General features: G+C 44.1%; 7 protein-coding genes across 12 annotated transcripts; 3 read left to right on the forward strand and 4 right to left on the reverse strand.

Moving 5' to 3' along the window:
* Positions 1-8,669: 8,669 nt before the first annotated feature.
* On the reverse strand, positions 8,670-12,206 carry LOC139443111 (suppressor of cytokine signaling 5-like). 3 transcript variants are annotated; one of them, XM_071224054.1, is made up of 2 exons: positions 12,137-12,206; positions 8,670-10,491 (listed from the first exon to the last, which is right to left on the reverse strand). In XM_071224054.1, the coding sequence occupies exons 1-2, from the start codon at positions 12,144-12,146 to the stop codon at positions 9,017-9,019; spliced, it is 1,485 nt and encodes a 494-aa protein (XP_071080155.1). In that variant the 5' UTR covers positions 12,147-12,206; the 3' UTR covers positions 8,670-9,016. The 3 variants fall into 3 exon arrangements, with proteins under 3 accessions (XP_071080155.1, XP_071080157.1, XP_071080156.1); XM_071224056.1 differs by lacking the exon at positions 12,137-12,206 and adding an exon at positions 11,922-12,122; XM_071224055.1 differs by lacking the exon at positions 12,137-12,206 and adding an exon at positions 11,847-11,934.
* An 813-nt stretch (positions 12,207-13,019) lies between these two features.
* LOC139443110 (WD repeat and HMG-box DNA-binding protein 1-like) lies at positions 13,020-50,272 on the forward strand. Its single transcript, XM_071224053.1, has 27 exons — positions 13,020-13,134; positions 14,199-14,310; positions 14,978-15,129; positions 15,581-15,689; positions 23,247-23,347; positions 23,490-23,535; positions 23,710-23,799; positions 24,902-25,008; positions 25,519-25,603; positions 26,274-26,312; positions 30,069-30,267; positions 30,390-30,559; positions 33,314-33,498; positions 36,194-36,275; positions 37,243-37,408; positions 37,833-37,950; positions 38,649-38,757; positions 41,374-41,435; positions 42,578-42,692; positions 42,819-42,935; positions 44,299-44,489; positions 46,262-46,380; positions 46,941-47,023; positions 47,196-47,339; positions 48,484-48,590; positions 49,441-49,576; positions 49,970-50,272. Exons 1-27 carry the CDS (start codon positions 13,070-13,072, stop codon positions 50,144-50,146), a joined length of 3,186 nt encoding a protein of 1,061 aa, XP_071080154.1. The 5' UTR covers positions 13,020-13,069; the 3' UTR covers positions 50,147-50,272.
* Positions 50,273-54,257: 3,985 nt separating this feature from the next.
* Positions 54,258-66,922, forward strand: LOC139442079 (ras-related protein Rab-4B). Its single transcript, XM_071222859.1, has 7 exons — positions 54,258-54,504; positions 59,387-59,467; positions 61,374-61,488; positions 62,658-62,720; positions 63,679-63,833; positions 64,126-64,221; positions 65,939-66,922. The coding sequence occupies exons 1-7, from the start codon at positions 54,489-54,491 to the stop codon at positions 66,046-66,048; spliced, it is 636 nt and encodes a 211-aa protein (XP_071078960.1). The 5' UTR covers positions 54,258-54,488; the 3' UTR covers positions 66,049-66,922.
* A 2,166-nt stretch (positions 66,923-69,088) lies between these two features.
* Positions 69,089-72,614, reverse strand: LOC139443323 (centriole, cilia and spindle-associated protein-like). Its single transcript, XM_071224304.1, has 4 exons — positions 72,545-72,614; positions 71,707-72,113; positions 70,526-70,827; positions 69,089-69,815 (listed from the first exon to the last, which is right to left on the reverse strand). Exons 2-4 carry the CDS (start codon positions 72,098-72,100, stop codon positions 69,558-69,560), a joined length of 954 nt encoding a protein of 317 aa, XP_071080405.1. The 5' UTR covers positions 72,101-72,113; positions 72,545-72,614; the 3' UTR covers positions 69,089-69,557.
* Positions 72,615-81,982: 9,368 nt separating this feature from the next.
* On the forward strand, positions 81,983-87,964 carry LOC139443951 (uncharacterized). Of its 2 annotated transcripts, none has more exons than XM_071224839.1 (2): positions 81,983-82,374; positions 86,367-87,964. In XM_071224839.1, exon 2 carries the CDS (start codon positions 86,370-86,372, stop codon positions 87,312-87,314), a length of 945 nt encoding a protein of 314 aa, XP_071080940.1. In that variant the 5' UTR covers positions 81,983-82,374; positions 86,367-86,369; the 3' UTR covers positions 87,315-87,964. The 2 variants fall into 2 exon arrangements, with proteins under 2 accessions (XP_071080940.1, XP_071080941.1); XM_071224840.1 differs by lacking the exon at positions 81,983-82,374 and adding an exon at positions 85,371-85,412.
* Positions 87,823-104,873, reverse strand: LOC139443950 (acyl-coenzyme A thioesterase 1-like). 3 transcript variants are annotated; one of them, XR_011651737.1, is made up of 9 exons: positions 104,835-104,873; positions 101,082-101,360; positions 97,340-97,594; positions 94,856-95,139; positions 94,358-94,446; positions 92,899-92,983; positions 92,162-92,363; positions 88,882-89,111; positions 87,823-87,961 (listed from the first exon to the last, which is right to left on the reverse strand). XR_011651737.1 is itself a non-coding variant. In XM_071224837.1 (8 exons), exons 1-8 carry the CDS (start codon positions 104,869-104,871, stop codon positions 88,954-88,956), a joined length of 1,389 nt encoding a protein of 462 aa, XP_071080938.1. In that variant the 5' UTR covers positions 104,872-104,873; the 3' UTR covers positions 88,020-88,953. The 3 variants fall into 3 exon arrangements, 2 of the variants coding, with proteins under 2 accessions (XP_071080938.1, XP_071080939.1); XM_071224837.1 differs by lacking the exon at positions 87,823-87,961 and having other exon boundaries at positions 88,020-89,111; XM_071224838.1 differs by lacking the exon at positions 87,823-87,961 and having other exon boundaries at positions 88,020-89,111; positions 104,824-104,839.
* A 6,446-nt stretch (positions 104,874-111,319) lies between these two features.
* LOC139442760 (uncharacterized protein C19orf47-like) lies at positions 111,320-121,044 on the reverse strand. The gene is made up of 8 exons (XM_071223654.1): positions 120,995-121,044; positions 119,794-120,002; positions 118,825-118,915; positions 117,280-117,369; positions 116,983-117,092; positions 113,285-113,513; positions 112,753-112,998; positions 111,320-112,503 (listed from the first exon to the last, which is right to left on the reverse strand). Exons 1-8 carry the CDS (start codon positions 121,020-121,022, stop codon positions 112,370-112,372), a joined length of 1,137 nt encoding a protein of 378 aa, XP_071079755.1. The 5' UTR covers positions 121,023-121,044; the 3' UTR covers positions 111,320-112,369.
* Positions 121,045-121,896: the final 852 nt, after the last annotated feature.

Genomic DNA, 121,896 nt, shown 5'->3' on the forward strand with positions numbered 1-121,896 from the left:
AACAGACCGAGGGAATAAAGGAGTGAATGAGTGAGTGAGTATGGTTTTATGCCGCTTTTAGCAATATTCCAGCAATATCACGGCGGGGGACACCAGAAATGGGCTTCACACATTGCACCCATGAGGGGAATCAAACCCGGGCCTTCATTGTGATGAGCTTGCACTTTAACCACTAGGCTACCCCACCGTCCCGGGAATAAAGGCAGGTCTAACATTTAATGAAGAAAGAATGGAAGGTCTAACAGATTGATGAAAGAGTGAGTGAGTTGGGTTTAACACTGCTTTTAACAGTATTCCAGTCACATCCAGTCAGCTTAATGTGGGAGGAGAGCCCGAAGTCATGCAGGTCTCAGACGTTTACCACTTCGGTGAAAACCAACGAGCACGGGTATGGTGCTGACAAACCTAGAAACATAATTGGGGCAAACCAGGATTCAAACCCACAATCATAGGTTTCTGGTGTGCCCAAGGGATGCAACTCTGCACTTAGACAACTGGGACACCCATGGGTGGATACAGAGGGGGGTTGCAGGGGTGCACACCCCCCTTTTTATTTCGAAAAAAATCTTTATTTCTGTATAAATTACCACCAAAGACAATAAATAGATCTTAGTTGTGCACCCCTTTTCAAAAAAGCTGTATCCGCCTCTGACACCCGTGCCCTGATTGATGAAAGAAGAATGGAAGGTCTAACAGATGGACAGACAGACAGTGGCTGAGTAGCTCTTCAACCCGCCAAGCTCAACATGGAATGTAAGATCTACTTATGTTCTCCAGCAGATACTGGAACATGAGCAGAATCTGTCCCATACATTCATCTCTTAAAAGGTGTTACTTCACAACTGGATGATGAACTTTGAACTTTGCACATGGTACATATATAGCGTGCCGTGCACGGTAACACATCCAGGTTACTGCCATGTGCCAATGAACGTCACGAAATGGTTCATTGATCAGATACAAAGAAGGAAAAAGTCTTCCAAAAGTGTACATGACAGAAATTGAAAACTTGTGCGCAATAGGATTAAAATTGGTCAATCACAGAATTGCCCGACACTGAGGTAAATCTAAAAGTGTGATATGATTGAAGGATATCAACGAACGAGTAGGGTTAAGAATAGGGCGGATACAGGAAGGCCAGTGGTTCATCCCATTTGCCCAGGCTGTACGTCAGAGTTCCAGGATGACAGCGCACATCCTCACGGAGCTCGTGTTGCAGTCGACTGTCTGAGGCAGAAAGGTGTCTCGACATTGCCCCAGCCATCTAAATGTCCAGACATGTCCCTCATTGGACACCTTTGAGATGTTCTGGCCCTAAAGATTTTCAACCGACCTCACCATTCCCAGAATTTGCAACAGCTTAGGCAGACCTTAGAAGGAGAATGGGAAAGGATACCACGGCAGACAATCCGGCTTTGATATCCAGTTTGGCCAAAAGATGTCTTGCCTGCATCGATGCTCACTGGAATGGACCAGATACTGACTTTACTATGAAGATTTGGATTCCGCCACATCAGTTCTTTACGCACCATTTCTGACTGCTTGTCGTAAGAGGCGACTAAAAGGATTGGGTGGTCAGACTCGCTGACTCAGTTGATGCATGGCATCGTATCCCAGTTGCTTGGATCGATGCTCATTATGTCAATGACTGGATTGTCTGGTCCAGACTTGATTATTTACAGACCGCCGTCATATAGCTGAAATATTGCTGAGTGAGACGTTAAACAACAAACAAAACAGAAAAAGTGAATTAATATGGGCATCCCCTTAAATATCTTTCCTAGTATACGTTTATTTTAAGGATCAACATGAATATTTAACTAAGTAGTTGATCATTCCCATGTCTAACCGGACATGGCACAGCAAAGGAGTTGTGTGGAGAGAGAGAGAGAGAGAGAGAGAGAGAGCACTTCCTCAATGATAACATCTACTAAGACTTGGGGGCAAGGCATGAATTAGAATTTCAGCTCGGATGGTCAGTCAAAATATGGGTGCTTTTTGACCAAGAAGTTTAACTTCAACTTCAGGTACATCGATTACCTAATATCATTCAATAACCATCAACAATTTCACCACCAGAGATTTACCTATCTGAACTCGAAATAAAAAAGGGGACCTGCGAGATATTATCATCTGTTTCATATTTAGATCTATGCATAGATATTCAGAATGACAAAACACTCTCCACAAGACTGTGTGACATGTGGGATGACTTCAAATTTCCATTAACGTTCCCTTTATAAATGCTCCAACATCTTTGGTGTTGATATTTCACGACTTTTGAGTACACTTGTACCTTCATCATAGCATTCATTTACACTTGTACCTTCGTCTTAGCATTAATTTACACTTGTACCTTCATCATGGCATTCATTTACACTTGTACCTTGTATCTTCATCATAGCATTCATTAACACTTGTACCTTCATCATGCCATTCATTTACACTTGTACCTTCATCATGGCATTCATTAACACTTGTACCTTCATCATAGCATTCATTTACACTTGTACCTTCATCATGGCATTCATTTACACTTGTACCTTCATCATAGCATTCATTTACACTTGTACCTTCATCATGGCATTCATTTACACTTGTACCTTCATCATGGCATTCATTTACACTTGTATCTTCATCATGGCATTCATTTACACTTGTACCTTCATCATGGCATTCATTAACACTTGTACCTTCATCATAGCATTAATTTACACTTGTACCTTCATCATAGCATTCATTTACACTTGTACCTTCATCATAGTATTCATTTACACTTGTATCTTCATCATGGCATTCATTTACACTTGTACCTTCATCATAGCATTCATTTACACTTGTACCTTCATAATGGCATTCATTACCACTTGTACCTTCATCATAGCATTCATTTACACTTGTACCTTCATCATGCCATTCATTTACACTTGTACCTTCATCATGGCATTCATTTACACTTGTACCTTCATCATAGCATTCATTTACACTTGTACCTTCATCTTAGCATTCAGTAACACTTGTACCTTCATCATGGCATCCATTTACACTTGTACCTTCATCATGGCATACATTTACACTTACACCTTCATCATGGCATTTATTAACACTTGTACCTTCATCATAGCTTTCATTTTCACTTGTGCCTTCATCATAGCATTCAAAACCACTTGTACCTTCATCATGGCATTCATTACCACTTGTACCTTCATCATGGCATTCATTACCACCTGTACCTTCATCATAGCATTCATTTACACTTGCACCTTCATCATAGCATTCATTAACACTTGTACCTTCATCATGCCATACATTTACACTTGTACCTTCATCATGCCATACATTTACACTTGTACCTTCATCATAGCATTCATTTACACTTGTACCTTCATCATAGCATTCATTTACACTTGTACCTTCATCATAGCATTCATTTACACTTGTACCTTCATCATAGCATTCATTTACACTTGCACCTTCATCATAGCAATGATTTACACTTGTACCTTCATCTTAGCATTCATTTACACTTGTACCTTCATCATAGCATTCATTTACACTTGTACCTTCATCATAGCATTCATTTACACTTGTACCTTCATCATAGCATTCATTTACACTTGTACCTTCATCATGCCATTCATTTACACTTGTACCTTCATCTTAGCATTCAGTAACACTTGTACCTTCATCATAGCATTCATTTACACTTGTACCTTCATCATAGCATTCATTTACACTTGTACCTTCATCATGCCATACATTTACACTTGTACCTTCATCATAGCATTCATTTACACTTGTACCTTCATCATAGCATTCATTAACACTTGTACCTTCATCATAGCATTCATTTACACCTGCACCTTCATCATGGCATTCATTTACACTTGCACCTTCATCATAGCATTCATTAACACTTGTACCTTCATCATAGCATTAATTTACACTTGTACCTTCATCATAGCATTCATTTACACTTGTACCTTCATCATGCCATATATTTACACTTGTACCTTCATCATAGCATTCATTTACACTTGTACCTTCATCATAGCATTCATTAACACTTGTACCTTCATCATAGCATAAATTTACACTTGTACCTTCATCATAGCATTCAGTAACACTTGTACCTTCATCATGGCATTCATTTACACTTATACCTTCATCATGGCATTCATTTACACTAGTACCTTGTTCCTTCATCATAGCATTCATTTACACTAGTACCTTGTTCCTTCATCACAGCATTCATTTACACTAGTACCTTCATCATGGCATTCATTTACACTTGTACCTTCATCATGGCATCCATTTACACTTGTACCTTCATCATGGCATTCATTACCACTTGTACCTTCATCATAGCATTCATTTACACTTGTACCTTCATCATAGCATTCATTTACACTAGTACCTTGTATCTTCATCATGGCATTCATTTACATTTGTACCTTGTACCTTCATCATAGCATTCATTTACACTTGTACCTTCATCATAGCATTCATTTACACTTGCACCTTCATCCTGGCATTCATTTACACTTGCACCTTCATCATAGCATTCATTAACACTTGTACCTTCATCATAGCATTAATTTACACTTGTACCTTCATCAGGCCATACATTTACACTTGTACCTTCATCTTAACATTCATTTACACTTGTACCTTCATCATAGCATTCATTAACACTTGTACCTTCATCATAGCATTCATTTACACTTGTACCTTCATCATAGCATTCATTTACACTTGTACCTTCATCATAGCATTCATTTACACTTGTACCTTCATCTTAGCATTCAGTAACCCTTGTACCTTCATCATAGCATTCATTTACACTTGTACCTTCATCATAGCATTCATTTTCACTTGTACCTTCATAATGCCATACATTTACACTTGCACCTTCATCATAGCATTAATTTACACTTGTACCTTCATCATAGCATTCATTTACATTTGTACCTTCATCATGCCATACATTTACACTTGTACCTTCATCATAGCATTCATTTACACTTGTACCTTCATCATAGCATTCATTAACACTTGTACCTTCATCATAGCATTAATTTACACTTGTACCTTCATCATAGCATTCATTTACACTTGTACCTTCATCTTAGCATTCAGTAACACTTGTACCTTCATCATAGCATTCATTTACACTTGTACCTTCATCATAGCATTCATTTTCACTTGTACCTTCATCATGCCATACATTTACACTTGCACCTTCATCATAGCATTAATTTACACTTGTACCTTCATCATAGCATTCATTTACACTTGTACCTTCATCATGCCATACATTTACACTTGTACCTTCATCATAGCATTCATTTACACTTGTACCTTCATCATAGCATTCATTAACACTTGTACCTTCATCATAGCATACATTTACACTTACACCTTCTTCATGGCATTCATTAACACTTGTACCTTCATCATAGCATTCATTTACACTTGCACCTTCATCATAGCATTCATTACCACTTGTACCTTCATCATGCCATACATTTACACTTGTACCTTCATCATGCCATACATTTACACTTGTACCTTCATCATAGCATTCATTAACACTTGTACCTTCATCATAGCATTCATTTACACTTGTACCTTCATCATAGCATTCATTTACACTTGTACCTTCATCATAGCATTAATTTACACTTGTACCTTCATCAAAGCATTCAGTAACACTTGTACCTTCATCATAGTATTCATTTACACTTGTACCTTCATCATGGCATCCATTTACACTAGTACCTTCATCATGGCATCCATTTACACTTGTACCTTCATCATGGCATTCATTAACACTTGTACCTTCATCATAGCATTCATTACCACTTGTACCTTCATCATGGCATTCATTTACACTTGTACCTTCATCATAGCATTCATTACCACTTGTACCTTCATCATGGCATTCATTTACACTTGTACCTTCATCTTAGCATTCATTAACACTTGTACCTTCATCATAGCATTCATTTACACTTGTACCTTCATCATGCCATACATTTACACTTGTACCTTCATCATAGCATTCATTTACACTTGTACCTTCATCATAGCATTCATTAACACTTGTACCTTCATCATAGCATACATTTACACTTGTACCTTCATCATAGCATTAATTTACACTTGTACCTTCATCATAGCATTCAGTAACACTTGTACCTTCATCATAGTATTCATTTACACTTGTACCTTCATCATGGCATCCATTTACACTAGTACCTTGTTCCTTCATCATAGCATTCATTTACACTTGTACCTTCATCATAGCATTCAGTAACACTTGCACCTTCATCATGGCATTCATTTACACTTGTACCTTCATCATGGCATCCATTTACACTTGTACCTTCATCATGGCATCCATTTACACTTGTACCTTCATCATGGCATTCATTAACACTTGTACCTTCATCATAGCATTCATTACCACTTGTACCTTCATCATGGCATTCATTTACACTTGTACCTTCATCATAGCACACATTTACACTTACACCTTCATCGTGGCATTCATTTACACTTGTACCTTCATCATAGCATTCATTTACACTTGTACCTTCATCATAGCATTTATTTACACTTGTACCTTCATCATGGCATTCATTACCACTTGTGGGGGCACGGGTGGCCCAGTCGTCTAAGGCGCCGCGATTCGCTGTGCAGAGTTGCGTCCCTTGGGCACGCCAGAAATCTATGATTGTGGGTTCGAATCCTGGTTCGCCCCAATTATGTTTGTAGGTTTGTCAGCACCATACCCGTGCTCGTGGGATACACCGAAGTGGTAAGAGTCTAAGACCTGCATCACTTCGGGCTTTCCTCCCACATTAAGCTGACACGCCGCGATATGACTGGAATACTGTTAAAAGCGGCGTTAAACCCAACTCACTCACTCACTCACTCATTACCACTTGTACCTTCATCATGGCATACATTTACACTTACACCTTCATCATGGCATTCATTTTCACTTGTACCTTCATCATAGCATTCATTTACACTTGTACCTTCATCATGGCATTCATTACCACTTGTGCCTTCATCATGGCATACATTTACACTTACACCTTCATCATGGCATTCATTAACACTTGTGCCTTCATCATGGCATTCATTTACACTTGTACCTTGTATCTTCATCATAGCATTCATTTACACTTGCACCTTCATCATGGCATTCATTAACACTTGTACCTTCATCATAGCATTCATTTACACTTGTACCTTCATCATGGCATTCATTTACACTTGTACCTTGTACCTTCATCATAGCATTCATTTACACTTGTACCTTGTACCTCCATCATGGCATCTTTTTACACTTGCACCTTCATCATTGCATTTATTTACACTTCCACCTCGTACCTTCATCATGGCATTCATTTACACTTGCACCTTCGTTATGTCATTGGAGGAATGTGTGGCCCAGTCGCCTTGGGCATGGCTAATTCACCTTTCAGATTTGTGTCCCTTGTGCACACCAAGAACCTGTTAGTATGGGTTCAATTCCCAGTTCCTCCTGATTATGTTTCTAGGTTTGTCAGCACCCTACCATGCTTCAGTGTTTCACAAAAGAAGTAAATGTAAGACCTACATCACTTCAGGCTTTCCTTCAACATGAAGTGGACACACAGTGATTAATTGAAAACTGTTCAAAGTGGAGTTTAACCCAACTCACTCACGTATCATGCTCATGACGGCATTCATTTACACCTGGGTGTCCCACATAGCTATGTTTCACGTCTTTGAACGGTAGTTTGGTTATTTCACTGCACTGTCAGCTAAATGTGGGAGGAAAGCCTGAATTGATGACATTACCACTTTGTTAAAACCCACAAGCACAGGTTCTCCTTGCCAGTGACGTGACATTCACAGCATAATGTCAGTTTGATAGGGTACCATATGATTTTTGTTTGTTTGTTTTGCCACACTCAGCAATATTCCAGCTATATGGCAGCGGTTTGTAATTAATAGAGTCTGGACCAGACAATCCAGTGATTAATATCATGATCATCGATCCACGCAATTGGGATCGATGACATGCATCAACCAAGTCAGCAAGCCTGACCACCCGATCCCGTCTGTCGCCTCTTACGACAAGCATAGTCGCCTTTCACGGCAAGCATGGGTTGCTGAAGACTTTTTCAACCCCGGGGCATCATGTGATGATATGCATGCAGAATTATGTGACTGATCCCAATTACCATCAAAGTTTTTACTTATGTCAAATATATATACTTAGTATTGTATGAGAAACATTTCAACATGTTCAATACCAAACAGTACAGCAGAGTTTAGAAAAATATCTCCTTCAGTAAACTAAACTGAGACAAATGCATTAAGATCCTGGTGAAGTTGCTCCGTCATCTTGATATATATATAATAGAATAACTTGTTTTGTAATAAAGAAGTTGTTCATCCATAAATTCTTATCCTTACTTATATAATAGAACTTCAATATTTCATGGTAGGAATACACTACGTGAGCATGGTGAGAATATGATCACTTCCCTCAGCCACATTTTGCAAGTCTACAGAAGGTATTGTGTATTGAGCTGGCACAATCTACAATCACATTTCCGACATTCTCGTTAATCTCCAGCAATGACAACAGCATGAACAGTCAAACAACTTTATCTGTGCTAGATAACATAACCACAACATGTTGCAGGATATACATGTACGGCAGTTTGTTTCACTCACTGAATCATTTATATACATTCTGACATTCTGAACACATGTCCAAGTAGTTCCTTGTAGAAACAGATTAACATGTCCAAGTAGTTCCTAGTAGAAACAGATTAACATGTCCAAGAAGTTCCTCGAAGAAACAGACCAATATGTCCACGTACTCGTAGTTCATGGTAGAAACAGGCAAACATTGTTCAAATAGTGCACTGTAGGAATTCTGACATGACAAGTTTTTCATCGTAGCAACTGGGTAACAGAGAACAGTTCATTGTAGTACACCCTGGGCCTAGGGGATATCCAGCCTCTTCACTCGCACCTTCTGCTTGTAATGATAGTACTTGAGATACTCCTTGAGGGAGGACGGCAGAGGCAGCACATTCACATCATCATACGAGATGTTGTTGCATATCTGCGAACGACAGAGATGCTTCAGCGGAAAGCAAGATGTGCGATTCAAAGGAAGGGTTAACATAGGCTCAAAAAACATGCAACATTCGGGATCCTTATAGTGTTCAATCAATCCAACTACACTGTCACAGGCAAATACGGCAGGATCATGTGCATCAAAACTGAACAAGTGGTTCCATTGTTCAATACGAGCATGAAGTGAACGGTTATAGCGTCTAAAACTAACTGAAAACAGGAAGTCTTCTTGTGCACTATCTCTTAGTAGGAAGGTGCCCTCTGGCTTGTTCTCAAGCAGCGCCTCAGCCTCATAGCGGTCCATCACCCCCCAGTAGAAGCTGCAGCAGCTGATGTTGACGAGGTCGGGGACGAGGCAGTGAATGTATTCCACCTGACTGTGGGCAGCAGGGTGCACGGGCTGCTGACTAACTGAAGCTGGAGGCTGCAGGACGGCAGGCAGATGGTTTGCTAGTGCCTGAAGACACAGCACTGAACTGTCACCATACACGGACTCCTCGTAATCTGATGATGACGGTGTCAGACTTGCGAAAGGAGGGAACGATACAGAGCTGAGTGAGTGATGGCGGGTTGAGACATTCATCCTCCCTCTATGCTGACTGGGGCCTGAACGTGTAACAACACTGAACAAATTCACTGGCCAATGTTGGGGACTAATTTCAATTCCGTGTTCGATTTCTTTAGCTCTTTCTTCTCGGCGAATCTCATCCATGTCTTGAGTGGGATACAGAGCGTCAAAATTAACCCTAGCTATGTCAATGAGGGGTACAGCAGCATTCTGTCCTACTCTCAATCCAGACAACATTGCTCCCAGATGTCCAGAGGTTCGCAGTGTACCTTGAGATGTCAAGTCTTCGTGGCCCAAGCACGGCATGGTCCCACGTTTCCTGTGAGAAGAACACAGACAACTCATCTGATGTTGGCACACATCATTTCGAGCATGGGGCCCAACAAACCTGCTCCCAAGTTTGCCACGTAAACTCCAAAACTTTTTCTTTGATTTATTTTGTTGCAATTTCTCAGACCTTTTCCCTCTCAGGCTCGTTCTCCTGCAGCCACTGGAGCTGCCATCTGTCTTTATTCCTGCTGACATTGGCGCCTCCAGGGTAGTTTCAGATGTCAGGGATGACGACGCAGTAGAAGGACCAAGATCGAGCGAGTCCACAAGGCTAACAAGGGAAACTTCACTTCCACAACAAAAAAACGGCCGCACTGTTGACCGGTGAAGGCGATGCCTCACAGGGGCCACAGCCTCATCGATGTTCACAATTCCTCGGCACTGGTTCTCCTCCATGATGACAGAGTCCAGGTGCTGGATGGCATCAGGGTCACTTGTATCTGCAACCACACACACAAATCAATGAACATTTTCTTAACTACAGAATATGCAGATATTCCCAGACTTTAACCATAAAGTGAATGGAATCTCATTAAAATCAGATCTTAGTTCTTGCTACCGCTAAACAAACATCTGAAGACATCCTATTAGGGGTCACGTCAGAACGACCGTTCATCTGACCAATCAATGCGTCGCTTACCAAATTATGAAAGTGACAGTCGGAATGTGATTTCTAATGATGCAATATCGAAAACTTTAACATGGGGTATTACGAACGATAGTTACGGGTTTAACGAGTGAATCCTTACAATCTAGACCATCTATTAGTCATTCCAGAATGTTTTTTTGTTCAGGTTTTAAATCTGTTATCAAGAATTTTTCAAAATATGCTTTCGAAGCGTAGTCGCGAATTTGAAATTTGTGCCGTAAAGCACGACAAAGCTACCTTCTGATTGGTCATTCAATTGGTCGGTCAAAGTTTGTGCAATGTCGGTCTGACGTGACCCGTAATGGGATGTCCTCAGATTTTTGTTTAGCGGTAGCGAGAACTAAGATCTGATTTTAATGAGATTGAAAGTGAATGTAGAAGGTGCAGCACATAGAGCCAAGTCACGATTAGAAATTTACATTCATTTTTACTTGTCAGCAAACATTATCTGACAGAGTTGTCATCTACCTAATGGTACAAGTGGTTGACCACATGGAAATGTCACTGGTCCTTCTGACTTGGCTCACACTAACAGACTTAGGGTAATTTCAAACCCAAGAAGTAAGTGTTGTTTACTGCCACAGTTAGCAATATTCCAGCCATGTCACGATAGCCAGTAAATAATACAGCCTTGACCAGACAAACAAGTGGCTGAAAAGCAGGAGAAATATCCCACACAATCAGAATACAGTTCCCTGAAACAAGATCATATCTGCTTATATGTTCAGATGACAATCTCATGATGAGTCAATGACATTCATTCCAAGTCCCAGTCCCTCGCTATGAAACTGTTGGAATATTGATCAAAGTGGCGTAGAACCATACTTATTCCTATGGAAGGACTAAAGACGTGTTCTAGTGATCATGATGATATTGATGTATTTCAGGTACATGCTAACTGGTGGGACAGATGGGGATGTCAGGGTGTGGCAGGGCATCGACGATGATGATGCAGTCTCCCACAGAGTTGGAGAGAAAGTATATGCTGTTGCTTTTAAGGTAAAAGGAGATGTTTTCAAGAACTTTGATCATTGTTGTCATCCATATAATCAGACACAATCACTTCCACGATTTAAATTTAATTCTTAAAATTAGAACTTTGTGTTTGATGGCAAAGATTATGTATCTAGACATCCTCACTTTTACCTTAGATCGTTTCTACAACAGCAAGGTAAGCTTTTGACATAGAGTACGGTATGTACATGGTATTCAATGACATACGGTTCCGGAGAATGGTCAATCCCAGATTTCAACTTCTCAACTTTTCACATCCTGTCCCAATCCAAAATAGACCCTCAATGAGTTTTTATGTTCAAGTTGGTAAGCAAGTCCGATCGTTTATGTGTACTGATATAATGATAAGGTAGAAACATAGTTCACCATTAAGAAGAGCAAATACATTTGATCTACACAACACAGACTAGACAATATCCTACCGGACTCCATTCCGCTGAGTGTCTCGCCTGCTTGTGTACGCGATGACTGACTGACAGACAACCTCACCCAGTGACTTCCGGCAACAGGAAATGTTAGATTGGTGTATTTGTGCGATTCGCTTCAGATATCGTTTATCAATACACAGGCCGCTGTAACTACATCATGGCTGCTAAATATGTATATTTAACAAATATCCACATCTGAAGTCAAATCTCATGACGTTTCCTACATGTCGTTTGATTGAAATTAAAAAAAACAATCTCGGACTTGATCCTCATAAATATGACCGTGTATATATTTAGAAACGCTTTCTTATCAAAACTGTCTCTATGATGGGCAAGGTTCAATATACATGTATATTACACAATCAACACGGTTGTCGGCCAATCTATAAATAAACGAAACGTGTACAGTATGTATGAATTTAAACAGAGACCATAAAATATTTTGTTTATTGTCTCCGATTTAAATTATTGAAATTCTTCTAACTGGTTTCTTGCGGAGAAATGTGATTAAAATAATATGGAGGATTGCTTTACAGTATACACTATCTCATACATGTAAAGCTGTAGGTCCGTTACGTTTTGTAGTAGCAAAAATGTTGTATTTATAGATAGAATCGCAAATAGTGTTCTTGCCATAAAGGTTCTCGGAATCCTGAATCTTTTATAAAACGCAGCCGCGTAGGCGTAATAATACATTTAAACGTTGTAACAACCTTACGCATGTTTTATATTAAGTTATGTAATATACAAACAAAAGAATCAAAATCGGTAGTAATGTGAATTTTATTATAAGAAAAGAAAACACTTTGTGTATTTACCGCGAGATTACTTTAACCGCGGGAAATTCAATTATTGCGGGAAACTTTGTGCCGTCACATTCGTGCGAAGCCTAAAAAGAAATTGTGTGGTTGACATTGTCTTTCAGAAATGAAACCTATGAGATATGCGCACAGCGACGGACACACCGTCCTGTGTTTTGATGATTCTGGAAGGTATATTCCTCAGATTTTAGTCATAAACGGTACATACAGTCAGATCTTTGTTTCTTGTATTCCGGAACACGTCAGGTTCATCGGAAATATACATACCTACAATGAGCAACAAGACACATCTTTTATACACATATAACCCAGGCACATCTGATTGCATATAGACTCAAGCGAGAGGAGTAATGAGCATGTTAATTGAATTTCCTATGTAAACAAAATAAACAATCAAGTCATCTTTATCAACAACACTTTATCGTTGCGCATTCATGTCACCTGTTTGTTTTTGTTTTTTTTAATAAAATTGTACGATATTGTTTATAATGTTCTCTTCAGAGTTTACGGAAACTGATGTCGCCAATTCTATCATGAGTATTGCCTTAAGAGCTGTCACGCCATTGTTTGGAAGTTTGTTTTATTTCCATGTATCTGATGGTCAATAATAATTAATTATATTTATATTAATTTTATCTACTTTGGATTACTTTAGAATTGACTCAGGATTAGAAATTGGCTCTAGTCCTCTAGTCATTGCCAAACTGCCCAATAGTTAATGTATAACGACTAGTAGAAATATGCCATTTTTAAGTGTTTTGCTATTTGTTATCATTATGAGGACAAGGGGGCTAAAAATGTTAGTGTCTACCACTGTTGACTGCTTCTACAAATCAATTTAAATTAAATGTCACATCAAGATGACAGACAAGGTGATAAACTCAGCAAGAAATACCAGTTTTCATATTGATTCACGTTTTCACATATTTCTAATCAAATTTGCAATCATGTTACACAGAACACGACTTAAAAGTCAAGTGTCACCACATGATAGAGTGGTGTATTGGTGTGATATGTTTCCACTATCATAAAAACACAGTTCCCTGAAACAAGATCATGTCTGCTTATATGTTCAGATGACAATCTCATGATGAGTCAATGACATTCATTCCAAGTCCCAGTCCCTCGCTATGAAACTGTTGGAATATTGATCAAAGTGGCAGAGAACCATACTTATTCCTATGGAAGGACTAAAGACGTGTTTTAGTGATCATGATGATATTGATGTATTTCAGGTACATGCTAACTGGTGGGACAGATGGGGATGTCAGGGTGTGGCAGGGCATCGACGATGATGATGCAGTCTCCCACAGAGTTGGAGAGAAAGTATATGCTGTTGCTTTTAAGGTAAAAGGAGATGTTTTCAAGAACTTTGATCATTGTTGTCATTCATACAAATCTTTAAAGTCACATTTCATGGAGAATTATCACATTTTAGATTTGTTTAAGTATACAGTAGTAGAGGGTTATCATGGTTATTCTCTCTGAAATGCTACAAGTTGATCTTAATGAGATATAAGTGTAGACAAACTGTTTAAGTTTGGTTTAGTGGTAATGATTTCTTAATTTGCAAACATGTAACAGATTTTAGGCAGAAGCAATGATTCTGACTAACGAATGAATGATATAGGTATCTACAATATTTTTGTTATGATCCGCTTTTGAAATGGCATCTCAGAGAGAAGAATTCTTTCCTTAAACCCTCCCTTCATTGCCATGGTAACAACATGGGAGGGACAGAAATCAGCATGTAGTGGCCCTCCATGTTATGTAACCCCCGCCTGTTTATTATGAGTGCAATATGCAGTCCAACCGCAAACCAAATGCCCAGACACCATGCAAGTTATGGAAATAGGAACCATTGAGGCAGGTCAATAATTCTTCAGCCCGTTCAGATTCCAGCAGGAATGTTATGTTCCAGGTTCTGTATTTCATAAATCAGGAACCAGCCCAATCTAACACTACGCTGCTGAGATGTCAAATTGAATGAAATGCACATACATTGTATTGACAGAATAATCGTTTCTACACGTCATCAGAGGCCAACTCTGTACAGACACATACCTTTCCTGATGGTTCCCCTGATGGCATCGTGACGCGCTTCACAGGCGCCGTGTCACACATGTGCTTCAACAAGTCTGGCAGTGTGATGGTGGCCGCATCAAGGTATGTAGCATGTCAGATGTAACTCACTTCATGCCCATATCTCACACATGAAGATCCAGGGTAGAATACGTCTTCAGCAACCCATGCCTGCCGTAAGAGGTGACTATGCTTGTCGTAAGAAGCGACTAACAGGATCGGGTGGGATCGTATCCCAATTGTGTAGATCGATGCTCATGATGTCAATCACTGATTTGTCTGATTGATTATCTACAGAGTGCCGTCATATAGCTGGAATATTGCTGTGTGCGGTGTTAAACAACAAATAAAACACGGTCCCCATATCACACGTGTGCTTCAACAAGTCTGGCAGTGTGATGGTGGCTGCATCAAGGTATGTAGCGCGTCACATGTAACAGCTTCATGTTAGTTTAAATAAATCATGAAAATACACATAAAATTCCATTGACGTTTGTTGAATGGACACTAAATCTATGCAGATTGTCTGTTTCAGTGACTTCACGGTGAAACATGTCGAGGTTGAGACCAGTAACCAGAAGGTGTTCCACGGTCACCAGGCCCCAGTCCTCAGTGTGTCTCTCCACCCCCAGGAGGAACTACTGGTAGGTGTCTATCATGTTCCTGAGTGTGTCTCTCCACTCCCAGGAGGAACTACTGGTAGGTCTAAACTTGTTCCTCTGTGTGTCTCTCCAACCCCAGGAGGAACTACTGGTAGGTCTTAACTTGATCCTCAGTATCTCTCCACCCTCAGGAGGAACTACTGGTAGGTGTCCATCATGTTCCTCTGTGTGTCTCTCCACCCCCAGGAGGAACTACTGGTAGGTGTCCATCATGTTCCTCAGTGTGTCTCTCCACCCTCAGGAGGAACTACTGGTAGGTCTTAACTTGTTCCTCAGTGTGTCTCTCCACCCCCAGGAGGAACTACTGGTAGGTGTCCCATCATGTTCCTCAGTGTGTCTCTCCACCCTCAGGAGGAACTACTGGTAGGTCTTAACTTGTTCCTCAGTGTGTCTCTCCACCCTCGGGAGGAACTACTGGTAGGTGTCCATCATGTTCCTCAGTGTCACTCCACCCTCAGGAGGAACTACTGGTAGGTCTTAACTTGTTCCTCTATGTGTCTCTCCACCCCCAAGAGGAACTACTGGTAGGTGTCCATCATGTTCCTCAGTGTCACTCCACCCTCAGGAGGAACTACTGGTAGGTCTTAACTTGTTCCTCAGTGTGTCTCTCCACCCTCAGGAGGAACTACTGGTAGGTGTCTATCATGTTCCTCTGTGTGTCTCTCCACCCTCAGGAGGAACTACTGGTAGGTCTTAACTTGTTCCTCAGTGTGTCTCTTCACCCCCAGGAGGAACTACTGGTAGGTGTCCATCATGTTCCTCAGTGTCTCTCCACCCCCAGGAGGAACTACTGGTAGGTCTTAACTTGTTCCTCTATGTGTCTCTTCGACCACAGGAGGAACAACTGGTAGGTGTCCATCATGTTCCTCTGTGTTTCTCTCCACCCCCAGGAGGAACTACTGGTAGGTGTCCATCATGTTCCTCTGTGTGTCTCTCCACCCCCAGGAGGAACTACTGGTAGGTGTCCATCATGTTCCTCTGTGTGTCTCTCCACCCCCAGGAGGAACTACTGGTAGGTGTCTATCATGTTCCTCTGTGTGTCTCTCCACCACCAGGAGGAACTACTGGTAGGTGTCCATCATGTTCCTCTGTGTCTCTCCACCCCCAGGAGGAACTACTGGTAGGTCTTAACTTGTTCCTCAGTGTCTCTCCACCCCCAGGAGGAACTACTGGTAGGTATCTATCATGTTCCTCTGTGTGTCTCTCCACCCCCAGGAGGAACTACTGGTAGATGTCTATCATGTTCCTCTGTGTGTCTCTCCACCCCCAGGAGGAACTACTGGTAGGTGTCTATCATGTTCCTGTGTGTGTCTCTCCACCCCCGGGAGGAACTACTGGTAGGTCTTAACTTGTTCCTCAGTGTCTCTCCACCCCCAGGAGGAACTACTGGTAGGTGTCCATCATGTTCCTCTGTGTGTCTCTCCACCCTCAGGAGGAACTGCTGGTAGGTGTCCATCATGTTCCTCAGTGTGTCACTCCACCCCCTGGAGGAACTACTGGTAGGTGTCTATCATGTTCCTTTGTGTGTCTCTCCACCCCCAGGAGGAACTACTGGTAGGTGTCCATCATGTTCCTCTGTGTGTCTCTCCACCCCCTGGAGGAACTACTGGTAGGTGTCCATCATGTTCCTCAGTGTGTCTCTCCATCCCCAGGAGGAACTACTGGTAGGTGTCTATCATTTTCCTCAGTGTGTCTCTCCACCCCCAGGAGGAACTACTGGTAGGTGTCCATCATGTTCCTCTGTGTGTCTCTCCACCCCCAGGAGGAACTACTGGTAGGTCTTAACTTGTTCCTCAGTGTCTCTCCACCCCCAGGAGGAACTACTGGTAGGTGTCTATCATGTTCCTCAGTGTGTCTCTCCACCCCCAGGAGGAACTAGTGGTAGGTGTCCATCATGTTCCTCTGTGTGTCTCTCCACCCCCAGGAGGAACTACTGGTAGGTCTTAACTTGTTCCTCAGTGTCTCTCCACCCCCAGGAGGAACTACTGGTAGGTGTCCATCATGTTCCTCTGTGTGTCTCTCCACCCTCAGGAGGAACTACTGGTAGGTGTCCATCATGTTCCTCAGTGTGTCACTCCACCCCCAGGAGGAACTACTGGTAGGTGTCTATCATGTTCCTTTGTGTGTCTCTCCACCCCCAGGAGGAACTACTGGTAGGTGTCCATCATGTTCCTCTGTGTGTCTCTCCACCCCCTGGAGGAACTACTGGTAGGTGTCCATCATGTTCCTCAGTGTGTCTCTCCATCCCCAGGAGGAACTACTGGTAGGTGTCTATCATGTTCCTCAGTGTGTCTCTCCACCCCCAGGAGGAACTACTGGTAGGTCTTAACTTGTTCCTCAGTGTCTCTCCACCCCCAGGAGGAACTACTGGTAGGTGTCCATCATGTTCCCCTGTGTGTCTCTCCACCCCCAGGAGGAACTACTGGTAGGTGTCTATCATGTTCCTCTGTGTCTCTCCACCCCCAGGAGGAACTACTGGTAGGTGTCCATCATGTTCCTCAGTGTGTCACTCCACCCCCAGGAGGAACTACTGGTAGGTGTCCATCATGTTCCTCTGTGTGTCTCTCCACCCCCAGGAGGAACTACTGGTAGGTCTTAACTTGTTCCTCTGTGTGTCTCTCCACCCCCAGGAGGATTTACTGGTAGGTGTCTATCATGTTCCTCTGTGTGTCTCTCCACCCCCAGGAGGAACTACTGGTAGGTGTCCATCATGTTCCTCAGTGTCTCTCCACCCCCAGGAGGAACTACTGGTAGGTGTCCATCATGTTCCTCAGTGTGTCACTCCACCCCCAGGAGGAACTACTGGTAGGTGTCCATCATGTTCCTCTGTGTGTCTCTCCACCCCCAGGAGGAACTACTGGTAGGTCTTAACTTGTTCCTCTGTGTGTCTCTCCACCCCCAGGAGGATTTACTGGTAGGTGTCCATCATGTTCCTCTGTGTGTCTCTCCACCCCCAGGAGGAACTACTGGTAGGTGTCCATCATGTTCCTCTGTGTGTCTCTCCACCCCCAGGAGGAACTACTGGTAGGTGTCTATCATGTTCCTCTGTGTGTCTCTCCACCCCCAGGAGGAACTACTGGTAGGTGTCTATCATGTTCCTCTGTGTGTCTCTCCACCCCCAGGAGGAACTACTGGTAGGTGTCTATCATGTTCCTAGGTGGGTCTCTCCACCCCCAGGAGGAACTACTGGTAGGTGTCCATCATGTTCCTCAGTGTGTCTCCACCCCCAGGAGGAACTACTGGTAGGTGTCCATCATGTTCCTAGGTGGGTCTCTCCACCCCCAGGAGGAACTACTGGTAGGTGTCCATCATGTTCCTCTGTGTCTCTCCACCCCCAGGAGGAACTACTGGTAGGTCTTAACTTGTTCCTCTATGTGTCTTCACCCCCAGGAGGAACTACTGGTAGGTGTCCATCATGTTCCTCAGTGTCACTCCACCCTCAGGAGGAACTACTGGTAGGTCTTAACTTGTTCCTCTATGTGTCTCTCCACCCCCAAGAGGAACTACTGGTAGGTGTCCATCATGTTCCTCAGTGTCACTCCACCCTCAGGAGGAACTACTGGTAGGTCTTAACTTGTTCCTCAGTGTGTCTCTCCACCCTCAGGAGGAACTACTGGTAGGTGTCTATCATGTTCCTCTGTGTGTCTCTCCACCCTCAGGAGGAACTACTGGTAGGTCTTAACTTGTTCCTCAGTGTGTCTCTTCACCCCCAGGAGGAACTACTGGTAGGTGTCCATCATGTTCCTCAGTGTCTCTCCACCCCCAGGAGGAACTACTGGTAGGTCTTAACTTGTTCCTCTATGTGTCTCTTCGACCACAGGAGGAACAACTGGTAGGTGTCCATCATGTTCCTCTGTGTTTCTCTCCACCCCCAGGAGGAACTACTGGTAGGTGTCCATCATGTTCCTCTGTGTGTCTCTCCACCCCCAGGAGGAACTACTGGTAGGTGTCCATCATGTTCCTCTGTGTGTCTCTCCACCCCCAGGAGGAACTACTGGTAGGTGTCTATCATGTTCCTCTGTGTGTCTCTCCACCACCAGGAGGAACTACTGGTAGGTGTCCATCATGTTCCTCTGTGTCTCTCCACCCCCAGGAGGAACTACTGGTAGGTCTTAACTTGTTCCTCAGTGTCTCTCCACCCCCAGGAGGAACTACTGGTAGGTATCTATCATGTTCCTCTGTGTGTCTCTCCACCCCCAGGAGGAACTACTGGTAGATGTCTATCATGTTCCTCTGTGTGTCTCTCCACCCCCAGGAGGAACTACTGGTAGGTGTCTATCATGTTCCTGTGTGTGTCTCTCCACCCCCGGGAGGAACTACTGGTAGGTCTTAACTTGTTCCTCAGTGTCTCTCCACCCCCAGGAGGAACTACTGGTAGGTGTCCATCATGTTCCTCTGTGTGTCTCTCCACCCTCAGGAGGAACTGCTGGTAGGTGTCCATCATGTTCCTCAGTGTGTCACTCCACCCCCTGGAGGAACTACTGGTAGGTGTCTATCATGTTCCTTTGTGTGTCTCTCCACCCCCAGGAGGAACTACTGGTAGGTGTCCATCATGTTCCTCTGTGTGTCTCTCCACCCCCTGGAGGAACTACTGGTAGGTGTCCATCATGTTCCTCAGTGTGTCTCTCCATCCCCAGGAGGAACTACTGGTAGGTGTCTATCATTTTCCTCAGTGTGTCTCTCCACCCCCAGGAGGAACTACTGGTAGGTGTCCATCATGTTCCTCTGTGTGTCTCTCCACCCCCAGGAGGAACTACTGGTAGGTCTTAACTTGTTCCTCAGTGTCTCTCCACCCCCAGGAGGAACTACTGGTAGGTGTCTATCATGTTCCTCAGTGTGTCTCTCCACCCCCAGGAGGAACTAGTGGTAGGTGTCCATCATGTTCCTCTGTGTGTCTCTCCACCCCCAGGAGGAACTACTGGTAGGTCTTAACTTGTTCCTCAGTGTCTCTCCACCCCCAGGAGGAACTACTGGTAGGTGTCCATCATGTTCCTCTGTGTGTCTCTCCACCCTCAGGAGGAACTACTGGTAGGTGTCCATCATGTTCCTCAGTGTGTCACTCCACCCCCAGGAGGAACTACTGGTAGGTGTCTATCATGTTCCTTTGTGTGTCTCTCCACCCCCAGGAGGAACTACTGGTAGGTGTCCATCATGTTCCTCTGTGTGTCTCTCCACCCCCTGGAGGAACTACTGGTAGGTGTCCATCATGTTCCTCAGTGTGTCTCTCCATCCCCAGGAGGAACTACTGGTAGGTGTCTATCATGTTCCTCAGTGTGTCTCTCCACCCCCAGGAGGAACTACTGGTAGGTCTTAACTTGTTCCTCAGTGTCTCTCCACCCCCAGGAGGAACTACTGGTAGGTGTCCATCATGTTCCCCTGTGTGTCTCTCCACCCCCAGGAGGAACTACTGGTAGGTGTCTATCATGTTCCTCTGTGTCTCTCCACCCCCAGGAGGAACTACTGGTAGGTGTCCATCATGTTCCTCAGTGTGTCACTCCACCCCCAGGAGGAACTACTGGTAGGTGTCCATCATGTTCCTCTGTGTGTCTCTCCACCCCCAGGAGGAACTACTGGTAGGTCTTAACTTGTTCCTCTGTGTGTCTCTCCACCCCCAGGAGGATTTACTGGTAGGTGTCTATCATGTTCCTCTGTGTGTCTCTCCACCCCCAGGAGGAACTACTGGTAGGTGTCCATCATGTTCCTCAGTGTCTCTCCACCCCCAGGAGGAACTACTGGTAGGTGTCCATCATGTTCCTCAGTGTGTCACTCCACCCCCAGGAGGAACTACTGGTAGGTGTCCATCATGTTCCTCTGTGTGTCTCTCCACCCCCAGGAGGAACTACTGGTAGGTCTTAACTTGTTCCTCTGTGTGTCTCTCCACCCCCAGGAGGATTTACTGGTAGGTGTCCATCATGTTCCTCTGTGTGTCTCTCCACCCCCAGGAGGAACTACTGGTAGGTGTCCATCATGTTCCTCTGTGTGTCTCTCCACCCCCAGGAGGAACTACTGGTAGGTGTCTATCATGTTCCTCTGTGTGTCTCTCCACCCCCAGGAGGAACTACTGGTAGGTGTCTATCATGTTCCTCTGTGTGTCTCTCCACCCCCAGGAGGAACTACTGGTAGGTGTCTATCATGTTCCTAGGTGGGTCTCTCCACCCCCAGGAGGAACTACTGGTAGGTCTCCATCATGTTCCTCAGTGTGTCTCCACCCCCAGGAGGAACTACTGGTAGGTGTCCATCATGTTCCTAGGTGGGTCTCTCCACCCCCAGGAGGAACTACTGGTAGGTGTCCATCATGTTCCTCTGTGTCTCTCCACCCCCAGGAGGAACTACTGGTAGGTCTTAACTTGTTCCTCTATGTGTCTTCACCCCCAGGAGGAACTACTGGTAGGTGTCTATCATGTTCCTCAGTGTGTCTCTCCACCCCCAGGAGGGAAGGGCTTTAAATCCCCAGTTCAGATTCACCTTCACTAAGATTCTTGGTTTGTCAGGACCATGCCTGTTCTCGAAGTTGGCAACGTCCATGTCTTCAGGCTTTCCTCCCTCATTGAGCCGTGACAGAAGTAAACTACTGCTCCGTGTTAATCGGTCCACCAGGGAGCAGAGCCAGACTGAAGGGTTACCAGAGATCCTGAAGGCAATGTGATCTCCTGTAGGCAATGTGATCTCCTGTAGGCAATGTGATCTCCTGAAGGCAATGTGATCTCATGAAGGCAATGTGATCTCCTGAAGGCAATGTGATCTCCTGTAGGCAATGTGATCTCCTGAAGGCAATGTGATCTCCTGAAGGCAATGTGATCTCCTGAAGGCAATGTGATCTCCTGTAGGCAATGTGATCTCCTGAAGGCAATGTGATCTTCTGTAGGCAATGTGATCTCCTGAAGGCAATGTGATCTCCTGTAGGCAATGTGATCTCCTGAAGGCAATGTGATCTCCTGTAGGCAATGTGATCTCCTGAAGGCAATGTGATCTCCTGTAGGCAATGTGATCTCCTGAAGGCAATGTGATCTCCTGTAGGCAATGTGATCTCCTGTAGGCAATGTGATCTCCTGAAGGCAATGTGATCCCCTGAAGGCAATGTGATCTTCTGTAGGCAATGTGATCTCCTGAAGGCAATGTGATCTCCTGAAGGCAATGTGATCTCCTGAAGGCAATGTGATCTCCTGTAGGCAATGTGATCTCCTGAAGGCAATGTGATCTCCTGAAGGCAATGTGATCTCCTGTAGGCAATGTGATCTCCTGTAGGCAATGTGATCTCCTGAAGGCAATGTGATCTCCTGTAGGCAATGTGATCTCCTGAAGGCAATGTGATCTCCTGAAGGCAATGTGATCTCCTCTAGGCAATGTGATCTCCTGAAGGCAATGTGATCTCCTGAAGGCAATGTGATCTGTAGGCAATGTGATCTCCTGAAGGCAATGTGATCCCCTGAAGGCAATGTGATCTCCTGTAGGCAATGTGATCTCCTGAAGGCAATGTGATCTCCTGAAGGCAATGTGATCTCCTGAAGGCAATGTGATCTCCTGATCTCTCTCTTTCAGGCCTCCTCCAGCTGTGATGGCAGTGTTAAAGTGTGGAAGGTGGCAGACCAATCTTGTGTCAAGTCTTTGGAGGATAGCATACCGAAGTGTTCAGACATCAGGTGAGTTCACGCCAACACATCCCGACATGAGACATATTATTTTGATAATGATGCTTAAGGGATAAAGACATTTGAAATGAGGAGTCGGTGGGTTACTGAAATGCTACCACAGGACCTGACGCCATGTCTGCTTCTCCTTCAGTCTCTCCAAGACGCTGTGTCGCTTGACCTGGTCGCTGGACGGCAAGGTGAGTCAGTAGGTCTGTACACGTTGTTTGTATGGTGCAGTGAATGTAGTCTGTGCATATATATAGATAGGTGATTGTAAACACTGTTATAGGTAATTATTCAAAATTAATTAATTTAAAGAAAATACAGGTTGTATTCTACGAATCATTTGCCACCTTACTTATATTCCTCAGAACCTACTGGTGCCGAGAGAAAAGGAAATAGCCATCTATGAAAACAACACGTGGCAGAAAAGTGTCATCACTCATGAGGCTTTCACTGCGGTATGTACTTTAGATTGTAGGGGCCTGGGGCCGTTGTTCAAAACAACCTTAGTGATACAACTGTCGTAAGTCTATTTTAGGGTATGGGAGTTATCGTCTTAGCGCTAAGATCGCATTGTACAATGGCACCCAGGGTCAGAATAGGTCCCTGGCAACCCATTACTTTTCAGAAAGATGTGTCATTAATTTCATCAGGTGGTAAAGTAACTGTAATGTCTGGCTGATGATGTGTCGGTGTGCCCTGATGATGTGTCAGTTTGCCCTGGTCATTCTCCCGTTGTCCTTCACACTGTGTCCATCTCAACATTCTCCCGTTGTCCTTCAGACTGTGTCCATCTCAACATTCTCCCGTTGTCCTTCAGACCGTGTCCATCTTAACATTCTCCCGTTGTCCTTCAGACCGTGTCCATCTTAACATTCTCCCGTTGTCCTTCAGACTGCGTCGGCCTTAACATTCTCCCGTTGTCCTTCAGACTGTGTCCATCTTAACATTCTCCCGTTGTCCTTCAGACTGTGTCCATCTTAACATTCTCCCGTTGTCCTTCAGACTGTGTCCATCTCAACATTCTCCCGTTGTCCTTCAGACTGTGTCCATGTTAACATTCTCCCGTTGTCCTTCAGACTGTGTCCATCTCAACATTCTCCCGTTGTCCTTCACACTGTGTCCATCTCAACATTCTCCCGTTGTCCTTCAGACTGTGTCCATGTTAACATTCTCCCATGGTCCTTCAGACCGTGTCCATCTTAACATTCTCCCGTTGTCCTTCAGACCGTGTCCATCTTAACATTCTCCCGTTGTCCTTCAGACCGTGTCCATCTTAACATTCTCCCGTTGTCCTTCAGACTGCGTCGGCCTTAACATTCTCCCGTTGTCCTTCAGACTGTGTCCATCTTAACATTCTCCCGTTGTCCTTCAGACTGTGTCCATCTTAACATTCTCCCGTTGTCCTTCAGACTGCGTCCATCTTAACATTCTCCCGTTGTCCTTCAGACTGTGTCCATCTTAACATTATCCCGTTGTCCTTCAGACTGTGTCCATCTTAACATTCTCCTGTTGTCCTTCAGACTGCGTCCATCTTAACATTCTCCCGTTGTCCTTCAGACTGTGTCCATCTTAACATTTTCGCCTGCCGGTAACCTGCTGGCTGCTGCATGCTGTGATGGGTCTATCGTTGTCTTCGATTGGAACACACGCAAGTGTGTAGAAAAGTAAGTACATCGCAGTTATTTACTTCATGCTTACAGCGTCACACTGAAGGCCCGGGTTCGATTCCCCACATGGGTACAATGTGTGAATCCCATTTCTGGTGTCCCCTGCTGTGATATTGGTGGAATACTCTTAAAAGCAGCATAAAACCACACTCACTCACTCACTCACTCACTCACTCACTCACTCACTCACTCACTCACTATGATTCTACTTCAGTGAAACGGATACTTTCATGTCTTTCATAAGTATGCAGATTGACAAATCTTGAAACTATTGACACAACTTGAAGTGGGTTATCTATTGAGGGTTTAAGCTCCCCAGCATGGCATGTCTGTCGTTGCTCCAGATGACAGTGATGCCTCTACTGTGTTGACTGTCGTCTGTGGATGTATACTACCCAGGGCAGGGCATCAGAGAAACTGTCCAGTGTTGTGAATGTATTTCCAAACTAACAGGGTTTCAATAGATTGCATTGTTGTGAGATTCGGCACATCTCCGTCTTCTTCCAGGCAGCGGCATGACAAGGGTCTGAACATCTGTGCTCTAGCCTGGAACCCTAGCAACTCCTCCCAGCTCGCGCTCTGTGATACGGAGGTAGGTGTGGTACCATGCGCAGGTGTATGTTCACCCAGTAGGGGAGAACATGGCTGTTTCAGAGGTCTCAATTTTTCTATAGGGCAGTTTTCCACAGCAGTTGGCCCTAGAATCAAATATAATATATTGGATGCTGTGAATATGCAGCGATTGACATGGACAAGAAGTTGACAAGTTAGCCTCCATTCTGAAGATTTAAACCTGATGTCATTCATGACAGTCTGATGTTCTTAAGAGTCAGTAGTTTGAAAAAACAAGTGTGGCGAGTGGCAAGATACCATGTTAGGGCAACAAGTACATTCCCAGTATTGTAACCTTTATGTAAATAATCATTGTACATGAATTGACCCTTGCAATCTCACTCAATAAGACCTTAGCCGATGCATGTTGGGTAACGTTGTCAGTTGCTTGTTATGGCGGACATTTTCATCGACGCTCTGAAGTAAACAATTATGTGGAACTACAAGATAAGTCTGTCTAATTTCTTAGGAAACATATAGGATTCCGATCTCAGGATACCACAATGAGAATGCATATTTACAGCTGCATGTTTTGCTGCATTTATTCCAGTCTGTAGTATGTCCCAGTGCCTCGGTACTTCATACAGCCAGTGCTGACTGTTGGTATTGTTGGTGCACTCTCTCTCACACTGACGTTTTCTGTTACACAGGGACAGCTAGGGGTGCTTGACCTGGCAACGACAGATAAGGTAAACTTTTTGTTCGTCTTTTTTTGTCTGTTGTTTAATGCCGCACTCAGAAATATTCCAGCTTTATGACGGTGGACTGTAAATAGTCGTTCGACAATCCATTGATTGATATCATCAGCATCGATCCAAGCATTTTGGAAACAATGACATGCATCAACCAAGTCAGCAAGCATGACCACTGTTTATTGCCTCTTACGACAAGCTTAGTCGGCTGTTAGTCGCAGAGGTTGCTGAAGACCTATTCCATCCCGGTTTTCAAGGGTCAGGAAAGGTCGGCCTCGTTCAGGTGATGTAGTCTACACAAACATGCCCACGCAACCTGGGAGTCAGTGTCACAATGTTTCACACACTTCGTGTCGGTCACCTGTATGTTAGGAACTGCTCGATGATCCCAGAAATGGTGGCAGTTGATAATGCATGCAAAATTCTGATCTAACAAAATGGTTTCTACAACAGCCATGTTGAAAAGAATACTTTTGACATGTGAATAGGAATCCTAAGTCTAGTAAAGACGTTAATATAGTTTTTGTTAACATTAAAGTTTAATTTGTTGGGGTGATGACATTTTCTGTCAATGTTTATGTTTCCCTTGCCTATGTCTGTTGAAAATGGTTATTTTTTTCACAGCTTTATGAACTTGCATGGATGATGAAACTGTGTTGTGTTCTGTCTCTTCGTGCAGCCTTCATGGCCCAGTGTGTCATGTCTCTTGGTGCACCCTTCATAGCCCAGTGTGTCATGTCTCTTGGTGCACCCTTCATAGCCCAGTGTGTTCTGTCTCTTGGTGCACCCTTCATAGCCCAGTGTGTCATGTCTCTTGGTGCACCCTTCATAGCCCAGTGTGTTCTGTCTCTTGGTGCACCCTTCATAGCCCAGTGTGTCATGTCTCTTGGTACACCCTTCATGGCCCAGTGTGTCATGTCTCTTGGTGCACCCTTCATAGCCCAGTGTGTTCTGTCTCTTGGTGCACCCTTCATAGCCCAGTGTGTTCTGTCTCTTGGTGCACCCTTCATAGCCCAGTGTGTCATGTCTCTTGGTGCACCCTTCATAGCCCAGTGTGTTCTGTCTCTTGGTGCAGCCTTCATGGCCCAGTGTGTCATGTCTCTTGGTGCACCCTTCATGGCCCAGTGTGTCATGTCTCTTGGTGCACCCTTCATAGCCCAGTGTGTCATGTCTCTTGGTGCACCCTTCATAGCCCAGTGTGTCATGTCTCTTGGTGCACCCTTCATAGCCCAGTGTGTTCTATCTCTTGGTGCACCCTTCATAGCCCAGTGTGTTCTGTCTCTTGGTGCACCCTTCATAGCCCAGTGTGTTCTGTCTCTTGGTGCACCCTTCATGGCCCAGTGTGTCATGTCTCTTGGTGCACCCTTCATAGCCCAGTGTGTCATGTCTCTTGGTGCACCCTTCATAGCCCAGTGTGTTCTGTCTCTTGGTGCACCCTTCATAGCCCAGTGTGTCATGTCTCTTGGTGCACCCTTCATAGCCCAGTGTGTCATGTCTCTTGGTGCACCCTTCATAGCCCAGTGTGTTCTATCTCTTGGTGCACCCTTCATAGCCCAGTGTGTTCTGTCTCTTGGTGCACCCTTCATAGCCCAGTGTGTTCTGTCTCTTGGTGCACCCTTCATGGCCCAGTGTGTCATGTCTCTTGGTGCACCCTTCATAGCCCAGTGTGTCATGTCTCTTGGTGCACCCTTCATAGCCCAGTGTGTTCTGTCTCTTGGTGCACACTTCATAGCCCAGTGTGTTCTATCTCTTGGTGCACCCTTCATAGCCCAGTGTGTCATGTCTCTTGGTGCACCCTTCATAGCCCAGTGTGTCATGTCTCTTGGTGCACCCTTCATAGCCCAGTGTGTCATGTCTCTTGGTGCACCCTTCATAGCCCAGTGTGTTCTGTCTCTTGGTGCACCCTTCATAGCCCAGTGTGTCATGTCTCTTGGTGCACCCTCCATAGCCCAGTGTGTCTTGTCTCTTGGTGCACCCTTCATAGCCCAGTGTGTTCTGTCTCTTGGTGCACCCTTCATAGCCCAGTGTGTCATGTCTCTTGGTGCACCCTTCATAGCCCAGTGTGTTCTGTCTCTTGGTGCACTCTTCATAGCCCAGTGTGTTCTGTCTCTTGGTGCACCCTTCATAGCCCAGTGTGTCATGTCTCTTGGTGCACCCTCCATAGCCCAGTGTGTTCTGTCTCTTGGTGCACCCTTCATAGCCCAGTGTGTTCTGTCTCTTGGTGCACCCTTCATAGCCCAGTGTGTCATGTCTCTTGGTGCACCCTCCATAGCCCAGTGTGTCATGTCTCTTGGTGCACCCTTCATAGCCCAGTGTGTCATGTCTCTTGGTGCACCCTTCATAGCCCAGTGTGTCATGTCTCTTGGTGCACCCTTCATAGCCCAGTGTGTCATGTCTCTTGGTGCACCCTTCATAGCCCAGTGTGTCATGTCTCTTGGTGCACCCTTCATAGCCCAGTGTGTCATGTCTCTTGGTGCACCCTTCATAGCCCAGTGTGTTCTGTCTCTTGGTGCACCCTTCATAGCCCAGTGTGTTCTGTCTCTTGGTGCACCCTTCATAGCCCAGTGTGTCATGTCTCTTGGTGCACCCTTCATAGCCCAGTGTGTCATGTCTCTTGGTGCACCCTTCATAGCCCAGTGTGTTCTGTCTCTTGGTGCACCCTTCATAGCCCAGTGTGTTCTATCTCTTGGTGCACCCTTCATAGCCCAGTGTGTCATGTCTCTTGGTGCACCCTTCATAGCCCAGTGTGTTCTGTCTCTTGGTGCACCCTTCATAGCCCAGTGTGTCATGTCTCTTGGTGCACCCTTCATAGCCCAGTGTGTCATGTCTCTTGGTGCACCCTTCATAGCCCAGTGTGTTCTGTCTCTTGGTGCACCCTTCATAGCCCAGTGTGTCATGTCTCTTGGTGCACCCTTCATAGCCCAGTGTGTTCTGTCTCTTGGTGCACCCTTCATAGCCCAGTGTGTCATGTCTCTTGGTGCACCCTTCATAGCCCAGTGTGTCATGTCTCTTGGTGCACTCTTCATAGCCCAGTGTGTTCTGTCTCTTGGTGCACCCTTCATAGCCCAGTGTGTCATGTCTCTTGGTGCACCCTTCATAGTCCAGTGTGTCATGTCTCTTGGTGCACCCTTCATAGCCCAGTGTGTTCTGTCTCCCGTGGTATTGTGATGAACACCCTGGACCCATCACTGCCGTATCTCCATCTTTCTAAGCACAAAATATTTCTCCTTGACCTTGAAATCAACAACCAATCATAATCTCTCTTCTGTCATTCGGGGTAGATCTTCAAAAAATATTGCAGCGTCTTACAGACAAGCCCTTGACATATTAAATCAGAAGGCACTACTGGATGAAGTGTCAGCTGAAAGAGGAGGTCGCCTGACTGGTGATGCTGGATCGGGGATGTTCTGCCTTGTGGGATTCCACAAGAATTACGTTGTATTTGAGCACTGGGGATACAACTGCCTGTTTCAAGCTTGAAAGAACTCAGTAATTTAGACATCTATTCTTACCAGAATTCAAACCAGATTCGATACAAAGCTATGAAGGCAAATGGATCCAGTGTATTTATTACAGTACTTTGAAATTCACACTAGTACACCTGCCTGAGACTACTAAAGTAAGTAAATATATGATTGCATTTGAGAGCTGTAATTCTGAAACAATTCTCAATGCTTCAATTTCTGAAGCTGTAGATGTATATACACTGGGTAGCTGATGCTTGATGTAGTGTAGCTTGCTTGTCTTCCACAGCCTGATGGGGACGAGCAGATGAATGCAGGGCAGTTTGCTGGAGTTTTTGATGATGATGATGATCTGCTCCTGGAAGCCAGTAACGTTGCCCCTGGCAACGATGACGAGGGAACACCCGATCCTGCGGAAGGGGAGACGCCAAGCACAAAGAAAAGCCAGCCACTGATAGACGATGATGATGAGGACGATGATGATGGAGGTACAAATAATCCTTTATTGTGACATAAATTGTGCTGGGAATGCTGATAACTTGATATGAACAAGCTTTGTTTATAAATACTTCATTATTAAGTCATCTATATAACATCTACTTATATCTAGACTTCCTGAAAGACATCAAGCTCTTACCAAAGGAAGATGACGCAAGCAGTATAGCAGACAGTTTACCACCGCCTGCTACCATTGTGCCGACCAACACCTTCAAGCCAACTCCCATGCAGAGGCCTTTCCAGCCTGGGTCCACACCATCACACCTGTCGAGCAGGTACATGGTAGGTCGTCACACCTGTCGAGCAGGTACATGGTAGGTCGTCACACCTGTCGAGCAGATACATGGTAGGTCATCACACCTGTCGAGCAGATACATGGTAGGTCATCACACCTGTCGAGCCATCACACCTGTCGCGCAGGTACATGGTAGGTTGTCACACCTGTCGAGCAGGTACATGGTAGGTCATCACACCTGTCGAGCAGATACATGGTAGGTTGTCACACCTGTCGCGCAGGTACATGGTAGGTTGTCACACCTGTCAAGCAGATACATGGTAGGTCATCACACCTGTCGAGCAGATACATGGTAAGTCATCACACCTGTCGAGCAGATACATGGTAGGTTGTCACACCTGTCGCGCAGGTACATGGTAGGTTGTCACACCTGTCAAGCAGATACATGGTAGGTCATCACACCTGTCGAGCAGATACATGGTAAGTCATCACACCTGTCGAGCAGATACATGGTAGGTCATCACACCTTCAAGCAGGTACATGGTAGATCGTCACACCTGTCAAGCAGATACATGGTAGGTCATCACACCTGTCCAGTAGATACATGGTAGGTCATCACACCTGTCCAGCAGATACATGGTAGGTCATCACACCTGTCCAGCAGATACATGGTAGGTCATCACACCTGTCGAGCAGATACATGGTAGGTCATCACACCTGTTGAGCAGATACATGGTAGGTCATCACACCTGTTGAGCAGATACATGGTAGGTCATCACACCTGTCAAGCAGATACATGGTAGGTCATCACACCTGTTGAGCAGATACATGGTAGGTCATCACACCTGTCAAGCAGATACATGGTAGATCGTCACACCAGTTCAGATTTCATGCATTTAGTTGAAGAAGAAAGTGAATGTTCATTTGATGTTTTCTTGGTATTTCTACCCCAGTGATGTGCCCTAAGTTCAAAATGATCTCAGACATGAATTTTGTAATCAAGTGCCAAACATGTACTTCATACTTGATGTAGTTGATAGATGTATGATGAACAAAGTCAGTTGGGCAAAAGTAAAGCCAAGCCTCAAGGTTGCCTCACTTGCTATGTTGATCTGTGTGAAAGGCCCCATGTTGATCTGTGTGAAAGGCCCTTTGTTGATCTGTGTGAAAGGCCCTTTGTTGATCTGTGTGAAAGGCCATTTGTTGATCTGTGTGAAAGGCCGTTTGTTGATCTGTGTGAAAGGCCCTTTGTTTATCTGTGTGAAAGGCCCTTTGTTGATCTGTGTAAAAGGCCCCATGTTGATCTGTGTGAAAGGCCCCATGTTGATCTGTGTGAAAGGCCTTTTGTTGATCTGTGTGAAAGGCCCTTTGTTGATCTGTGTGAAAGGCCCCATGTTGATCTGTATGAAAGGCCCTTTTTTGATCTGTGTGAAAGGCCCTTTGTTGATCTGTGTGAAAGGCCCCATGTTGATCTGTGTGAAAGGCCCCCATGTTGATCTGTGTGAAAGGCCCTTTGTTGATCTGTGTGAAAGGCCCTTTGTTGATCTGTGTGAAAGGCCCCATGTTGATCTGTGTGAAAGGCCCTTTGTTGATCTGTATGAAAGGCCCTTTGTTGATCTGTATGAAAGGCCCCATGTTGATCTGTGTGAAAGGCCCTTTGTTGATCTGTGTGAAAGGCCCTTTGTTGATCTGTGTGAAAGGCCCTTTGTTGATCTGTATGAAAGGCCCCATGTTGATCTGTGTGAAAGGCCCTTTGTTGATCTGTGTGAAAGGCCCTTTGTTGATCTGTGTGAAAGGCCCCATGTTGATCTGTGTGAAAGGCCCAATGTTGATCTGTGTGAAAGGCCCTTTGTTGATCTGTGTGAAAGGCCCTTTGTTGATCTGTGGGAAAGGCCCTTTGTTGATCTGTGGGAAAGGCACCATGTTGATCTGTATGAAAGGCCCCATGTTGATCTGTTTGAAAGGCCCCATGTTGATCTGTATGAAAGGCCCTTTGTTGATCTGTGTGAAAGGCCCTTTGTTGATCTGTGTGAAAGGCCCTTTGTTGATCTGTGTGAAAGGCACCATGTTGATCTGTATGAAAGGCCCCATGTTGATCTGTTTGAAAGGCCCCATGTTGATCTGTATGAAAGGCCCTTTGTTGATCTGTGTGAAAGGCCCTTTGTTGATCTGTGTGAAAGGCCCTTTGTTGATCTGTGTGAAAGGCCCCATGTTGATCTGTATGAAAGGCACCATGTTGATCTGTATGAAAGGCCCTTTGTTGATCTGTGTGAAAGGCCCTTTGTTGATCTGTGTGAAAGGCCCCATGTTGATCTGTGTGAAAGGCCCAATGTTGATCTGTGTGAAAGGCCCTTTGTTGATCTGTGTGAAAGGCCCTTTGTTGATCTGTGGGAAAGGCCCTTTGTTGATCTGTGGGAAAGGCACCATGTTGATCTGTGTGAAAGGCCCAATGTTGATCTGTATGAAAGGCCCAATGTTGATCTGTATGAAAGGCCCCCATGTTGATCTGTGTGAAAGGCCCTTTGTTGATCTGTGTGAAAGGCCCTTTGTTGATCTGTATGAAAGGCCCCATGTTGATCTGTGTGAAAGGCCCTTTGTTGATCTGTGTGAAAGGCCCCACGTTGATCTGTGTGAAAGGCCCCACGTTGATCTGTGTGAAAGGCCCCACGTTGATCTGTGTGAAAGGCCCCATGTTGATCTGTGTGAAAGGCCCCATGTTGATCTGTATGAAAGGCCCCATGTTGATCGGTATGAAAGGCCCTTTGTTGATCGGTATGAAAGGCCCTGCTGTCTGCCGTCAGGTGTGGAATGATGTGGGCATCGTGAAGCAATACGTGAGTGATGAGGAGAACTCCATTGATGTGGAGTTCCACAGCACGGCCACGCACCACGCCATGCACCTGACAAACAGCCTGGACTGTCACCTGGCCACCCTCACCCCCACGGCACTGGTGCTGGCCTGCTCAGCTGATGACGACACCCCCAGGTACGTGCAGAGAGTATATTCTCAGAAATCTCATTCTCTGTCTGTTCCATGTTTCAGGAAGGTGATGTCTATTCCATGTTTCAGTAAGGGGATGTCATATTCCATGTTTCAGGAAGGTGATGTTTATTCCATGTTTCAGTAAGGTGATGTCTATTCCATGTTTCAGTAAGGGGATGTGCTGTCTATTCCATGTTTCAGTAAGGTGATGTGCCGTCTATTCCATGTTTCAGTAAGGGGATGTCTATTCCATGTTTCAGTAAGGTGATGTGCCGTCTAGTCCATGTTTCAGTAAGGTGATGTCTCTTCCATGTTTCAGAAAGGTGATGTCTCTTCCATGTTTCAGTAAGGTGATGTCTCTTCCATGTTTCAGTAAGGTGATGTCTATTCTATGTTTCAGTAAGGTGATGTCTATTCCATGTTTCAGTAAGGTGATGTCTCTTCCATGTTTCAGTAAGGTGATGTCTCTTCCATGTTTCAGTAAGGTGCTGTCTCTTCCATGTTTCAGTAAAGTGATGTCTATTCCATGTTTCAGTAAGGTGATGTCTCTTCCATGTTTCAGTAAGGTGATGTGCAGTCTATTCCATGTTTCAGTAAGGTGATGTCATATTCCACGTTCAGTACGATGATGTGCATTGTATTCCATGTTTCAGTAAGGAGATGTCTATTCTATGTTTCAGTAAGGTGATGTCTATTCCATGTTTCAGTAAGGTGATGTCTATTCTATGTTTTAGTAAGGTGATGTCTATTCCATGTTTCAGTAAGGTGATGTCTATTCTATGTTTCAGTAAGGTGATGTCTATTCCATGTTTCAGTAAGGTGATGTCTAGTCCATGTTTCAGTAAGGTGATGTCTATTCCATGTTTCAGTAAGGTGATGTGCTGTCTATTCCATGTTTCAGTAAGGTGATGTCTCTTCCATGTTTCAGTAAGGTGATGTCTCTTCCATGTTTCAGTAAGGTGCTGTCTCTTCCATGTTTCAGTAAGGTGATGTCTATTCCATGTTTCAGTAAGGTGATGTCTCTTCCATGTTTCAGTAAGGTGATGTGCTGTCTATTCCATGTTTCAGTAAGGTGATGTCATATTCCACGTTCAGTACGATGATGTGCATTGTATTCCATGTTTCAGTAAGGTGATGTCTATTCCATGTTTCAGTAATGTGCTGTCTATTCCATGTTTCAGTAAGGTGATGTGCTGTCTATTCCATGTTTCAGTAAGGTGATGTCATATTCCACGTTCAGTACGATGATGTGCATTGTATTCCATGTTTCAGTAAGGTGATGTCTATTCCATGTTTCAGTAAGGTGATGTCTATTTCATGTTTCAGTAAGGTGATGTCTATTCCATGTTTCAGTAAGATTATGTCATATTCCATGTTTTTCAGTAGGGGGATGTGCTGTCTAGTCCATGTTTCAGTAATGTGCTGTCTATTCGATGTTTCAGTAAGGTGATGTGCTGTCTATTCGATATTTCAGTAAGTTGATGTCATATTCCACGTTCAGTAAGGTGATGTGCATTGTATTCCATGTTTCAATAAGGTGGTGTGCTGTCTATTCCATGTTTCAGTAATGTGCTGTCTATTCCATGTTTCAGTAATGTGCTGTCTATTCCATGTTTCAGTAATGTGCTGTCTATTCCATGTTTCAGTAATGTGCTGTCTATTCCATGTTTCAGTAATGTGCTGTCTATTCCATGTTTCACTAATGTGTTGTCTATTCCGTTTCAGTAAGGTGCTGTCTATTCCATGTTTCAGTAATGTGCTGTCTATTCCGTTTCAGTAAGGTGCTGTCTATTCCATGTTTCAGTAAAGTGATGTCTTTTCCATATTTCAGTAAGGTGATGTCATATTCCACGTTCAGTACGGTGATGTGCATTGTATTCAGTAAGGTGTTTCAGTAAGGTGATGTGCTGTCCAATCCATGTTTTAGTAAGGTGATGTGCTGTCCAATCCATGTTTCAGTAAGGTGATGTCATATTCCATGTTTCTGTAAGGTGATGTGCATTGTATTCTATGTTTCAGTAAGGTGATGTGCATTGTATTCCATGTTTCAGTAAGGTGATGTGCATTGTATTCCATGTTTCAGGAAGGTGATGTGCATTGTATTCCATGTTTCAGTAAGGTGATGTGCATTGTATTCCATGTTTCAGTAAGGTGATGTGCATTGTATTCCATGTTTCAGTAAGGTGATGTGCTGTCTATTCCATGTTTCAGTAACGTGCTGTCTATTCCGTTTCAGTGAGGTGCTGTCTATTCCATGTTTCAGTAAAGTGATGTCTTTTCCATATTTCAGTAAGGTGATGTCAAATTCCACGTTCAGTACGGTGATGTGCATTGTATTCAGTAAGGTGTTTCAGTAAGGTGATGTGCTGTCCAATCCATGTTTTAGTAAGGTGATGTGCTGTCCAATCCATGTTTCAGTAAGGTGATGTCATATTCCATGTTTCAGTAAGGTGATGTCATATTCCATGTTTCTGTAAGGTGATGTGCATTGTATTCTATGTTTCAGTAAGGTGATGTGCATTGTATTCCATGTTTCAGTAAGGTGATGTGCATTGTATTCCATGTTTCAGGAAGGTGATGTGCATTGTATTCCATGTTTCAGTAAGGTGATGTGCATTGTATTCCATGTTTCAGTAAGGTGATGTGCATTGTATTCCATGTTTCAGTAAGGTGATGTGCATTGTATTCCATGTTTCAGTAAGGTGATGTGCATGCATTTTGGGTCATGGGACAGCAGCAAGGAATGGACGGTATGTCTGCCGGAGGGAGAAGAGGCCCAGGTCAGTGTTTTCAACTCGGTGAACTTGATGAACCCAACAATAAGTCCCTGTAACAAGTCCCAGATTGTGTACTCTATTTGTTTTTGTAACCTGTCCATGTGCCCATCCCACCTCACAGAAGAACTGACTAGCATCCAGTTCACAATAAGCGGGTGTTTCAGTCAATCTCATTAAAATCAGATCTTAGTTCTCGCTGCCGCTAAACAAAGATCTGAGGAGATCCCATTACGGGTCACGTCAGACCGACCTTGCGCAAACTTTGACCGACCAATGGAATGACCAATCAGAAGGCAGCCTTCTCATGCTTTACAGCACAAATTTCAAATTGGCGACTACGCTTCGAAACATATTTTGACAAATTCTTTATTGCAAATTTGAATCCTGAACACAAAAAAATTCTGGAATGGCTAATGAAAGGTCTAGATTGTAAGGATTCAGTTGTTAGACCCGTAACTATCGTTCGGAATACCCCATGTTAAAGTTTTCGCGATTGCATGATTAGAAATCACATTCTGACTGTCACTTTCATAATCTGGTAAGCGATGCACGGATTGGTCGGATGAAAGGTCGTTCTGACGTGACCCCTAATGGGATGGCTTCAGATGTTTGTTTAGCGGTAGCGAGAACTAAGGTCTGATTTTAATGAGATTGGTGTTTCAGTATGTGACCATGATGACTGCACCATTATTCCCCAGCAGTGTGGCTTGTTCAGGGTGTCACTGTATGTTTGCTGTCAACAGGCATCTGTTTAATGTATCTCTAACACAGTAGCTCGAACATCATTGACTGATACAGTTGTAACAATGTGGACTGTGATACTATTACTGACAATAGCCTTCTGTAATATTGCTAACTACAGCCAGACTTTGTGAAATACAATGTAGCTGTATTATTGATTTCTACTGCTGTCATAGTGTTGATATGAAAGAACTGACTTGGGCACTAAACCTGCCAATTTTCTCCATAGGCGGTCACGGCCGGTGCTGGCTGGGTTGCCGTAGCTACTGATGCCAGGAATCTGAGGATATTCAGTGAAGCTGGCGTCCAGCAGGATCTCTTCTCCATCCCTGGCCCAGTTGTCTCCCTTGCAGGCCACGACATTACGCTCCTGATAACATACCACGCTGGCATGGGTAGGTTTATGACAATGCTTCTGACAATGTACGACACTGCCATCTCCGCTCCGTCGACCCAGTGCAACATCAGAAGACAAGGCTTTCGGTGATATTGTAATATTGTATTTTTTTCCTACGACAGATAGCACATACGCATCACCAACAACTGTGCAAGTCAGTTCTTTCAAATAGATTCGTTATTCTTAACTGCATCTCGTCATGTTCTTAATTACATCTTATGCCAAAAAGAATATCTTTATTTTTCAGTTGAAACCCTGAAATCTTTAATAGATCTACAATTAGTTGTCAAGAAAACTATCAAACAGCAAATAGTATCTACAGTTTTTACCAACTGACCATACCACTATAGTTTTACCTTTGACTTGGTTTCTTTCTCATTGATATTTAGTTGCACACAAGATGACAGAATGATCTCTTGTAGGAATTCCTGGAGACCAGTTTTTGGGTGTTATAATCACAGAAGTTGGGAGTCAAAAGAAAACTTTGCTGAATGGAAGCCCACTCTCCATGTCGCCCAAATCTACACTGCAGTGGCTAGGGTGAGTACAGATATAGGCCTTCAGGTCTACACTGCATTATCTAGGGTGAGTACAGATATAGGCCTTCAGGTCTACACTGCATTATCTAGGGTGAGTACAGATATAGGCCTTCAGGTCTACACTGGGTGAGTACAGATATAGGCCTTCAGGTCTACACTGCATTATCTAGGGTGAGTACAGATATAGGCCTTCAGGTCTACACTGGGTGAGTACAGATATAGGCCTTCAGGTCTACACTGGGTGAGTACAGATATAGGCCTTCAGGTCTACACTGCATTATCTAGGGTGAGTAAAGAGATAGGCCTTCAGGTCTACACTGGGTGAGTACAGATATAGGCCTTCAGGTCTACACTGGGTGAGTACAGATATAGGCCTTCAGGTCTACACTGGGTGAATACAGATATAGGCCTTCAGGTCTACACTGGGTGAGTACAGATATAGGCCTTCAGGTCTACACTGGGTGAGTACAGATATAGGCCTTCAGGTCTACACTGGGTAAGTACAGATATAGGCCTTCAGGTCTACACTGCAGTGGCTAGGGTGAGTACAGATATAGGCCTTCAGGTCTACACTGCAGTGGCTAGGGTGAGTACAGGTTCAGTACAGATAATGCAGTGGTTTCGGAGAGTAAAAAAATAAGGCCTTGCTCTCAGTTCATTTATGAAACTGGTTCTTCAGTTGAGTTGATGATGTTGCAGATTCTCATCCGAGGGCACACCCTTCTCCATGGACTCAGCTGGCAAAGTGCGGAGAATGAGTTCCACAGGGAGTCCGACATGGATCCAGGTGGCCGACACACAGGAACATGTGAGTATGTCTGATCACAATACGAGGCTATACCAGGGTCCGACATGGATCCAGGTGGCCGACACACAGGAACATGTGAGTATGTCTGATCACAATACCAGGCTATAGCAGGGTCCGACATGGATCCAGGTGGTTGACACACAGGAACATGTGAGTATGTCTGATCACAATACCAGGCTATAGCGGGGTCCGACATGGATCCAGGTGGCCGACACACAGGAACATGTGAGTATGTCTGATCACAATATGAGGCTATAGCGGGGTCCGACATGGATCCAGGTGGCCGACACACAGGAACATGTGAGTATGTCTGATCACAATACGAGGCTATACCAGGGTCCGACATGGATCCAGGTGGCCGACACACAGGAACATGTGAGTATGTCTGATCACAATACGAGGCTATAGCGGGGTCCGACATGGATCCAGGTGGCCGACACACAGGAACATGTGAGTATGTCTGATCACAATACGAGGCTATACCAGGGTCCGACATGGATCCAGGTGGCCGACACACAGGAACATGTGAGTATGTCTGATCACAATATGAGGCTATAGCAGGGTCCGACATGGATCCAGGTGGCCGACACACAGGAACATGTGAGTATGTCTGATCACAATACGAGGCTATAGCGGGGTCCGACATGGATCCAGGTGGCTGACACACAGGAACATGTGAGTATGTCTGATCACAATACGAGGCTATAGCAGGGTCCGACATGGATCCAGGTGGCTGACACACAGGAACATGTGAGTATGTCTGATCACAATACCAGGCTATAGCGGGGTCCGACATGGATCCAGGTGGCTGACACACGGGAACATGTGAGTATGTCTGATCACAATACGAGGCTATAGCAGGGTCCGACATGGATCCAGGTGGCAGACACACAGGAACATGTGAGTATGTCTGATCACAATACGAGGCTATAGCAGGGTCCGACATAGGTCCAGGTGGCCGACACATGGGAACATGTGAGTATGTCTGATCAGGTTAGACAACTTTGTTTAAACCAGGGCAATAATTTCTGATTCAAACATTGTGTTACTTAGGATTATTCTTTCGTATCAAAAATTACAAAGTCTAACTGATAATCTTTAGTTAGTGCTGATACGGCTACATGAAGTGGCTAAAGTTCCATACATTTGAAGTTGTAGGATGTGTGAGCAGGTAAGCTACCAGTACATTCCTACCTTTTTCTTGTGGATTGGCCTATATATATACTCACACGCAAAACGCAAGTCGAGTATGCAGTATACATGTTATTTATTTTCAACAGTAAAGACAAGAAATACTAATACTAATTTGACTGAAGACAGTTTAATGGATAAAAGGACGACATAATTGTTTTTTTCAAATGTTAAGGGCTTACACAGTTTCGGGTCAATACCCAAAATGTCAGTCAATATCTGGTGTGACCACCATTATCATTGATCACTGCCACACATCTCCTGTACATTGAGTGGATCAGACAATTTTTGAAGGCCCTAGTGATCCTCCTGCACACATTCAGAGCAGCTGTGCGTAGTTCATGGGTAGTTGTAGGGACTGGGCGCACATTGTGCAGACGCCTTTGAACCTCATCCCACAAGTGTTTGATGGGGTTCAGATCAGGGCTGAGGGCTGGCCACAGTAGAACACGGATGTTGTGTTGTTGCAGAAAGGCCATGGTAGCTCTGACCAACATTCAGAAAGCACATGGGTCCAAGTCTCGCATTAAGTCCAGTCCCTGCCCATATCATGACGCTAGGTCCAACCCATGGATCTCCTTCCACAACCTTTCTGTCAGCGAAACGATCCCCTCAACGCCGCCAAATTCTGACTCTTACATCTCCATGGGAGACACAAAAGCGACTTTCATCAGAGAAGATGACACGCCTCCACTCACGATGATGCCAATTGTGATGACCCTGTGCCCACTGAAGTCGTGTTTGTCGATGCCGTGGTTGGAGAACAGGACGACATGCTGGTCGGTGACATCTGAGGTTGTTGGAACGGAGACGTCGGATTACAGTATCCCGGCTAATGTGTTGATGATGTGTTCCTATGGTCTGTCAAGCACTTTCACTTGCAGTTAGGAACGGCTGTCGCTGGTGTTGACAGGTAATCTGCCGATGTTGTCGAGGTGTGGTGACCCTAGGACGACCGCTCCGAGGAAGGTCATCTGTGGTCAATGTAGGAGACGGTAAATTGTGGTTATGTTAACATTGAAATGACGGACATCTTGGACAGACTCTTCCAGCTTCCAAACGTCCGATAGCCTGGTTTCTCTGAATTTGAGTTAGGCGTGGCATTGTTGACCAAGGAGTGGTAGGTCCAAGAATCGGCCACAGTTTTATAACCACTAAAGTTCGTGCATTTTCGATTTCGTGATAAATGGGTGCATGATACCCACATATTCATTGAAATGGTGCCTTTTGGCGATTCGTTTTTTATGTTGCGTTTTTACTCGGGGGCTTCCAAAATGCAACCAAAAATATTGATAACACCATCAGGCTTCACTACATGCTAAAACTCGTATCAATTTATGGTTCCGTGTTTGTTACCTATTTGCTTAAAACCACTTGTGTTTCTTTTGCGTGTGAGTATACATGTGTGTGTTCACCTGTTTGCAGGCAAAGGGCAAGTCGGATCATTACTGGATTGTGGGAGTGGGGGAACACCCACAGCAACTCAGGTAAATCTCCCTCCTGCCGCCAGTGAACAGTGCGTCCGGTGTTCACTCACTGGCGGACTCGATGCAATGTGCAGCCACTCTGTCAGCAATCAGTGGGTCACATGACCTGGTACTAACTAGTGAGAGACCAGGGTGTGTGTGATTCAGCTCATGTTCAAAAGACAACTTGCTGTGAATGATGACAATATTTCTGATGCTGCTTTAAGCTACACTCACTCACTCACTCAATCAATCACTCACTCACTCATTCACTCATTCACCATGTCGGGGTTAATTGTTGCACCTGCTGTTGTCGGGGTTAATTGTTGCATCTGCTGTTGTCAGGGTTAATTGTTGCATCTGCTGTTGTCGGGGTTAATTGTTGCATCTGCTGTTGTCGGGGTTAATTGTTGCACCTGCTGTTGTCAGGGTTAATTGTTGCACCTGCTGTTGTCGGGGTTAATTGTTGCATCTGCTGATGTCGGGGTTAATTGTTGCATCTGCTGTTGTCGGGGTTAATTGTTGCATCTGCTGTTGTCGGGGTTAATTGTTGCATCTGCTGTAGTCGGGGTTAATTGTTGCATCTGCTGTTGTCGGGGTTAATTGTTGCACCTGCTGTTGTGGGGGTTAATTGTTGCACCTGCTGTTGTCGGGGTTAATTGTTGCATCTGCTGTTGTCGGGGTTAATTGTTGCATCTGCTGTTGTCGGGGTTAATTGTTGCACCTGCTGTTGTCGGGGTTAATTGTTGCACCTGCTGTTGTGGGGGTTAATTGTGCACCTGCTGTTGTCGGGGTTAATTGTTGCATCTGCTGTTGTCGGGGTTAATTGTTGCATCTGCTGTTGTGGGGGTTAATAGTTGCACCTGCTGTTGTGGGGGTTAATTGTTGCATCTGCTGTTGTCGGGGTTAATTGTTGCATCTGCTGTTGTCGGGGTTAATTGTTGCATCTGCTGTTGTCGGGGTTAATTGGTGCACCTGCTGTTGTCGGGGTTAATTGTTGCACCTGCTGTTGTGGGGGTTAATTGTTGCACCTGCTGTTGTCGGGGTTAATTGTTGCATCTGCTGTTGTCGGGGTTAAGTGTTGCATCTGCTGTTGTCGGGGTTAATTGTTGCACCTGCTGTTGTCAGGGTTAATTGTTGCACCTGCTGTGTTGTGTGTCCAGGTGTATCCCTTGCAAGGGAGCCAGATATCCTCCCACCCTGCCACGCCCAGCTGTGTCAGTCATCCCCTTCAGGCTGCCGATGTGTGAGATGAACACAGAGAAAAGCCAGTATGAGGTAAGGTAAAAATCTTAAAGCCACAAATATCATCTTGTATATATTATCCTGGAAAATCCATATCTTGGGGAATCTCCCCCATAATCAATCTTTGTGAGGGTGACTAAGTGGTTGTTTGTTTGACAGGAAACTTTCCTAAGGACCTGCCTGTTTGCTTCGTCACTGAGGGTGCCAGGGGCAGACAACTCTGACCTGCAGGAGGCTCTGCGCCCAGCACAGGAGGCTCTCATCAAGCTGTTTGCCGTAAGTTCCTTCATCCTGGTACTGCAGCTGATGCAGCTGTCTCTTACATGGAGTCCAACTTGCCAATGTCAACTTTCTGCAAAACAATGTGATGATGTTTCCCATTGTTAGTGTTTGAGTTGATTCACATACATGTTTCACATTGCAGCTGTTGGCCAGGTCAGACCGGGAGGCATGAGGTCTCTGTTAGTGTTTGAGTTGATTCACATACATGTTTCACATTGCAGCTGTTGGCCAGTTCCGGCCGGGAGGTATGAGGTCTCTGTTAGTGTTTGAGTTGATTCACATACATGTTTCTCATTGCAGCTGTTGGCCAGTTCAGGCCAGGATGCATGAGGTCTCTGTTAGTGTTTGAGTTGATTCACATACATGTTTTACATTGCAGCTGTTGGCCAGTTCAGGCCGGGAGGCATGAGGTCTCTGTTAGTGTTTGAGTTGATTCACATACATGTTTCACATTGCAGCTGTTGGCGGAGGCATGAGGTCTCTGTTAGTGTTTGAGTTGATTCACATTCATGTTTCACATTGCAGCTGTTGGCCAGTTACGGCCGGGAGGCATGAGGTCTCTGTTAGTGTTTGAGTTGATTCACATACATGTTTTACATTGCAACTGTTGGCCAGTTCAGGCCGGGAGGCATGAGGTCTCCGTTAGTGTTTGAGTTGATTAACATACATGTTTCACATTGCAGCTGTTGGCGGAGGCATGAGGTCTCTGTTAGTGTTTGAGTTGATTCACATACATGTTTCTCATTGCAGCTGTTGGCGGAGGCATGAGGTCTCTGTTAGTGTTTGAGTTGATTCACATACATGTTTCACATTGCAGCTGTTGGCCAGTTCAGGCCGGGAGGCATGAGGTCTCTGTTAGTGTTTGAGTTGATTCACATACATGTTTCTCATTGCAGCTGTTGGCCAGTTCAGGCCGGGAGGCATGAAGTCTCTGTTAGTGTTGAGTTGATTCACATACATGTTTCACATTGCAGCTGTTGGCCAGTTCAGGCCGGGAGGCATGAGGTCTCAGTTAGTGTTTGAGTTGATTCACATACATGTTTCACATTGCAGCTGTTGGCGGAGGCATGAGGTCTCTGTTAGTGTTTGAGTTGATTCACATACATGTTTCACATTGCAGCTGTTGGCCAGTTCAGGCCGGGAGGCATGAGGTCTCTGTTAGTGTTTGAGTTGATTCACATACATGTTTCTCATTGCAGCTGTTGGCCAGTTCAGGCCGGGAGGCATGAAGTCTCTGTTAGTGTTTGAGTTGATTCACATACATGTTTCACATTGCAGCTGTTGGCCAGTTCAGGCCGGGAGGCATGAGGTCTCAGTTAGTGTTTGAGTTGATTCACATACATGTTTCACATTGCAGCTGTCAGCCAGGTCCGACCGGGAAGCGCGGGCCCTCGAGGTGTGCGAGATGATGCAGGAGGAGCACACGATGCAGCTGGCCATCAAGTACGCCAGTCGCCTCAAACACATGCAGCTGGCCCAACGCATCAGTGAGCTGGCACAGAGACGAGCTGAAGAAGAAGACGAAGAGGAGGAGGTAGCTGAAGAAAGGTAGAGGAGAGCTGTGTATCGAGGTGACGTCACAGCATCTAGTTTAAGGCCCAACCTGGGCCGTGTATCGAGGTGACGTCACAGCATCTAGTTTAAGGCACAACCTGGGCCGTGTATCGAGGTGACGTCACAGCATCTAGTTTAAGGCACAACCTGGGCTGTGTATCGAGGTGACGTCACAGCATCTAGTTTAAGGCCCAACCTGGGCCGTGTATCGAGGTGACGTCACAGCATCTAGTTTAAGGCACAGCCTGGGCCGTGTATCGAGGTGACGTCACAGCATCTAGTTTAAGGCCCAACCTGGGCCGTGTATTGAGGTGACGTCACAGCATCTAGTTTAAGGCACAACCTGGGCCGTGTATCGAGGTTACGGCACAGCATGTGCTGTGAGTCCAGGCTTGGGGGGCTCATTACTGAATATATTCACTTGTTAAGTTGTTTGTTACTTCCTATACACCAGCGGGGCTTCCAGGGTAGTACTGGTCCCCAGTCACCTTACACCAGCGGGGCTTCCAGGGTAGTACTGGTCCCCAGTTACCTTACACCAGCAGGGCTTTGAGGGTAGTACTGGTCCCCAGTCACCTTACACCAGCGGGGCTTCCAGGGTAGTACTGGTCCCCAGTCACCTATACACCAGCGGGGCTTCCAGGGTAGTACTGGTCCCCAGTCACCGTACACCAGCAGGGCTTCCAGGGTAGTACTGGTCCCCAGTCACCGTACACCAGCAGGGCTTCCAGGGTAGTACTGGTCCCCAGTCACCGTACACCAGCAGGGCTTCCAGGGTAGAGTGGTCCCCAGTCACCTATACACCAGCAGGGCTTCCAGGGTAGTACTGGTCCCCAGTCACCGTACACCAGCAGGGCTTCCAGGGTAGTACTGGTCCCCAGTCACCTATACACCAGCAGGGCTTCCAGGGTAGAGTGGTCCCCAGTCACCGTACACCAGCAGGGCTTCCAGGGTAGAGTGGTCCCCAGTCACCTATACACCAGCGGGGCTTCCAGGGTAGTACTGGTCCCCAGTCACCTATACACCAGCAGGGCTTCCAGGGTAGTACTGGTCCCCAGTCACCTATACACCAGCAGGGCTTTCAGGGTAGTACTGGTCCCCAGTCACCGTACACCAGCAGGGCTTCCAGGGTAGAGTGGTCCCCAGTCACCTATACACCAGCGGGGCTTCCAGGGTAGTACTGGTCCCCAGTCACCTATACACCAGCAGGGCTTCCAGGGTAGTACTGGTCCCCAGTCACCTATACACCAGCAGGGCTTCCAGGGTAGTACTGGTCCCCAGTCACCTATACACCAGCAGGGCTTCCAGGGTAGAACTGGTCCCCAGTCACCTGTACACCAGCAGGGCTTCCAGGGTAGAGTGGTCCTAAGTAACCTATACACCAGCAGGGCTTCCAGGGTAGTACTGGTCCCCAGTCACCTATACACCAGCAGGGCTTCCAGGTTAGAATGGTCCCCAGTCACCTATACACCAGCAGGGCTTCCAGGGTAGAGTGGTCCCCAGTCACCTATACACCAGCAGGGCTTCCAGGGTAGTACTGGTCCCCAATCATTTATGCTTGTTGTACAAGACGGCTACATGGATGTGTGGTCAGATTGGTTGATGGCAGGTCATCTCAACATGACTGCATGGATCTAAGATATCAAGCACTGGATTGACTGTTCCAGACTTCATTATTCACCGACTGACATTGTATAGCTGGAATATTGCTGATTGCGACGTCAAGGATCAAACAAGCCAAACTAACTACTGGCTGTGTTATGTAGTGAGGACATTGCCTGCTCTCGAAGGAACGGAAGCGTGGCGCAGCGTGATGAGGAAAACATGGAGGAAGAAGAGGAAGAGGCTGATGTTGAGGAGGAAGATGATACAGATCACAGTACTGGTTCGTACAGCCACACTTCAGTACTGAATACACTCTGTTATGGTTATACCGATAGTATTAGAGGTGTTGCCTGATATACCAACAGTAGGTTTTCTAAACATTACTGTCAGTGTATTATCAGATATATATATTGAGGAAGGAATGAGTGATACTAACTCACACCCTCTCTGGGCAACAGGTAGACATGTCAGATAATTCAGTATGAGTATGGAGGTGTGTTGAGTTGAGTCGTAGTGGGACGACAAACCCATGCATTGTTGGACCACAATGTTTCACTTCTCGCTAGAAGTATCGCACACTAAGTAAAAAATGTTGATTCTTACCTTAAATGTTTGGTTTTATAACTGTTACACCAAACACTTAGTAGTGAAAATTTGTAGTGAAAACGTACATTTTTTTATCCATTGCGCCATACTTGACACTGCTAACTGTAAATCGTGTGCCAGGAATTTGGCGAACCTGTGTATGAACGCTGGGGCTTTCGCGCCACAGACAAGAGCACATGCAAGTATTGTTATACATATGGGTGTCTCACGTGTAACAATACTGGTCATTTCCAGGACCCAAACTGAACCTGCAGCCCCGAGAAGTTCAGGCCAAGACAGCCAGCAAGTCCGTTCTGGCTCGTTCTAACCCTTTCAAGGTACGTCCCCTCCCTCATCTCGATACATCACACTCTCATAAAGATATGTTGTCTTACCATGAAGATTCAGTGTTGAATATTGCACTGCCTGTATGACACTATGAGTGAGTATCGTGTGTTTCATGTAGGAGATATGTTAATTGTTATGACCTCGGACACAATGTTGTTGCAGGTTTCAAGTCAGCGTTCTATTGGTCATCCCACCAAAGGGAGTCAAGTGTTTGACAAACTCTCCTTGAAGACCGACAAGTCGGACAAGCCGATCGTGCCTCTTCCTGTCACCATCCGAACCAGCAAGTCAGGCGGCAGCAAGAAGGTATGCCACAACAACAGAACACTGACACACAACTGACACACCTCCCACCTCACACCACACACACACAACTGACACACCTCCCACCTAACACCACACACACAACATACTTCACACAACACACACCTCACACAACACCACAACCTCACTCCACACCACAACCTCACTCCACACCACAACCTCACACCACACCACAACCTCACTCCACACCACAACCTCACTCCACACCACAACCTCACACCACACCACAACCTCACTCCACACCACAACCTCACACCACACCACAACCTCACACCACACCACAACCTCACTCCACACCACAACCTCACACCACACCACAACCTCACTCCACACCACAACCTCACACCACACCACAACCTCACTCCACACCACACCACAACCTCACTCCACACCACAACCTCACTCCACACCACAACCTCACTCCACACCACAACCTCACTCCACACCACTCATCTCGACACATACCTCACACCACACCACAACCTCACACCACACCACAACCTCACTCCACACCACAACCTCACTCCACACCACAACCTCACTCCACACCACAACCTCACACCACACCACAACCTCACTCCACACCACAACCTCACACCACACCACAACCTCACACCACACCACAACCTCACTCCACACCACAACCTCACACCACACCACAACCTCACTCCACACCACAACCTCACTCCACACCACAACCTCACTCCACACCACAACCTCACTCCACACCACAACCTCACACCACACCACAACCTCACTCCACACCACAACCTCACACCACACCACAACCTCACACCACACCACAACCTCACTCCACACCACAACCTCACACCACACCACAACCTCACACCACACCACAACCTCACTCCACACCACAACCTCACTCCACACCACAACCTCACTCCACACCACAACCTCACACCACACCACAACCTCACTCCACACCACAACCTCACACCACACCACAACCTCACTCCACACCACTCATCTCCACACATACCTCACAAGCAACACAACACACACTACACAACACACCTCACACACACCTCACACATGTGATAAATGTCACCAATCTTCCTCTTTCGAGTCATCAGGTGACATCTACTTACCTTCATCCGTGTTTCAGACGAAGACGATTTCCAACATGTTCAGCAAGAACAACAGTGCTGACAGCAATGCATCCAGCCACGCTGCAGAACCCAAGGCAGACCCAGAAACCCAGAACAGCAAGCCGTACGTGCAGTCTGATACTTCCTCAACACTAACTACAGGCAGCAAGCCACACGTCTGTAGATCAGTGAGCTGCAAGGTCTGACCCTAAAAAAGCAGGATGTTGGTTTTATGGAAAGTTTGTCAGACCCAATCCTTCAGGGGACACGTGGCCCGTATATTGAGGCTGGAGACTCTTGTAGTGCTCAGTTGCAGTCCATGTTCTGTCGGCATGGTTTGAATTCCAGATTGCCCACATTAGACCAGTCTTTGATCTGTCCGTGCCGTGTATATTCTTCACAAAGGTGGATCATGTCTGACATGTCACTCGGGGCGCCAATCTCATTAAAATCAGATCTTAGTTCTCGCTACCACTAAACAAAAATCTGAGGACATCCCATTACGCGTCACGTCACGTCATGAACTTTGACCGATCAATGGATTGACCAATCAGAAGGAAGCTTTTTTTGTGCTTTACAGGACCAATTTCAAATTGTCGACTTCGCTTCGAAACATGTTTTGACAAATTCTCGATTACAATTTTGAAACCTGAACAAAAGAACATTCTGGAATGGCTAATAGATGTTCTAGATTGTATGGATTCAGTCGTTAAACCCGTAAGTATTGTTCTGAATACCCCGTGTTATGCATTTCGAGGTAGAAATCACATTCCGACTTTCATGATCTGGTAAGCGAAGCTCTGATTAGTCGGATGAAAGGTTGTTCTGACGCGACCCCATATGGGATGTCTTCAGATCTTTGTTCAGTGGAAGTGAGAATTAAGGTCTGGTTTTAATGAGATTGCTCAGGGCGTTTTTGTCACAATAAGCTGTGGATTGTTGCTGCAGTCTCATCAATTGTTGTCTGCTGTCAGGTCGGTCAGTGGCTTCCAGTTATGGCTGGAGGAGAACCGTGAGGAACTGGAGGAGGAGAGACCGGACCTCAGTCACGAGGACTTGAGTCAGGTGGCAGCCGAGAGGTTCCGTGCTCTCCCTAAGGAAGAGAGACAGGTGTGTATACATAGGATAGACTAAGGGGGACAGGTTTGTATACATAGTACATTGCTACACCATAGACTAGGGGGGGGGGGGGGGGGGGGGATGGACAGGTGTGTATACATAGACTAGAGGGGGGGACAGGTGTATATACATAGACTAGGTGGGGGGGGGACAGGTGTGTATACATAGACTAGGGAGGGACAGGTGTGTATACATAGACTAGAGGCTAGAGGGGGGGACAGGTGTATACATAGAGGGGGGGACAGGTGTTATATACATAGACTAAAGGGGGGGACAGGTGTATATACATACATCTGGGACAGAGGAGAAACAGGTATATACTTTACACAAAGTCTAGTCTAGTTAATGTATGCCAGTAGATTAACACAGATGTTTGTTTCCTAGACCTGGTCACAGAAAGCCAAGTCAAAATCAGCTGCCTCTACAAGTCCTGATGGCCGCAAGCGGAAACGCGTGGAGGAAGACAGCAGTGAGAAGCCAAGCAAAAAGTCCACCGTGAGGCCTCCTCTGTCACAGTCTACCAACACAAAACTGAGTAGCTTCGCCTTCTCGAAAGACTGAGTGCAAAGCTTTCTATTGGCAAGTCAGTTTGAAGCTGGCCATGTGAAGCTTTCCTTCCTTCAGACAAAGCTGTGGACAGTAGCTTCAGACACAGATCTAGACACAGCTACTGGAGCAGCAAGGAGTCTGGGCTTGTGATTCCCAACAGTCGTGAACACGCTGTATGGGGTGTATATAATATATAATGTATAAATTGTAACATACAACATGTGTTCGTTGTTTTTTCACAACTACATGCTGTGCCTGAACAGTGGCTCAAATCTAAACCCTCTGATATTTATGTTCCAAAGCAGGGAATAAAACTTAAAAGTTTCTGAAGAAGCCACTCTGTAAACCCTATTTTCTTTCATGAGCAGCATGTATTCATTCCTAGGTGCAGGGAGTCCATCTCTTATATGGACTCCCTGACAGGAGAGTCACAATCTCTCACCCAGGCACATGGAGTCCATCTCATTTATTGACTCCCTAACAGGAGAGTCGTGATATCTCAACCAGGAGCAGGCGTAATATTTCTCTTATATTGACTCCCTGACAGGAGAGTCGTGATATCTCAACCAGGAGCAGGTGTAATATATCTCTTATATTGACTCCCTGACAGGAGAGTCGTGATATCTCACCCAGGAGCAGGGAGTATATCTCTTATATTGACTACCTGACAGGAGAGTCCTGATCTCTCACCCAGGAGCAGGGAGTATATCTCTTATATTGACTCCCTGACAGGAGAATCCTGATCTCTCACCCAGGAGCAGGGAGTATATCTCTTATATTGACTCCCTGACAGGAGAGTCGTGATATCTCACCCAGGAGCAGGGAGTATATCTCTTATATTGACTCCCTGACAGGAGAGTCCTGATCTCTCACCCAGGAGCAGGGAGTATATCTCTTATATTGACTCCCTGACAGGAGAATCCTGATCTCTCACCCAGGAGCAGGGAGTATATCTCTTATATTGACTCCCTGACAGGAGAGTCCTGATCTCTCACCCAGGAGCAGGGAGTATATCTCTCATATTGACTCCCTGACAGGAGAGTCCTGATCTCTCACCCAGGAGCAGGGAGTATATCTCTTATATTGACTCCCTGACAGGAGAGTCCTGATCTCTCACCCAGGAGCAGGGAGTATATCTCTTATATTGACTCCCTGACAGGAGAGTCCTGATCTCTCACCCAGGAGCAGGGAGTATATCTCTCATATTGACTCCCTGACAGGAGAGTCCTGATCTCTCACCCAGGAGCAGGGAGTATATCTCTTATATTGACTCCCTGACAGGAGAGTCCTGATCTCTCACCCAGGAGCAGGGAGTATATCTCTCATATTGACTCCCTGACAGGAGAGTCCTGATCTCTCACCCAGGAGCAGGGAGTATATCTCTTATATTGACTACCTGACAGGAGAATCGTGATATCTCACCCAGGAGCAGGGAGTATATCTCTTATATTGACTCCCTGACAGGAGAATCGTGATATCTCACCCAGGAGCAGGGAGTATATCTCTTATATTGACTCCCTGACAGGAGAGTCCTGATCTCTCACCCAGGACAGACAGGAATGTCACTCATTAACTTACTCACCCAGCATCTCACAGAGTATGAACTACATATGGCAATTGAAAGTCTATTGTATTTCTGTAGTCTATCTCTAAGGTCTTCTCGGAGAGATGATGTTCGGGGTTCGATCCCCAGCAGCATCATACCGAGAGACATGAAAAGTTGGTGCTTGTTGTTACCGTGCCTGGCGCTCAGCATTAAAGGACTAAAACGAGGACTCGTCTGCTCGGAGTCATGATACTGGGTATTCATGTTAAACTGCGGCATGGTATCTCCGTGGGCTGGCACTATAAAATCAGCATTAGTCTGGACTAGTACAATTTTTCAGCAATACTCAAGCTATATGATGTCGGTCTGTAAATAATCGAGTATGGACCAGACTATCAAGTGATTAACAACATGAGCATGGATTTACGTTGTCGGGATAAGATGACATGCACCAACCAAGTCAGGGAGCCTGACAACCTGATCCCTGTTATTTTCCTCTTATGACAAGCATGGGTTGGTTGCTGAAAATCAATTTTCTACCATGATCTTCTGGGGTGATTGGTACAAGCAGACACACACACATAAGCACATCTATATAAGTGCTATGATCTTGAAAGGGACCTTAAGCCCCATTCACCTCAACTCTCCTGCAGGAATAAGTTCAAATTTAGATGGCGCAGTCTACCGATACTAACTGCCAGTTAGGACTTGCGTGTAGGAAAAAAAACTGCATGCCCTAAAATAGGGCGACAATGTAGGCCTCGTGGGAAGAGCGCTCGGAGACTATTTAAACCCTCATTTTGTAGAAGTTGTTGAATATATGACACATGGTCACTGCTGGTGCTTGCATTTTCCCTCGTCAGGTACATGCGTGCAGACCACTTCCGTGGTCTAGTGGATAGAGCGTCTGCCCGGAGAACGGAAGATCGGTGGTTCATTCCCAAGGCCGCGTCATACCAAAGAACCTTATAAGATGGCACTTGTTATCCTGTCTGGTGCTCTGTAATAAGGGGATAAAACTTGGACTGGGCGGCTCGGGGTCAGTATACTGTTTCTAAGTGATGCTAAACTGCGGTTTAGTATCCTAGTGGGCTGGCACTATCACATCAGCATCAGTTCGGACTAGTACAGGCAGCACGCACGACTTGGCTGTACATTAAACCCTATTTCACATCATGCAGCAAAGCTAGGTACAGTTCTTGGGATCATCGAATGATCTATCGAGTAGTTGAGACAAGCCTGTTGTAGACAGCGACTCGGTGTGGTTGTGTAAACCGGCTTGCTGGACAGAATATGTGCCATCGTACCCTGTGTGGAGTATTGGTTCCTGTCCGGTCCAGACGCCTCCGTCGTGATAAATTGCTGTCTTGGACTCGATTGACTGGTAGACTTTATAGCCGCTCACAATAGACCGGATCGACCCAGAGTGACATTTCAAACGAACGAGCAATCTTATATACCTAGGTGCCAAGGATGAAACCGAACCACGGTGAGGCTCGCAAAGCACCTTGAACTGAACACGTGTGGGTGCTTTTAGATTATTTTCTTTGAACCATTAGGTTGTTTTTTTATTAAATGTAATCTTGAAACAATACGAGTGAGTGAGTGTAGTTTAACGCCGCTTTGGATAGTATTCTGGACAGTTATATCACGGCGTGACAGCTTGATGTGGGAGGAAATCCTGAAGTAATGCAAGTCTTAGACGATTGCCACGAGACTCACGAGCACGGGTATGGTGCTGGCAAACCTAGCTAGAAACATAATCGGTTCGAACCCACGGTCGTGGGTTTCTGGTGTGCCCAATGGACGCAACTCTGCACAGTCTAGATATCTATACCAGGGAGATTATGCAAAGATACCTGTCTGTACACAAGCCTAAAGGATATGCCGACCTTGGACGCTGATGTGTGTATGTGACTGCAGTGTAGGAGGTGGTCCGTCCAGTGCGGTACTGAGCGGTATACAAAGCCAGCTGACGACTAGTCACCATGCGAGTTAATGACGTTATTGCTGGGATCATCTACAATTAATCTCTGCTGAAATAAACCAAGTGATTTAATAGGTATCGAAAAGGTAGTTTTAAAACTCACAAACTTGTAAATGCCAAAGCCGGTCTACAGCCGATGGGCTGAGATATCTTAGAGGTGCCATGAATCTGAGAAACACAGAAACTTGTTATTGGTCAGCAACTAAAATATATATAGGGGGTATATATTTTAGTTACTGACCAATAACAAGTCCCCGTGCTAAGAAACTTCTGGTTTGAACTACTAAATTATGGTTGTATGTACTTGATTGCTGTAATAGTATTGATGCTTCGTTAAATACTTGCTAACACACGTGACGATCTGTACAGTAGTTGAACAATAACACACGTAGAAAGTGAACTGTTCCGTGACTTCCCTTTCATGATCTCTAGTCAGTGTCAGATTAACATCTAAAGATGAGAAAAATAATGTCTTTCTTTCGAAAATCTATGTAGTCAATAGAACGTTTGTGTATGGACCAGGTACACCGAGTCATCGCCAAAATACAACAGTAGGAAGCGCTTCTATACCAATACTGTTGTGAGTTCGGTATATGATGTCATTTTATGTTAGACATAAAGCGAGTTTTCTTTATTTTTCGTACTTTGACTTTTCCCAACAACTTTAACGCACTGAACAAAGCTTGGTTATTGCTGATAGTCTGGAGATATCAAAAGTCGGTTACCGCACTGACGAGATTTGATTTGGAAGCGACAGCCATTTTGGAGGAAGTAGTCTCAAAATATACCGTCACAGACACTGACGTATAGGAATAATCAAAATGTCAGAATCTTATGGTAAGTTTTTGGTCATTGTTCATGCAAGGAAGACGACTATTCCCACAGTGAAACATTTTTATTGCACGAAGTGACTTATTCTTCAGCTGATGTACTGTGAACAGTGATGTGATCAGTTGTGAAGGATGATGAATGGGTCGGGTCGTTTATTTTCTTGACAGCTGAGAATCGAGAAATTGTTTACACATGAATCTCTATTAAACATTGCACTTTCGCCTTGTGTGGATAACAGAAATAATGTTTTGGTTGTGTGTGTGACCTATAGCTGTGAAGGTCCATGGTAATATCAGGGTTCATATAAATCTCACTGGGATGTGTCAGGTAAAGATCCAGGTTGCCAGAACATGGCACACTAGTGTTTATTATCTATGCAACCAGTAATAGATGTACTTAGTGCATCGTGTGATTTACATAATAAGCCAGATATTGAATGGGGTATATCATTCTCATTGAAAGAGAGCATTTTTTCTGAACTACGACTGCTTTTTATCTAGCTCATTATGAAATTATATTCATTGTGTTTGAAGATATGAAACCAGCAATTTCATAATAGCTATCTGGTTGGAACTGTTATGATTGATTGACTTGTTATTCCATGTTTTAAACATATCCCGATTATCAACAAGTGTTGAAATGTTTTATATCAAAAGACATGATTGTGAGATTCTGTTTATTCTCCAACTTTTTCAGTTTCTAAAAAACAATAAACAGTGTCTGGATTGTACAAGTACGGCCAACCAGCTTCAGTGGTAGATAGATTAGTGAATTCATTTGACTGTGATGTCATGGTAACCGCGATGTGACAATGGACTGCAAAGCACTGTTCTGTAATTTCATTGCAGGGATATCTTCTAAGAAACCAGTTTTGGAGTTAAAGGGGCACTGATCTAACGCAATTCCCCGGGACTGGTTGTTGCCTTTGTTATTGTTTTTTCCCAGTGAGTACCCGGATGTAGAGCAGAAATCTAGACTAGCTCGCGACCTCTGTTGCGCCATTCGTAAGCGCATCAGTCACTTTTATGGATACCGGTAGTAATAAGAGCGTATGGTCACATTGATCAACAAAATGAAATACAGTTTTCGAGATAATAAGGAAATGTAGGTATCTTTGTGGTAATCATCGGTAATGGTGACGAAGTTTTGATAAGTCACTTGCTTGGTAATTTTGCGATGTTCATTTACACTATTTTGACTTGCAACACAAAGTAAATATCTCACCTGAGCATTGCTTTTTTTATAGTGTGTATATTTTTTTACTGTCAAAATGTGTAACATATTTATTAAACGTATAAATATTCAGTTATTTTACAAAGTGACTGAAAAACATTTCCATCTGTATTATTATGATAACGAATTCCAAACATTTTGATGTTTAATGTCATCACCAAGAGACTGAAAATGTTACGTTGAAAAGTACATTTCTATGTTGTTTGGCTTCTAATCCTACATAATAATCTGTTGTGAAGTTTGTAGGCCCTTTTGATCGTCTTAATCAATCTGGACAGATTTTTTAGTCAAAATGACTGAAATATTTACACATTTTATAAATTGCCTGAGAGAATCACATTTTACAAATTGACGGTAATCTATACACGCTTACAAAGGAAATGACCTGTGAAAACAACGTCTATCGCGCATTGAAGAATTTCCCAACCAAGACGTAGAGAAACAAGAACGAATCTGTTCAAATGAAGGAAAACAAAATGCAAATACCATAATTACAACTTACCAAATTTATGTGTATAAATAGGCTGCTTCCTTGTTCGAGGAATGTATCCGTGAATATCCACACAAAGGAATAATGTGCCACTCATCTGCAGCTATACAAAATAACTTATTCGATGTCACGTGTCTCTGTAACTATCAAATATTCTAAAAGATATATATCGTTTCGGGATATTATAACTAGTGTTCGTTTCTCAACTGATCACTTGGATTGTTTCAGGTGTTTCACATAGGTGTCAAGTCTCCAGGGTTGGCTGAGAAAGCCCACGTGACAACTATTTTCATTACGTCCACGGTTCCTAAAAAATCCACTGAGTTTGATAACAATGAGCAACCAATCAACGTATTATCAGTTAACCCTTTGAACAAAGTATGTTGTTTTTACATCGGCACTTCACGCCATGATATGAGTGTATTCCCTTTGTTTTAGTAAACCTAGACATGTAAACACTCCCTTTTGACATATCCACTGTGCAAGATAACAGTGATTAATCAATCAACGTATTTTCTGTTAATCCTTTGATGACTAGGAACGATCCGTTGATTTACCTAAAAAAGTAAATCAACTGATCATTCATCTATTGCTGGGCTGCCACGTGCATATTACATAACGCACATTTCACCTCACTTCAAACCTGGATTTAGATTGAATAATTACCCCAGACACAATAAATGCCAAATGAGAACCTTTGTCAGGTAATCTAAGTGGTGCTACCACTAATTGTACCTGTAATAAATTCATTAACTGAGCATCAAGTGAATGACGACAAATACACAAGTGTGGGGTTATACGAGAAAACGTGGATGACAACAAGGGAGTAGTAATCGTATTATCGACGCAATCCGAAATCCGAAAATGCTTTCACTGCATGGATACTTTTTTTTAGTATTAAACTGTAACCATCTGGGGTATTTCCAAATGACGACTTCCGATGAGCTCCGCCGTTCTTTTTGTCTGTTTGTTTAGGCTGAAGAAATTAATTAACATGCGCCCTTTGTCGAATCTTTATAGATCACATTTAACCAATCAGTGTTTATTCAAAAATGCGTAAAACAAATATTGCCTCCAGCCTCCAAGTTTATTTAGCTGTCCTTGCAGACGGTAGCCCAGTCTCTGGTCACGCTCAGTTGCGTTGCGTATCATCCGGGTACTCACGGTGAAAAAAACAAAAACAAAAGCAACAACCAGTCCGGGGAATGGCGTTAGATCAGTGCCCCTTTAAGTTCCCAAGGGCACACATAACATCTTTACCCCCCAATAGCCCAGGCTAGCAGTGCCAAGTTCAGCCTGAGAAATTTGTTGTTTTTTTAAGACAAGTCTGGAACAGTGTGTGAAATAGCCGCCTGCCCGCTAGCCAATGGCTAGCAACATTTCGGTTAGGCAATAGATCATGAAATGTCCCTAGCCTGACTGGCTACTGAAATTTTAAAAATGATATTTTATACACAGCTTTTAGTTGATCAAAATTAAAAAAAGTTCTCCCGTTTCTGTAGATCATAATAAACATAACAAATTGAGGTTGTGAGATAACCCCATTCTTAATATTTGACTCAAGTTTTGCAATTTGGGTTTATTTTATTGATGCCTTCAGATAATTTCTGGAAATATAAACTGTCGCATATTTAAGCTAGTGAAATTTGAAACTGGTTAGTAACTTTTAAGACGGCAGTATTTTGAGACTTGTTTCACATGCTGGTCCAGAGTACAAGTGTAAACCTTATTTGACTAGTCGTCAGTCTGTAGCAAGTCCTGCTTGAACCCGACAATAATGTTTACTATGTTTGCATTTTATTTTTATTTTATTCAGTTCCAATTTGTAGCAAAATGAAACATTGAGAACTGGTTCAGAATTATATTCCGAATAAGGAAGATGTCCATCATTGGAGATTTTCTTGTCCCCAGCACAATGTATCAGTCCCTGGCTACTGGACTAGTGTGAAGTTTGAGGGCCGTGAGTGACATCCTTGGGTAGTGAAGTTCTGGTCTTTGATTGCACCTGCACAGCACATGTGTTTTCAGAAACATGATATGTCATGAGACTGGAAGTGATCTCACTGGAATATAATTGTGTATGTGTTTCATATTTGACATGTGACATTGACATGTTTATCAAAATTGGGATTGTGAATAATAACAGATGTGATATGCAGAGAAAAGTCCACAAGATACCCAACAGTGTTATGCTCTTATCATGACCCTGCTGCTAGTACCAGTTACCATGATGACAGGTGGGGTTCTGTGTAAATGAGGAGTAAATTAGGCTACAAACAATATATTACCTGTTCTACACTTACCTAGTGTATATTACCTGTTCTACACTTACCTAGTGTATATTACCTGTTCTACACTTACCTAGTGTATATTACCTGTTCTACACTTACCTAATGTATATTACCTGTTCTACACGTACCTAGTGTATATTACCTGTTCTACACTTACCTAGTGTATATTACCTGTTCTACACTTACCTAGTGTATATTTCCTGTTCTACACTTACCTAGTGTATATTACCTCTTCTACACTTACCTAGTGTATATTACCTGTTCTACACTTACCTAGTGTATATCACCTGTTCTACACTTACCTAGTGTATATTACCTGTTCTACACTTACTAGTGTATATTACCTGTTCTACACTTACCTAGTGTATATTACCTGTTCTACACTTACCTAGTGTATATTACCTGTTCTACACTTACCTAGTGTATATTACCTGTTCTACACGTACCTAGTGTATATTACCTGCTCTACACTTACCTAGTGTATATTACCTGTTCTACACCTACCTAGTGTATATTACCTGTTCTACACTCACCTAGTGTATATTTCCTGTTCTACACTCACCTAGTGTATATTTCCTGTTCTACACTTACCTAGTGTATATTACCTGTTCTACACTCACCTAGTGTATATTTCCTGTTCTACACTCACCTAGTGTATATTACCTGTTCTACACTTACCTAGTGTATATTACCTGTTCTACACTTACCTAGTGTATATTACCTGTTCTACACTTACCTAGTGTATATTACCTGTTCTACACGTACCTAGTGTATGTGACGTGTCCTACACTTACCTTGTGTGTTCTACATGTTCTATTTCATTGGTTGCCCAAACGTATCATCGTTGCCACAATCCACTAATTTTTGCTTTCAGATTTCTTGTTCAAGTTCCTGGTGATCGGCAGTGCTGGGACTGGCAAGTCCTGCATCCTGCATCAGTTCATAGAGAACAAGTGTAAGTTCGGTAGCTCACGTCCAAGTCACCAAGATCAATATCCCAGGCCACTGGGGTATGATGTCATCAGTAGGCTGTGCATTGGCAAAATATTTTTATTGCAATATATTGCAATACATGTATATGGCTTTATACAATATATTGGGAGCTAAAGTGTTTCACAGTAATTGACACTGATTGTACATGTAGATCATATTTTCTACATACCGAAGTAAATATGACTCAGACCTGGGAAGATCTGGGGTAGAATAGGTTTTCAGCAACCCATGTTTGCTGTAAAAGGCGACTGACTATACTTGTCGTAAGAGGCGACTGACGGAGTCAGGTGGTCAGGCTCACTGACTTGGTTGATGCATGTCATCGTATCCCCATTGCGTGAATCGATGCTAATGATGTCAGTCACTGGATTGTCTGGTTCAGACTTGATTATTTACAGACCACTGTCATATAAGCTGGAATATTGCTGAGTGTAGCGTTAAACAACTACATGTATAGTATTTATCACCCAAACCGCATGGTCAGTTGCCACCATGTTGTAGTCATGTACAGAGGGGAGATAACAAACTGGAGAGAAAAATCACTGTCGCATTTCCCCCGTTTTGTCAACATGTTTGATTTATGCAGGCCTAACCATCAAAACAGGAAGTTTTCATTTTCTTATGCAACACACAAAAACACTATGTCCGTGTTGTGCCAAGAAACTGAACAAATGGGGACAGGGACCCTTTCAGCATTAATACATGGGGTTATTTCTATACTGTATAGGGCCACACTTGGAGAGACCCTACAAAACTTACAACCCTATATGCAGGTCAACGATGCAGAATCACCATCCACAAGTAATGTTGGCGATACATGCAATGTTTTGTATAGCATGTTTCTCAGATGTGCAGCAACAACATCCAAAGTCAAATATTTAGCCTGAATAGCTTGTTTGTGAAATCTGCTGTTAATATGTCTTATCAAAGTACTCATTCTAAAATTAGAATTTAGCTATAACATTGAATTAGATTTCACATGATTACTACAAAGCTGACATGTTGTAATATTTCTTTCTGCATTGTGCTACAACCACATCTAGTCACAAAGCCAGGTTCGTTGAAAATGTCTACCTTTCTCAGTTTCTCTACCTTTCCTCAGTCTGTCACCATGGTCACTCTCAGATGAGCCATGCAAAACATTCTGTGTATCGCTATCATAACCTCTGGACGGTGATACTGCAACATCTTTGCCATTATCGGAACTAGGACTACAATATTTGAAAAAATGTGTAAGCTCGATTCTGATTGGACCACTTGTGACTTCAGTGAATTAAAGGCGCTGTTGGTAAATTAAAACGTTTAACATGTTTAATGGAACAGAAATTGAGAACCTTTAGGATGATCTACAGAATATTATCTGTTTCAGTGAAGTGTAGATCTAGATATTGAGAACCTTCAGGATAATACACAGAATATTATCTGTTTCAGTGAAGTGTAGATCTCCATATTGAGAACCTTCAGGATAATATACAGAATGTTATCTGTTTCAGAGAAGTGTAGATCTCCATATTGAGAACCTTCAGGATGATATACAGAATATTATCTGTTTCCAGAGAAGTGTAGATCTCCATATTGACAACCTTCAGGATAATATACAGAATATTATCTGTTTCAGAGAAGTGTAGATCTCCATATTGAGAACCTGCAGGATGATATACAGAATATTATCTGTTTCAGTGAAGTGTAGATATCCCATATTGAGAACTTTCAGGATGATATACAGAATATTATCTGTTTCAGTGAAGTGTAGATATCCCATATTGAGAACTTTCAGGATAATATACAGAATATTATCTGTTTCAGAGAAGTGTAGATCTCCATATTGAGAACCTTTAGGATGATATACAGAATATTACCTGTTTCAGTCAAGCAGGACTCGAACCACACGATTGGAGTTGAGTTTGGAAGCAAGGTGGTCAATGTTGGTGGAAAAGCAGTCAAGCTCCAGATCTGGGACACAGCTGGGCAGGAAAGATTTAGGTTGGTCAGTCTGCCTGTGTCAGTACTGGACCCATGAAGATCTGGGTTAGAATTGGTCTTCAGCAACCCATGTTCGTCGTAAGAGGCGACAAATGGGATCGGGTGATCAGGCTCACTGATTTGGTTTTCGTATCCCAATTGTGTGGATCGATGCTCATGATATCTATCACTGGATTGTCTGGTCCAGACTCGAATATTTACAGACCCCCGTCATAGAGCTGGAATATTGCTGTGTGTGACGTTAAACAACAAACAAAAGAGAAAAGAAGGGTCAGGACTGTAGGAGGAAGTTGCCGCAATATCTAGTGGAGTCTGGTGCAGTCAGATACCACACTGTCTGGTGCAGTCAGATACCACACTGTCTGGTGGAGTGAGATACCACACTGTCAGTTGCAGTCAGATACCCCACTGTCTAGTGCAGTCAGATACCACACTGTCTGCTGGAGTCAGATACCACACTGTCTGGTGCAGTCAGATACCACACTGTCTGCTGGAGTCAGATACCACACTGTCTGGTGCAGTCAGATACCACACTGTCTGGTGCAGTCAGATACCCCACTGTCTGGTTCAGTCAGATACCACACTGTCTGGGGCAGTCAGATATCGCACTGTCTGGTGGAGTCAGATACCACACTGTCTGGTGGAGTCAGATACCACACTGTCTGGTGGAGTCAGATACCACACTGTCTGGTGGAGTCAGATACCCCACTGTCTGGTGCAGTCAGATACCACACTGTCTGGGGCAGTCAGATATCACACTGTCTGGTGGAGTCAGATACCACACTGTCTGGTGCAATCAGATACCACACTGTCTGGTGCTGTCAGATACCACACTGTCTGGTGGAGTCTGATACCACACTGTCTGGTGCAGTCAGATACCACACTGTCTGGTGGAGTCAGATACCCCACTGTCTGGTGCAGTCAGATACCACACTGTCTGGTGCAGTCAGATACCACACTGTCTGGGGCAGTCAGATATCACACTGCCTGGTGCAGTCAGATACCACACTGTCTGGTGCAGTCAGATACCACACTGTCTGGTGGAGTCTGATACCACACTGTCTGGTGCAGTCAGATACCACACTGTCTGGTGCAGTCAGATACCACACTGTTTGTTACTGCAATACCAGGTACTATGGTTTCAAAGTGCGACATATTTTGTTTTGCAGGTCAGTAACCCGCAGTTACTACCGAGGGGCTGCTGGTGCTCTGCTGGTGTATGACATAACCAGGTGAGTTTCCTTATGAAGAATACGTAACAGTCACTGTCACAAACATCCGGTAGCAGGTTCTCTGTCACACATAAGGAGATCACTTCCTTACATGTCAGACACAAAATGTGTTTGTAGAAGCAGTGAGATGTACAGTGATGTGTGTTTGTTGTAGCCGTAAGACGTAGTGATGTGTGTTTGTTGTAGCTGTGAGACGTACAGTGATGTGTTGGTTGTAGCCGTGAGACATACAGTTTTGTGTTTGTTGTAGCCGTGAGACTACAGTGATGTGTGTTTGTTGTAGCTGTGAGACGTATAGTGATGTGTTGGTTGTAGCCGTGAGACATACAGTGTTGTGTTTGTTGTAGCTGAGACGTACAGTGATGTGTGTTTGTTGTAGCCGTGAGACGTCCACTAATGTGAGTTTGTTGTAGCTGTGAGACGTACAGTGATGTGTGTTTTTTGAAGCAGTGAGACATACAGTGTTGTGTTTGTTGTAGCCGTGAGACATACAGTGATGTGTGTTTGTTGTAGCCGTGAGACATACAGTGTTGAGTTTGTTGTAGCCGTGAGAGATACAGTGTTGTGTTTGTTGTAGCTGTGAGACGTACAGTGATGAGTTGGTTGTAGCCGTGAGACATAGTGTTGTGTTTGTTGTAGCCGTGAGACGTAGTGACATGTGTTTGTTGTGTTTGTGAGACATACAGTGACATATTTGTTGTAGCCGTGAGACGTAGTGACATGTGTTTGTGAGACGTACAGTGACATGTGTTTGTTGTGTTTGTTAGACATACAGTGACGTGTTTGTTGTAGCCGTGAGACGTACAGTGACGTGTTTGTTGTAGCCGTGAGACATACAGTGACGTGTTTGTTGTAGCCGTGAGACATACAGTGACATGTGTTTGTTGTAGCCGTGAGACGTACAGTGACATGTGTTTGTTGTAGCCGTGAGACGTACAGTGACATGTGTTTGTTGTAGCCGTGAGACGTACAACGCTCTGACCAACTGGCTGACTGATGCCCGCACCCTGGCCAGTCCCAACATCGTCATCATCTTGGTCGGCAACAAGAAGGACCTGGAGGCAGACCGTGAAGTCACCTTCTTGGAAGCTAGCCGCTTTGCACAGGAGAATGGTCAGCAAATTTGGGGACTAATTGTTTTCAAAATATGCTATTCAGCTTTACATGGGGATGTTCCTATGATTTCATTTAACACAAAGCTGATTACCGATATGTCTCACAAAGCATGGTAAATTTACTCTATATTTATTAGATGTTTAGGGACTTGGGCCTGTATTTACTTCCTTAAAAATGCCCTTTTGTGTTGAGGGTGTCTGGTGATATATGATCAAATAAAAGCATGATTGACGGTGTTGTTGGCCTCCATTACCTACAGGTGTATGATTGAATTACGTTTTTTTTTCAGAACTTATGTTTTTGGAAACGAGTGCTCTAACAGGAGAAAATGTGGAGGAGACTTTCCTGAAGTGTGCACGCTCTATCCTCACCAAGATAGAGTCAGGTAGGTCCACTCTCATGCAGCCAAATTAGATAGATTCATTCTTGTCTTGGGTGCTTTAGGAATCTACCCACAAACCCCACCCTACCACCCACTTGTGTTGTACCCAGTGCCACGCCCTCTACCCTACTACCCCTCTGTGTTTTTCTCAGTGCCCCACTCTTTAACCCACCTGTGTTGTACCCAGTGCCCCTACCCTACTACCCACCTGTTGTGCCACGCCCCTACACTACTACCTCAGCTGTACCCAGTGTCAAGCCCCCTACCCTACTGCACGCCTGTGTTGTGCCCAGTGACACACCCCCTACCCTACTACCCACCTGTTGTGCCACGCCCCTACACTACTACCCCAGATGTACCCAGTGTCAAGCCCCCTACCATACTCCACGTCTGTGTTGTGCCCATTGACACACCGTCTACCCTACTACCTGCCTGTGTTGTACCCAGTGACCCGCCCCCTAACCTACTGCACGCCTGTGTTGTGCCCAGTGACACACACCCTACCCTACAACCCAACTGTGTTGTGCCCAGTGACAAACCCCCTACCCGCCTGTGTTGTGCCCAGTGACACTCCTCCTACCCTACTACCTGCCTGTGTTGTGCCCAGTGACACACCTCCTACCCTACTACTGCCTGTGTTGTACCCAGTGACACGCCCCCTAACCTACTGCACACCTGTGTTGTGCCCAGTGACACACACCCTACCCAACTACCCACCTGTGTTGTGCCCAGTGACACAACCCCTACCCTACTACCTACCAGTGTTGTGCCCAGTGACGCGCCCGCTAACCTACTACTGGCCTGTGTTGTACCCAGTGACACGCCCCCTACCTGCCTGTGTTGTGCCCAGTGACAAGCCCCCTACCCTACTACCCGCCTGTGTTGTACCCAGTGCCACGCCCCCCACCCTATTACCCGCCTGTGTTGTGCCCAGTGACTAAACCCCTACCCGCCTGTGTTGTGCCCAGTGACACACCCCCTACCCACCTGTGTTGTGCCCAGTGACACACACCTTACCCACGTGTGTTGTGCCCAGTGACACAAACCCTACCCTATTAGCCGCCTGTGTTGTACCCAGTGACACGCCCCCTAACCCAGTGCCAACCTGTGTTGTGCCCAGTGACACACACCCAACCTGCCTGTGTTGTGCCCAGTGACACACACCTACCCTACTACCTACCTGTGTTGTGCCCAGTGACACACACCTACCCTACTACCTACCTGTGTTGTGCCCAGTGACACACCTCCTAACCCAGTACCCACCTGTGTTGTGCCCATTGACACACCCACTAACCTACTGCCCGCCTGTGTTGTGCCCAGTGACACACCCCCTAACCCAGTGCCAACCTGTGTAGTACCCAGTGACACGCCCCCTACCCGCCTGTGTTGTACCCAGTGACACACACCCTACCCTACTACCCACTTGTGTTGTACCCAGTGACACACCCGCTACCATACTACCCACCTGTGTTGTACCCAGTGCTACGCCCCTACCCTACTACCCGCCTGTGTAGTACGCAGTGACACGCCCCCTACCCGCCTGTGTTGTACCCAGTGACACACACCCTACCCTACTACCCACCTGTGTTGTACCCAGTGCTACGCCCCTACCCTACTACCCGCCTGTGTTGTACCCAGTGACCGGCCCCCTAATCTACTACCCACCTGTTGTACCTTCCTTTTGTGGAGACAACATCTGTACAAGCCTTATCTTCATCAGGGGAGCTGGATCCAGAGCGTATGGGATCTGGAATTCAATACGGGGACGCCTCCCTGCGGCGACTACACCGACAGCAACAAGCCACCAAACGACCTGACTGTGCCTGCTAGTCCCCCCTCACTACTACCTACTCCAACCCGAGGAAGCAGCCCAAAACAGGGAGTGGTACTTTGGGGTGATGTCAGCCGCCATACAAGCTCATTCCATCTGTCCTCAGACTGTGTGTGTGAGTAAGCGCAAGTGTGAATGTGTGGATGTGCCAGCGTGAATGTGTGGATGTGCCAGCGTGAATGTGTTTGTATGAATGTATATGAATGGGGTGAAGTAGAAGCGCATGACAGTCTCCATGAAGGAATAGGTTGTTCTTGACACAGTGGAAGAGAGTGTTGCTGTGCCCCAGTAGGTCCGACTGTTATTTTAAGCCTCCAAAAGCACACTCTTCTCGGCTGTTGCTGTGAAATGGGCCGCTGTTGTAACCACATTCCAGGAAAACAAGGCAGGAGGCAGGAAATGATGGCCTGGACTCATCTCTTGGAATCTCGTAAATGTCAATGTTCGTTATCTCATGAATGGCTGTGAATATTTGTACTCATGCAACTCTATCTCTAATGTATCTCAGTCTCTGATATGTCATCAGTGGACGGCTCGTAGCTGCCCCCCAGTGGACGCTTGATCCAGAGATCTATCACAAGGAACTACCACAATCCGTGGTCATCTCTTTTCTGACTGTTGTTATCAAAACCTTCTCAGTCACCAGCTGATCAGTTCGGTAGTGAAGGACAGCCTGAAATACTTATTTCACCCAAATATTTCATTGGCACATTTGTCTCTTGTACATTGTCATGGTTTTAATTGTTTGTTCTCAGAAGGGAAAATCATAACTTGTTGGTGAGCATGGTAGCCATGTCTGTGATCCATGGTTAACCGGATCCATAGCAGCTGTTAGGTAGGCATAGGGCTTAGAGGTTGACAGCAGGGTAGGGATGGGAGTTGGGGTTATAGGGTGGGGTTTAGAGGGTATAGGGTAGGGGGTTATAGGATAGGATAGAGGTGGGGGTTAGAGGTTACAGGGTAGGGGTGGGGTGTAGATGTCAACCCCACTGATAGAGTATAGGGAGTTAGAGTTAGATATTCATTTCTCAATACAGATTATGATTTAGGTGGCATGGCTGGTAAGGCTTCAGGAACAGGTAGACATAGAAAATGTTACTTTGAGAAAAAACATATCAACTGGAGACTTGGTCTATGAAACAGGAAGGAAACATGGCTTGCAGAATTTAAAACTAGTATATGACAAGCCCTTGTTTTCCCATTGTAAAAAGGTAATCTATTTATGCTGTGATCCATGCTGGTGTATGTGACTGTTGTAGAACAAAGAGTGAGTGTCTGCTTGTGACGACCCTCCCTGTCCTCAGTAGTGTACAGATATATACAGGACTATCCTACCGTTGAGCTTAAGTGATGTTGTTCAAGTGCTACTTATTATGTAAATACCCTGTACATTGTGTTGTGCTGCCTGCAATGTCAGCCAGCTTGTGGGTGGATGCCAGACCCTTGCTGGGACAGGTTTGGAGAAATCAAGTGAAAATGAATTGCAGTTCAGTTGTTGAATCTGTTAAACTGTGTCAGTTGATGTTGGATATGTCGAGTACATGAGTCAGTGCCAGTTTCAACATGTATTACATTGTTACATGTAGTCTAGTTGATTAAGACAATTTTGGAATTCTAAGACATGTCTAAGTTTCAAAGCTTTATCCAAAATATAGGCAGACTGGGGGCTAAATTAATTGTGTTTTTTTATTGTTGATGTAACCATGGTAACTGTCTATTACCAATGTTACCAGCTATTATTCTATTTCATAAGATTTATAAAAATTTGGCTCTCAATATGTTCACTTATATTTTGACTTTTTGTGATTTTAAAGGCTAGGGATAACCACGATTAAGAGTGACATCTCTGAATAAATCTCTCTTGTGGCTTGCCGGGAAGTGACACAACACCCTTGTTCAGTCGAGTTTAGGAACCTCATGGGATGCCATCTGTTGTTGTTAGAGATGTGTGTTCCTTATTGCCAGGTTCATCTGTGTGCAGACAGAATGTAGGTCTCAGTGGGTTCTGAATGATATAATACACCAAGGCTGAATAAGGTCTTTACAAACATTATTATGACCTTATACACTCTGAAATTGGCATATACGAACATGTTAGTAAACTGAGTCTTTACAGACTTCCCCTCTAATACACTTAGCTTTGATATATGCTTGTATTTTCGTGAAATTATTCCCCTTCGTGAATGGGTAGTGAACATTGCATGGTATTATTAAGCTTGCTACCAATTTGGCCACTGGGAGTCTTATGGATAATCGGACATGTTAGGAACTATTACCTAGACATGCTAGAGCAGGATGTAACATGTTAGTGTTATGTTTTTGTAAAGTGATTATGAATTGAAATGTGCAATTAGTAGAAGGCTGAATCCTTTGTTCTGCCTGGGATTGTAACCATGGTAACCCAGAAGAAGCTCAGGAGCAGCATATCGGGCTTCAGCTCTGTCATGTTCCCATCACATGCATTACCATGGAGTAGTGACTATATCCGCAACAGCCTCCACGCTGTTGACACAGATCTGGCACAGTGGCAGTCTACCGACATGGTAGAAAACAGAAGAGGCTGGGAAATATTTGAGTAACCCTCATACAGGCTGTGCACTGTGTCCCAGTGCTAGCTTCTTTCATGTACTCTCATCAGTAAGACCAATGTACAACTCTTGCTTGCTACATCTTGTACATAGACCTAGTGTACTGCAGTTTTGTATAGCATGTGAACATTTTGTATTGCGTGTTGTCTCGATAAGACAACGGCATCTGTAAATACACTGGAATAAATTCAATATATAAATAAGTAAAGGTGTTAGTATTTGACAGACGAGTTAAAGCTTCTACATTAACAGCACGGTTTGTTGTTCATTGTTGGTCTGAACAAACACACCTGCCATGTGACCAATGTTTGGTTGTCGTTATGTCCACAAGAAGTAAGAAATGTTGGATTTATTCTTATATAATATAAAAGTAACATTTTGCAAAAATTTGCAATTGATATTATAAACATATACAAAATAACAGAAGAATTTAATAAAATATCTGTACAAAAAATAGCTTTCAGAAAAAAATGCAGAAGCCGGGCTACGAGACTGGTGAATCACAGTGTTGTGTAGGACATGTCAGCTAATGTTGTCTTAGCCCCTGTGTCACCATACTCAAAAAGCCTGTTTTATCAGATAAGTTCATGCAGGGTCACCAGGCCCTCTTCAATCCATACCAGTGAAGTGTTCCATAGCTACACAGGGCCAAGATCTACAGCCTTTGTCTCTAATTTCAAGGGAGACAACTCCCACAATGCACATGCCACTTGGTGAGTGCTGTACTCTGTGCGTATCATTGTGTACCTTTATCAACAAAACACAAGAGATGTTTCCAATCTCCTGGTAGAACAGTCTATTGAATAATATGACTATCAATGTTGCTTGTGCCATTGACTAAGATATGTGTGATTACAAACTAGAGTCTTGAGCATCGGAACTGGAGAAAATACACGGCCTATTCTACCAGCATTGTGTGATCACGACACATAGACGACACGACACAGTTTCCTGTCATGGGCTCGGGCAGAGAGACTCCGACTGTACTCCCCAACACTGTAGGCAGGGTACTGCTGCCGGTACTCCGATGTCCACTCAATCTCATGCTTAGCTCTCTCGTTAGCAGCAGAATTCAAGAGTGCCTGCACGCGATCCTCCTTTATCTGTATAGCCGATGCCACTCTCTGTTGTGCTGCGGTCGCCCTCCTGGAGTGTGCTCTGAGGGCAGCAGGGTAAACCTGGAAAAAAGTCATCATATCATCAACTACTGCTCAAGGATTAGTAGAGCTTCAGATAACTTTTTGAGCAATTGAGTTTTTACTTAAGGGTTTCTATTTTGATTGGGTTATTACATTTTTCATTGGGTAACCAATATTATTTCACTCATCTATTAATCACTCTATTGGGTTTTCCCCCAAGTAAGTGAACATTTTAAGATTTCCAAAAAATGAAATAATGATTTCGATGTATATAACTGTTCTAAATATTTAGGTTTGACATAGAAAGTAAATTAGCTTGTAATTGTGTTTCGGAAATTAGCTCTGTTGTATGCATGCTGAAAAAGATTTATTTGGTATTTACGCATGCTGTTTTTTTTTTATACATTTGAGTTTTTCATTTAATGCATGTGTTTCTGTACCCAAGCTAATTGAAAGTAACTGGGTTTTGAATATTTTGGGGGAGTATTTTACGCAAATATGCAGCTTATCTGAAGCTCTAGTGTTAAAAACATCCCAGCTTCACTATAGTGTTACACTATTGTGTAAAGAGAACTTACATTTAACAAAAGTTGCTTGTTTGATGCTTCAATGAAGGTAAAAGAGGCTTACAAATGTGATCAGGTATCAAAACAGTCATGATACAATCAGCTGAGCTTAAAAAACAACTTCAGGAAAATGGGATAGCAACCCTGTCAACATTAACTGCATGGTAACATTGATTTGCTCACATCTGCTGTTGCTCGAATGTTGAAGGTCTTATGTTGAGACAAGTTGCGTCCAGCACCTGCCCAGCCATAGGATAAGAATGGTGCTGGATGCTCAACTTCTGGTTGTGCTGCAGGTGTTCTTGATCTCAACCTCGATGAAGGGGAAGCTGCTGACCTCAGGCCAGTGGATGTAGTTGACCTCTTGGAGCTCTTTACTTGCGGTTGCTTCTTTCCCGACACGGGAGCGTGTAGTTTACTGACAGGGCAAGGAATCTTCTGTCTTCTGTCAGGTCGCCTCTGCTTCCTCATCCTTGAATCAGTACCTAAATAATAACAAAGTGTTTTGCTCTTAACATTTTAAGCACATTGTTGATCATGACTGTTAGTCATCAACATATGACTGAAACCACCCATGTAAAGGCAGAATGCAACAAAGATTCTCTGGCTCCACAAAGTGATTCGAGCATATTCAAACAGGATGCAGTCCACTGTTGATCCAGACATACCCCGAAGTCATGCCATATGCTTCTGGACGGAATGGTTATTGTCAACCCATCTTGCTGGGACCCATGGGAATACTGAGGAATGTTTGTAACTTATCAATAAAACATGTAATTTTTGTACACAATATTTTTACAAGTAGTGCTACATTACCTCCCTACGGAAGCCTTTTAGGGCCATTTGTTTTTAAAAAAAAAAATCGATACTATCTTGAAATGTCAAGATACTAAGTTGAAATTTCAAGATAATAAGTTAACATCCTAAGACGTAAATGTATGTTTGAAGTGAATAATCATGAAATATCAAGATCCTACAGAAGCCCCTAAAAGGCCATTTGTTTTTTTCCTTTTTTTTCTATACTATCTTGAAATTTCAAGACAGTATCGAATAACAAAACAAATGGCCCTAAAAGGCTTCTGTACCTCCCAATACACCCTCCATTTTTATGATTACATAAACAAATGGCGTCAGTTTGCACGACATACATGCAGGTTAATTTAAAACAATTAGGCCTGCAACTATGTCATGCTTATTATTTATCATACATAACCTAAAATATATCCTTTACCATTTACTCCATACAATGACTATATCTATCAATTCCGAGTTACCTAAAAGTCAAGTTACCAGTAAATTTAAATCTGCCGTTCAGCCATCCATATTGCATTGTGTCTAGGTTCAACATAATTAATATCTAATACCATTTACATCCACTGTCGGCGTGGTTGGTAGATGTTCTCTTTCTGCGGAAACAGGTGAGCTGCTTGCCTGCTCGTCATGGACCGAGAGGGATTTTGGGGGCTCATCATCATCATCATCACTACTACATTCCTCTCTCCCGGCTTTAAGTCTTTTCTTCATCCCACTTTTCAACTGTTGACTGTCACTGTTCCCATCTGATCCACTGTCAGCGTCCCTGTCGCTGTCAACGCTTTCATCATCGTTTTTATCCTCCGTGTACCAGGAGAGAGGTGTGTGGGCATACTCCCTATCTCGGCGAGCTGTACGAAAGGCCACATTCTCATAGTAGAGAGGCAGACTTTTCCTCAGTGCCGACACCTTGAAGTGCTTCTGATATTCCGATCTCATTCCCATGGTAACCACTACACTGCAAATACAGGACACAAATTATACAGAATAACACACAACTGTATCCGAACAGTGGTGTATACATCTGAATGCTAGGCTAAATGCCTAAACAACTTGCTTTTTATCCGAAATACACATCCTTTGTGAATCACAATATTTGTTTTATGATCTGGCTAATGTTATATCTAGCATTTTGCGTCCATGTTTTTGAGCTTTTATCACAGTTTGGAGGCGAGAAATTTTTTTTGAATTTTCAATAAGATGTTTTCATGACGGCGAGGCCGGTTCAGACAAGTGTTGTTCCAAGCGCGAGCCGCTACCTGCTCGATGCAAAGTACACTTTAACAAAATACGCAGTGCATACTAGCTTTTGAACATACGTCTGCAATGACCAGTGCACGCGTTTTGTGCTACGAGCACATCAATTTCCACTAAAATAAATTTACATACCGTGCACACCAAACAGACCAGCTTCACTGTGAATATGGTTGTTTACAATTTACAGTTTGCTAGGCAGCAGCGCCCTCTTGTGTAAGGAGCAGATAACTCTCGTGGATCCTCGCGCGTACTTAAAATCACTTCTCAGAAGACGATATACTTCACACATACCGAAAAGGAAGTATCTGTGATAACAAAGAAAACGGTTGCTAGTTCAACTTGCTAGTTCCCGAATAATTGAATTTTATCAACAAAATCATTTTTCTTAGAGTGAACTTGTAAAAAGATAACCTTGCTCACTTGCGTTGTCAATATATAGGCAGTGAAAGGGAACTAGGCTAATTAGTGCCGTGTTTGAAACTGATACATTGTCTATCTGTAATTAGGGATATATTATTTGGCTAAATTGATTTAGAGCGTACAAATAGGGTTTGCAGACGTGTAACGTATTGTTTAAATGCAGATTAGTCCCTCCCTAAACGCTACTTAACCATCAATTCATTATTAATTAACTTATTTACAGTGAATCAGTAATTATACATTTTCTGAAATTGTAAAACCCCGAAACAACTGATTGAAATAAAAATCATACACAATATTTATTTTAGATTTTGAACAGGTTTGGAAATATCACCGTGAAACTGCGTCGAAATACGGCATTGGTGGTGAGTGACACAGGCGTACATTCAGGGAAGGGTGCACTTCATCAATGACCCCGTTATAAAGCTGTGATAGAAAATACATTCTATAGATATACGTAGAGGCAGATAGACACTCCGTCCTTACAAATGTCGAGGTTGGCTGTGATGTCAACAGATGGACCGTGACGTAGCGCCATTGTTGGGACTTGTTACTTACATATAAGAAATACGAACTTTTGAATAAGGTTAAATAAAAAAACATTCATCAAAGGAACCCAAGTCTCGTAATTTTGGGCTATGGCTGAAAAGGGATAAATGTAAGCTCCTAGGGCTGAAAAGGGATGAATATAAGCTCCTAGAGCTGAGAAGGGATTAATATAAGCTACTGGTGCTGAGAAGGGATGAACATAGGCTCCAAGAGCTGAAAAGGGATGAATATAACCTCCTAGAGCTGAAAAGGGATGAATATAACCTCTTAGAGCTGAAAAGGGGTGAATATAAGCTCCTAGAGCTGAAAAGGGATGAATATGAGCCCATAGAGCTGAGAAGGGATGAATATAAACTCCTAGAGATGGAACACACAATGCCCTTTAGAAAGTGGTCATATGTAACAAGTGTTATGTTTGGGATAACACTTTCTCAGTAATGTACAGATTCTTGTACTTTTTGAGGTTGAGTCCCGCCCGAACTAACCCACCCAGCCAGGGAGGCTTCCACAAAATGAAAGTCCGACACCTGGTAGTCTAAATCACGTACTTTGTGTACCCCTAAGTGTAAAGTGGCACGGCTCTCATGGCCGAAAGCTATGAACACACAATGCCATTTAGAAAGTGGTCAAATGTTATATTTGGGATAACACTTTCTCAGTTAAGTACAGATTCTCGTTCTTTTTTGCATCGCTCATCGGCATTTTGGTCATTTTGCTGGGACAGATACAATTTTAGATACATTTACATACACCTTGCAATGTCTTTATAGTACAGACGAAATACAGGCTAACCAAAGTACACAACCAGGCAATATGAAGCCCCAGGAAGACATTGAAATCTCTATAACATATAACTTCCTCAAACTAAATATCTACTGATGTTAGGCATTTGCCGCCACTTGGACGTACCTCTGCGTCAAGACAAAAGTACATGCAAGCCCTATTCATCATCATCAGAGCTATGGTCGCGACACTTCCTGTGCGCATGCCCATGCCACTTTGTCGTCTGCAGAACTCGTTCAGACATGGCTATAGAAACCTCTTTTTAATAACAGAGAATAGAGGGGCTGGCTTACCTAAGTCGAACACTAGTCCCTTTGCCGTCAGTACTGGCCGCTGACGTGCCAGCGTGCAGCTATTACAGCAACAAGCTCTCCTGCCGTGTTCACTGCTGAAAGCTTGATTGCCTCTGACGTCAAGTGATTTTTGACGTAATCCCTCTGTGATGTCAACAGTTTTGGGAATACAATAGGTCGTGACGTAGCTCCATTGTCGACGTCACCAGTTCTGCTGGGCGACCAAATCGGTCCGTTCTCAGCCGTTTCCCGACCCGTATATATATAACTCGAATGGCAATTCCCATCAGCGGTCTGGTCATTGAGCTTGGAAGAATACCATTTTAGATCATTTACATCCTGCCCTGCTTGCAATGTCTTTATAGTACAGAAGGCTATCAAAATACAGGCAAACCAAAGTACACAACTCCAATCAAGCCTTACCAGCCAATATGAAGCCCCGGTAAGACACTGAAATCTCTTTAACATTTAACTTCCTCAAACTAAATATCTACTGATGTTAGGCATTTGCCGTCTCTTGGACGTATATCTGCGTCAAGACAAAAGTACATGCAAGTCCTATTCATAATCAACAGAGATATATGTCCTTTATATATTTATTTAAAACTTTATCTTTTTCAACACATATGTATAATGCTATCCGAACATACGAAATACATAAATAAATATGAATATATACTCTTAAAAAAAGAAACTTGACATAGATATAAAACCTTTTTTTGCCAAAAATCTAAATTAATTACATAAAATGAGAACCAAATAAGTCAAAGAGAAAGATGATGTGTCTATAATTCGCGAAAACACATGCAAAGCACATAAACGTAGCGTTTGGGGATCAATTCTACAGCTTCATCCAAACGCGACGGCCTGTAAAAAACGTGCAGCATAGGATCCTGCATTTAGGCATGCAGGCCCCCCTGCTGAATGGGTATAAAAATCCACATCAACGGCTGTTCATACAGTCCTTATAACGGCAGTGTAGGCGGTGACAGAATGCCAAGACTGAATGCAGCTCAACAGAACAACGCCATTGAGAGATTACAAGCTGGAGCAACTCAGCAAGAAGTGGCCAGGCACTTTGGCGTATCCAGACAGACAATCTCCGCACTGTGGACCCGATACAACAACACCAACAGAGTTGACGACAGATCAAGGTCAGGAAGACCAAGGGTGACATCCCAAGCACAAGATCGATACATCCGGCTGCGAAACCTCCGAGACCGCACTACCACAGCCACGTCTACAACCACACAGATCCCTGGGGTACGCAGAATGTCAGATCAAACGGTACGCAACCGACTGAACACGTGTTTGTCAGGACTTGTTACAACACAACAACATCCAGACATTACCTTGGCCAGCCCGTTCACCAGATTTGTCCCCGATTGAGCATCTGTGGGACGAGTTGGATCGACGCGTTCGCAGAAGGAATTCACCGCCCCAAACACTTCCGGCGCTTCTTGATGCACTTCAGCATGAATGGCAGCACATCCAACAGCGTGTTATTGACAACTTGATTGCATCTATAGGTCGTCGGTGTCAAGCGTTGATTGATGCACGTGGTGGGCACAACCGATACTGACATTTTCTGTACCCCTGTGACATTAACTGTATCGTGTACGTGTGTCTGTCTAGGTGACACGATTAATGTTAGGAACATTGTGTACATTGATCTTCAAACAGTGTTTCAATTATGGTTTCTGTGTCCTATTTTGAAACAATCGCATTATATTACATTTTGAAAGTCAGTGTCAAGTTTCCTTTTTTGAAGATTATGTTTATTAAAACATTCCAAACTGTAAATTGTTACACTAAACATGTTTGTCTTATTCGGCAGAATCATAAGAGGGAGCCACACCCTGGCCTCGACTGGTTTACCTACCCCAGAGCGCATGTGCTTCTCGCCTGCTGGCGCTAGGGTGCGAAGGGCGTGGTACCAGTCTAGATCTATCCGATCTTTTTCCCTATGATCAGTTAAACGTTGACCTATTTACACGAAGCGGGTCTGTCTGTCGAGAGACCGGGGAACAGGCCTACAGCATTTCGCTGCGGTGAAACACTGACCCATTTCCGTGTAGCGGGTCTTTGGCCTATCTCTCGAGAGAGACTGAGGGACCGGCCTACAGCATAAGGCTATGCGTGAAACGTTGACCCATTTCCGTGTAGCGAGATACTAGCACTTTTTGACAGTGTATCTTATTTACTTGAAAGGGCAGTAAATACAGCATTCGTTAGCATCGATGCTAGTGTCAACTATATCACTGAAGCCTTATGTATGGCTGCATCAGATATGATGAGAAAAGTTTGCATCGTCAGTGGTATGATAGTTGCTGTGAGTTATTAAGAGAAAGATGTAGATGTCATGATGACAGTGGTGATGACTTTGTTTCTGGATTTGAAAATGACAATATAACATATGATGATATCGAATTATCACGAGACATCCTTGAGACTCCGATTTCGAGTGATGAAAGCATTTCTCATTTTAAAAATGGTAAATCAGCTGGATATGACAAACATATTTCAGAGTGTTTTAACATTCTACAGATATCCATGTACCATATCTAGATTTCAATTTTAATATTATGCTGGAAACATCATATTATCCTGAAGACTGGGCGCTTGGTATAATTGTCACTCTCCATAAACAGGGTTCAGTGAATACAAATAACTACCAAGGACATTAATGAGATGTTGTATTGTTCTATAAGTACCCAGGTGTATAGTTTACACACAGATTGCCATGGAAGATGGATGCTAACCGAGCTGCTGCACAAGCTAAGAAGATCCTAGTTGGAATTCTTCAACATATGAAAGTTCTTATCCTATAATACATTCTTTAAGATTTTCGATACAAAAATAAGCCCACTTTTGTTATATGGAACAGAGGTTTGGGGATTAGAAATGATTGATAAAGTACATTTATATGCAGGCAAAAGATTCCTTGGTGTGAAACCTAGTACGTCTAATCTACTGGTCTATGGGGAATGTGGGCGATACCCATTAACTATGTTTTCAAAGTTTCAAGACGATAAAATACTGGATTAAATTAGTTAAAATGCCTGCAACAAGATATCCAAAGAAATGTTATAGCATGTTATTACCCTATGATCAACAAGGACACACTAACTTAGCATCTTCTGTTAAGCATCAACTTTATTCATGTGGTTATGTTAATATATGGACAGAACAGGATACGTATATACTAGATCATTTCATAGATGCTTTCACACAGACCCTGGAAGATATGTACATTCAAAATTGGCATTTTTCCTCATCAGTATCCAAGAAACTATCAAGTTATTCCCTTTTTAAAAACAGCTTCTGTGGAGAGTCATACTTATTAGATGTGACAGTAAAAAAAAATTCGAATTGCACTTGCAAGATCTTTATCGAGACGGGAAGATATATGGGGATCGTGAGAGAACACAGAAGTGAATTCCATTACTACCTACTTTGTCCGTTGTATGCTGAATTCAGAAAACAGTTCATGAAATTTTTTTTATCCGTTATCTAAGTCTACAGAAATTTGTTACATTAATGTCAAGTAAGAATGTTGTAATAACGAAAAGGCTGTCAATGTACATATTGCATGCTATGAGGCTATGAAGCTCCAAATGTGTTGCCTTATAAATATATATACACCCATTACTATATAACATGTACTATAGGCCTATGGCCTCTCAGTATTATGAATACACAGATATACAATATACGACAGTGTGAATAATTGACGTGTCAGGCTACAGGAGAAAAACATATTTACATTAGGGAGGTAAATATCCTAGAGAAGTATGAATGCTGGTTTTAAAAAGTGCAGTCACTGCGTTGCATGTCTCCACTGATCTACTTCATTAATAAGCTAATATAACAATGTTGCTGTTACTTTGAAAGGATAGATAATATAAATATTAATAACTTTACCACTGTAGATATATCATTGTCAATAGTATCACGTATACCAGTATAATTGTGTCAACTTAATAACCCTTGTTCCTTGAAAACCATATTAACAAATGTTTCAGGAAGTCATTGTTGTGAAAACATATTACTAGTTTTGTTTTCATAGTATGTTTGTTTTCTACTTTTAGGTAGTTATGGTACAACATTTCTTTGCGCCGTGTTGATCAAAGCACGGACATATATACAAGTCCGTGATCAAAGGGATCTTGTATCTTTATATTATTTGACTGGCTGTGGGCACATTAACACTTGTCAGATGGTGTCACAGCCTGATCCTGTAATCCCTTGCTACAAAATCCAATGTACCAGCATAGTTGTCTTCCGACAAAGTGGCACAATAAACCACGTGGTGTGGAGAATCACGTGACAAAGACAACGGTACATGACGAACGACGGGCACAGACTCGGGACAGAGGAACACCTCACTTCTCCACAGATGATAAAGTGATCGTTTGAACCAATACATCTGCGGACACCTTTCGGTATTTTACGAACGCACCATTCACTGTAACCGTGTCGTTGGCCCTACCGCCTCAATGTTGGGAGGATCCCATTACGGCTGTCGGACAACATGGCTGTGCGGAGCAAGTTGAAAGTTCATGTTTCCGCCATTACTTCCATCCGGTTTACGCCGAGTCCTTGTGAGACAAAGTGTCTTCTCCGTGCTGCCCCGTCCTGGTTGCCAGGGTCGTGGCGCCGAGCCTGAAGTATGTGCCACACGCACCCCTCTCACAATAATCCCCACCACGCACCTGTCACGTGACGCAAGGCACACCGCCCGGATGTATGGTAGTAGGTCTGTACCTTGGCTGCCATGGCAGTAGGTCTGATAGTGTACCTTGGTCACCATGGCAGTAGGTCTGATAGTGTACCTTGGTCACCAGGGCAGTAGGTCTGATAGTGTACCTTGGTCACCATGGCAGTAGGTCTGATAGTTTACCTTGGTTACTATGGCAGTAGGTCTGATAGAGTACCTTGATTACCATGACAGTAGGTCTGATAATGTACCTGGGTCACCATGGCAGTAGGTCTGATAATGTACCTTGGTTACTATGGCAGTAGGTCTGATAGTTTACCTTGGTCACCATGAAAGTAGGTCTGATAGTGTACCATGGTTACCATGGCAGTAGGTCTGATAGTTTACCTTGGTTACTATGGCAGTAGGTCTGATAGAGTACCTTGATTACCATGACAGTAGGTCTGATAATGTACCTGGGTCACCATGGCAGTAGGTCTGATAATGTACCTTGGTTACTATGGCAGTAGGTCTGATAGAGTACCTTGATTACCATGACAGTAGGTCTGATAATGTACCTGGGTCACCATGGCAGTAGGTCTGATAATGTACCTTGGTTACTATGGCAGTAGGTCTGATAGTTTACCTTGGTCACCATGGCAGTAGGTCTGATAGTGTACCATGGTTACCATGGCAGTAGGTCTGATAGTTTACCTTGGTTACCAGGACTGTGGGTATACATACACGCATACATGACGATGTCACCCCTCAAATACTTGTATGTGAGGGATGACATCGTCATGTATGCTTGTATGTGAGGGATGACATCGTCATGTATGCTTGTATGTGAGGGATGACATCGTCATGTATGCTTGTATGTGAGGGATGACATCGTCATGTATGCTTGTATGTGAGGGATGACATCGTCATGTATGCTTGTATGTGAGGGATGACATCGTCATGTATGCTTGTATGTGAGGGATGACATCGTCATGTATGCTTGTATGTGAGGGATGACATCGTCATGTATGCTTGTATGTGAGGGATGACATCGTCATGTGTGCTTGTATGTGAGGGATGACATCGTCATGTGTGCTTGTATGTGAGGGATGACATCGTCATGTGTGCTTGTATGTGAGGGATGACTTCGTCATGTATGCTTGTATGTGAGGGATGACATCGTCATGTGTGCTTGTATGTGAGGGATGACATCGTCATGTATGCTTGTATGTGAGGGATGACATCGTCATGTATGCTTGTATGTGAGGGATGACATCGTCATGTATGCTTGTATGTGAGGGATGACTTCGTCATGTATGCTTGTATGTGAGGGATGACATCGTCATGTATGCTTGTATGTGAGGGATGACATCGTCATGTATGCTTGTATGTGAGGGATGACATCGTCATGTGTGCTTGTATGTGAGGGATGACTTCGTCATGTATGCTTGTATGTGAGGGATGACATCGTCATGTGTGCTTGTATGTGAGGGATGACTTCGTCATGTATGCTTGTATGTGAGGGATGACTTCGTCATGTATGCTTGTATGTGAGGGATGACATCGTCATGTGTGCTTGTATGTGAGGGATGACTTCGTCATGTATGCTTGTATGTGAGGGATGACTTCGTCATGTGTGCTTGTATGTGAGGGATGACTTCGTCATGTGTGCTTGTATGTGAGGGATGACTTCGTCATGTGTGCTTGTATGTGAGGGATGACATTGTGAGGGATGACATCGTCATGTATGCTTGTATGTGAGGGATGACATCGTCATGTATGCTTGTATGTGAGGGATGACATTGTGAGGGATGACATCGTCATGTATGCTTGTATGTGAGGGATGACATCGTCATGTATGCTTGTATGTGAGGGATGACATTGTGAGGGATGACATCGTCATGTATGCTTGTATGTGAGGGATGACATCGTCATGTATGCTTGTATGTGAGGGATGACATTGTGAGGGATGACATCGTCATGTATGCTTGTATGTGAGGGATGACATCGTCATGTATGCTTGTATGTGAGGGATGACTTCGTCATGTATGCTTGTATGTGAGGGATGACTTCGTCATGTATGCTTCTGTGTGAGGGATGACTTCGTCATGTATGCTTCTGTGTGAGGGATCATATACATGACGATGTCACCCCTCAAATACAAGCATACATGACGATGTCACCCCTCAAATACAAGCATACATGACGATGTCACCCCTCACATACAAGCATACATGACGATGTCACCCCTCAAATACAAGCATACATGACGATGTCATCCCTCACATACAAGCATACATGACGATGTCACCCCTCAAATACAAGCATACACGACGATGTCACCCCTCAAATACAAGCATACATGACGATGTCATCCCTCAGATACAAGCATACATGACGACGTCTCCCCTCAAATACAAGCATACATGACCCCTACAAGCACCGTCAGTCCGCAGGGGGCGGGAGTCGGGGCGGGGATTGGTCACTCTCTGGATCTGGGTGCACCCCCTCAATCTAAATTTTTCCCCCTCCACCGTCAGCCCGCAGGGGGCGGGAGTCGCGAGTCGGGGCTGGGAATGTTCGGTGCCTGGATCTGGTTGCATGACACAACCTAATCCCGTCAAATGAGCTGTCACCAGTCCATGTTGAGAGAGCCGGGCACGGCCACAACGCTTATGCCAACACAAAGCCTTTAAAGGTGTCATTCATGTGAGCTTCTGGTGCATTATAAGTAGACAACGAACGTAACCCCGCTAAGCAGCTCGGGCAAGTGGTGAAAGGGCTTATTGCAACATTACACCAAAGCATTATAATCGGAGTCTTAGGAAGGACTCTCCAAGAAGTGGTCTCAGTGATCATCGTCAGGGTGGACGGCAAATAGAAATAAGCGAGCCTACAGCCAGGTCCAGTCCGGGTGGAAAAAAGGATGGCCATGTATACAGGCAACTGCACGTGGAAGGGGTCACATCCAGAAACAAGCTGTAGTATGTTTGTACACGGACATTGCTGAACTGTATGTTCTTTCAGAGTGGATTACTGTTGTGGTTAACACGACCCTGTTGCACTGAGCGTCATCTAGCCTCTCGGTGTCCTTACTTCGACAAGACAGTTCCTCTGTCAGGCCTCCTGGAACCAATGTCAACACAAGAATGGCAATGTTCACTGTGACGTAATTCTCCGCCGTTGTGAACTGCGTACAGTGATCCGGTCATACCACAGTAAGTATTCATATATATGTCCGACTTCACTGACTTCAGTGACTTCACTGGCCGCCCGACGAGGCTCTGTTGCTGGATGATCCCTGGAGTGAGCTAAGTTTTCCCCAGCCATGTACACCTCCAGCACGACGTTCTCCCCACGCAGACCACACGCACGTTATACCATGGAGAGTCCTCCGGGACGACTCAAAGATATATATCACTGATATATGTATTATGTATTATATATATTATAGTCAATGTGTAAAGTGTGATTCACTTAGGCAATTTATCAAATTCCTAAATATGTCATTTAACAATTTGACAGAAATATATGTCCTTTTATTTGACAGATTGACTAAAACTTATTAAGAAATTCAAAAGGGCTTCAAACGCCACAAAAGTCTAATTATGCGAGGATTAGAAGCTAAAAATATATGAAAATATACACTGACTTTCGTTTTCATTTAATCCTATCATTTCCAGGTGATAAAAATTTACACCAACACATGCGTGCGTGCGTGCGTGCTCACGTTTTAACACGAAGTCTGGGAAACATCCCCGGGAACGTGGGCTAGCAGATTGCATTAGCATGGAGTACATTTCAAGTATATACAGTTCAATACAATTTTCACCTGAATGACGGTGACAAGGTGTCTCTGTGTTCGACTATTCAATCCATTACACGATGAGCACAAATATACACTGGTCATTCAGATCTGCACAAAGTGCATAAACATGAAGTGAAGGCGGCATGTGGTATGGGAGACACTCACAGTGTGGGTAGATGTAAATTGTTGTCAGGACTGACAGAGAGACAATCAGGCTGGTAGAAGGCAGTGTTATGGCTGGTGTATATAGAAGCCACTGTTACACTGCCATATAGAATGAATACATGACACTTTTTAATGGATAATAACTTGTGTATTCTTTATGACGACGTTTCGAGGCGATTTCTTTCCCCTTTAGAAGAACCAGCCCTGTAACATCGTCACACAGAATACACAAGTACTTACCGATAAGAAAGTGTCGTGTATTCATGTTCTTCACACTTTGTATATACAATGTATACAAGAGACTGTTACAGCTGGTATATATACAATGTAGACCAGTCACTGTTACAGCCAGTATATATACAATGTATACAAGGCACTGTTACAGCTGGTATATATACAATGTATACAAGGCGGTGTTAAAGCTGGTATATATACAATGTATACAAGGCACTGTTACAGCTAGTATATATACAATGTATACACGGCAGTGTTACAGCTAGTATATATACAATGTATACAAGTCACTGTTACAGCTAGTATATATACAATGTATACAAGGCAGTGTTACAGCTAGTATATATACAATGTATACAAGGCAGTGTTACAGCTGGTGTATATACAATGTATACAAGGCAGTGTTACAGCTGGTATATATACAATGTATACAAGTCACTGTTACAGCTAGTATATATACAATGTATACAAGGCAGTGTTACAGCTAGTATATATACAATGTATACAAGGCAGTGTTACAGCTGGTATATATACAATGTATACAAGGCAGTGTTACAGCTGGTGTATATACAATGTATACAAGGCAGTGTTACAGCTGGTATATATACAATGTATACAAGGCGGTGTTACAGCTAGTATATATACGATGTATACAAGACACTGTTACAGCTGGTATATATACAATGTATACAAGGCAGTGTTACAGCTGGTATATATACAATGTATACAAGGCATTGTTACAGCTGGTGTATATACAATGTATACAAGGCACTGTTACAGCTAGTATATATACAATGTATACAAGTCATTGTTACAGCCAGTGTTTATACAAGTCGATGTTTCAGCGATCTGTCGTCAGGCTAGCCTCCATTAGAACTGTGACCACACCAAGATTCCTGTGTTTGTCGTGGTGCGTTTAGAAACGTATTGCTTTGATCATGTCAATCTGGTGTTTTATTTGCCGTCATCGTACAGCATGATTCTTACGATACACTGTTCCCTGGGGTTTCTATCTACCAAATGTCATGAATGAATCATGTTGTTACGTTGCTGTAAGTGAACGCTAAGTGATTGTGTGGTACAGGCGGGGCCTACAAATCATGTAAATTAAATATCTGTTTATAAATGTGAGCACTCTCTCTGCTGTCGCCCCTCGACCAGACACTTGTCAACACTGTCACCGACAGTCAATCAACTGCTCCGAGACAGTGCAGCCTTCACGCGCGTTTCACCTAGCACCCACTAATGGCGACTAATTCCTCTGCCCCGCTGTGCGTGCTGTTAATTAGTACCTCAAATCCTTGAAAAGACGCCCAGGTGCTCTATTAATTTCTGAGATGTCTTACATCCGGCGCCTCTTTCTAAGTTACGTAAACACTCTAATTCACGTGAAGATGGAGCGTGTATTATGAATAAGACGTGTGTGATTTGCATCTTCTATGATAGCAGTTTTCGTTTCAATATTACTTTATTAGATAACTTTCAGGCATAATTTCGTTGATTTTAACACGGCGTATATTCAAGACAGGCGTGTATTCCATCAGACCCGGGGTGTATTCAAGGCAAGTGTGTATTCTATCAGACCCGGGGTGTATTCAAGTCAGGCGTGTATTCTAACAGACCCGGGGTGTATTCAAGACAGGCGTGTATTCCATAAGACCCGGGGTGTATTCAAGGCAAGTGTGTATTCTATCAGACCCGGGGTGTATTCAAGGCAGGCGTGTATTCTATCAGACCCGGGGTGTATTCAAGGCAGGCGTGTATTCTATCAGACCCAGGGTGTATTCAAGGCAGGCGTTTATTCTATCAGACCCGGCGTGTATTCCAAGGCAGGTGGGTATTCAGGGATCTACTGTACTTCTGCACCTTGCTCTGGCCGTCTGTGTAGATGCAATCTCCCCCTGGCCCACTCCACCGTAGTGTAGATGCTATCTGTGGGAAACGTCAATGTGTTGTTGTTGTCGAGGGTCGCGGTGCAGTTGTGAAGGCTTGCAGTGGCTGTGACCCGTTACACTGCCGACACCTGATGGCTAATGCCTCCATTACGAGGTATTGTACGTTTCATGGTCTCTCTGGTACTATATCGTCTGCAATGTTTGTATGTGTCCATTCGTTCAAATAGCATCTTCATACAGAAGTATGCTTGAGAGTCTCAACAGTTGATGGTTGAACATGTCTTGAACGCTATTATATATTTTCAATCCAAGGGAAAGCCAATTTGCCTCATTTTCAGATGAAATTTGATTTTAAGTGTACTTCATAAAGATTAAGTTTTCTGCCCCTCATATATAGGGAAAAGGGAAGTATTGAAAAATGTTATGATAAGCCTGGAGAATTACATCAACAGAATTGGCTTCTTTCTTTTTCGTTTTGCTTTGACCATCATATTCCGACAAATAAATATTGCACATAATCTGAACAAACTCAAACAAATTGTTTAAAGCCGAAGTCAGCAATATTCCAACTATATTAGGGTGTCCTGTATTTAAATCGGGACAAACCAGTGATCGAAATTATAAGCAACATCTCACAAGGTTGGGGTATGTTAACACACTATCAACCAAGTCACCGGGCGGCTTACAACCAGCATATGCAGCTGGCAACATATTCTAATCCACAATTCCCACAGGGATATCCTTCGTGTCAGATGTAATACACTCACCTTTAATCATAATTGCTTCACCAATAATAGAGTCATCGCTTTCTGTTGCCACAAATATATGCCTACTGCAAGTCTGTCTCAAGGTCCCTGAACCATATTATTTTCCCTTCCGCCCAGCCCTTTCCGTACTACAAAAGCCCTAAATAAAGCAAGTCGTGATTTTCCACAGATTCAGGTTCTGAATCTTACACTCACTGGGGTTATTTTTCAATTTAAATGAAGTTCTTAGTTAAAATCTTTTTTTTTTTAAAAATCAGAGACTAAGTGTCAATGTTGCCTACTGCTCCTGTAGACAAATACCAGTCTCCATTAACTCACATATAGTGTTGTATTTATTCCAGGTGATGGCGGTTGACATGAGCATGACAGAGCGCCTGATGCGCCAGAAGAACGCGACTCTCCAGAGGCAACTGGAGGTGACACTCCGGATCCTGGACAAGGAGGACCGGATCTCCCAGCAGCAGCATGTGAAGGTATTCCAGGAGTACAGACACTTCCTGCGGGATCTCTCAGTCAGATGCACCGGGCTCGACACCTACTCCCAGCCCGACACGCGTGCCATGAGGAAAAACTCAGCCTTGAAGGACAGACGTCTTTCTGTGATTCCAATCGAGGACGGAACACAGGGCCAGAACCAAACACCAGCCAGTCCGCGAATACCGAGGCCGTCCACTGTGGTAGTTCCTGTGGAGGTCAAGAGAGCCAGTTCAGCACGACGTCACCTCAGTCCGGAGAGACAGGAGCCGAGGTTCACAACATGTATGGAAGTTTTAGATGATATAATCCAAAACCATTCTTTGAGAAAAAAGCCAAATAGACAGAGGAAAATCGGTCTAATAATGCCAGCCTATGTGGCTGGGGAGGGCAAACCTGTGCCATACACCCCAAGACACAATGAGGAACACATAACTGCGGGTAAATACCACCCTGTCCATATCCGCCCTGCCAGCAGCTACATCGCACAAGGGGGGAGGGGCAACACGGACATCAAGTCACGCCCACATACTGCGCAGCCTCAGCGGTTAGCTGGGAGACAGACCTCCCAGATGGCCTCTATTCCGATCACTGAAGAGACCTGGAGGTCGAACCCTGTCAACCAGAGACCCCGAAGACCCAAGTCAGCACCGTCTAAGTACGAGATGTCTGGGCGATCTCCAGCCGTGCCTCGTCAACAGGTGGCCGGCATCATGGCAGAGATGAAGAGTAGGAGCGCAGCTACCAGGGCCATGCTTAGTCGCAGCAAGAAGCTGAACAACTACATTGCCAGCCTGGCCTGGCCAAGCGCATAACGATACCCAGTGTGGCATAGCTGGACAAACATTTAATGATACCCAGGATGATCTATTCTGGACAAAATAAATGTTACCAAGGTTGGATGTTGGAAATCGTCTGCTGTCTGTCGTTCACTGTAAACAAGTGACACAGGTGCTCTTCGGATTGTGAGAATGAACAGGTATATGTGAGCAGAAGATCCACTGTTCCTAGGGAAGTGGAGCTAGCTTCTGCTTCATAGTGGCTGCTCAGGGAATACAAACACCAGAGCCATGTCTAACGTCGGTGTCATTGCTAGACCCCAGTTGTTGTAGATGTGTTCAGGGCTGTCGGGGAACCACCCATGGAGAGATGTGTCCGGTATATCCATATGATGTTTCACTGTCTTGTCCTACCCGTATATAGTGATTTTCACAATGACTGATTGTACCAGTGGACACCAGAGACAGCAAGAGCAGGCCACATCTCCCGTCACTTGCACTGATTACAGACAACAGACAACAGACAGCGTTACAAATATTTTCTTGTGTGATTTTTTTTCAGTTGTCATCAAATGACCAGTGCCCATGTTACTGTTTGGGGCGTCCAACATGACACTGCCTCGTTTCTTGTAGATGTTAGACTGTTAGTTGGTCCAGAGTGCCTTTGTCCAAGGGTCGAAGGCCTGAATGACAATAAATTTGTATTACTTGTCACTGATTTATTGTAACAGCAGACCTACTGATAACATCAGACCCTGCCTACTAGTATCTAGGCTGAGGTCAACCAAGGAAATGACATTTTGGGCACACGTGCACCATGGGTAGACATGGAACCTATCGGGTTACACTTCTCCGTGTTGCTTCTACACAGGTCAGACATAAATGAGACACAGGCAACAAATGCAACAACCAACACTTGTGAATATTATAGGATCAACATGGTTCTGTGCCAAGTCATCTTCACACACCAGGGGGCACAGGTGGCCCAGTCGTCAGAGATGTGTCCCTTGGGCACGCCAGAAACCCATGATTGTGGGTTCGAATCCCGGTTTGCCTCGATTATCTTTCTAGGTTTGTCAGCACCATACTTGTGCTCGTGACCTGCATTGCTTCGGGCTTTCCTCCCACATGAAGCTGACACGCCGTGATATAACTGGAATACTGTTAAAAGTGGCGTTAAACCCAACTCACTCACTCACTCCCTCACTCCCTCAATTCACACACCAGCTCTATGTTCCTGCTTGTTTTAGTTTTGGAACTGTGTACTGACATTGTAAACAGCCTCACAGGACATAGCAAGACTATGATTACAATAGGTGATCTACTGGACAACAAAGCCCAAAGTTCCCATATGTTTTTTACAATCAAAATTCTCAGGAAAATAATATTACAAAGTTAGTGTTGGAAGATCTCCATGTTAAATGACCAGTAAATCCTGGTTTTAGTTCATCCTTGAACAATACAGGAACAACAACAGGAAGGCAAGTAATCTCGGAGTGGTTTGACAATTTGGATGAATAATTCTGCTTATCAAATGGCAGCGTAAAGAGTTTAGCACTAACAGGCAGCTACCAGTACTGGCAATGTCACACGACTCTTTAACCTTGGATGCCATTACACGCAGCGTAGAGCTGAAGTTGGCAACATGATGAAGAGTGTGGTTGGTGGGCCACCATCAAAGAGAACTCTTCATGTGACTGGTTCCCTTTTGGTCTGGACCTTGACCTCGACCTTGACCCAGATGTAAATGCAGGAAGTCCAGTGTTTTGTGCCAGGCATCCTCTTGAGCATGTGCATGAGGCCTGGGAGACCCTCCCCACACCAAGTTTATTCCTGGAACCAGCAACACGAGGAATAGTGCACGATGTACACAGAACACAAGCTGTTCAGCCTTTGTCTTGTTTGGCTAGTCACGATATGGCTGAAATATTGCCGATGTGACGTAAAGCATTACCTCACTCACTCACTCACTTGTTTGGGTTTCTACACTGCACTCAGCAATATTCCAGCTGTATGACAGTAGACTGTAAATAATCCATTCTAGACAAGATAATCCAGGGATTGATAATATGGACAGCTCACACAATCAAACCATTCTGACCACTGAAGCCATTAGGTCGCATCTTAGACCCAGTATAGGGTGCTAGGAATCAGTGGTAGCCGGGTTTAACAGTAAGGACAGTTTGTTTGTTATTTAACACTGCTCTCAGCAATATTCCAGCTATGCGACGGCAGTCTGTAAATAATCAAATCTGGACCAAACAATCTAGTGATTGACAACATGAGCATCAATCCATGCAATTGGGATACGATGACATAGATCAACCAAGTCAGCAAGACTGACCACCCATCCCGTTAGTCGCCTCTTACGAGAAGCATAGTCGCCTCTTACGGCAAGCATAGTTGCCTCTTACGACAAGCATCGGTTGCTGAAGACCTATTCTGACACAGATCTTCACAGCATACACTGGCAGAAGGTAGTGGCGAACAATAGAAGTGTTGTGCAGTGACTATATCAGGGTGGATTACAATACAGGAGTTGTGAAATTACTATATCAGGACAGATTACAGGTGATGTGCAGTGACTATATCAGGGTGGATTACAATACAGGTGTAATGCAGTGACTATATCAGGACAGAATACAATACAGGTGTGGTGCAGTGACTATATCAGGGTGGATTACAATACAGGTTTAATGCAGTGACTATATCAGGATTGGTTACAATACAGGTGTAATGCAGTGACTATATCAGGGTGGATTATAATACAGGTGTTGTGCAGTGTCTATATCAGGGTGGATTACAATACAGGTGTTGTGCAGTGTCTATATCAGGGTGGATTACAATACAGGTGTAATGCAGTGACTATATCAGGGTTGATTATAATACAGGTGTAATGCAGTGACTATATCAGGGTGGATTACAATACAGGTGTTGTGCAGTGACCATATCAGGGTGGATTACGATACATGTGTTGTGCAGTGACTATATCAGGGTGGATTACGATACATGTGTTGTGAAGTGACTATATCAGGGTGGATTACAATACAGGCGTTGTGCAGTGACTATATCAGGGAGGATTACGATACAGGTGTTGTGCAGTGACTATATCAGGGTGGATTATGATACATGTGTTGTGAAGTGACTATATCAGCGTGGATTATAATATAGGTGTTGTGTAGTGTCTATATCAGGGTGGATTACAATACAGGTGATGTGCACTATATCAGGGTGGATTACAATACAGGTGTGGTGCAGTATATCAGGGTGGATTACAATACAGGTGTGGTGCACTATATCAGGGTGGATTACGATACATGTGTTGTGCAGTGACTATATCAGGGTGGATTACAATACATGTGTTGTGCAGTGACTATATCAGGGTGGATTACAATACAGGCGTTGTGCAGTGACTATATCAGGGTGGATTACAATACATGTGTTGTGCAGTGACTATATCAGGGTGGATTACAATACAGGTGTTGTGAAGTATATCAGGGTGGATTACGATACATGTGTTGTGCAGTGACTATATCAGGGTGGATTACAATACATGTGTTGTGCAGTGACTATATCAGGGTGGATTACAATACAGGTGTTGTGCAGTGACTATATCAGGGATGATTACGATACATGTGTTGTGCAGTGACTATATCAGGGTGGATTACAATACATGTGTTGTGCAGTGACTATATCAGGGATGATTACGATACATGTGTTGTGCAGTGACTATATCAGGGTTGATTATAATACAGGTGTTGTGCAGTGACTATATCAGGGTGGATTACAATACATGTGTTGTGCAGTGACTATATCAGGGTGGATTACAATACAGGTGTTGTGAAGTATATCAGGGTGGATTACGATACATGTGTTGTGCAGTGACTATATCAGGGTGGATTACAATACATGTGTTGTGCAGTGACTATATCAGGGTGGATTACAATACAGGTGTTGTGCAGTGACTATATCAGGGATGATTACGATACATGTGTTGTGCAGTGACTATATCAGGGTGGATTACAATACATGTGTTGTGCAGTGACTATATCAGGGATGATTACGATACATGTGTTGTGCAGTGACTATATCAGGGTTGATTATAATACAGGTGTAATGCAGTGACTATATCAGGGTGGATTACAATACAGGTGTTGTGCAGTGACTATATCAGGGTGGATTACAATACAGGTGTTGTGCAGTGACTATATCAGGGTGGATTACAATACATGTGTTGTGCAGTGACTATATCAGGGTGGATTACAATACAGTTGTTGTGAAGTATATCAGGGTGGATTACCATACAGGTGTTGTGCAGTGTCTATATAAGGGTGAAATTACAATCCTCAAACTTTAGCAACAACAACCAAACCCCAAACTGTAACACTAACAACACAATATGCAGCACTGACAGCCAATTCCCAAAATGCAGCCCTGACAACCAATCCCCAATATGCAGCGCTGACAACCAATCCCAAATATGCAGCACTAACAACCAATTCCCAATATGCAGCACTAACAACCAATCCCCAATATGCAGCGCTGACAACCAATCCCCAATATGCAGCCCTGACAACCCATCCCTAACATGCAGCACTGACAGGCAATCTCCAATATGCAGTGCTGACAACCAATTGCCAATATGTAGCATTGACAACCAATCCCCAATATGCAGTGCTGACAACCAATCGCCAATATGCAGCACTGACAACCAATACCCAATATGCAGCGCTGACAATCAATCGCTAATATGCAGCACTGACAACCAATCCCCAATATGCAGAACTGACAACCAATCCCCACTATGCAGAACTGACAACCAATCCCCAATATGCAGTGCTGACAACCAATGCCCAAACGTAGGAGAGACACACTCGAGTCACCTGCAACTTTGTGGAATGAGGAGTAGCAGTGAGGTGTGTAGGGCGGCTCGATCAGGTGGCCTGTGCCAGGGTAGAACTTCATCTCCACTTTCTTCCTCTTCTCTACTGGCAGTGAATTCACTGTGGCCTTGGCACCCTGCACGTCCCACGACTGATCATCTTCTCCGTAGAGCAACAGGAACCGGGCTTCACTCTGCCAAATCTGGAATACAGATCACACACTCACAGAACACAACCACCTGAGTGACACACTGGATCACAGATCACACACTCCACAGATCACACGCTCACATAACATATCCACATGAGTGACACACTGGATCACAGATCACACACTCACATAACATATCCACATGAGTGACACACTGGATCACAGATCACACACTCACAGATCACACGCTCACAGAACACAACCACATGAGTGACATGCTGGAACACAGATCACACGCTCACATAACATATCCACATGAGTGACACACTGGATCACAGATCACACACTCACAGATCACACGCTCACAGAACACATCCACCTGAGTGACACACTGGATCACAGATCACACACTCACAGAACACATCCACATGAGTGACACACTGGATCACAGATCACACACGCACAGATCACACACTCACAGAACACATCCACATGAGTGACACACTGGATCACAGATCACACACTCACATAACACACTAGCATGACACCTACGAGACATCACACGAGGCGGGCGTAGTTGACTCACGGGATGAGTGACATGCTCCCAGCCGTGGTAGGCATCTCGAGTGATCGCACCAGCATCTGTAAACACCATCCTACTCACATCTAATCTGAAATGAAACACATGCACAAACTTGACTGAATAACACCAAGGACTGCAAGGTATTATGGGTACACCGGTGTATTGCAATAATAATCTCAAACTATACCTATTGCAATTTTTTGTGCACAAACAACTACAAGAGAAAAATACAACAGTACACACACATGAGACATATAACAATACACACACATGAGACACATAAAACAATACACACACATGAGACATATAAAACAATACACACATGAGACATATAACAGTACACACACATGAGACACATAAAACAATACACACACATGAGATACATAAAACAATACACACACATGAGACACATAAAACAATACACACACATGACACACATAAAACGATACACACATGAGACACATAAAACAATACACACATATGAGACATATAACAGTATACACACATGAGACACATACAACAATACACACACATGAGACATATAACAGTACACACACGAGACATACAACAATACACACACATGAGACACATAAAACAATACACACACATGAGACATATAACAGTACACACACATGAGACACATACAACAATACACACACATGAGACACATAAAACAATACACACACGAGACACATAAAACAATACACACACATGAGACACAACAAACACACATACATGAGACACACATGAGACACATACAACAATACACAAATACACACATACAAACATGAGACACATACAACAATACAAACACACATGAGACACATTAAACAATACACACATACACACGAGACACTTACAACAATACACATGTCATACGCACATACAAACATGAGACACATACAACAATACACACACATGAGACATATAACAGTACACACACATGAGACACATACAACAATACACACACATGAGACACATAAAACAATACACACACATGAGACACAACAAACACACATACATGAGACACACATGAGACACATACAACAATACACAAATACACACATACAAACATGAGACACATACAACAATACAAACACACATGAGACACATTAAACAATACACACACATGAGACACATAAAACAATACACACACATGAGACACAACAAACACACATACATGAGACACACATGAGACACATACAACAATACACAAATACACACATACAAACATGAGACACATACAACAATACAAACACACATGAGACACATTAAACAATACACACATACACACGAGACACTTACAACAATACACGTCATACGCACATACAAACATGAGACACATACAACAATACAAACACACATGAGACACATACAACAATACACACATACACACATGAGACACACATACACACATGAGACACACATACAAGGCTGAACAGCACTCAGCTACAACTCTTACTCCACTCCCTTGATGTCATCGCCACCGATTCTCCTCAGGTCAGAAAATGTGAAGGCCATGGCACCACTGATGCTGACAACTGCCGTCACCTGCATGGGAAGAAACAACTCAGCTTCATGAACAGCTTCAACAATGAATAGACATTTACTTTATTTGTTTGTTGTTTACCGCCACAATCATCAATACTCCAGCTGTAAGTTGGCAGTAAAGTAAAGGTTCAAGTCACCAGACAAACCAAGTGACCCAGTATGACCACCTGCTCCAGTGAGTCAACTCTAACAAGCATCAGATACTCGGGGCACAATATATCCAAGAATTCAATGCTTTGTCAAAAGTTTGTATGCTCTGATGTTTTTGAACCTTGGCTTTGTAGCTGAAGAAAAACCATCACACTAAAAACAAATCATATTTCTAGAAATATTGTGTATTATATCATGGTACATATGATCCAAATCTTCATAAACAATACAAACTGACGATCATCCCACAAGCACCAACCTTTGGGGAAAATGTCGCCATAAGCATGGCCAGTTCCGCACCCTTGGAGACCCCAATGACTCCGATACCGGTCAAATAGACGGCGGAATGACTCTGCAGCCAGTCCACAGCATCAAGGAAGTAATCTAGGTCAAGGTCTTCCAGATTCCTCGTAAGGTCATCATATCCTAGGTAGCCGAGAGCCAAAGCGGCAAACCCATGTGACGCTAAAAGTGCCGCTCTGGTCTCAACTAAACCTCCCGTGGAGCCGAACATATCAATCACTCCTGGAAAAGGACCATCCCCTGTAGACATAAACAGACACACTACAGTCATCGTCAAACATCCCCCACACACACACCATCACCTGTAGACAAAACAGACACACTACAGTCATCGTGACACACACACACACACACCATCACCTGTAGACAAAACAGACACACTACAGTCACTGTCAACCATCACACACACACCATCACCTGTAGACAAAACAGACACACTACAGTCACTGTCAAACATCACACTCACACACACACCATCACCTGTAGACAAAACAGAAACACTACAGTCACTGTCAAACATCACACACACACCATCACCTGTAGACTAAACAGACACACTACAGTCACTGTCAAACATCACACACACACACACCATCACCTGTAGACCCAAACAGACACACTACAGTCACTGTCAAACATCACACACACACACAATCACCTGTAGACCAAACAGATGCACTACAGCCACTGTCAAACATCACACACACACGACATCACCTGTAGACAAAACAGACACCCTACAGTCACTGTCAAACATCACACACACACACCATCACCTGTAGACAGAACTGATGCACTACAGTCACTGTCAAACATCACACACACACACCATCACCTGTAGACAGAACTGATGCACTACAGTCACTGTCAAACATCACACACACACACACACACACACACACACACACACACACACACACACACACACACACACACACACACACACACCTGTAGACCCAAACAGATGCACTACAGTCATTGTCAAACATCACACACACAATCACCTGTCGACAAAACAGACACACTACAGTCACTGTCAAACATCACACACACACACCATCACCTGTAGACAAAACAAATGCACTACAGTCACTGTCAAACATCACACACACACACACGACATCACCTGTAGACCCAAACAGATGCACTACAGTGACTGTCAAACATCACAAAAAGTACATCACCTGTAGACAAAACAGACACACTACAGTCACTGTCAAACATCACACACACACACACACACACACAATAAAGTCCTTGAGAAACATTTAACACACACAGATAAGCTCCTTGGAGAATCATACATACACACACATTAAAATTCTTGTCAGACATCACACAGAAAGACAGATAAATATGTGTCTCTCAGTTAACCATTTGAATGGCATTCTAGAAGTCCATAAGTAAGTAAGAAAACGTACAACTGTATGGATAACAACTGATGGTTTATTGCATTAAGCGACGTATCAAGCTTGATGACGGTGTAAGAATCTACATCGAAACATAACTACAGGCATTAACCCAGAAGTTGTTATCCATAGAGTTTTCTTGTCACTCAAATATTGCTGCACATAACACCTGCATACATGTAACACCTGCATACATGTAACACCTGTGCACATGTAACACCTGCATACATGTAACACCTGCATACATGTAACACCTGCATACATGTAACTCCTGCATACACATAACACCTGCATACACGTAACACCTGCATACATGTAACACCTGCATACACATAACACCTGCATACATGTAACACCTGCATACATGTAACACCTGCATACATGTAACACCTGCATACATGTAACTCCTGCATACACATAACACCTGCATACACGTAACACCTGCATACACGTAACTCCTGCATACACGTAACACCTGCATACACGTAACACCTGCATACACGTAACACCTGCATACATGTAACACCTGCATACACGTAACACCTGCATACACGTAACACCTGTGCACATGTAACACCTGCATACACGTAACACCTGCATACATGTAACACCTGCATACATGTAACACCTGCATACACATAACACCTGCATACACATAACACCTGCATACATGTAACACCTGCATACATGTTACATGCAGGGATACACTTCAGGAACTTGAATCAACTTGCACAAGGTGCATTGACCTGAGAACCTGGTTGCACCAGACAAACCCAGGTCCCATCAGTTATCAAAGTTGAAACATAGGTGCATAAACTAGTCAAAATAAACAAAATCTCTGATGACTGTGTCATGATTTTACATAAATGAATGAGAAAACACAAGAGGAACATATGAAAATATTCTTGCAGTACCCAGTTTGATGACACCTGCCTACCTGGAACAGCTGCGCACATTGAATGCCTGCCTACGTATAACACCTGCCTACCTGGAACACCTGTGTACATGGAACACCTGTGTTACCTGCTTACCTGCTGGCAGGAACAATGTACCCCTCAGTCTTCCCTCTCGCACAGCGATCCTCCTGACACTACTTGCCTTGTACCACCGCTCTGCCGTTGCCGTGACAATAGCCGACACATCACAATGGTCTAAGTCCAGGTGGCCTTCTAGCAGAGAGAAGCGCACCGAAAATGGCTCTGCGACATCCCTCTTGCTGAGACGGGCCGTGGGGGACTCCCCTGGTGCCGGCATCATACTCCACATGAGGCCCATGCGATCCACCCCTGCAGCGAGTGAGGGAGTGAGTGAGTGAGTTTGTGGAGTGTGGGACACAGGGGTGTGATGTAGGACACAGGGGTGTAGTGTAGGACACAGGGGTACATGTAGTATAGGACACAGGGGTGTAGTGTAAGACACAGGGGTGTAGTGTAGGACACAGGGGTGTGATGTAGGACACAGGGGTGTAGTGTAGGACACAGGGGTACATGTAGTATAGGACACAGGGGTGTAGTGTAGGACACAGGGGTACATGTAGTATAGGACACAGGGGTGTAGTGTAAGACACAGGGGTGTAGTGTAGGACACAGGGTTGTGATGTAGGACACAGGGGTGTAGTGTAGGACACAGGGGTATATGTAGTATAGGACACAGGGATGTAGTGTAAGACACAGGGGTGTAGTGTAGGACACAGGGGTGTGATGTAGGACACAGGGGTGTAGTGTAGGACACAGGGGTACATGTAGTATAGGACACAGGGGTGTGATGTAGGACACAGGGGTGTAGTGTAGGACACTGGGATGTAGTGTAGGACACAGGTGTGTAGTGTAGGACACAGGGGTGTAGTGTAGGACACAGGGGTGTAGTGTAGGACACAGGAGTGTATTGAGGACACAGGGGTGTAGTGTAGGACACAGGGGGGTGATGTAGGACACGGGTGTAGTGTAGGACACAGGTGTGTGATGTAGGACACAGGGGTATAATGTAGGACACAGGTGTGTGATGTAGGACACAGGGGTGTAATGTAGGACACAGGGGTGTGATGTAGGACACAGGTGTGTAGTGTAGGACACAGGTGTGTAGTGTAGGACACAGGTGTGTAGTGTAGGACACAGGGATGTAGTGTAGGACACAGGGGTGTGATGTAGGACACAGGGGTGTAGTGTAGGACACAGGAGTGTAGTATAGGACACAGGTGTGTGATGTAGGACACAGGGGTGTAATGTAGGACACAGGTGTGTAGTGTAGGACACAGGTGTGTAGTGTAGGACACAGGGGTGTAGTGTAGGACACAGAGGTGTAGTGTAGGACACAGGGGTACATGTAGTATAGGACACAGGGGTATAATGTAGGACACAGGTGTGTAGTGTAGGACACAGGGGTGTAGTGTAGGACACAGGGGTACATGTAGCATAGGACACAGGGGTATAATGTAGGACACAGGTGTGTAGTGTAGGACACAGGTGTGTAGTGTAGGACACAGGTGTGTAGTGTAGGACACAGAGGTGTAGTGTAGGACACAGGGGTGTAGTGTAGGACACAGGGGTGTAGTGTAGGACACAGGGGTGTAGTGTAGGACACAGAGGTGTAGTGTAGGACACAGGGGTGTAGTGTAGGACACAGGGGTATAATGTAGGACACAGAGGTGTAGTATAGGACACAGGGGTGTAGTGTAGGACACAGGGGTGTAATGTAGGACACAGGGGTGTAGTGTAGGACACAGGGATGTAGTGTAGGACACAGGTGTGTAGTGTAGGACACAGGGGTGTAGTGTAGGACACAGGGGTGTAATGTAGGACACAGGGGTGTAGTGTAGGACACAGGGATGTAGTGTAGGACACAGGGGTGTAATGTAGGACACAGGGGTGTAGTGTAGGACACAGGGATGTAGTGTAGGACACAGGTGTGTAGTGTAGGACACAGGGGTGTAGTGTAGGACACAGGTGTGTAGTGTAGGACACAGGGGTGTAATGTAGGACACAGGGGTGTAGTGTAGGACACAGGGATGTAATGTAGGACACAGGTGTGTAGTGTAGGACACAGGGGTGTAATGTAGGACACAGGGGTGTAGTGTAGGACACAGGGATGTAGTGTAGGACACAGGTGTGTAGTGTAGGACACAGGTGTGTAGTGTAGGACACAGGTGTGTAGTGTAGGACACAGGGGTGTAGTGTAGGACACAGGGGTGTAGTGTAGGACACAGAGGTGTAGTGTAGGACACAGGGGTGTAGTGTAGGACACAGGTGTGTAGTGTAGGACACAGATGTGTAGTGTAGGACACAGGGGTGTAGTGTAGGACACAGGGGTGTAGTGTAGGACACAGAGGTGTAGTGTAGGACACAGGGGTGTAGTGTAGGACACAGGTGTGTAGTGTAGGACACAGGGGTGTAATGTAGGACACAGGGGTATAATGTAGGACACAGAGGTGTAGTATAGGACACAGGGGTGTAGTGTAGGACACAGGGGTGTAATGTAGGACACAGGGGTGTAGTGTAGGACACAGGGATGTAGTGTAGGACACAGGTGTGTAGTGTAGGACACAGGTGTGTAGTGTAGGACACAGGTGTGTAGTGTAGGACACAGGTGTGTAGTGTAGGACACAGGGATGTAGTGTAGGACACAGGTGTGTAGTGTAGGACACAGGGGTACATGTAGTATAGGACACAGGGGTATAATGTAGGACACAGGGGTGTAGTGTAGGACACAGGTGTGTAGTGTAGGACACAGGTGTGTAGTGTAGGACACAGGTGTGTAGTGTAGGACACAGGGGTGTAATGTAGGACACAGGGGTGTAGTGTAGGACACAGGGATGTAGTGTAGGACACAGGTGTGTAGTGTAGGACACAGAGGTGTAGTGTAGGACACAGGTGTGTAGTGTAGGACACAGGTGTGTAGTGTAGGACACAGGTGTGTAGTGTAGGACACAGGTGTGTAGTGTAGGACACAGGTGTGTAGTGTAGGACACAGGGGTGTAATGTAGGACACAGGGGTGTAGTGTAGGACACAGGGATGTAGTGTAGGACACAGGGATGTAGTGTAGGACACAGGTGTGTAGTGTAGGACACAGGGGTGTAATGTAGGACACAGGGGTGTAGTGTAGGACACAGGGATGTAGTGTAGGACACAGGGATGTAGTGTAGGACACAGGTGTGTAGTGTAGGACACAGGTGTGTAGTGTAGGACACAGGTGTGTAGTGTAGGACACAGGTGTGTAGTGTAGGACACAGGGATGTAGTGTAGGACACAGGTGTGTAGTGTAGGACACAGGGGTACATGTAGTATAGGACACAGGGGTATAATGTAGGACACAGGGGTGTAGTGTAGGACACAGGTGTGTAGTGTAGGACACAGGTGTGTAGTGTAGGACACAGGTGTGTAGTGTAGGACACAGGGGTGTAATGTAGGACACAGGGGTGTAGTGTAGGACACAGGGATGTAGTGTAGGACACAGGTGTGTAGTGTAGGACACAGAGGTGTAGTGTAGGACACAGGTGTGTAGTGTAGGACACAGGTGTGTAGTGTAGGACACAGGTGTGTAGTGTAGGACACAGGTGTGTAGTGTAGGACACAGGTGTGTAGTGTAGGACACAGGGGTGTAGTGTAGGACACAGGTGTGTAGTGTAGGACACAGGTGTGTAGTGTAGGACACAGGTGTGTAGTGTAGGACACAGGGGTGTAGTGTAGGACACAGGTGTGTAGTGTAGGACACAGGTGTGTAGTGTAGGACACGGGTGTCAAGGAGGACACAGGGGTGTATTGCAAGACGTGACCCACCTGTGTAAGTTCCTCCACAAGAGGCTTGTGTTGTGAGGTTGATGGAGCCGTGTTGATCTGCTGTGAAGTGACCACATGCTGCAAACTCAGCCCTCTCTGTCAGTGAGGCATGGAGTGTCACCCGCTGGGAGGGTCGTAGTCCCCTGGCCTCGATACAAACCTTCTCATCCACCAGTGCAACCCTGGGAGAGACTGTTAGTTCCGGCATAACTGTGGAAAGAGCCCTCGTGCTCCACATTGCAACTCCAACGCACACCTTGCGTCGGCTGGACACAAACACTGAAACAAAAATATTTCTTTTGTGGATCATTGCAAACCAGTGTGAACCTTCTTCACAGAACTATACATTTAAGCACTTAGCAGTGTCCTTGTACATAGCTGCAAATGTCATTGGCAGAGCAGTCACTTGATTATGTCAGTATTTAACTGTTTTATTAAATGATTATTTCAAAATCATGGGGACCTGGAAAAAAGTTTGAGTTATCTGGGTTCGAGACAACCGACAAAGAAATTTTCGAAAACCAAACATCCTGTTATAAATATTAAATTATTATTACTGTATTCGACGTAATAAGCGCCCCGCTCTAATAAGCGCCCACAGCAATATTTGCTAATATATTGGTTTGTGAACAATCCCATTAAGCACCTCTTCCGATTGATCAATGTACACAAGACTTATTTATTCGCGTGTAATATGTACTCGTGTGTTATATGCACCCTTAATTATGGGCAATTAAATTCTGGAAAAATATATATCTGTCGTACATAAACATTTCAGGCTGTCAGCATAAACCACGAAATTTATGTTTCAACTCTGTGTTTTTTTTCACCAAAATGATGTTCTAATAAGAGCCCCCTATTTCATATTTTGAGAGCACCCTGGGCGCTCATTATGTCGAATACGGTACCAGGTTTGGACGCAACACTATATTTTCAGTGCCTATGCTGCTGATTGAAAGGGACGACACCTCAAACAACCAGAGTGATGATCTATGCCTGAGCCACGACTCAAATAATAGATTCACGAACATAATCTTAATCTGTTTTACACATTTATCAATTTACACTTGTCAACAGCAGTCCCACAGGACATACTTGCTGCCGATGTGTATACAGCTTGCAGCTTTGATGTAAGTTGTTCTTGTTGATGAAGCTTGATATAGGATATTGGCATGTTGTAACAAAGCATCCTGCTTCCGATGCATTTGAAGCACAGTGAGGTCAATCAGTCACATCAGGTAGTTGTAGTCTTCAGTTGGAGACTTTGGACTCAAAAATGAGTTTGAGACAACCGGGAATTCAAGACATCCTCTTAGACAGATCCTAGTATGCATGGCGATACATGTACATGTAGAGGGAATTCAAGACATCCACTTTGACAGATGCTAGTATACATGGCGATACATGCACACGTAGAGGGAATTCAAGACATCCACTTTGACAGATGCTAGTATGCATGGCGATACACATACATGTAGAGGGAATTCAAGACATACACTTTGACAGATCCTAGTATACATGGCGATACATGCACATGTAGAGGGAATTCAAGACATCCACTTTGACAGATCCTAGTATGCATGGCGATACACGCACATGTAGAGGGAATTCAAGACATCCACTTTGACAGATCCTAGTATGCATGGCGATACATGTACATGTAGAGGGAATTCAAGACATCCACTTTGACAGATCCTAGTATGCATGGCGTACACGTACATGTAGAGGGAATTCAAGACATCCACTTAGACAGATCCTAGTATATATGGCGATACATGCACATGTAGAGGGAATTCAAGACATCCACTTAGACAGATCCTAGTATGCATGGCGATACACGCACATGTAGAGGGAATTCAAGACATCCACTTTGACAGATCCTAGTATGCATGGCGATACATGCACATGTAGAGGGAATTCAAGACATCCACTTTGACAGATCCTAGTATGCATGGCGTACACGTACATGTAGAGGGAATTCAAGACATCCACTTAGACAGATCCTAGTATGCATGGCGATACACGCACATGTAGAGGGAATTCAAGACATCCACTTTGACAGATCCTAGTATGCATGGCGTACACGTACATGTAGAGGGAATTCAAGACATCCACTTAGACAGATCCTAGTATACATGGCGATACATGCAAAGGTAGAGGGAATTCAAGACATACACTTTGACAGATCCTAGTATGCATGGCGATACATGTACATGTAGAGGGAATTCAAGACATCCACTTTGACAGATCCTAGTATGCATGGCGTACACGTACATGTAGAGGGAATTCAAGACATCCACTTAGACAGATCCTAGTATACATGGCGATACATGCACATGTAGAGGGAATTCAAGACATCCACTTAGACAGATCCTAGTATACATGGCGATACATGTACATGTAGAGGGAATTCAAGACATCCACTTAGACAGATCCTAGTATGCATGGCGATACACGCACATGTAGAGGGAATTCAAGACATCCACTTTGACAGATCCTAGTATACATGGCGATACATGCACATGTAGAGGGAATTCAAGACATCCACTTAGACAGATCCTAGTATACATGGCGATACATGTACATGTAGAGGGAATTCAAGACATCCACTTAGACAGATCCTAGTATGCATGGCGATACATGCACATGTAGAGGGAATTCAAGACATCCACTTTGACAGATCCTAGTATACATGGCGATACACGTACATGTAGAGGGAATTCAAGACATCCACTTAGACAGATCCTAGTATACATGGCGATACACATACATGTAGAGGGAATTCAAGACATCCACTTTGACAGATCCTAGTATACATGGCGTACACGTACATGTAGAGGGAATTCAAGACATCCACTTAGACAGATCCTAGTATGCATGGCGATACACATACATGTAGAGGGAATTCAAGACATCCACTTAGACAGATCCTAGTATGCATGGCGATACACGTACATGTAGAGGGAATTCAAGACATCCACTTAGACAGATCCTAGTATGCATGGCGATACACATACATGTAGAGGGAATTCAAGACATCCACTTTGACAGATCCTAGTATACATGGCGATACATGTACATGTAGAGGGAATTCAAGACATCCACTTTGACAGATCCTAGTATGCATGGCGATACATGCACATGTAGAGGGAATTCAAGACATCCACTTTGACAGATCCTAGTATACATGGCGATACATGTACATGTAGAGGGAATTCAAGACATCCACTTTGACAGATCCTAGTATGCATGGCGATACACGCACATGTAGAGGGAATTCACAAGGACTGGAAGAAGGGTTTGGTGCAACCGCGAATTCGACTCAAAGAGTTTGACTGTATGTGCCGAGTAGAACCTTCTGTTTATATAGATGTATTGTGATTCAACACCGGTATTTTTAAAGACTGAGGTAAATAACTACCCTGTGTAAATATAGATTAGTATGTAATATAGAAAAGGCAATACATATCTGTATACGTATGGCAGCGCGAACCCGTGTGCTACCTTGCCAGTATTTGAAGCAATGTTCTTCTCCTGGCGCTACAGGAGTAGAAGTGTCGTATAATCTAACCCCTTGGCTCCCGCTACCGCAAGCCACTTCGTGTGTGCTCCACAACCGACAAGTTGCAGTTGTGATCAAGGACGAGAAACAACGCCTGCCTGAACGTTCCTAACAACAATGAAACACTGACTTGCAAAGTGACCGTTATCTGAAACTCACTACCACGTGATATTCACACACATAGGACTCACTCACTCTCAACCAGCAGACGGCAGCATTCTGCGACATGGACAATCTAGCGAAGGGAGACAACTCTGTTTTGACGCGTGGTAGCACAACAATCAGGCCAGTCTAAAGGTCATTCGTGATTCGAGAGGGTGAGTGAGTTAAAATTTAACGTCGCATCGGCCATTCGTGATTCGAAGGGTCTGACGACTTGCTACGATAAAGATTTTACATCTCGCCTAGTGAATGTGCTTTTCTCCTTGACGGATGAAGCGATGACGTTATATCAGAGTCAATTAGCACTCGTCCCAGTAATTCTTGTGTTCCCACGAACGAGAACAATGGGCCAACTTGTGAATAATAATAATAATAATAATAATAATAATAATTACAGCAATAAGTTAATAACTAAAGATACAATAAAATTATTGTGCTATAAATTCTATCTATAAAATGTATTAGTGTATCAGAAAACCGGTGGGACATAAAGTGTATGTGTAATAATATCTCTATAACACGCTGTGACCTGACGTCATGGTGTCTATATGTTACAGCAGTCAATGTGTACAATGACTTAAATTTTCACTTAGGCAATTTACAAAACGCCAAAATATTTCAGTCATTTTCATTTATTTTCCCGTCAGATTGACTAAAGTTTCTTAAGAAGTTTTACAGATTTTGTATCGAGATTAGCTATGTTTTCAGCTACAGCTACTAAACCAGATATTTTTCTATTGAGAACAATGAGCCTAAATCTTAACGAAGTAATTTTTGTGGCAGGCAGTTTCAACCGGCAGTGAACAATTTTCTCCTCTCTCTCTGGTGGATCAGTTCTGACGCAGCTATTTGAAAGGAAAATTGGATTGCAAACTAGGGGTTGACGAAGACTGGAAACAAATTATCTTTGTCTGTCTCTAACGAAACTTTTTCTGTCAGAACCAGATGATGACTTGCAATGGGAAATCGTTTTCCTTTAAATGAACCTGTTGACTAATAAATACTATTTTGGTGTGATTTCTGCCCACATATTGAAGGACATTATCTCGTCGTATGAGAATCTAGAGGAACCTCTATCTGTGCTTCAATGTGCTCTGCTTTACTTGAACAAGATCGAACCACTTGCAACCTGTGACGACGTCCATGTTTGCCAGAAATAACACTTAATAGAGTCTAGTGCGGAAGATCTCAGAAATTACTAGTGAGCGTGAGCGACATGGTTCGCGAGAGGACAAAAACTTCGATGAGTTATTTGAAGTTTCGAATGCTGTTTCTTATATATGGGCAGTCAGTCGGGAGCGTCGCTAATGACTTCGATCTATGTCACGTTACTCTGGCGCGCCATTGCAACAAAATTAAACTCAGTAAACCAGATCAACCTCCTCCAGAAATGGGATATAAATCTCACAACAAGGTATTTTCGAACGAAAACGAAATGGAACTTGTCAAATACCTGAAGCGCGCAGCAGATATATATTACGGATTAACCCTAAAAGATGTTCGGAAATTAGCCTTTGAATGTGCAGTAGCGCATGGATTAAAATGTTCAGACGTTTGGAATGTGACCAAAATGGCGGACAGTGACTGGTTCGCAGCATTTATGAAGTGTAACAGTACACTAGCAATAAGAAAACCACAAGCCACTAGTCTGGCACGAGCTACTTCGTTCAACAAAGCAACTGTCGGTGAATTCTTTGACAACCTTGCTAAGATGCTGGAACTACCACGTTCCACCACAAAACATCTACAATATGGACGAACCTGGTTTTACAACCGTACAGCGTCCGAATCACGTTGTTGCCGAGAAAGGAAAGAAGCAAGTCGGCGCTCTGACATCACAAGAGAGGGGAACATTGGTCACACGCACAGTAGCAATTAATGCAAGTGGGAACAGCATACCTCCCATGCTAATCTTCCCGAGAAAAAACTTCCTACAACGCTTTATAAGAGATGGACCGCCTGGATGTATGGGAACTGCGAATGGTTCAGGGTGGATCCACTAAGACGACTACGTAGAATTTCTAAAGCACTTTCATAGACATGCTAAACCAAGTAAAGACAACCCTGTTTTTCCCATACTGGAAAACCATGATTCTCACCATTCGATCTCGGAATTTCTGCAAAGAAATGGGCATTGTACTTCTTTCACTTCCGCCGCATACGTCCCATAAACTGCAGCCGCTTGACAGAGCCGTCTTTGGTCCCTTTAAAAAAGGCTACAAGCAGCTGTTGCGATTCCTGGATAATAAATTGTCCTGGTCAAACAATGACCATTTACAACATTCCTGAGATTGTCCGTGAAGCATTGCCCTTGGCGGCTACACCAAACAATATTATGTCTGGATTTCGATGTACTGGGATTGTGCCTTACAATAGGGACATATTTGAAGAAGCAGAGTTTGCCCCATCCCAAGTTACAGATCGATTTAATCCTATTGCAGATGGGCGTGCTTTGGGGATGCAACGAACTCTGGACAAACCCGTCCCTGATACAACAGCTGTTCCTGATGATCCTTTCGATCTGACTTCAGCTGTTCCTAGTGATCCTGTCCCTGGAACTTGAGCTGTTTCCAATGACCCTGTCCCTGGGACTTCAGCTGTTTCCGATGACCCTGTCCATGGGACTTCAGCTGTTTCCGATGATCCTGTCCCTGGGACCTCAGCTGCTTCCGAAATCCCAAAATCCTTCCTGACAAGCCTGTCCAGTGGATCTTGATAGAATAGAAACTAAAGGCAAAAGAAAAGAAGAAACCAAAGCCAAAACTAAAACGTCTGGTGTTTAAACAAAGGAAAAAGCCCGTTAAGTACGATTCTGACAGTGATTCTGATTCAGAAATGAACATTTGCTTGGTTTGTTGTGACAAGTTTTCAAAAAGTCGTCCAGGTGAAGAATGGGTACAGTGTTCTTCATGCAAGTATTGGGCTCATGAAGAGTGTATATCAATACAAGGATTCATCGCTTGTCAGAACTGTCAGGCAGATGATGATGAAGATGAATGTACATTTGTTTCCAGTTCAAACAAAGTTAATTCGTTTCATCGTTCTATTTAAGTGTATTTTCAATATCAAACGGTTTGTTACATTTGACCCTTATGTGTGACATTTGATCCATCCACCCGTTACAACTGACCCGTGGTTGGGTACGACTGTAACACTTGCTAGCATCGCCTGTCATCCGAACTACTAATGTTACGACGGGACATGGAACCTCACCTGATACTGAATTTTAACTTGAAACCAACTTAACGAGAGTTTTTCTGGTGTTGATTTGCATTAATTTAAGTTGCAAATGTTACATTTGTGCCCGTCTCCCCTACAACAGACGGAAAGGATGTCTCTTCCTATGCCATGGTACAGGGATCGGGTGGTCAAACTCGCTGACTTGGTTGATGCATGTCATCGTATCCCAATTGCGTGGATCGATGCTCATGTTGTCAATCACTGGATTGTCTGGTCCAGACTCGATTATTTACAGACCGCCGTCATATAGCTGGAATATTGCTGAGTGCGGCGTTAAACAACAAACAATAAACAAAACAAACCAAAGAAGGCAAGGAATGTCACATCAACTGGATAGGTCACGGAACCCCGACCCATTTCGACTCGAATGATGATGTCATCACGTCATAGCAACCGCGGAGAATGTTTTAGAAAGCCAAGAATACGACATCTTCGAAACTAGGATAAAAAAGTCATGAAATCCCCCCGTTGGCAAAAGTTTATCAGTGTGGAAGGGAATTATGTTGAAAAGCAAATAATTTTAATCTTTCACGGTCATGTCTTTCTATGCGAGGTGCAGAAAAACACAACCAATCACCATGCCTTGTTCTACCCTTTCTGTCCTCGATGTATCGGCCAGTATATAACTGTGTTCATATAAATGTTATTCTGAAATAAAAAAATGCATCTTTCAAAATATATTCATGAAGACATCTCCTCGACTTTAAGGTGATGCACGGCGCAGTTTAGATGTTTGAGTGTTTTGGGGGACCACGATACTCACACACGTGGGTTTTTTTAAATGTGAACAGCACACAATGATTGTGTCCATGAGTCGTACGTTTCGCCCTCGCATGGTTGCTCAGGGTGATGACGGAAGTCAAAACTCAGGGGTGAAGTGTAAGACGACAGTAGCCATGTTTATTGATGATGGGTTGAAATGAGTCGAAAGGGACGGGTTGATAATTAAAAAGCGCGACAGAACGCACTCCGGGACCGAGTGTTCAATATGTTCCCGGGTGCGGAGACCCAATCTATCACTTACAGAAGTCGGACGGCGATTCTTCTTTGTAGACGTGGTCGTTAGTGAGACGGCGGCCACAAGCCGCTTCTGTCGATGATCTGGGCCCGCCTTCTGCCTGACACTTCAGGTTTTGTAGATGTGGGTATTAAGTCACGCGGTGCAAGGTCAGTGACCCATGTATGTGTACATACGTCACATCCGGCGACGTAAGGGGGTTTTCATTGACATTTACAGATAACGCTGGGTGCTGCCCAGAGGGTGCTTATGATTAGAAGGGACACGCCGAATGTTTGTATACGAAGAGGATAGAATTTCGGTGCACTTTGGAAACATATTGAAACAGTTAGGAATTTTGGATAAATGAAGTTTTAATGAAAAGTATTGAAATGGTTTGCACTATAACAATTGTTTAGGTGCTCATAAAACACTTTTGTTTAACCATAAATAACGCTTACACAAAGCCACGGCAGCCAACATCTACTGCTGAAAACAGGAGTGGCGCAAAACGAAGTTGCCAGACATTTAAAACGAAACAATATCATCTCTTTTGGGACGTTATCCACACTAGTGCAACACTCGTGACTTGCCAATCGTCCACACACGACATCACGTCGACAAGACAACCACTTTCGGTTGGTGCGTCTACGGAATGTATACCAAACTGCCACATTAACAGCTCGGACAATTCCTGGGTTGAGACCAATTAGTGGCAGAGCCGTACGCAAGCTGTTGAGGGAGCACAACATCTAGCCTGAGATCCAGCAATACGCCACATTGTGCTTCCATGTCACCGTCTGACACGTTTAGCCTGGTGTTGACAGCATCTGAGGTTCGGAAGACAAGCCTGTGATAGTGAGTGTCCAGATTTCATCTGCATAGCTCTCCTAGTCGTGCAACGGTCTACCGGCATCCAGAACATTTTAGCTACGCCTGCATTACTTAAAAGCCGTCAGTTTTGGGTAGGAAGTGTAATGTTTGTTGGTTTTTTTAACGAGGCACTCAGCAATATTCCAGCTATATGACGGCGGTCTGTAAATAATCGAGTCATGACCAGATAACTCAGTGATTGACATCGACCACCGATCTAGCTAATGACATACCACGCCATACATCAACCATGTCATTGAGCCTGACCACCCCATCGCGTTAGTCTCCTCTTACGACAAGCACAGTCGCCTTTTACAGAAAGCAATGATTGCTGAAGATCTATACCACCCCGAATATTCATAGGTGTCATATTAAAAGATAAACATGTTATTTGGTCAAAGTCAAATGTTCTGTTTTATATCGGGTTTTTTTCTCACTGACCTTGGTTAGAACACCATAGTGTCACTGCTGCAGACGAAGTATTTCTGATGTGAAACACCAATTCTGTGTATTTTCAGATAAAAAAGTACTTCATCATATGTACACAATAGGATATATGGACATCACAACAGTGCCTCCACATACCTGTACAGGGGAGTGTTAGTGACTGGGTTTTCCTACATAATAATACCTACAAAATATGTGCAGAGTGAGTGAGTGAGTTGGGTCTGTAACTGCTGTTCACAATAGACATGATATATGACCCTAACTGGATCATAGAAATGACACAACACATTACAGCATTTCCCTGTTGTCTTTAATGAGAAAATATTGCTGCAATATTATCTCACAAATAAAATTTCATAAATACAAATGAAAGTAAAATTACATTCTTCACTACTCCCTGTGAATTATTGCTGACAATATCCTGCATCATTTCCTGGTTCCAGGCAAGATTCGACTACAGCATCCATCATCTTGGAAACCATTTCATTGCTTTATTTCTTATTAACCATGGAAACAGCACAATCCGAGCAACACTGAGGTAAGATTCCACTTCAATCCTCTGCCTCCACACAGTGGAGGTCCCGAGTCCACAGCACACAGGTACATACTGCCCCCCCTCTCACCCCATGCCCTATCTCTGTTGTCTAACACATGTCCTTATGTCTCACCACCCCCTCTCATGCATCCGCAGGAGCTCATTCCTCCCAACTGCAGGGAACCCCTCCCCCCCCCGGACGAGATCATTCTTCCTTACTAACCCCTCCCCACACATGTGAGATCATTCTTCCTTACTAACCCCTCCCCACACACACACAAGATCATTCTTCCTTACTAACCCCTCCCCACACATGTGAGATCATTCTTCCTTACTAACCCCTCCCCACACACACGAGATTATTCTTCCTTACTAACCCCTCCCCACACACACGAGATCATTCTTCCTTACTAACCCCTCCCCACACACACACAAGATCATTCTTCCTTACTAACCCCTCCCCACACATGTGAGATCATTCTTCCTTACTAACCCCTCACCACACATGTGAGATCATTCTTCCTTACTAACTGCTCCCCTCCCCCCCACACAAGATCATTCTTCCTTACTAACTCCTCCCCACACACGAGATCATTCTCCCATACTAACCCCTCCCCCACACGTGAGATCATTCTTCCTTACTAACTCCTCCCTCCCCACACACGAGAACATTCTTCCTAACTGACCCCTCACCACACAGGAGTTCATTCTCCCTTCCTAACGCCTCACCACACACACACGTGAGATCATTCTTCCTTACTAACCCCTCCCCACACACGAGATCATTCTCCCTTCCTAACCCCTCACCACACACACACGTGAGATCTTTCTTCCTTACCAAACCCTCCCCTCACACATGTGAAATCATTCATCCTACCTTACCTGTCTCTCCCTCGATCTATTTCCTTCCCCGTCCCCTCACACAGGTGAAATCATTCATCCTACATAACCTGTCCCTCCCTCGACCTCTTTCCCTTCGGTTCACACAGGTGAAATCATTCATCCTACCTTACCTGTCTCTCCCTCGATCTATTTCCTTCCCCGTCCCCTCACACAGGTGAAATCATTCATCCTACATAACCTGTCCCTCCCTCGACCTCTTTCCCTTCGGCTCACACTGGTGAAATCATTCATGCTTCCTTTTCACACATATTAGCTCATTCTCTATCACTAGGCCACTGCGAGGCAGTTCATGTTGACCAGTACACTTACAACAGTGGGCTCCTGACGTCGAGCACCATCAACATGGACGGAGAGTGGTGGCTATCAGGACGGCACCCATTGCTCTCCAGACACCAGCTGCCTCACTATGTATTACCACAGAGGTCACGCCCCCTTCAGCACAGGCAGGCGACACAGGGGCAAGGCTACCTCGCCCACACAGAAGGCCATCACTTGAGTTGCCAGTCTAGTAGATCACATTGTTAAGTCCATGACAGTCCCAGGGTCCTTTCAGTCACTGCACACTGTAGTCACGGTGTGGTGTGCTTTCTCCCCAGGCGGCCGAAGATCCCGGTCCGGACAACTGTCGGGGTGGAGGAAATGGTCGCAGGCTGCTTCACTGGTGTGTCTTCACCGGTCTTGGGGCCGAGACGAGACTTGATTCCTGTAACATGCAGGAGGGGTGTTGCCATGAGTGAGTGAGCACAACCCTATTAGCAGACATCCTGACCATACTTGATTGATTGATTGATTGATTGTACAACAGCATCCAGGTAATAATCAAGTCTGGCCCAGACAATCCAGACAATTGCTCGATTATCATCCACTTTTGGGGAGGGAGTATTTTTACTCCTTATTTTCTATTAAAGTTGTCAAGTTGAAGACAGGCCACCTTCAACAAGTCTTCACCTACCGTGAGAAGTAAGTCCACTACTGCTTGTCACTGTGGCTTTCTGAGGGCCAAGTCGTACTGTCACCGACGGAGTTACCGGGGAGGTGGTTGAGGACGAAGTGGTTGTACTGCTTGCAGTTTCTGTCTGCACCTTCTTCCCCAGTCGTTGTTTAATGGACAGATTTTCCGCAACATAATCTCGTGATAGAATCCCAGCTGTTGAGGCTGATGCTGGTGACGTTGTTGTCACCTCAGCTGTCTGGATCGCTGAGGATAAACAAACAAACACAATAACATTTCCCTACAAGAAGCAATGTCACTGACTCATGCAAGCATTTCAAAATAACAGTATCTAAAATTTAACATCCTAGTATGAAAGCTACAGAAATTGTTTACTCATTTTATAAAATAAAAATACTGTACCACTTGATATGTTACCATGTCCACAGTGATTCTACTAACCATCATGATACTGTTAGATGATACTGTCACACGAGTCAAACTTTACACATTTACCAAAACAATCTACTAAACCCATCACTGGCATACTCACTGATTTTCTTCCGGACAGCCAGTTTGCGGGCTGCTGCTGACAATGCAGCTGCCTTCTTGGACATCGATGTGACCTTGACCTTCTTGGGAGGCGACTTGAGTACTCCAGCATATTCCAGCACGGAGTCGATGACTTCATCACTGTCATCTTCATCTTCACCCAATACTGACGTTGACGATGCTGGCCTCTTGACTGTTGATTTGTCTCCCAGACGATTAAACACTGAACCCTAGAAGTCACCAAAATATAATCATCATAATATCGCTGGTTAATGAGTCCATATTGACTAATACTAAAATTGTAAATTTTACATTAAATACTTATCCAATCTCACACTATGTATTTCTTGCTTCTTCTTTCGATCCCATGTGGAAACGTGCTTGAACAATGTTTCCAGCTTCTAAAAACAAATCACCCGAACAGATCGGCACCAACTGGAACAACAAGTGAAAGTGCAGGAAATGAGGAACAACTGGCGGTTGATGATCGGGAAGTTCTAGGATTGTCAATGGCTGGCGCTGTCGAGGTTGGCTGGTCATGTCAATGGCAGTAAGTAAAGTATGCCAAACAGCCGGCGATAGGTCTGTCTGTACTGATTCCAACAAAAGCAGGTTTGTTACAACTCATAAAAAAGTCCTGACATGTGCTATGCAAAACATCCCTGCGCGGCGTTGATCGTAAGTGCTCTAGAGCATGCAAACCGGTCTATATTCTTGCCTAGCACTTGGGAGTAGAACACCACACACACCCATCACAGGACAAAACAGGGGGAACTGTATAGTAGAAGAACAAAAATGTCGTCCCAAGTTCAGAAGAGATAACGGTGTATGTGCAGAAAGTATGACATCACCGGTGCATTAGCAAGTTGATCGTGGTAATATCTGATGCATGTAAATAATTTGTTGATTGCACAAGTAAAATTGCAGCAAGAGATTCTTCATTCACTTGATCTGGATCGTTAATAAGTTGGAAATCTTACTGAGCCACAGATTAAACTAACGCTGAGGAGAGAGACCGATGATTTCATGAGGTAGGTAAGAGAGGGGGATGCCAATGTAGGCTGACTTATCTCCAAACCGACATAGTTAATCCAATCAAGGCGATGCGGAGGCTGAATCTGGATGTGGCATCGTGGTTCTGGGCTGGAAGATCGCCAGGGAAGACAAGAGATGAAGCTCCCAACAAAGGCGAATCGTGATTCTACCATCCTGTCACATGATTCAGGGGTCCCATGAGAGTGCAACTGCGCATGCGTAGACCAGTGTGACCCTGTGGCATAGACAGGACAACACTGAAATTATCTTGCTCGGTATACATTCCGTTCTCTGATTTTCTGAGGATAATTGGTTGCCAATTACTCATTTCTTTGCCGATCCCGAGGTGATCGCATTAATGGACGTTTTACCGTTTGACAACCTGCGAAGTTGTCAGAATTTCCACTTGAATATTGATCTACCTCATGGTTGGCTGTGTCGGCAGCCATCATAGGGGACGACGTTCATAATACAATCCCTGCAGAGGACAATCTAAATCCAAGGGAAAATCTAAAGCAGAGACATCCTCTTCTACAAGCTATTCAAGCTCTAAACCCTCCTCGTTCGGAGGACAGTGTAGCTAATGCGAGAACTTCGCCATCGGTAACAGAAATGGCACTAATGCTCGACGAACTAAAGAAAATGTTGGTGGGGCTTTTACAACTGGGGACATCGTTCAAATCAGTAGAACAGAAACTTGAACGTGAACAAGTTCACCCCTATGGAGAGGACAATTACTTTCCGGATTAGGAGTTGGGTCATGATTATCCAAGATGGTGGGAGGAACAATCGACGAGAGACGATGAGGGAATCGATGAGGGAGGCAAAGTGAGAGGGGTGTCCAAGCGATGGTGATCAAGGGGCTAGTCCAAATACGAAGAGCAGCAGTTATCAGCATGCGAGTCGAAATCAGGATAACACGATGCATAAGGGAAACCATGCCAGTGATGATACAGATTCAAGCGTGGAAGAGAGACGTGGGGGGTCTCCATAATCACTGTAAAGAGAGGGATCCCAAGCACTTAAGTCCTGTTGATGATGATAATCGTAAGAGAAAGAAAGATCCCGTTGACGACGTCAATCTGTGTCATTAGATATGGCAGGGGTGGTCATGTGATCACATCATGTAGATCGCTAAGCATGGGATTACAGTGCGTGACCCATTTGCATGGATGGTGACCATGGTGATTCTGGGCTGTGTTCAGGTGATTTGTTTTTAGAAGCTGGAAACTTGTTCAAGAATGTTTTGATAAGGGATTGAAAGAAGCAAGAAATGCATATTGTGTGATAGAATGATTTAAATTTTTTATTATTCTGAATATGTATAGATAAAAATCACCAAAGTAGACATGCAATTAATCAATTTAAAGCTAAATATGGACTAGGCCGATGTTTTACATGTTTAAAATTCACTTTTCTGTCCTCATTTTCCACCTTAACCAAGGTAATCTTAATAAATGTAAATGTAAACAGTACTAATTTAGTTTGTGTGAGAGTGTGTGTGTGTGTGTGTGTGTGTGTGTGTGTGTGTGTGTGTGTGTGTGTGTGTGTGTGTGTGTGTGAGAGAGAGAGAAGGGTCAGGGTAGTGATCAACTGTGGGAGGGAGTCAGGGTAGTGTTCACCTGTGGGAGGGGCATCAGGGTAGTGATCACCTGTGGGAGGGGGGTCAGGGTTATGATCACCTGTGGGAGGGGGGTCAGGGTAGTGATCACCTGTGGGAGGAGGGTCAGGGTAGTGATCACCTGTGGGAGGAGGGTCAGGGTAGTGTTCACCTGTGGGAGGAGGGTCAGGGTCGTGATCACCTGTGGGGGTAGGGTCAGGGTAGTGATCACCTGTGGGGGTAGGGTCAAGGTAGTGATCCCCTTAGGAGGAGGGTCAAGGCAGTGATCACCTGTGGAGGAGGGTCAAGGCAGTGATCACCTGTGGGGGTAGGGTCAAGGTAGTGATCACCTGTGGGGGTAGGGTCAAGGTAGTGATCACCTGTGGAGGAGGGTCAAGGCAGTGATCACCTGTGGGGGTAGGGTCAAGGTAGTGATCACCTGAGGAGGAGGGTCAAGGCAGTGATCACCTGTGGGGGTAGGGTCAAGGTAGTGATCACCTGAGGAGGAGGGTCAAGGCAGTGATCACCTGTGGGGGTAGGGTCAAGGTAGTGATCACCTGTGGGCGTAGGGTCAAGGTAGTGATCACCTGTGGGGGTAGGGTCAAGGTAGTGATCACCTGTGGAGGAGGGTCAGGGTAGTGATCACATGTGGAGGGGGGTCAAGGCAGTGATCACCTGTGGGCGTAGGGTCAAGGTAGTGATCACCTGTGGGGGTAGGGTCAAGGTAGTGATCACCTGTGGAGGAGGGTCAGGGTAGTGATCACATGTGGAGGAGGGTCAGGGTAGTGATCACATGTGGAGAGGGGTCAGGGTAGTGATCACATGTGGAGAGGGGTCAGGGTAGTGATCACCTGTGGGTGTAGGGTCAAGGTAGTGATCACCTGTGGGGGTAGTTTCAGGGTAGTGATCACCTGTGGAGAGGGGTCAGAGTAGTGATCACCTGTGGGGGTAGGGTCAAGGTAGTGATCACCTGTGGAGGAGGGTCAAGGCAGTGATCACCTGAGGAGAGGGGTCAGGGCAGTGATCACCTGGGGAGGGAGGCAGGACAGAGGGGCCAGACTTACAGATGGTGAGGCACTCTTGAGAACCACATTCCCCAGTCCCGTCACTGTGACTTGCTGCGGTGAATCCACACCAAGACGCTCAAACACTGACGACCTCTTGGACAAAGAATCTGTACATAAAATCATAAGTAGATAAGATGCTTTTGTCCTAGCCATATCAATATTTGTTATAGTTTTGTGCAAATGGTGAAGATTAGAATTTGTTTTATATGAATTTGAATGCAACATTTGCAAACAACTATTCTTTCTTTACATATACTGGATTACTGTACTGATGTAGGTGTTTGTTTGGCTGACCTGACACTTCAGGTTTGGGAGTTGGTATGTTCTTCATGGGTGCTGCTTCAGGGTCCTTGCCCAAGTAGTGGCCCACCATCCTAGCGGCAGCTGCAAAAACACAGACAAGGGATAAGTTACCCTAACACAGACACTAGGATAAGTTACCCTAACACAGACACAAGGGATAAGTTACCCTAACACAGACACAAGGGATAAGTTACCCTAACAAAGACACAAGGATAAGTTACCCTAACACAGACACTAGGATAAGTTACCCTAACACACACACTAGGAATAAGTTACCCTAACACAGACACTAGTATAAGTTACCCTAACACAGACACTAGGGATATGTTACCCTAACACAGACACAAGGATAAGTTACCCTAACACAGACACTAGGATAAGTTACCCTAACACAGACACTAGGATAAGTTACCCTAACACAGACACAAGGATAAGTTACCCTAACACAGACACTAGGATAAGTTATCTTAACACAGACACTAGGAATAAGTTACCCTAACACAGACACTAGGAATAAGTTACCCTAACACAGACACTAGGATAAGTTACCCTAACACAGACACAAGGATAAGTTACCCTAACACAGACACTAGGGATATGTTACCCTAACACAGACACTAGGATAAGTTACCCTAATACAGACACAAGTATAAGTTGCCCTAACACAGACACAAGGATAAGTTACCCTAACACAGACACTAGGATAAATTACCCTAACACAGACACTAGGAAGAAGTTACCCTAACACAGACACTAGGAAGAAGTTACCCTAACACAGACACAAGGATAGGTTACCCTAACACAGACACTAGGATAAGTTACCCTAACACAGACAAGGGATAAGTTACCCTAACACAGACACTAGGAATATGTTCGACTAATGTCGATTCTATAGTGCAAGTCCAATGAGATACCATGCCGCAGCTTGACATGAATACCATACCCAGACAAAGTATACTGACTCCAAACCGACAAGTCCATGTTCTAGCCACTTAACATGTCAGGGTAACAACAAGTACCATTTTTTAACATCTTTTGGTATGACGTGGCCAGGTATCGAACCCACAACTTTCCTCTCTCCGGGCAGACGGTCTACCCTAAAGCCATGGAGGCGGTCAGTGTCCATCATGAGTCTTTGTCTGTAGCCCACCCCAAAAGCATCTACAGTGATCTCTATCTTCAACAATACCAAATAACAGATACAATTTGTTCAAACTATAGTGAGTGAGTTAAGATTAATGCCACATTGAACAGTACTGAGTTATATTATGGTGTGTCAGCTTAATGTGGGAGGAAAGCCTCAGTAATGTAGGTCTCCCGTGAAAACCTATGAGAACAGGTATGTTGCTGACTAGCCTAAAAACATTATTGGGGAGACACGGGATTCAAACCCATGATCATAGGTTTCTGGCTCAGCGAACTGCGGCACCTTAGACAACTGGGCCACTTATGTCCCCTATTGAATGTTTGATGGATTAAAAACATATGAACATAGCACTGTCTTCCTGCTGTCCTTGCAGCAGTTACCATGGTTACCTGTAGATCTGCGGGGCTGAGATGGACTGTTGTTGGAAGTACTTTGCGTGACAGCTGGACTTGCATTCTTCAGGACCTTATCACGAGCATCCTACATAAAAACATCAGTGACTACAAACTGTTCTCTTTTAAAAACATTTTTACAGTTATGAAACCAAAATGCCATTTAGAAAGTGGTCAAATGTAACAAATGTTATATTTGGAATAACACTTCCTTAGTAAAGTACAAATTATAGTACTTTGGGTGTTGAGTCCCATCCTGATGATGATCCAGGATTCGAACCAAAACTCTTAATAGAGTCTTACTGTGAGGCACCTAATCCCCAGGACATCTAATCCCCTCACCCACCATGGCCACCACAAACTGAAAGTCCGACAACTGGTAGTCTAGATCACATATTTTAGGTACCCCTCTGATAAGTGTAAATTTGTGTGACTCCCATGGCCGAAGCTATGAATACACAATGCCATTTAGAAAGTGGTCAAATGTAACAAATGTTGTATATGGGATAACACTTCCTTAGTGAAGTACAAATTCTTGTACTTTTTCAGGTTGAGTCCCATAAGGGAATCGAACCCACACTCTTTGAGTGCTGGCGATTTGGTGCCTAGCTCTGCCTCACTCTGAGAGTGTGGGTTCGAATCCTGGATGGGACTCAACCCAAAACAGTACTAGAATTTGTACTTTACAAAGGAAGTGTTATCCCAGATATAACATTTGTTCACAGTTGACAGAAAAACACAACAAGGCAAAATGTTAATTAAATTTATAAAACCGCTAGGTTTCTCCTGTACATGCTTTGCTGCAAGCTTTTACCAAACAATATGAGAAAACATTTTCAGTTGTAAGATGTCACTTGTGCTGGTTGCAAGGATCATATCATCCTTCTATAACATTCCTATGTCCATTTGTACTGGAATAGTAAAATTTTTGCTTTCTCTGGGATAAATGGTTCCCTCTGTTGCTACCTGTGTGTGGACAGCCTTGGCATGTTTGAGGATGGCGATGACGTCACCAAGGCGACTGATGCCCATGTCAAGCAGGTATTCCTTGGACAGGTCCAGGAGCATGTCCCTCTGAATGCGATTATCATTGAACGCAACTGCATAGTTCGCCGAGTCTCCTGGAGGGACACCAGCATCAGTGAAAAACTTGATCCAGTAGGAAGTGCTATTTTCTGTTATAAAAGAAAATACAAACTATTAGAAATGTGTTCTCATATCCTTTGCATGGTCGAAGATAGTGAACCTCATCAGCAATGCAACATGATACAAGTTTAAGATACCTGTCAAAATAACACAGCAAATTAGCATGTTATCAAGTGTCAAAAGTTTAAATGTATGAAAACCTTTTTTGACCATCTCTTATGTAGTTTTCTCTTTACTTTTAGGCATCACCAGGCTGTCCCAGTGGAAGCATCGTGTTATTCATCTACTATGCTGGCAAATTATTACCTCGACCCGCTTGACCTCGAAACGTACCAAATCATTACGTTTATAAGTGGGGTTTTTTTTCTTTCTTTGTGATAATGATGGTACATCCACAAATATAGGTTCCTCTGGGGTTAACATTAGGCCTATACCTCTGATGGTTACTGTAAGAAACAAGTCGGCCATGGTTTCAACAGCCACCATCACAATGACATTGGTAAACCTTAGATTGCAGCACACTCAAAGCACGTAATTTGTTAGTATTTTAGTACTTTATTTTACATACTACCTCCACCACCTCCCCGCCATTAATACTGACATGTAGTAAACTTCAGATAACACAGCACAACTGATGTGGGCCTAGGTCTCATCATAACCATGGTAACAACCAATTAAGCAATGTAACGACACAAGCGGTACAAATAATTAGGCTCTGAAAATACTTCCCCGGTCCTGAGACTTACCTTAATATGTATATATAGGAGAGGAAACAAATAATATGATTAAAGATTGATGAAGACCGAAGTAAGAAGCTGATAAGTGATTACCGCTGTTCCGGTCGCAAAACTTACCGACCGATAACAAGACTTTCTAAGTCAGCTTTAACTTTACTGATACCAAGAACATATGTATGAAGGGTATGTGGTCGGGTATATTAAGCATAGAATAACACATTCTGAAATCTAAATGTTTATACTACAGGTTCAAGCCAACGTGTCCCAATCAATATATCGCATACCAGTTGATGAAGACATGGACGACGCCATTTTTCTTGAATGTTGGTATTTACCTCCAGTTTCAATGGCAGTGGTGTGCGCACTGCGGTCCCCAAACGAACAAGGTATGGGTTTCAAAGTGGAACACCTTTTCGGCATCGGCATTCTGTAAAAGCGCAACTTGGTTTTACACTGTAATGAAATTAAACTAGTATGACGCCCCAGACTGGCGATGCATGGTTTTGGTTTAACGAAAACCGATGTGCCGGCAATCTGCACGTACATCAGACACACAAATACAAATATGGAACTGCGGCTGGATCGTTACCAGCTGGTGACGCGAACATGGACTCCTGCTGTCTAACCAGGCTGCACATGCCACACGGTAGGTGGTTAACGTAATATGCTACTGATCCCGAAGACCCAGAAAAATACCTTCGTTTAATTTAAATACACCTATTTACTATCAAGTAAAAACTAATGGTGAACAATCTAAGTGTGAGTCGTCGTCTGCACAATATGACTTTTGAAAAGCAAACGTATATATATTGGTCAAATTGTCATGAGTTAGCTTTGAAGTATAAAATGTTAACTGCTGCAAAGAAATGATCCCATTGGAGATACCAACAGCCACCCTATTTTTGTTGACTCATTTGAGACGCTCCACCCTACAAATATCTCTCTTGTCATCGGCAACTTGATCATGACGTGCTCGTGATATAAACCATTGGCGGGACTTGACCAAGTTCATTACAATCAGATGTTTTATAATGAGATTGGGACTTGACCATGACTCCATTATCTGGAGGCCGAAGTTTTACAGCTGAAATACCGCGCACAGCGGCGTAAAACAACCATCACTCACAGCAGTCCACTTAAACCACTTGAGGATCTAAATCTGAAGCAACTGGCTGCTAGAGCTCCT

The sequence above is a fragment of the Haliotis cracherodii genome, unplaced genomic scaffold (assembly GCF_022045235.1).
Source record: "Haliotis cracherodii isolate W230 unplaced genomic scaffold, xgHalCrac1.p SCAF_5, whole genome shotgun sequence".
Taxonomy (NCBI): Eukaryota; Metazoa; Mollusca; class Gastropoda; order Lepetellida; family Haliotidae; genus Haliotis; species Haliotis cracherodii.

Excerpts from the sequence above, each read along its gene's own strand:
- LOC139442760 (XM_071223654.1), bottom strand. The coding sequence starts at position 121,022 with ATGGCGTCGTCCATGTCTTCATCAACTG. Across the intron at positions 117,370-118,824 it reads TCAGCCCCGCAGATCTACAG|CTGCCGCTAGGATGGTGGGC; the intron begins GTAACCATGGTA and ends GTGTTTTTGCAG. Across the intron at positions 112,504-112,752 it reads TAGTGGACTTACTTCTCACG|GAATCAAGTCTCGTCTCGGC; the intron begins GTAGGTGAAGAC and ends TGCATGTTACAG.
- LOC139443323 (XM_071224304.1), bottom strand. The coding sequence starts at position 72,100 with ATGGGAATGAGATCGGAATATCAGAAGCACTTCAAGGTGTCGGCACTG. Across the intron at positions 70,828-71,706 it reads GCCGACAGTGGATGTAAATG|GTACTGATTCAAGGATGAGG; the intron begins GTATTAGATATT and ends GTTATTATTTAG. Across the intron at positions 69,816-70,525 it reads ACATTCGAGCAACAGCAGAT|GTTTACCCTGCTGCCCTCAG; the intron begins GTGAGCAAATCA and ends ACTTTTTTCCAG.
- LOC139443110 (XM_071224053.1), top strand. The coding sequence starts at position 13,070 with ATGAAACCTATGAGATATGCGCACAGCGACGGACACACCGTCCTGTGT. Across the intron at positions 23,348-23,489 it reads CCGAAGTGTTCAGACATCAG|TCTCTCCAAGACGCTGTGTC; the intron begins GTGAGTTCACGC and ends CTTCTCCTTCAG. Across the intron at positions 48,591-49,440 it reads GAAACCCAGAACAGCAAGCC|GTCGGTCAGTGGCTTCCAGT; the intron begins GTACGTGCAGTC and ends GTCTGCTGTCAG.
- LOC139442079 (XM_071222859.1), top strand. Across the intron at positions 62,721-63,678 it reads CTGGTGTATGACATAACCAG|CCGTGAGACGTACAACGCTC; the intron begins GTGAGTTTCCTT and ends TGTTTGTTGTAG. Across the intron at positions 63,834-64,125 it reads CCGCTTTGCACAGGAGAATG|AACTTATGTTTTTGGAAACG; the intron begins GTCAGCAAATTT and ends TTTTTTTTTCAG.
- LOC139443950 (XM_071224837.1), bottom strand. The coding sequence starts at position 104,871 with ATGTCGCAGAATGCTGCCGTCTGCTGGTTGAGAGTGA. Across the intron at positions 97,595-101,081 it reads TTGTGGAGGAACTTACACAG|GGGTGGATCGCATGGGCCTC; the intron begins GTGGGTCACGTC and ends CACTCGCTGCAG. Across the intron at positions 89,112-92,161 it reads CTCATTCCACAAAGTTGCAG|GAATAAACTTGGTGTGGGGA; the intron begins GTGACTCGAGTG and ends TGCTGGTTCCAG.
- LOC139443951 (XM_071224839.1), top strand. The coding sequence starts at position 86,370 with ATGGCGGTTGACATGAGCATGACAGAGCGCCTGATGCGCCAGAAGAAC.